The sequence below is a fragment of the Beta vulgaris genome, chromosome 5 (assembly GCF_026745355.1).
Source record: "Beta vulgaris subsp. vulgaris cultivar EL10 chromosome 5, EL10.2, whole genome shotgun sequence".
NCBI classification, from domain to species: domain Eukaryota; kingdom Viridiplantae; phylum Streptophyta; class Magnoliopsida; order Caryophyllales; family Amaranthaceae; genus Beta; species Beta vulgaris.
The window spans coordinates 57,403,015-57,544,341 of record NC_079206.1 but is presented as its reverse complement, the minus strand read 5'-3'; the positions used below and the strand labels follow the sequence as shown (position 1 = coordinate 57,544,341).

General features: G+C 33.9%; 5 protein-coding genes and 3 long non-coding RNA genes across 47 annotated transcripts; 3 read left to right on the top strand and 5 right to left on the bottom strand.

Moving 5' to 3' along the window:
* Positions 1-16,751: 16,751 nt before the first annotated feature.
* Positions 16,752-19,193, top strand: LOC125497427 (uncharacterized). The gene is made up of 2 exons (XR_007274147.2): positions 16,752-17,299; positions 18,839-19,193. It is a non-coding gene; the product is annotated as an uncharacterized LOC125497427 (long non-coding RNA).
* A 12,681-nt stretch (positions 19,194-31,874) lies between these two features.
* On the top strand, positions 31,875-37,202 carry LOC104884001 (cation/H(+) symporter 13). Its single transcript, XM_010668583.4, has 4 exons — positions 31,875-32,307; positions 34,372-35,337; positions 35,491-36,158; positions 36,663-37,202. Exons 1-4 carry the CDS (start codon positions 32,056-32,058, stop codon positions 37,132-37,134), a joined length of 2,358 nt encoding a protein of 785 aa, XP_010666885.3. The 5' UTR covers positions 31,875-32,055; the 3' UTR covers positions 37,135-37,202.
* Positions 37,203-44,521: 7,319 nt separating this feature from the next.
* Positions 44,522-46,960, bottom strand: LOC130591544 (uncharacterized). Its single transcript, XR_008969302.1, has 3 exons — positions 46,373-46,960; positions 45,430-45,493; positions 44,522-44,751 (listed from the first exon to the last, which is right to left on the bottom strand). It is a non-coding gene; the product is annotated as an uncharacterized LOC130591544 (long non-coding RNA).
* A 25,671-nt stretch (positions 46,961-72,631) lies between these two features.
* LOC104884002 (uncharacterized) lies at positions 72,632-76,384 on the bottom strand. Of its 2 annotated transcripts, XR_007274148.2 has the most exons (5): positions 76,140-76,384; positions 74,624-75,256; positions 74,424-74,522; positions 73,469-73,838; positions 72,632-73,075 (listed from the first exon to the last, which is right to left on the bottom strand). XR_007274148.2 is itself a non-coding variant. In XM_010668584.4 (4 exons), the coding sequence occupies exons 1-4, from the start codon at positions 76,287-76,289 to the stop codon at positions 73,566-73,568; spliced, it is 1,155 nt and encodes a 384-aa protein (XP_010666886.1). In that variant the 5' UTR covers positions 76,290-76,384; the 3' UTR covers positions 73,291-73,565. The 2 variants fall into 2 exon arrangements, 1 of the variants encoding a protein (XP_010666886.1); XM_010668584.4 differs by lacking the exon at positions 72,632-73,075 and having other exon boundaries at positions 73,291-73,838.
* A 5,659-nt stretch (positions 76,385-82,043) lies between these two features.
* LOC130591543 (uncharacterized) lies at positions 82,044-83,417 on the bottom strand. Its single transcript, XR_008969301.1, has 3 exons — positions 83,129-83,417; positions 82,502-82,609; positions 82,044-82,233 (listed from the first exon to the last, which is right to left on the bottom strand). It is a non-coding gene; the product is annotated as an uncharacterized LOC130591543 (long non-coding RNA).
* Positions 83,418-85,591: 2,174 nt separating this feature from the next.
* On the top strand, positions 85,592-90,266 carry LOC104884003 (putative pentatricopeptide repeat-containing protein At1g74580). Of its 6 annotated transcripts, none has more exons than XM_010668586.4 (4): positions 85,592-88,602; positions 88,816-88,914; positions 89,632-89,718; positions 89,907-90,266. In XM_010668586.4, exon 1 carries the CDS (start codon positions 86,138-86,140, stop codon positions 88,412-88,414), a length of 2,277 nt encoding a protein of 758 aa, XP_010666888.1. In that variant the 5' UTR covers positions 85,592-86,137; the 3' UTR covers positions 88,415-88,602; positions 88,816-88,914; positions 89,632-89,718; positions 89,907-90,266. The 6 variants fall into 6 exon arrangements, with proteins under 6 accessions (XP_010666888.1, XP_010666887.1, XP_010666889.1 ...); XM_010668585.4 differs by having other exon boundaries at positions 89,625-89,718; XM_010668587.4 differs by having other exon boundaries at positions 89,587-89,718.
* A 4,190-nt stretch (positions 90,267-94,456) lies between these two features.
* LOC104884005 (vacuolar protein sorting-associated protein 45 homolog) lies at positions 94,457-102,578 on the bottom strand. The gene is made up of 13 exons (XM_010668588.4): positions 102,305-102,578; positions 101,335-101,536; positions 101,127-101,206; positions 99,809-100,036; positions 99,377-99,496; positions 99,165-99,245; positions 98,952-99,093; positions 98,631-98,809; positions 97,644-97,799; positions 96,912-97,019; positions 96,719-96,840; positions 96,019-96,150; positions 94,457-95,103 (listed from the first exon to the last, which is right to left on the bottom strand). The coding sequence occupies exons 1-13, from the start codon at positions 102,392-102,394 to the stop codon at positions 95,043-95,045; spliced, it is 1,701 nt and encodes a 566-aa protein (XP_010666890.1). The 5' UTR covers positions 102,395-102,578; the 3' UTR covers positions 94,457-95,042.
* Positions 102,579-118,181: 15,603 nt separating this feature from the next.
* LOC125497428 (uncharacterized) lies at positions 118,182-126,751 on the bottom strand. 34 transcript variants are annotated; one of them, XR_008969598.1, is made up of 9 exons: positions 126,353-126,751; positions 126,034-126,098; positions 124,550-124,602; positions 124,393-124,442; positions 122,008-122,770; positions 121,498-121,716; positions 121,132-121,188; positions 119,468-119,533; positions 118,182-118,544 (listed from the first exon to the last, which is right to left on the bottom strand). XR_008969598.1 is itself a non-coding variant. In XM_048644268.2 (6 exons), the coding sequence occupies exons 3-6, from the start codon at positions 122,106-122,108 to the stop codon at positions 118,439-118,441; spliced, it is 330 nt and encodes a 109-aa protein (XP_048500225.1). In that variant the 5' UTR covers positions 122,109-122,179; positions 126,034-126,098; positions 126,353-126,750; the 3' UTR covers positions 118,182-118,438. The 34 variants fall into 34 exon arrangements, 13 of the variants coding, with proteins under 13 accessions (XP_048500225.1, XP_048500227.1, XP_057251185.1 ...); XR_008969594.1 differs by lacking the exon at positions 118,182-118,544 and having other exon boundaries at positions 118,931-119,533; positions 121,498-121,548; positions 121,661-121,716; positions 126,353-126,750; XR_008969601.1 differs by lacking the exon at positions 121,132-121,188 and having other exon boundaries at positions 118,182-118,515; positions 126,353-126,750.
* Positions 126,752-141,327: the final 14,576 nt, after the last annotated feature.

Below are 141,327 nucleotides of genomic sequence, written 5' to 3'. Positions count from 1 at the left end.
CGCCCGGTATGAAGGCACTCTGATATTCCGTGATAAGATCAGAAAGCAACGGCCGTAAACGGTTGACCAAGCACTTCGAAACACATTTATAAATTGTGTTACATAAACTGATTGGCCGAAATTGGGTCACCTCCTCAGGATTCTGTCCTTTAGGCAACAAAACAAGCAACGTCTGGTTCCACTCATGCAGTATGAAACCTGTTGTGAGAAAGTGATTAACAGCTTGGAACACCTCATTCCCGAGGGAACCCCAGTGATGTTTGAAAAACTCGACCGTTGACCCGTCCAAACCAGGAGATTTACCCTGACCAATACCAAGCATGGCCTCATGCACTTCATTCTTAGAGAAAGGCCAAAGGAGGTATTGCTGTTGTGAAAGAGAAAGATGAGGTAAATTTAAGTCACGAAGTACTAAATATATATATTATTTTAAAATTAAAAAGATAATAATTCAAATCTAAGATATAAATTTCGTATTTACATTGCATGCATGGAACCTCATTTATGTTTTTTATAAACTGTATAATTTGTGTATAATTAGAATGAGTTCAAAATTGTGTACAACTATATATATATATATATATATATATATATATATATATTATATATATATATATATATATATATATATATATATATATATACAATTTGTGTATGCGTATAATAGACTATATATAAGTTTATATATATTTTTTTGAGGTTTTGATTTGCATGCAAAAGATGGTGGCCATTGAAGAAAATATGAGAGAAAACATATTATGATATTAAGATTAAGAAGGTAGTCTTCCCTTTGCTTCTTTATAATTATTAATAATTATATAATTTATATACATGATAAATTTAAGATATATTCAATTTGATTGACTTATGTATGTTATAGTAAGAACATTACATGATGAATAACTTTATTTCTTTATTAAATGCTTTACTATTCTATACAATTTGCACAAAATGTTAATATATTGAAAAAAAAATATTGCCTTTATAAATCAACTTACCATTAGAAATGTCAAGTAAAGGTGTTGTTTGGCTTCTACTTCGCTTATCGTTCAAAATTGATTTCCTCCTTTGCATAGCAACTTTAGCATCATGGAGTTGATTTGAATTGTTACAAACAAATGGAGTATTGTCACCAATTTCGTTTTCTTTTCCGTAATCTGAACGTTTCTTCACACGTTTATTAGTAGAAGAACTCATTTCTACAATCTATATATTATTAACGAATAAGAATATGATATTTTATTTGAAGGATAAGAACACTGTAAGATTAATTTGTCTAAAGGTGTGAAGAATATATGTACGTTTTTTGTGGAGATATTATATAGAGTATAGTATGGTAAAGATTCCTTAGTAGTTTTATATCTAACAGTTATTACGAATATCATATAATAGGAATGTTTCAAATTATTTCCGAATCAATCAAAGAATAATTTCCTATTATTAAGCTTTTCAATATCGCGCAACTTTGGAAACAAAATATTACTGATCATATACTAATAACTGTAATTACGCCATTTTAAAAAGTTGATTTGATATGCATTAGGGAAATTTCTTAAATGTGTATAGTTATTTATATATGGGTAATAACGGATGCATTAATAGAAATTGTTTTATAATACCGGATATTTTTTTCCTCTCTAAAAATATGTTGTCTAATATTTACTAAATTAGATATTCAGTATTAAAAATGTGTGTAAGAAGATGTTTAAAATATAAAACATTAGTATAAAAATACATACATATTACTTATATCACCGTAAAAAAGAAACTTCTTTTTTATAACATATAACAATGATTTATAAATATTTGCGACGACGAACTATTTTTGTAGGCGTAAATTGATTCAGGCGAGATATCATAAGTAATATATATAGATATATATTACTTATATATATATATGTATATATATATATATATATATATATATATATATATATATGTATATATGTATATATATATGTATATATGTATACATATATGTATATATGTATACATATATGTATATATATATATACATATATTATCTACATATATAAATATATATATATATATATATATATATATGTATATATATATATATATATATATATATATGTATATATGTTATATTATTATATTATATATATATATATATGTATATATATATATATATGTATATATATATATATATGTATATATAATATATATGTATACATATATATATTATATATTATTATATATATGTATTATATATATTGGTTATGTAATATTATAACAGTTAGGTTCAGACATGTTATTTAATGTTTAATATTACCTTAAACATCTATATATATATTATGGTTATGTATAATTTATAACAGTTAGGTTAAGACATGTATTTAATGTTTAGTTTTCCTTAAACATTATACAATGAGGATAACCTATATGGCAATCAATGATATATTTAAATTTTTCATAAACAATCATGTCGTAACCACAAGAGTTTTGAAATGAATGTATAGGAGAATAACCAAATCCTGAATAAATGTATGCAAATTGTTTAGAAATATAAATAACAACCAAATTAAAACGTTCATCTAATAGTCTATAGATAGACTTTATATATAGTTCTTAATTAGCGACAATATCTAGAGTCCATCTTCTTCTTGAGGCATAACAGACTTGAGTTTCTTGTTAGTTGAAAGCTGCATCCCTAAGGGTGAATGTTCATCAAGTAATGTTGCTCTCTTTTGCGGTGTGATGTGGGATAGAGAAGAGTCTGTTTCCGATTGAAAGAGATCCTATTGAATATGTTGAAAAAATAATGGTTGTTAGAAATGCTAAAAAACAATAGATATGTAGATAAATGTGGGTAGACGAAATTAGTTGAAATAGCTAATTATTACCATGTTCTCTTCACATTCTTGCACGCTTTCTGCCTCACTCTCTTTTTTCACAACAATAGAGTTCTGTTGAAGAAAAGTTTACATAAGTAATTACCAATTACTTGTTTACATAATAATAGATAATGAAACTAATTGTAAAATCCTTAGAATTAAATCAAATACCTCCAACTTAACATAAAGTTCAAACCACTTGTTAATTAATTCAGGTTCATCGGACGTAGAATTCACAGTGTAGGAATAATTTTGATCAATGCCATTATTATATGGCACAGTGACCTTAAACAAAAATCTCTTCCCCAATAGACTTTTGAATTCTTCAGGAAACTCATTGTTTTCTACTACATGTACTTTGATGTTAGTATTTATAAATGTACATAAGAAACCATGTATTATAATTGACAAATAAATAATGTATGATAACGAACCTGATTTTGAGAGGCAACCATTTCTTTTGCTGTTCTACCAACTAATTTGGACACATCTTTATCAAACATCATAAAAGTAGCATCTCCAGATTTATCAGCAACAATCAATTTTATCTTGAATCTATAAGAATTTTTTAAAATTAGCTATTAAACTATAAAAATGTTTCATTTATTGAAACTTGATATTAAATATTAGTGTATACTTTGTTTTTATATTTGTAAATTAGAAAATATAATTACCTTGGTGTTGTACTACGTAACACTACATTCTCCTTTCTACACCGGATGACATCATCTTCCCTAATCACTCCACTCATACATCTGTTGCATCCATCGTAATTCCAACTATACCCAACATCTATGTCCTCTATTGTGGCTAGGCAACGCATACACAAGACTGAGAAATGAAAAGTATACTAAGGATAATTAGTCATTTTTCTTGTGATGTTAATATATATTGTTGCATGAAATGACAAAATTCTCACCTTCTTCATGTTCATAATGTCGAAAATATCTTTTACATATTCTTGCTTCAAAAAGTCATCACTCTCATTCGTCAGTTGAGTTAGTTGGCCAGATATTTGTTGAGTTTTGCAACACATGCTGGAAAACAATCATGTAGCATAATCTTAGACAAATCGTGCTACATGTGTATGCATTTTGTATGTTCCTACTATTTGTATGAGTTTTTTTTATTAATAATGCATTTTCCAAGAGATGATTTTCCTATTTATTATCTAATAATGTACTCAATCTTTCATATGTTCTCATTTTACAACCAAAGTTAGTAGCTAATATATAATGTAGACATATTTGTAGGATATCATGCAACAATATAGAGTCCGAAACTTACATATTTGGTGATATGTGATGAAGCGCAGGTATAATTTCTTTAACTTTATATGACACAACATAAATTCATTTATATTATGCTATCAATACATGCTTACTATGTGATCCATAACGTATATTTAATTGGTACAATAAATTAAATAATAATACTTAACCATGTTGGTTACTATGAATGGGTAATTATTTTATTCCACCTAATATTAGTTTACTGCTATATGTAATTAATAGTTTAAAGCATGTAATTTGTTGTTAATTTTAATTGTAATAATTATGTATTTGTATTTGATATGATTAGGTGGAACAAAATACACTCATATTTCATAGTTACCTACATGGTTAAGTACAACTATATTGACATGCTAATGAATATGCTGTTTTATACAAATAATTAGATGTAGTCACATAATCTCAAATTATATTATTGTGTTAGATAACTTATAATTACATGATATTTTGTTGTTTTTTTGAGTGTTAATTAGGGCAATTGATATAACACTAATCATCGCTAAAACTTTAATTATATAAATCTTTAATTATATAAATGTGGCTGATATGTCATCTATTTAATTGAAAATTAATATAACTTACCTATCTTTAAAAGCAATAATTTCAGATAGTTGTGTGTTAATGAACAATCTTGAAGCATATCGAGAATTTTGAACACGAACACCACCTAGTATAAAAAAAACAGATAAACAAATTTATATCTATAACACAAAAAAAATTTAAATGAATTAAATCGAATCTAATATACGTATATAATATACGAAGTAGTTACGTTAAATTTACAATTTAATCACTTTTCTTAAAATATCCGGAATAATAAAAGTAAGCCGTGCATTATATTTTACTTTTTGCTTGATTCTTCAATACATATTTAATACATAATTAGTACGAACTTTAAATATAATAAAAATCTTATACGAAAATTAAGAAGCTAAAAGATATTTAATACGAAAATTCAAATCGAATCTAATATACATATAAAATACACGAAGTACTTACGTTAAATTTACAATTTAGTCACTTGTATTAAAATATCCGGAAATAAAAAAGTTAGTCGTGCATTACATGTAACTTTTTGCTTGATTCATCAATACAAATTTAATACATAATTAGTCCAAAATTTAAGTATAATACAAATCTAATACGAAAATTAAAAAGCTAAAAGATATTTAATACGAAAATTCAAATCGAATCTAATATACATATAAAATACACGAAGTACTTACGTTAAATTTACAATTTAGTCACTTTTCTTAAAATATCCGGAAAAAAAAAAGTAAGTCGTGCATTACATTTAACTTTTTGCTTGATTCTTCAATACAAATTTAATACATAATTAGTCCGAAATTTAAATATAATACAAATCTAATACGAAAATTAAAAAGCTAAAAGATATTTAATACGAAAATTGAAATCTATGCGTGGATTAAATAAAAGTAAGATTTACCTTTATACATGATTCGTTTTGCAAACTGTAAGATGACAACAATTGCACCATTAGCTCCCTCAGCATTTATGTAATTTATCATCTCATCAGCATATGTGCCCCATAGAACACATGTTAGGTTGTCATTCCTATTTAGAAATAACAATGAAAAAGTTCATAAGTTCTTATATTGAAATTTAAATAAAATTTTAAAAAATATATCAAAAAAGATGGTCAATAAGTAACAATTTGGTATACACATACGTTGTGTCCATCAGCTCAATAGTCATGCACCTCGATTTAGTGGTCTTGGTTAGTTCACCATACGCAGTCACTTGCCCAATTATATCTATAGTAGTAAAAAAAAATTACAACTTAAGGTGTACGTTTCAAAATAAACTAAAAATAATAGAAATAAAGGAAATAATTATAGAACAAATTAAACATACCAATGAGATAAACATCAGAACCTTTTTTGGCCAAAATATCACCAAATGGAACAAATTCAAAACCATATTGTGGGATATCCAAAGCATTGCAATCCACTATGGACGATCCATAATTCATTGAAATGGTGAATTTATGTTGCGTAGTTAGCTCGTATCCAGCATTATCACGTAAAAAAATTTGAAATATGTCTAAATCCTCCTTCCTCAATCTTAGGCCAGAAAGCAACTATTAGGTTCCTCCGAATACTGGCATGTATTTTTGTACCCTATAAACACATATAAAATATACGTGAACTATTAGTAAAAGAGACGAATACTCTAAACACAGTATAATTTTATTTATCTATATAAATAATTACATATCACTTACATGTACATCCATTAAAATCATTTCAATACTACCAGCTTCCAGATTGTTCATAAAGTTTGGCTTCTCATAAACCCGTATTATCCGTACTTCAATAGTGATATACTTTGTTCCCTTAACCAAATCAGAAACATTAATTATTTTTTTAACATGGGCATCATTTTGGGATGTCATTTCCGTAGAGAAATATTATATTGAAAGATGGAATAAAGAGGTTTTCGAAAAATATGAATTAAGATTATGAGTAATAGCTTAGTGTGTATTTATATAAAGTGACGTAAAAGATATTTATGAAGTAGTATTCACGTTAATATGAAGCTGTTTAAGGAAATGATTTGCCATTAATCTAATACCCAATTCGTATAGTGATTGTAAAATATGAATCTATTATTATAATCAACGACAATCTTAATCACAGATTGAAAAATTGATTACAGTAAGTTATTACCTTAATTTATATCATTAAATCACTCAAAATCATATCTTAAATTACATCAATTAATAAGATTCTCGCCTATTTTAACATCGAGTAACCCATATATTCCTGAAATACAATTCTTTTCTAAAATTGTATTATTATAAAAGATATTTTTAAAAAGAATAGTATCATGATTCTTTCTGAATTAACGTTGAGATCTTAACATTATCTATATATAATCGTACAGTGATTGTATGAATTATTTACCTAAAATATGAATATCTCATAATCAATGACAACGTAATCACTCGCACTAATGATTTTTTTTTTAAATATAGCAATCTTAATCACCGATTTCTAAATTGCTTATAATAAGTAGTTACAATCATTTAAATCATTAAATAACTATTCAGGATATTATAAACTGCCATAATTAATAACATATTAGCCTATTTTACTTCGAGTAACCCATATATTCCTAAAATACAACTATTAGGTAAATTTGTATTATATAAACGATATTTTCAAATTACAGTAGTATCATGCATATATTCCTAAAATCAGATAATCAACTAATAAATTACTAATATATTTAGCCTATTTGTATTTTAGGAATAAAACATATATTCTAAAATACAATTATTACGAAAATTGTAGCATTGAAGTATATCTCTTGCGAAATCTTTCCCCACAAAAATCGTAAATTTTGTTTTTTTGTATAGCTAAAAACAATATAAGACATAGAATACACAACTTTACATAAATTGGCGTAACAATATACAATAGTTGATTGCATTACATACAAAATAATTATTCACTCCATATGTAATACTGATTTAGCATCGAGAAAACGATCCTTTATTTGTAAGTATATATTGAATCTTAAATAAGCGACTACATAAATTAACATTATTTAAACTTAAACACTTATAAATGTCCTTAATAAACAACAAAATTCAAAATTTAATTCAACCGTTTATAATTTTTATTATTAGTGTTTAATTAAATATATATAGATTGCTCTGATATGTGGTCAAACTGAATATAAGTTCATCAGAACTGAACAAAAATGATTGTCATTTAATATGAAAAATATATAAGATTAATACAAACTTATATTATTGAAATTAAAACTCTTATTATGACAACAAACTTAATACAACTGAGAATTAACCTAGAAATCAATATAAAGCAAAAACTTAAAATAAACTATTTCATATCTAAGAAAATCTAGTGGAGCAAGCGTAGAAAAAAGGCTGCTTCGCGATTACATAAGTATGCATCACATAAACTTTTGAGATCATCAGGACCCCATGCGAAGTAATCCCATTTGTCCACAATGTTGTCATATTCATGAAGGTGCCTTGATCACACTTTACGAATTCATCAGACTCACGAACAATGGTATTATTTAACCAAAGGGACACCATCATATCTCGTAGAGTTTCTCTTAATTAACCACTTTATCTATTGGATGCTTGTGAAAAACACTTAGTAATAACGCTACACCCCTTTTTTTGCGCTCTTCATCATAAGCAAAAGTCCCAATAAATAGCTGGCCAACACATTGCCCTTTGAATGTGCCAAGTCGATGTTCTTCAACCCTTCATCTAACATCACATATGTGAAATATTGTACCTATACAAATATAGTTAGTTAGTTCATAAATAAATAAAAAAAATATACATTGTGATAAAATTGCGTTAGTAAAAAAAAAACAACTTTACCATGCCATAACGCAAAAGTGCTTCTGGATTCTTGTATTCCAAGCACAAATCAAAAAACTTTGCTTTATTTTCATCATTACGCATTGAACGCATGTAAAGGTGTTCAAAAGAAACCTTCTTATATATCTTCCCATCGTGTGAAAGTTTATTAATAGCCTTGCAACTGAAAAACAATAATTTCATAAAACTAAATTCTAATTTAATCCTCGAAAACAAAAGAATTATAAATATAAAACTCACGTCAATCTGCATGCAAATAAATCAGGAGCACTTGCAGCACCAACGCGTGAAAGAATTTCAATAATAATTTCAGTAGGAAGGGAATGAACAATGTTAGGCTTCTTTGCATTTGGGAATTCCATGCGTTGAGAGTGTGAGAAGAAAAAATCGAAATTCTTTAATTTGGAGGGTGTATTTTGGTTTAATGAATTGTAAAATCTATGCATGTATTTTTAGATATATATATAACATTTATAAAAAAGGCATGATTAGAGATAATGAAAAGCTGTGTCTTTTGGCAAGAGAATATTTGAGACAATGGAAAGTCGCTAATTAATGGCAAGGTATACCAACATTTTATAAACTGCCGAATATATTTCTATATCCCAATTAATGCTATTTTAATATATTGGAATTAGTAGGAAATTAATTTTTAAATAAAGCCGGCCATTTATATTTTTTTGTTAAAAAACGTGACTACTGATTTTATATAATTATTTGAAATATATATAAATTATTAAGTAATGCAATAATTTACTTTAGTAATGTAAATGTTTGGTAATAAATCAATTTTCTAACGGCATATTTTAATCTGTATATATATTTACATTGTTATAAATGGAGTGCTTTTGGCAATAATTTGTGTATATATGGAAAGTCACTACTTATTGGCAAATCATACCAAAATTTCTTAACTATCACATATGCAATTATCCCAATTACTGCACTATTTAATTTAGGAAATTCTACTAAATTCATTACAAAAAATGACGCCAGTTTCTATCTATGTTTATATTAAAAACGCGATTAGTAATTGTATATGATTGTTTTAAGTATACGTCCAATATTAATCATTGCAATAATTTGGTGTATTAATTTAAGTTTTTGGTACTAAATTAATTTTCTAACCGGTATATATTAAATTTTAATTCTATTATGATTTGAGAAATAAACGAAGTGGTGGAATTACATAGTTAATAACGCATAACAAAAAGTAGTTAACTTACAGTTTAATGTATACACTTTGTAAATAACAAAATTTAAAAAACAAATACAATAGATAACAATCATATTTTGTGATCCACAAGTTTGCTATAAGTAGGCAACTTGCAAATAAATTGATAAGCACACTCTTCCGCCCAGTAAACGTGTGTAACATCCACAACTTCATGAACATTAGATTTAAAACATAGCAATGTCGCTCCAAGCACGAAAACATATGCATCTCCAATGTGAGACAAAAGTTTGTTCCTTAGGTTGTCCATGTATTTAACCTACAAAAAACATTCATTAACGATAATGTGAAATTAATATTACACAGTTGTATCATTGAAGTTTCTAATATCAACATACATACCTCTTCAGTTCGTTTTGGTAGATCAAGAGTGGACAATGTAATATAAAACATATTTGCTTGTGAGATAGTCCAACACTTAATGACCCACTTATATCCTTAATTTTGATATGTATGAATAGATTTCCGAACTATCTACTTTATAAATATCATATATCTCCCAACAACCCTACACTTGCATCCCTACAATGAAATAATAATTTCGTATACATATTAATTAAAATATGAACGAACAAATATAAGATATTATAAAATAAGTATCAGATAGGACATACTCTGTTGTATTTGTGAAACTCAGAAATGGATAAACGCAGTGAATTTGAGATGCATAGTAATCTATTGAGCGGAAGAGAATCTTATTTATCCATATTGTCTTGTGTCGAACAAATTGATCTTACGAAACCTAATTAATGCAATTAAAAATGTATTTAAGCGAACACGTTACGTTGTTTATGTTGTAAAAATGATCCAATCGCATGTAAGTATACATAGTAGCTTACCATTGTTTTAGCTTGCTTGCAATCTTTGTCCTAGGATTGATCATGATTTGTGTGTTTTCAACGGATTGCAAATAAATGCCTATGAAATATGTAGAAAGACAAAAGTATTTTATATACAGATTGTAAACATATGTTAACTAAACAATACAATTTTCATGCTTACCGTCGTCATTTTTCAAAACCAATCCTCTTGCTAAAACAACCATAGCTTCTTGTAATATGTCAGAACTTAATTGTTCTAAATGGTCAAAACAATTGTCTACAACACATACTTTCATAGCAGTATAACTGATATAAGTAAGAAACAACGAATCAATATATTGATTATGGCAAAAAAAAAATTGAACTACAATTACATGTAATATAAATCGCAAAATTATAAAACTACCTCTTGTCAATTAGTATGATATATTTTTTTTGCTTTGTCGATTAATCTTTGATTGAACACGTCCCATATAGATGAGTACTCCAACAACACCTAACATATCATTTTTTAAGAATTACACATTTACGAAGATTGTCTATTTCACATGCATATAAATTTATGATACAACTAATTCTAAACGTGGACAAAAATAAAGAAAAAATCAAATAAACAAAGAGGCGAAAATAGATAGTTTAAATTGTTGTGATATCGAATATAATCTATACATCTAAAATAATATAATATATATATATATATATATATATATATATATATATATATATATAATATATATATATTACATATATATATACATATATATATATATACATATATATATATATATACATATATATTACATATATAATACATATATATATATATATATATATATATATACATATATATATATATACATATATATATAGATTTATTTGTAAAAATTAAAAAAAAATAATTATCATAATACAGATATAAGATATAGCTTTTTTATTTACATAGCATGCATGGACCGATTTTGTTTTTTAGAACTATACTGTGATTAAAAATAAAAAACGTACATATACGTAAGCTATAATGTTTTAACAGAATGTAAAAAATACTGATAAAAAAAAAAACGTGTGGAATATATATATACCTATTTCCTTAGTTTCAACGTGAACTTGCCTCATCAAAGACTTTAGCAATGTGAATTCATTTTTTCGAACCTTATTGACATGAGGATCCATTTCACAAAAGAGAATAAAACAACTTGTTTGTATGTTTAATATATATAAGACAAACAATACCGCAAATAAAAGTATGTCTCGCTTGAAATCGCTTAATTTCGGAATCAATCAATAAAAAATTGAATGGAATATTTCGTTTCTAAACTGCTAAATATAAATGTTTTTTATTAGTGTTTTAATGCATATCTTTGGTAACGAATCAATATATTATAAGGTAAATCAAATCAAAATCTTTAACACACATAAGAATATCCCACGGTGATATGTTCATTGTTAGATCGAAATATACAAAATAATTATAATTATGTTAGATTTAAATTGTGGTCACGTTTTTTTATAGATCCGAAAAAAAAAATATGTGCATTATATTTAATAGAGATAGGTAAATCAAATCAAAATATTTTTCTTGATTGAACTTAATTCATGACCATAACTAAAGAGACATACATAACACTTAAGCAATTTAGTCATGTACTGCAGGGTTTTTTCTTTACTAAATAAATTTCATGACCATGAAAAATAAATAGAGCTATGTAATACATATTTAATACGAAAATGCAAAGCAATGCATGATAACACTTGAATACTTCATTCTTTTACACATCATCTCATGCGTTCATCCCCAATTGTTACACACGTTTAAGTACATTAATCATTTATTAGGGAATCAAAATACTGAACTCTTTCCTTTGCTTCCATTGTTGCAAGTTCAATCTTATTACGAAATGAGATAATCATACCAACATAACCCATGGTTTCCATTTCTTCTTCTTCTTCTAATTTCTCTAGTGCTTTTAGAGAATTCGCAATTTGCTCATCAATGGCAGACCATGCTTCAAAAAATTCCATCATAGACTCATTAATATCATTGACATGTTTTGCAATTTTAGGATCCATTTAGAAAAATAAGTTGTTTTTTCAGAAATTAGAAGGACACTTAGATTAGAAATTGGAAAACCGATTTTGATAAATTGGAAGCAAGAGGGGTTATGAAAACCGGATTCTTCAAGTCTATTTTATAGGCAAAAAAATTATCATTTAATGTATTGCATGCATTAGGTAGTAGATAATATTTATTTGCTTGCATGCATTGGTTGGTATTTAAAACTTTGAATTTATTGCATGTATGCCAAACCAACCGTGAGTTATAATGCCACAAACGTTTTTCATTTATATTAAGATTGACAAATTAATAGTACAACTCTAATTGCACTTTTTTTGTAATTCAATTAAGGAAATTAACATACTATATTAATATAAAAGAGTATGTAAGACAAATTGCTAATCAGTCCTTGCAATATAATACAATAAAGTTGTATTTCTACTTAATTGAAGAAGATTTCCGTCGTCGACCAAATTCAATTCTTCGAAACACTCATGGCACACTTTATGAATCCTTGGAGGTAAAGTGTGGTAGTACAACATCATGTTATCACAATCCAAGTAGACCCTAAACCGAGGTTTTGATGAAGAAACGTCTTCAATAGTATCCCATATAGGCGAATCATAACATATATCATGCGTGAATTCCTTTGATACTTTAGGACTCAAAAGACGACCCGAACGTAATAGTGTTAACACCATTGCATCAACATCAAAGAAATTAGAATGTGCCAATTTCGGATGCCATGTATCTTCAATTGAGGCGCATTGTGCTTCACATGTGACTTCATGAATTACATCTTCAATCACGGACATATCACGTTTATGGTTATTAGTTTGGTTTTGATTTAGTATTTTCTTGAAACTAATCTCATAAAAGCGCATGAATATGAAACGCACAAACTGTTTATGGTGTGCCATGACCATCCAAAAAACGTCATTTGGACTCTCTTTTAATTGTAAAAATAACGAAATTTTGGGTTATGGCGTGGTGTGGTGAGAAAAGGCCAATGAACCATTGATATTTATACTACATATGGCCGAGTATAATTACCAATCTTTTGCCTTTTTTTTTTGTAATGTAAAATTGTTTCCTAAATATTAGAGTAATTCGTTGATTTGGTATCAATTAGAACCGTGATTCAAGGTGGTCGAATTTTCTTAATTGATTCCGTAATTGATGCCAAAATGTATCAATTAATATCGTGATTGGTATTCACATTCCTTAAAATTTAAACGTGCAATTTACTTGCCATATATTACATAGATTACGCTATTGGACTAAACATTTCCTTAATTATGAAGATTACGTATATCAATTACAATCCCTAATTGATGTCAATTTCACAAACTTAGAACCGTGTGACACGTGGACACGCTCATGGAGCTTAAAAAAAATACTGAACAAAGGAGCATGCCACGTCATGCCACGTAGGATTGAAATCGATAACAGAACGACACGTGGCCTGAAGGATTCTACTTTAAATATATATATAGATGAGAGATAAAATATTCAATTGTTACTAATAATTCGTTACGGAGGGACTCCAAGGGAGTATATGAAATCGTCAATCACCTAAGGGTCTATCTTACTCCCCTTTTATTATTGCTCTAAAGGGATTTACTAGACTATTTATTCCAAAATACATATTTGTTTTAGGAAGCTCATTTCCTAACTTATGGTGTTGGTTTTAGGGAATTTTATTTCCTAAATACTCCATAGTTAAGCGTGTCTGCCTAGGAGTATTCCAGGGATGGCTCACCTCCTGAGAAATTTCTCGAGATATGCCTGAGTGAGGACAACATGCACTGAAAGAATTTGTGTTAATTATTGAGGACAATTGGCACTAAGGCACATTGGTGATGGTAGACTCAACTCCTATGAGTTGAGTGTTACAAAGGGACTAATGCGTCAAAACGTCTTGGGTGGATCAAGTTTACAATAATTTATTGGGCATTCACCCAAACTGACTTTATCACATAAAAGCTGATTATATTAGAAGAAAATTGACTTTATCATACGAAAATTGGCTGTATTCGAAATTGACTATAAAATACAAAAACTAACTATATCATATAGTTTCCGGTGCACAATAAGGTATTGGAAATCCGGTCTATTCAAGGATTGGAATATTATATGTATTTAGTATGAAAGTTTTGATGGATGTATCCAATGATTAATCTTGATCAATGCTATATATTCTTAGAATGCCAATATTGTGAAGTCATTGTCCATCTTGCATTGAAAGAATACAATTTTAACTCGATTTTCAATATGTAAGATGTTAAAGTAATACTACAAAAAAATTCAATTACTACTTAAAATAGATAGAAGTTGGAATACATATGTGATCACTTTACTTTCAAAGTATATCATACCAAATTTTATATCTTCTAAAATTAAATAGTCTCGCTAATTTTATGAAAAGCGTATACGTATGTCAAAGTCATAATCGTTTATCTCAAATTAAATAGTCTAGCTAATTTAATTATTGTCTAAAACTCTTTCTCTCACACAAATCAAAACTAACCACCATGAGTAAGCTATGAAGTGACTTTGTCGTCACTTATCTTCCTGAATCTCAATTCAAATTAAGTTTGATTGCACCTCTCATATCCTTTTCAAACCAATTATTTTTGGTCCATTCAACCCTCTCCTGATAGTAACTAATCCAGTTATGACCAATATCAAACATTGACTACTAATATCAAATAACTAAATTATATTATACGTAAACTATAGTACATTAATAGCATAGAAAAAGGATTTAGAATGTTCTGAAGTGTTTCAATTCGAGTTTAATTATTCTCGAAAGATTAAAAATATTCAGACCAAACTCGAATAAATTATATGAGTCAACCTTAATTCATGAGCACCTTTAATCAAGTATTACCTCAGTCCTATAATGTTTTGTTTGTTTCTTTTTGCACGGTCTTTAAGATATACCTTTGACCTTCGATATCTTCAATTTAATTTTTTTTTAAAAAATATTAAAAATTGGTATTATGAAAGTACACATTGATGAAAATCTAACAAGAGTTTACATTAGTATGTTTTTTTTTGGTATATATTAATAAAGATATCTAGTCGAAAATTGTAAATTGTGGCCCCTAAAAAGAAAACAAATATTATATTACGAAATGGAGAGAGACGTAAAATATAAACTTAGAGAAGGGAAGGCCTTAAATTAGAAATAAAGGTCTTCTATTTGTGACAAATACCAATCGTCAATCCAAATATTTATATCATAGATTTCTAACAAATAAGTTTAACTTTGGACATCGCCTAAAGTCAAGGGAGAAGGTTTAATGTCCTCTTTTGAAGTGACTAGATACCCTCTAATAATTTAAAACAATATTTTTCTTTTTATAAAAAATTGAAAAATGAGAATCAATAATGAAACTTGTCATATGAGAGGGTCAAAATTGAAATATGTAATATCATTAATAACTTGACAAACTAGAATGACACAATCAATTCACGAAATCAATTAGAATCTTCAACCAAAAAAAGTTAGCAATATATCTTGATAACATAATATTTCATATTTATAAAGTTCAAACAATATGTATTATTAACAATTATAATTGTTAAAGAATTATACTAAAGTCGCTGAAAAGAAAATTACTAAATCATCGACCAAATTTACAGTGACAGTATTGAACAGTTAAAAATCATTCACCTTTATTTTAAAAGAGAATAACATCTATAAAAGAACCTCAATAATTTACTCACTATCAAAATAAATTTAGATAAAAAAATATCCATTTGTACATAACTATATAAGATTATAGACGCACACATCCTGTGCATATGCAACTAGTATATTGGCCCTGTTTGGCAAACAGAGTTTAGAGTTTGCTGTTAGAGTTTTAACTTTTTATTCAGGGCATCTGACTGCGGATTTCACTGTTGTTTATATATGTGTGTTTAGTAACACTTAACTATTTGATAAAAACAGATTAATATTTTATGATGTGAAAATGACAAAAATACCCTTACTAAATATATAAACTATGCTTTAATTACCCCTAATTAAAACTAATTTAGACTATTAATCTCACCCATATATTCACTCCCCAGACCCCACCTACTATCACACCGCCTCATTCTATTATCCTACCCACTCTCTCCTCACCCCTCCATCAATATTCTCTCTTTCTCACGATCAAGAGACACAAATGATCAAGGCCATACAACCAAGATCAAATCTACACAATTTCGATCAAGGCCACGCAATCACCATCAAGGCCACACAACATCTTCATCCTACTTTCTCTCTCTCTTCCATCATTTTGGTAATTCGGGTTGTGGGTTTTCGATTTTGGGTGGTTTGGGTTGTAAGTTTTCGGTTTTCGGTTTTCGGTGGTTGTGGGTTGTTGGTTTTTGAATTTTGATTGTGGGTTTTCGATTTGGGTGGTTGTGGTTTGTGAGTTTTTGGTTTTGGGTGGTTGTGGTTTGTGGGTTTTGGGTGGTTATGGGTTGTTGGTTTTCGAATTTTGATTGTGAGTTTTCGATTTGGGTGATTGTGGTTTGTGGGTTTTCGGTTTTGGGTAGTTGTGGTTTGTGGGTTTTCGGTTTTCGGTGGTTGTGGGTTGTTGGTTTTCGAATTTTGATTGTGGGAAAGCCTCGGCTTAGTAAATTCTACGATTTCCAGGTTTTGTTTCTTTCTTGATTTCTGCTATCTAATGCTTGCGATTTTCGCCATTTCTATCGAGTTTTTAAATTAAATTCGAATTTGATCGATTTTCCGCTTTAATTTCATCTTGTCAATATTTTCTCTTGTTGTAATTCGTACTTTATACTCAGGTTTTCTCCTTTGTCATTTATGAATTTATGATATTCATAGTTAGAATTATTGATTTCAAATTTTGAGGTTTTAATTTTCTGACATGTTTTGATCTAGTATTATGCAGTAGGCCTTAGCAACTTTTTGAATTTCGATCATATTGGTCCGGTGCGTATCTTTTTTGTCCCCGTCTTTTCTTCTCCGAAAGTTAAAATTACTTATTTATGCATTAATTTTTTGTGTAAGTTTCTTGATGTTTGATTATCCGCGATCAATTTGTATATATGTATCATTTTCTCTTCCAAATTTCTAGTTATTATTTTATTTTTATATCCCCTTCATCGACCTACGATTACTCTATTAGTTCAATAGTTCTATCTCTATTCATCTTTCTCTTTTTGGTGGCTTGTGTGTGCGCGCGTGCCTCTAATAAGAGGTTCCTTTTCATGACAAATTTGTGAATCACATTTGCAGATAGTATATATACTAAAATGTCGCAAACGCCATTGATCTTATTAAATTCAACAAAAACCTGAAAACATATTGCTCTTGACAACAATATATGTGTATAGCAGATTTTATACCTGAGTGTTTGTTACCAATAAAAGGGATGTACTTGTATTCACTGTCAGGACTCGGGAACAAAAGCAAACCATTACCAACTGACTCTGAAAATGTTGGTTAAATTTGTTCCTTCAAATTATACATGGTCAATCTGCCATAATTTGAATTTCCTTTCCAGTGCTGCTGCCTTCTAGGTTGACTTTTGATGAATAACCTCTGCCATAATTTGAACAATTGACATTACAACTAGGATGCAGTGGGTTTAAAAGCTACTATGGACTCGAAAAATATAATTAACCATTGTTTTATAAGCTTGAAATTTATAAGCTTGAAGGCTGTTTCGTTGAGGGAGGGGGGGGGGGTATTTGCAAGAAGAATGTCGTGTGAAAGAGTGCTTATTTGGATTTGAAAGATTAACTAATCACTAGTATATAAGCTTTTAAGTTGCTAAGTTGTTGGGGGGGGGGATGTGAAAGAGTACTGAGGGTATCGGCGAACCTTGCAATTCACTTCTTCTGAATGAAGTCCATATTGTGAATTGGCTTTGCAATCATTCAGGTGGCAATATACTATAAATTAAAGTCATTGTTGTTTAAGCTGTTGATGACTATGTTTACACTGGAAACTCCGGCAAGTTTGCCATTTGTATGTGTTTTCAACCCCCTTCCTCTGTCATGTCATATGCCTGAAGTGTAATACGTGTTTTTTTCTTTGTTTTATTTCTCTGGCTTACTTTTTGAATCTCTCCTACAAAAACCTATCTTGCACTTATGGCATAGATGTAGTATTATTACTCCATAACCTACTCCCGTTCGCTCCTAATTAAGCTTTTCTCATTTGCAGGATTCTCGACTCGTTTACAAGCATTATGCAACCCTAACCCTTTACTTCGTATTTGTGTATGACAATGCTGAAAATGCCCTTAGCAGAGGAAAAACCTCTATTCCACTTGCTGTATTTTTATCTTTGCTACAAGGCTATAACATCTGAATTCTTTTGATCAATGTGTCTCTTACTCTTTACTTACTTCATCAAGGCTTTGTCCTTACATGAGCTTGCAGCTTTTCTAGAAACTTTGGACAAATGCTTCAAGAATGTCTGTGAGCTTGACATAGTGTACAATTATGGTAAGGTAAAACTCATTTATGTAATATTACTAATACAGAAACTTTGCCAGCAACCAGCTTTTGTATAGTCACATTCGTCCATTTACTACATTTTGCATTTTGTTCTTTGTTTAAAACAATTTTTTCGACAACACAATTTATATGGGGTATGTTGTATGGGGTAATGGGAATTTGGTTGTAGGGGGTAGGAGGGGGGTAGGGGTAGAGGGTAGGAAAGGGTGGGACGATATGGGTAGAGGGTAGGACAAGGGGGAGGGGGTAGAGAGTAAGGGTTAGGAGGTAGGGGTAGGAGGGGGTAAGGGGTTAGGAGGGTAGGAGAGGGTAGGGGGTAGGAGGGTAGGGGTAGGGGTAGGAAGGGTAAGGGGTTAGGAGAGGGTAGGGGGTAGGAGGGTAGGGGTAGGGGTAGGAAAGGGTAAGGGGTTAGGAGGGGGTATGGGGTTAAGAGGGTAGGAGAGGGTGAGGGGTTAGGAGGGGGTAAGGGGTAGGAGGATCGAGGTAGAGGGGTAGGGGGTAGGAGGGGGTAAGGGGTTAGAGGGGGGTAGGAGGGGGTAGGAGGATAGGGGTAGAGGGTAGGACGATAGGGTAAAGGGTAAGAGATAGGGGTAGGGGTTAGGAGGGGGTAAAGGATAGGAGGGTAGGAAGGGGTAGGACGATAGGGGGTTAGGAGGGGGTAGGGGTTAGGAGGGGGTAGAGGTAGGAGGGGGTAAGGGGTTAGGGGTAGGAGGATAGGGGTAGAGGGTATGACGATAGGGGTAGGGGTAGGGGTAGGGGGATAGGAGGGGTAGAGGGTAGGGGGATAGGAGGGGGTAGAGGATAGGATGATAGGGGTAGGGGTAGGGGTAGAGGGGTAGCAAGGGGTAGGACGATAAGGGTAGGATAGGGGGGTTAGGGGGTAGTAGGGGGTTAGGGGGGTAGGACGATAAGGGTAGGATAGGGGGGTAAGGGTAGGATGGGGGTAGGGGGGCAGGACGGGAGAGTAGGAGGGGTAGGACGGGAGGGTAGGAGAGGGGATAGGGGGTAGGACGGGAGGATAGAGGGGTAGGAGGGGGTAGGGAGGGGTAGGGGTAGAGGGTAGGACGATAGGGATATGATAGGGAGGGTAAGGGGTAGGATGGGGGTAGGGGGTAGGACGGGATGGTAGGAGGGGTAGGACGGGAGGGTAGGAGAGGGGATAGGGGGTAGGACGGGAGGATAGAGGGGTAGGAGGGTTGGACGAGGGTAGGAGGGGGTAGGGAGGGGTAGGGGTAGAGGGTAGGACGATAGGGATATGATAGGGAGGGTAAGGGGTAGGAGATAGGGGGTTAGGAGGGGGTAGAGGATAGGAGGATAGGGGTAGAGGGTAGGAGGGGGTAGAGGGTAGGAAAGGGTAGGGTAGGGGGTAAAACGAGGGGTAGGAGGGGTAGGACAGGGAGGATAGAGGGTAGGAGGGTAGGATGGGGGGTAGGAGAGGGGGTAGGCGGGGGGGTAGGAGGATAGGGGTAGAGGCTCGGACGGGAGGATAAAGGGTAGGAGGGGGGTAAGAGAGTAGGGGTAGAGGGTAGGACGGGAGGGTAGGAAGGTGTAGGGGTAGGAAGGGGGGTAGGGGGTAGGAGAGGGGGTAGGAGGATAAGGGTAGAGGCTAGGACGGGAGGATAAAGGGTAGGAGGGTTGGACAAGGGTAGGAGGGGGTAGGGGGTAGGAGGGGTTAGAGGGTAGGAGGGGTAGGAAGGGCTAGGGGTAGAGGATAGGAGGGGTAGAGGGTAGGAGGGGGGGTAGGGGTAGGACGATAGGGATAGGGTAGGAGGGGGTAGGACGATAGGGGTAGGAAGGGGGGGTTAGGGTAGGAGGGGTGGGGGTGGGGGGTAGGAGGGGTAGAAGGTAGGAGAGGGGGTAGGACTTAAGAGGGTAGGACGGGGGGTAGGAGAGCGGGTAGGGGGTTGGACGGGGGTAGGAGAGGGGTAGGACGGGAGGATTGAGGGTAGGAGGGTTGGACGAGGGTTGGACAAGGGTAGGGGGTTAGAGGGTAGGGGGTAGAAGGGGTAGGATGGGCTAGGGGTAGAGGATAGGAGGGGTAGAGGGTAGGAGGGGGGGTTGGGGTAGGACGATAGGGATAGGGAGTAGGAGGGGGTAGGACGATAGGGTAGGAAGGGGGGTTAGGGTTAGGTGGGTAGGAGGGGGTAGAAGGTAGGAGAGGGGTAGGTGGGGTGGGGGTAGGAGGGTAGGACGGGGGTAGGAGGGGTAGAAGGTAGGAGAAGGGGTAGGGGGTAGGACTTAGGAGGGTAGGACGGGGGGGTAGGGGGTTGGACGGGGGGTAGGAGAGGGGGGTAGGACGGGGGGTTGGAGGATAGGGGTAGAGGGTAGGATGGGAGGATAGAGGGTAGGAGGGTTGGACGAGGGGGTAGGAGGATAGGGGGTGTGGAGGGGGGTAGGAGGGTAGGATGGGGGTAGGGTTAGGGGTTAGGAGGGGGTAGAGAGTAGAAGATAGGGGTAGGGAAGGGGGATAGGAGGGGGTAGGACAATAGGGGTAGGAGGGGGTAGGAGGGGGGGGGTAGGAGGGAGGGTAGGAGAGGGGTAGGAGGGTAGGACGGGAGGGTAGGAGAGGGGGTAGGAGGATAGGGGTAGAGGGTAGGAGCGGAGGATAGAGGGTAGGAGAGGGTAGGAGGATAGGGGTAGAGGGTAGGAGGGGGGTAGGGGTAGGAGGGTAGGGCGGAGGGTAGGAAGGGGTAGGGGTAGAGGGTAGGACGATAGGGATAGGGATAGGGAGTGTAAGGGGTAGGAGATAGGGGTAGGGGGTTAGGAGGGGGTAGAGGGTAGGAGGATAGGGGTAGAGGGTAGGAAGGGGTAGGGTAGGGGTAGGGGGTTGGAGGATAGGACGAGGGATAGGAAGGGGTAGGGGTAGGAAGGGGTAGTGTAGGGGGTAGGACAAGGGGTAGGATAGGGAGGATAGAGGGTAGGGGTCGGAGGGTAGGGGTAGAGGTTAGGACGGGAGGGTAGGAGAGGGGGTAGGACGGGGGGGAGGATAGGGGTAGTGGGTAGGACGGGAGGATAGAGGGTAGGAGGGTTGGACAAGGGTAGGAGGGGGTAGGGGTAGGAGGGGTTAGAAGGTAGGAAGGGTAGAAAGGGCTAGGGGTAAAGGATAGGAGGGGGGGTAGGGGTAGGACGATAGGGATAGGGAGTAGGAGGGGGTAGGTGGTAGGAGGGGGGGTAGGAGGGGTAGAAGGTAGGGGGTAGGACTTAGGAGGGTAGGACGGGGGGTAGGAGGATAGGGGTAGAGGGTAGGACGGGAGGATAGAGGGTAGGAGGGTTGGACTAGGGTAGGAGGCGGTAGAGGGTAGGGGGTAGGAGGGGTTAGAGGGTAGGGGGTAGGAGGGATAGGATGGGAGGGTAGGAAGGGCTAGGGGTAGAGGATAGGAGGGGTAGAGGGTAGGAGGGGGGTAGGGGGTAGGACGGGGGTAGGACGATAGGGATAGGGAATAGGAGGGGGTGGGACAATAGGGGTAGGAGGGGGTAGAAGGTAGGAGAGGGGGTAGGAGGGTAGGACGAGGTAGGAGGGGGTAGAAGGTAGGAGAGGGGGTAGGAGGGTAGCACGGGGGGTAGGAGGGGGTAGAAGGTAGGAGAGGGGGTAGGGGGTAGGACTTAGGAGGGTAGGACGGGGGGTAGAGGGTAAAACGGGAGGAGGGGTAAAAGGGTAGGGGAAGGGTAGAGGACGATAGGGGTAGAGGTAGGGGTGTTAACAAGCCGAACCGAGACCGAACATACCCAGGCTCGTCTCGGCTCGAGAATAAATGACTTCGAACTCGGCTCGAGTTCGAAGCTCGTCGAGCCTTAAAGAAAATTAGGCTCGGCTCGAGCTCGAAACAAACAAAATCAGGCTCGGCTCGGCTCAGCTCGTGAAATTAAAATTTTAAAAATTGAAAGAAATTTTAGCTTAACATTAACCAAGACTTTAGATATAGCCTAATATTTAGCCAAATTTTTTATAAGTATGGATGTCAGGCTAATTTTCATTAAATAATGCAAGCCCAACAACCATACATTCTACTTCTATCTATACCCCATATATAATACAAGAGGTCCCTTATTACTCTTGCTTTCTCGCCAATGTGGGACTTTTAATATATAGTAAAAGAATTAATTTTATGCTAATCCAAGTTTCTAGGCTTTGTATATTTAATGATTGTCCAACATTATAAAATAAGACAAATCAAACAAGAATTGTAATGAACTTAAAAGGTAATAAGATTATATAGGGAAAACAAAGTTGGTCTTTACTTTTTCTATCGATGTGGGACAATACTTTTTTACATAAGCCTATCTAAAACATTTTACGAACATGTTGGCGAACTTTCGAGCCGAACTCTACTAGGCTCAGGCTCGGTTCGCTAAGGTCGCGAGCCGATCTCGAGTCGAGCCATCCCGAGCCGAGCTTTGACCGAGCCAAGCTCGAATAGTTTGCGAGCCACCCTGACTCATTAACACTCCTAGGTGGAGGGGTATAAGAGGGTAGGAGGGGGTAGAGGTAGAGGGGTAGGACGGGAGGGTAGGAGGGAGTGGGGGTAGAGGGTAGGGGTAGAGGGTAGGACGGGGGGTAGAAGGTAGGACGGGGGTAGAGGGTAGGACGGGGGTAGAGGGTAGAACGGGAGGAAGGGTAGGGGGAAGGGTAGAGGACGATAGGGGTAGAAGGGTAGAGGGGTAGAAGAGGGTAGGGGTAAAGGGGTAAGACGGGAGGGTAGGAAGGGGTGGGGGTAGAGGGTAGGACGATAAGGGTAAAGGGGTAGGACGGGGGGTAGAGGGTAGGACGTGGGTAGGGGGTAGATGGTAGGACGGGGGTAGGGGGTAGGCTGGGGGTCGGAGGGGGTAGGGGTATCACCTACCCTTTTCCGTCCTACCCTCTCCTCTACCACCTATCCCTAGGGCCTAGGGGTGTAAGTTCGGTTTTTGGTTTGGTTTTAGGTCAAAACCAAACCAAACCGAAATAAATTCGGTTTTGAAATTTCCAAACCAAATCCAAACCGAAATTCGATTCAATCCAAACCAAACCAAACCATATTTTTTTCATATTCCAAAATCCAAACCAAATCGAAATGAATTAATAACACTGACATTTACACTACTAAAGTACTAATAACAGTTCAAAGCATATACTGAACTAATATTTTTGTATTTTTTCGTATCAATGATATATTTCACAAAAAAAAAATTAAAAAGATCAATGGCAGCATTTAAAGTGACAATATTTTTGTACTTTCGTAATTAATGTTAAAAAAAAGAAACACAAAAAAATAACAGACAAAATTCGTATGTTAAGTGACAATAATTTGGTATTTTCGTAAATATTAAAAAAAATAAACACAAAAAAATAACAGAGGTCGATCAATGACAATATTTTCATATTTTCTATTTTTCGCAACTAATATTAAAAAAAAATACAAAAAAAAAGAGAGATTAATGATATATTTTCGTAACTAATATTAAAAAGAATAAACAAGAAAAAATGCACATAGATTAAAATACCTAATCTGAAATCTTCTTGAACCTCTTCAAGTTCAACACTTCAACCGGCGATCGAGAGGAGAGAGAGAGAAAGAGGTAGAACCGTAGAAATGGCGTGCGCAACCGGCCTGCCGCTGCCGTGGGGTTTCTGTCGCAGCCGTCAGGGAGAGTCAGTTTCTGTCGCGTGCCGGCGTGCTGCTGCCGGCCTGCCGCTGCCGTGGGGTTTCTGTCGCAGCCGTCAGGGAGAGGAGAGGAGAGGATAGGAGAGGACTAGAGGAGTTAGGGTTTAGGTTTACTGGTTTAGTTTAGGAGTTAGGAATTTAGGTTTCAAAAATCAAAAGATATTAAGTGGGTTGGGCTAGACGGCTGGTCCAGCTTATAATTTCGGTTTTTTTCAGATTTCCAGAACCAAAACCGATCCAAACCGAAAAACCAAAATTTTTTTTGAATACGAACCAAAACGAATTTAAAAAAAAAACCAAACCAAATTACTAATTCGGTTTGGTTTGGTTTTCGATTTTTAACCAAATAACTTACACCCCTACATATCTCCTTACCACCTACCCCCTACCACCCCTACCACCTACCCCATACCCCCTCCCACCCTACCACACTACCCTCTACCACCTAACCCCCTACCTCACCCCTACCTCCCACCCCTACCCCGCCCTTACCTCTACCCCCTCCTACATCTACCCCCTCACCTACCTCCTCACCTACCCCCTCTCTTCCTACTCCCTCCTATACCCCTTCCCTACTACCCTCTATCCTCCTACCCCTTCCTACCTTTACCCCTTTCCCCTTACCCCTACTCCCTCCTACCCTTACCACCCAACCCGCTTACCCCTTTTTACCCTACCCCCTACTTACCCCTTTCCTACTACCCTCTACCCCTTCCTTACCCTTATCCTCTTACAGTCCTACCCCCTACTTACCCCTTCCCTACCCTTATCCTCCTATCCCTCTACCCCCCTTAACACCCTACCCCCCTCCTTACCCCTCTACCCCCTTCCCCCACCTTCTTACTCCCTGAACCCCCTACTTCCTCCTACCCCTTACCCCTTATCCCTTGTTACCTCCTACCTCCTATCCTTTTACTCCCTATAATTGTTAAGTGCCAATTCATAATTGTTAATTGAAAATCTAAAATTGCTAAGTGACAATTCGAAATTATTAAGTGCCAACTCGAAACCACCCATAATTTCTATGTAACAACCTATAATTGCTAAGTGATAACTCACTAAGTGTTAACCCATAATTGTTAAGTGACAACCCGTAATTGCTAAGTGAACCCGAAATTACTACGTGACAATCCATAATTGCTAAGCGACAACTTATAATTTTTAAGTGCAAACTACTAATTGTTAAGTGCACTCCTACTAATTACTAATTGCAAACTACTAATTGCTAAGTGCACTCCTAATTATTAATTATAATTTACTAATTGTTATGTGTATTCCACTAAAGTACAGACTATAATTGCGAAGTACACTATACTAATTGCCAAGTGTACTTCTACTAATTATTAATTGCAAATTACTAATTATTAATTGCAAATTACTAATTACTAATTACAAACTACTAATTGCTAAGTGCACTTCATAATGTGCAAATTACTAATTGCTAAGTGCACTCACTAATTTCTAATTGCAAACTACTAATTGTTAAGTGCACTATAAAGTGCAAACTTACAACCCGAATCTACAACTAACCTAATTAGGAACTAAACACAACGGAAATCCTAATCCGGACCATTACCATCACACTCACCACGAGTGTGGACCTAAAAAACGCTTAACTTACTAAAACTTTTAGAATCCAATCAATATATTAGAACCTCTAACTCTAATAAACCATATTAAGTGATCCTCAAATATTTTAAACAACTAGATATGTTATTAAAATTCTACAGAAAATTCGGCAGAGTTCCTTTTGTAATACGGACCGCGTAAAACTTAATTTAGGATTCGCGTCCGATTCATAATCCTGTATCCTCAAAATCCAGGAATCCAAACAAGTTTAAACTTTACAAACTCAAATCTTTTTAATTTAATTACAAATTAACTATTAACCATAATATTACAAAGTCGGTCGTCCTCCCCGCGATACAAATAATATGAATAACATATATCGGACCTTCTTCAATAATACTACCTTCATGTACCTGCATATACCGACACGTAGTATCAACCAAACTGGCTAAGAAAGATTCCATAATGTAAAGCCAATTATATATGCAGGTAGATACATTAATCATATCCTACAAATCATTTTTCTTTCAAAACATATAAATAAAATAACAAACTTTATAAAATCATTTCTTTCTTTTTTTATAAAACAAATCCTTTCTTTTCTATTTCTAAATCAAATCCTTTCTATTTCCTTCTTTAAATCAAATCCTTTCTTTTTCTTTTTCCGAAATCTTTCTTTTTTTCTTTTTCCAAACAAATCATTGCTTTCCTTTTTCTTTCACGAAGAAAGAATCATAAACCTAGGGAATGGAACGAACTTTCCTTGCCTTTGGGCTAGCTAGGCCCTCCGGATAACTATAGACAAAGACCCCTAGTGTGCACACCCTACATACGGCCAAACCATAGCAGAAGATCTAAGTCCGAGGTACTGATCAACGTATCCCCAACTATTTTGTATCTGTAAACTCGAGACAAACCCGACGAAGTTCCAATTCCTTGAGATACCACTTAGGTAATCCCGTCAACTTTCAGAACACAAAACTATTCGAAATATCTTTCGATAATCTTTCCTTTAATTGCAGTTCGAAAACCAAACTTTCTATTTGGAGGAACATCCTCCCATTCGATCCATTCTCAACGAAATCGAGATTCTTTAAAAACACTTCTTGTAAACTATAAAAGTTTCTTTGAAAACTAAACTTGCGATCTTTGGAGGAATATCCTCTCATTCAAACCTAATCACAATTTCCAATACTTTGCTTGTAAACTATAAAATATTTGAGTAAGAAATCTTACCTTTTAATCTTACAAAACGTTAAAGTAAGAAATTTTACCTCTTTGGACTTATAATGTAAACTATAAAAGTTTTGAATATGAAACCTTACCTTTTTGAATCACAGTGAAACAATTATCTCGATCTAAACGACTCTTCAGTGAAACCGAAAGCTACAATATAAATGTGTGTACTTCGTAAGTAATAAAAGACTTGGATACAACTAACTTTAGTTCACAAAGCAATCAACCTTTCCTGATTTCACATAAAACATCAAACAAACATATCATGTTCTTTTATTACCATATAATGAATTTCATGTTCAACGTCTAACTCAAACCGTCTAACTAAAACCCTTACCAAATTAATTAAAATCATCTTACTTTATATAAAATCAACATTAAAGAATCATATGTTCATATGGTAACTCAAAAGTTCATTATGGAACAATTATATGAAAACGTAGAGTTTTAAAATCAACTATATAAAATATGAAATTTGAACAGAAACTTAATATGAGCCTAACTTTCTCCTACGAAGTCCAAATCAAGCGTTTCTTGAGCCTATCTTGAGTAAGATTTCAATACGAATAACTTTTTTAATAGTATTATTGCTACAAACGCCCGTAAACTGTTGAAAAACATGAATTACGAAACTGACCTGTGATTTCTACGAATTACAACACTTTATTGTTCTACATCGCATTAAGATACAAACCTTCCATTCAATCGAACCGCAAGCCATCCCAACTCACACTAACAAGTTTGATCCTCATTTTACCAATCCTAATTAACTATTCTACTCAATCAATTCATCCTCACAACCTTCAATTCAAAAACCCCAATTCAATTTCAATCACAAACAATTAAATCCAATACTACTAGTATAAATCCAATTCTTTGTTTTGAAGTAGTAAGAATGGAAAAGAAATCATAAGGTGAAGGTTATACCTTGGTAGAATTTGAATCAGATTGATTTGGGTCTCCTTATGAAGAGAAATAAAACTGAAAAGAGGTGGCATACATCAGCTACAATACGTTGTAGCAACACAACAATAGGGGCAACTGATAACACGTTTATATACTCATTTTTATGTGATATATTTGTGTGTTTTCACCATATTTTTTCCATATATTTAATCTCTTAGAGCTATTATTCTTTACTTTTCGCTATTGCTCTTCTCGGGTGTATTTGTTTTGTTTTTGTAGGATTATGGCGTTTATTGGAGTTGATTGGAATTTGCACGAAAGCTTGGATGATTGCGGAGCATTCAGATGGATTGATAGCTTTATCCTGCGATGTTTTTGAAGATATGTTGCGATATGGTGTTGGTAACCATTAATTACCGTGCCTAAGAGCTACAAAATAGATTTTGATAGCAAGAGAACAAAAAAACAGCATAAACCGCCACCCTTTGGCGGTCCTTTCAAGCTTACCGCAAGGCCATGGCGGTCTCCAATTTCAATATTACGTAATCTTAGTTTTAGAGTGTTTTAGGAGTCCAAATCCTAGTCAAACTCCTTGTATTTGGATAGATATAAATAGGTTTTGGATAGAATTTGAAAGGGGGATTCTTTTGGAGAGAGAAATAACGTGAGTTTTGTTTTTCCTCTTGGACGCTCCACGTTTTTCATCGTTTTCTCCATACTTTCCTCAAGTTTTTGTTTTCGACATTCAAGTTCGCAATTTCATCAATTAATTCAAGTATTATTTTCTCTTCTCTATTCTATTTATTATTATTGTTAATCATGCTTTCTTTTAATATTTTTGTTTATTCAATCATCATGTGTGAGTAGTTTTCTATTCTAGGGTTAGGTTGAACCCTAACATGAATTGATGCTTGTTTAATTCCCAATTCCCAAACTTTGATTAATTTATGATTCATTTATTTTAGGGTTGGTTTTAATTATCAATTTATGACTAGAAATAGTATATATTTGAATGTGATTATTTTTGCAACGAAAGTTGAATCTTAATCGAATCTAGAACCCTAATTTAAGATAAAGGAAATCATCACGAAAGTAGTTGATGGAATTTATTAGGATGTTAGGATGCTATGTCTAAAGTCCTTAATTTGCATGACTCCATGAAAATAGGCATGATTGCATTGTTAGGGAAGCTATTGATTGATCGAAAGAAATCCTTAGTATTATTAGGGCGCGTCATCCTATGAGTTATTTATTAGTTAATTAAGGGAAACGGGATTAATTGTGGCATTAATTCGTGTTAGTGGGGATACTTAAACCTAGATGTCTTTAGTCTTTGATTCACTCTTGATAATTTCATTTGCTTTAGTTACTTAGATTAGTTCATCATCACTTATTTGGATTACTTGCTTAGTATTAATTAGAGTCAATTTAACTACTTTGAATCAGTTAGTCTCTTGGGATTCGACCTTTACTTTCCCGACTACATTAGTTAGGAGGAATAGTTAGGTTATTTTTGATAGGTACGCGACAAGCCTTTCAGCAACAACAACTACAACTTCCAGAGAGCATAACTCATAGCTCCGAACTCCAATTAAAGAAAATTTTGAGCCTAAATTCAATAAATCGAAGAGATCTACAACTTTTATGAAGGAACAAAGATTAAAAAAATGAGTGCAAGTTGCTAAAAAATCGACGGACAGAACATAGCAAAGGAGAGAGAAAATCATGGGGAAGTAGCAGTGGTTATTCAAGCCACCGGCATCAACAATTTGAGTGAGAGAGATGATGCAAAAAATGAAACTGAGAAATTGGGTTGGGTTTTGGGTTTCTTTTATTTTGTTAAAAATGAAACAAAAGTTTGACAACAAAACAATAATGTGGCACCTTTAGATGAAGCCACGAGAGAGAAAGTAAAGATGATGGGTTGATTTTCTTTCTTTTATTTAAGACACTAATTTGGTTAACAAGATACACCAACTTATACCAAAACATCAATCATAAAATCATATAAGAGAACATCATTTTATAAATAACATTGTCGTTCCCTTTTGTCTTAATACATTGAAATCAATCTTACTTATAAAATATCATAATTAGCTTTTCAATAAGTGTAAAACCAAATTCAATTTTTTTTTTTTATAAACTCGGGAGTATTAATATGTAATCACGCTAATGATCATACTTAGCTATTAATAAAATGCTCTTTAAAAATAGGGGGATTACAATATACCACCCTAACAAAAAGTTTCATCCTTGAAACTTTTAAACAAATTAAAGAGATTGAATATTAAACAATTTATCAAACATCAAAATCCATAGATTTAGAACTAAGAACTCTACTCTTCACAATTAAGAGTCAAGCCTCCATTTCGCCATTATCTTTGTGTCTCGCTTCAACTCAATTCCTAGGTTCATCGAGGAGCAAAAACTACAAAGGGGGCAAACTAGTTGGCATTGAACTCTAATCATTCCATTTCGAGAGATCTCGTTTCAAAACACATCAACTCATTTCTAAACCAAATCAAACTCTTTAATACACAACTTTGAAGCAAATAACTCCACTTTCTCATCATTTTAAAACTACTATCTAATCATTTCAAAGATATAACAAGCATCAGTTAATAGTACACTCAAATGTGTGGTGAATTAGATTTCTCATTTGGTTTTTGCTCAGTCTCCATGAAGTATCTTGGAACGTTAATATCTTTATTATTGTATGAACAAAGTTTGCAAAAGTTGATATATAAAATATACACATTGAGACAAATAAAAGACAATTACACATTACTACAATTACTAAAATATGAATTAAGAATCTAAGGCTAAAATTAACATTATTTGATTTTGCAAACTAACAAGCAAATGAAAAGTCTATTTACAGACGAATAGAGTATTAATGAAAATACATGATTAGCGTAAATATGTGAATAGTGTAAAAGAAATCTAAATCCAATAACTGAGGGCCCGTTCAGTATTATTGTGGTTTTCTGTTTTTTGGTTTTTTATTTGATTTTCAAAGTCATATGATATATGTCCTATAATGAATAAAAAAATTAGTCAAATTTATTGGAAACATGATGATTTTGAAAACTGATAGCTAAAAAGTGAAAACCACTTTTTCTGGTTTTCTGTTTTTGGTTTTAGTTTTAAAAAAGAAAAGCTGAAAACTGAAAAGAAAAAACAATAATGAACAGGACCCTAATGAATATAATAGAGTTGAAGTTTTGATTATGCAAATTTGTAATTGTTTCCATTTAGCTAGCTATAATTTTAAAAACATCTTCGATGTCATTCGCCTATATATAGGTCCATCACAAGTGTACATCCTCATTTCTCATTTAAATGGGTTACCTAATTATAGCTAACCTAATCCATTCCTCTCATTTTCAATAATTTTCCTCTCTTCCACCTGTAAAATTCTTTCAACAATTTCTTTCTCAAAATCTTTCTTTAGAGAGCCAAAAAGAAGAACAACGAGTTAAAGGGATTCAAAGGAAAACAAAAACATGGAATGAAAGTGTTCATATATTCATCCAGAAAACTTAGAAAAAATTAGACAAATAAAAAAATGGCATACGTAGAATTAAGCACATATGATCCGGCCCATTTATGGAGTAGTGATGAATGGAATGGGACAGAGATGATGTGCCAAGAACGTCCTTATTATTTAGGGTCTCAAAGCATGTTTTCTGACCCTTATTATCCTCATGGTTCTGATTCATCAACATCTTTTCTTCTTTTTTGTTTGATTTTGTTGATTATAACACTTACCTCATTCATCCTTAAACCTCTTGGCTTGCCAGCCATGTCCAAAATGTTTGTAAGTTTTACATTTCCCTTTTATTTATTCTCATTATCTTTATGATGATAAATTTTTTGTTGTGACGGAAGCAATTAACGAAACAAATAATTAACGAACATTTGGCACAAGAATTGACGTGATTCACTGATAAAATGTTAGCTACGTCCATAAATTATGGAGAACTGATTTTATTAGGTTTAGGAGGAAGAGTACAGATTACATAATATTTTTTTGAGGGAGCAAATTACAGAATAATAGAGACAGAAGTTAATTATAGGGTTTGTGCTTGGTTAATTATAGGCATAGTTCAAAAAAATTCAATATATGAACAAACTAAGTGCTTAAACTACAGATATACAATACTAATATGTTTTCTCACAATTTATAGTTGGTGCTTGGTGAATGTTCTGTATTTAAATAGGAGAAGATTAGAAAGTGTGAGCAAATGTTTAATATCTATCTATGAAAATAGTGAGTTATTCTTAGAAAGTTCATTGTAATTTGTTGTTCTATTTCTTTCCCTTGTATATTTTTCATCCGTGCTTCAATATTTTCAAGTAGTTGATTTACATGTCATGTTCTTAGGCATTTTGAAATGTGTATCACTTATCAATTACTCCACTAGAATAGAGAATAGTTATATATATATTTTTTAATAAGAATAGAGATTACATGTAAAATAAATGGAGACATGAATCAAACTTGTCCATCATGAGAGAAAAAAAAAAGTTGTTAAATGTCGCCCCAAATTCATTTTTATAGACTATTTTATCCTCTCTTTTCCACACCACTAGGGATGGCAATGGGGCGGGTTAAGTAGGAGACCCGCCCCATCCCCGCCCAATTGGGGCGGGGATGGGTCTAGGTTTGGCGGGGATGGGGATTAAAATTGTATCCGCAATGGGTGGTGGAGCGGGTGTGGATTTTATGTTATACCCGCCCCATCCCCGCCCGCCCCGCCCCACCCCCACCCCGCATATTTATTATTAAAATTTTATTTATATACATATATTACTAATGTATTTGAAGACACTTTTGAAATGTAATAAAACATTTGCCTTTGTTAATGTATTTTAACTTTTCTTTTACTATATTATATTGTGATTTTGTGAAGTAGACAACTGTAATGGGCTTATGGCAGATTTTTTGGTAGATTTTTTGCGGGGATGAAGTGGGTATGACGCGGGTGCGACACAGGTGAGGGGTGGGGCGGGGGTGGGTCTAGAATTTCCCCCCGCAATGGGTGGTGGGGCGGGAATGGGGATGGAATCTTCCCCCACAATGGGTGGTGGGGCGGAGATGGGGATGAGAATTTAATGTGGGTGCGGGTGTGGGGGTACCATCCTCCGCACCAGCCCTGCCCAATTGCCATCCCTACACACCACCCACCATCATCCCAAGCCACCCCCTGCAACCACCCGTCATCACTACCTCCCCACTGCCACCCGCCACCTCCTCCACCACCCACTTGGAAGCAGGCGAAAATTTTTAGGATGATGGGAGAACGTGACGTTCACTCCATGGCCCAAACGGCTGGCCTGGACGTTCGGGCCATGGGGCGAACGTTTGGCCTAGACGTTTTGCCCCATGGCCCGAACGTTCAGCCAAACGTTTGGGCCATGGAGCGAACGTAGGCCAAACGTTCGCCGATCGTCCTAAAAAAAATTTCGACTCGTTCCAGGTGGTTGGTGGGTGGTTGTGGCAATGGGGTGGTGGTGGTAGGAGGTGGATGGTGGTGGAGTGAGGTGGCTTGTGGTAGTGGTGGTTTAGGGAAAAAGATGGAAAAGCTTAAAGATGTAATTTCAACTTTTTTTGGGGACGATTTTAAGTACTTTTGAGGTGATGAATAGAATATTTATTCTCTTTTCATAATAAGTGAATTAAAACATTTTATGTTGTCTTATACTCTTATGTATAAATATATGTAACTCGACTAGCAAATTGATTTTTTTTTTTTCAGAATTATAAGAAACATATAACTTAACAAAGAAATGTATTATTCATATAGTACTAGCAATTTAATTTAATTAAATTTATAGGCCTAACAAAAAATATTTGCTTGTGTGTTTGTGTTGTTTGCAGGGTGGTTTCTTTGTAATTGGACTATTATTCTCAAAAAATGTCTTTGAGTTTCAAACATTACTCCATCCAACGATTTACTACCTAATGAGAACCTTCTCAGTTTTAGGGTTCATATTCTATTCATTCATATTTGGTGTAGAAACAAACATGAGTGCATTGAGAAAAGTAGGAAAGAAAGCTTTCATCATAAGTTTTTCAGGCTATTTTGTTTCATTAATTTTTAGTTATGGTGCAGTAAGATTACTAGGCTTAAAGGGAGGATTTATAGGACATACAAGAGAAATTGTTCTTGTTTCTCAAACCTTCTTCATGGTTACATGTGGCCATGTTAATGATCTTAATATAAGCAACTCAGAAATCGGTCGTTTAGCTTGTGCTGTATCTTTAGTCCTTGATGTCTATGCAATGTTTGCAACTTTCATCTTGTTCAATATTTATTTCCCTTTTATGGCTAGTGATTATAAAGTACCTTTCATGGTTATAGGGGTCTATTTTATCATGTTCCTCATTTGTAGACCCTTGATTTTGGTCATTCTTAGTTACACACCAGAAGGACGCCGTATGAAAGATTCACATTTCCTGGCTATCATCTTAATTGTCCTTTTCATAGCTTTGATCAGTATGCAAGTTGGTCAGCCTCTTGCGGTCTTATTGTTCGCCTTGTTCCTACCAGAAGAGCCACTTACCACCATTTTGTCCGACAGATTGGATACCTTCAATTCTAGTGTGTTATTGCCTATCTTTTGTGCTATGCATGGATTTTCAACGGATTTTAATTCTCTTACCAAAGAGTCTCTCGCAGTTGAGCTTCTTATTGTGCTTGGTACCATTGGCAAGCTTTTAGGAACTTTTATCTCTTCAAGGCTGTTCGGAACACCTTTTTGGAGTGCCACAACACTTAGTATCATCATGTGTTCCAAAGGTTTCATTGATATAGTTATGCTCGGCCAATTTCGGAATCAAGGGGTAAGATTTATGACATGCTATTTCATCTAAAACTTACACATTATGATATGATGTTTAAAACTATCTTCAACATAGAAAATTGTGATTTCATAGTTATTGTTTTATGAATACAATTCTAACACCAATTGTTGTTCTACATGCATGAAATTGTAGTTCATGACAGCAGAACACTACACAATCGTAGGAATTCATATTTTGTTCAGTACAGGAGTGTTTTTACCCCTTGTGAGGTACATGTACGAACCATCATCACAATACTCTACAATTTTAAGACAAGGTGTGATTGCCTCTGCTGAAACTGGCACTTTACAAGCATTAATATGTATTCACAAGGAAGAAAATCTACCAGGAATTATCCGCCTTCTCGAGGCATTTCACCCTACATATGAAAAGCTGATACCAGTAGTTGCTCTCCAACTCATTCAACTCACTGGCAGAGTCACTCTTCCTATACTCGCTCCCTTCCATGAAGTTCAATCCTCTGCTGCTTTCCGCTCAAACCTTGGTCGTTGCAACCGTATAATAAGTTCCTTGTTGAGCCTTGAACGTAGGACTGATGGTGCTGTGCGCTTACAACACTACATTTCAGTGTCTTCATATGCTACGATGCATAATGATATATGTAATGTCGCACATGAAAAGAATGTTAGCCTTCTTATTATACCCTTCCACACACAATGGACACTTGACGGGGCTGTGGAACAATTCTCTCAACCTATTAGGGATGTTAACAAGATGGTTCTCGAAAAGGCACCTTGTTCTGTAGGCCTGCTAATCGATCGAGGAGACAAGAGTGTAAGCATCCTAAGCATGGTTTACAGGTAAGGAAGGAGCAATGTTATTACTTATGAGGTTTATTTGAGATATTTTTAGTCCTCTTTTTCTTGGAAAAGTGACTCAAGTTATCTGAACTTTGGTGCTTCTTTTGAAAACAATCCAAACTATAATTTATTCTACATATACCAATATACCATAGTCTCAAAATGATTAGGCAAAAAAAATTATCACTTTGAATAATATTGAAAGAAGAAACCTTAGAACTTGACATTATTCCTATATAAACCAAAGTTTGGACTATAATGACCATATTGGTGAAAGTTGAGAATTTCATGTCAAATGTTCAATATTTTACTTAAATTATACCATATACGATTATGTAGCATGGAAAACGATTGTAATTTCATGAGCTAATTTGTTTCGTTAATGGGAAGTCCTCATGTTTCGGCAAATTCTGAGCTCCATCAGAACAAAATCCCCTGCTTCATACTTATCACTGCCAAAAAATACTAATCTTTGGTTTTCCTTGTATCCACTACGATGTACAGGGTTGCTATTTTCTTCATAGGCGGGGTAGATGATCATGAGGCACTCGCATATGCCACCCTATTCGCGAGCCATCCTAGCATAAGTCTGACAGTGATTTGGTTGAAATCCAAAATGTCCGAGAGTAACACCCACAAGTTTGATGATTATGCAGTTATTCAAGATTTTCACAACAAGGTTAAGGACAATGAGAGAATATCTCTACAGGAGGTTGTCGTCAATGATGGTGCAGAAACAACTAAAGCAATTATCGCGGTGAAAAATGATGTTGATTTAGCTGTAGTAGGTAGGTACCATGAGCCTGGATGTACTCCCTTGTTTGGCCTTTCGGATAGATGGTGCGAGTACCCGGAGTTGGGAATTCTTGGTGACATGCTTGTAACTCCAGAATTTGAGTTCTCAGTTTTGGTTGTGCAAGAGGAACCACATCAGACAACAGGAAATGATGATCTAATTGAAGATTTTATAATGTGATGCTTCATTCAACTTCTTCAAGTACTTATTATATGATCTTTATGGTGAAAGTTCAGAGAGTATATGGAGTTATGGACTAAAAGTGCATGCTGAAGTTAGTAAGTTACACAAAGTGTAACCATCTAACCGTAGTATCCTATCTTCTCTAGTTATGGGGTGACGAGGTGTTTTTTTTTTTTTTTTTTGGAGAAGATTCTTAGAAGAGAAAAGTTGATGTAATGCTGTTAATATCAAAGAAAGTTGAATGTTCTGTTAAAATTTTGTTCTGTAGTCTTCTCCACGAGGACTTAGAACACACGCTTTTTGTGCTAGAAGTATTAGACTCCTATGACACATTTCTATCAAATTTTACATCACTTTATAACGTTTTGTTCATATATATTTCCACCGTTTGCAAATTATGACTATATATTGATAATGCACAAATAATTAGGTAAATGAAGAAAGTACAAATATATAAGTAGAAATGCGAGAAAAAAAGGAGTACATGCATGTTATATCCGAATCAGAACCGTCTCCGGTAATCTGGAGGCCCTGTGGTAAACAAAAAAAATTAGGCCCCAAATATTTCTTACGGACAATTTATTAAATATAAACCAAATTTCTATTACTTCTTCCCTTTTTTTTTTTATATGTTACACTTTGACATTTAGGCCTTGTTTGGTTGCATATAGGAAGTCATACTTCCTAGGAAGTTATTTTTTCCATGTATTTGAAATTCCTAAGAAGTGTAAAATTGTGTTTGGTTGATAATGGGAAGTAGAACTTCCTATGGGAAGCTCTACTTACCTAGGGGGACCTAGGTAAGTAACTTCCTCCATTTTGGAGGAAGTAGAACTTCCTAGGAAGTGCAAATTCCCATGGTTTTGCCAACCAAACAACTTCATATACTTCTACTTCCTAGGAATTTGCACTTCCCATGATTTGTTTTGTCAACCAAACAAGGCCTTATACTAGGAAAAATTGACAATAGGGGGTCTACTTTGTGCGATAATTTTTAAAAGGTCTAAACTATTGATTAACCTATGCAGGTCCCTACTTTAGGGGTATTAACTTTTAGCAAGCCTCAGTGAATTGAAACTGACGATTTTCATAAAATTCTCACCTAGTTCCCACTTCTATCTCTTAAATAACCCTTCTGCCCTTTGGTGTGATCCACATTTTACACGTTATGACCTATTAAGTCAGGTTAAAGTCACTCAGGCCTGCTAAAAGTTAAGACCCCCTTTTGGGACCTACACGTGTTAATCAATAATTCAAAGCTTTCAAAATTATCACCCAAAGTTTACACCCCTAACGTCAATTTTTCCTTTATACTATTCACAAACTTCACTTTAACTATCGTTTGTGATTTATTCGTGAATAAAAATATAGTCATGTGAGATGTTATTAGATTCGTCTTCATATGTAATTTTTTTAGTATGTATTTTTTATAATTTTTCTAATATAATTAGAGATATATGTCCTCAAGTTTTACATTGACATACATGAAAAGTGAAGTGTAACATACAAGTAAAAAAAACGGAGGAAGTATATAAAATCAATACTTAATGTCAATAATTAAAGCCATAAATTATTAAAATCATGATGATAATTAGTTAAATATTAAAGTTAAACAACAATTGTACATCAACCAAACAACAATTATATGAAGATTCAAGAAATAAAAATCTTGAAAGTAAGAAGATATATCATGAATTTTGTTCGACTTAAAAAGATGAGAATAATATCATTCATTGGCAACTTTGTGAGTAATTACAAGAAGGATTGAAAGACATGAAACTGGAGATTATTGCCGTAAAGGAAAAGGGAAGATTTCAGTCAATTAGAAGGGTAATTATCTAGAGTATTTTTAGGAGTTAAGTGTATGGTTGGACATGCCTATTTTTGAGTTATCGGTGGCCTATAGGCGAACTATAAAAATGAAGTCCTACTTAATAAATAATATAAAAATTTCAGTTTCTAAAGTATGCAATTTAATATTTTTTTTTTTTGTAAATCACAATTTTTATCACGTTAAAAGAAAATCTAATAAAAAACATCAAACTTCGTCTTACCTATCATGTGGTGAAGTGTCTACCATGGGCGTCTCCACCGTCGGTGGGACGTCCATGATGGACGCCTCCCTTTTAAAAAAAAAAAAAAAAGAACGAAGAAAAAACAGGAGAGAAGAAGGGGGTGGTGCCGTGGTGGTGTGCCGCCTAAGTCACTACCGCTGCAAATCCGGAGTTCTCCTTACCGGAATCCTTGTCGCCAGAATTCTTGTCGCCGAAGTTCTCGTCGCCGGAGATTTTGATTAAAAATCCTTAAAGGAGGGTGAAGAGAGTGAAAGTGAAGGAGAGTGAGAGTGATGAGAGTGAAGGAGAGTGAGAGTGAGAGAGTGAGAGAGTGAAAGTATTATAATACACGAATACATATATATGTATTTATACAGGACGTTAGTAGGATATTTTAGGGTGGCGTTTTGTTAAACGAGTTGATATATTATCCCTCAATTTCTTTCCTGCTATTTGTTAGAGTCTCAATAGATATTGACAAGTATTTTGGCCATGTCTCTAATTGTTGTTTTAACTGTTATTGCCACGCGAACTATTGCAAGAGTCTTGCCACTTTATAATTGACACTGTTTCTAAATGATTGTACTACCGAATCATTGTAATATTTTACATTCACTATTAGCTATACATTCATCAAATAATTGCGCAGCGGATTTTTATTAGTAATATATTTCATGTTTTCAAAGAAAAAAAAATTATTGCAGTACTCCAAAGTCCAAGTCTCCAATTACCCAAACAACCCAATGGTGTTACTGTCCTATCCAGTCACCATCGTGAACAACTCGCTCACCTCCAAACAGAAAAGAAAAAATTTGCTGACAAATCAAAATTTCCATGTATGGTATGAGTGTGTCTAGGGATAAAATTTAGTCCAAATTCAATTTCAATTTTGTGTCAGTTAGACTAAAAAATTGCAATTTGAATTCAAAACGCGAATGTCCGATTAGAAACATAATAGGAGGTGGAGTTTATGCAAAATTTGAAAAAATCAAGATGAATTTAAATACTATCGTCACCTTATTAAACAATAAATTCAAAATATAATACAATAGGATAATTTATGTATGCATTACTTAAAATCAAGTAAACTCTAGTATAATTGAGTTGTAGAATTTTAATTTTTGCCAATTTAAGTGATAATATAGTTCTAATCTAACTCAATCTAACCCGATCCTCAGAAATGCAATCTAATATGAATCCAATAAGGTTGTGTTTGGGAACATGGATTTCATTTCAATTCTAGAATTTCAATTCTAGAATTGTAAATCCCCGGCCACATTCAAGTCCAAATGATTTGTTTGGGAAAAATTAGGAATTTCAAATGCATAATTTGAACATGTTTGTAATGGTATTGTTAATGGTGGGAGAGAGAAGAAGAGGGAGAGTGATGAGAGATGTTTGTAATGGTATTGTTAGTGGTGGGAGAGAGAAGAAGGGGGAGAGTGATGAGAGAGGAGATAGAAATAAACTGACATTTATTTTGGATTTGAAATGACATATGTTTTGGTTGGATTTCAAATTTTCCAATTATGCCTTACTTCTTATGAGTCTTGGATTTGGGCCAAACACAATTCCAAATTCTTAGATGATCCAAACAAGTGATTTGGCCCAATTCCAGAATTTCAAATGAAATTCCAGAATCCAAACAGGCCATAAGTAAAATATAATTTCAAATTTGAATTCAAATAATTCTGAGTGTGGATTGAAGAAGAGGGATATGGACTTTGGAAGATCCAAATTCACCTGGCTCGACCCATTACCATTCTTAGGGGCAAGGTGCATCTTGTAAGAGGTATGGTTTGGAATCTCTAGATTGTAAGTTACGAAAACCTTAATTTTATCTTTGAAAAGAAATGATCATATATTATTGTTGGAGGGAAGATTATGAACAAAAATAAGTCAATCATGACCAAATAGATTCAGTTGGTAACAAATCTAAGATACAACTGACTGCTATGTGTATCTCATGTGCATACTTGTCACATATCTTATACGTGTTACTTACCCACGCATCAAGCCAGCCAATCACGTTATACAAGCCGGTGTATGTATAAGAGTATAAGTTATTTTTATCTTGAAGAAGCACAAAAACCACAAAATTAAAAACAAACCCAAGTGAAGTCAATGTGCATTGTGCTTATTGTGATGGATCTTTTTGTGAAATTCCATTACAATAAGCATAATGCACAGTGACTGGAGTCGGGAGTTGATGAGCACAACCCTCGTTTAGCTGCATAGATATTTTTAGCACATTAGTTGGGGGGAGGACTGAGGAGAATTGAGAAAGAGGATTTTGTGTTGGTCTACTCAGCTTGTCCACTGCCTACCAATTTATAATAGAGATCATGTGGCATATGGTCGGAACTCGGAAGTGAAGAACATAGCGAAGTAGTAAATTTAGTACGTACTACTACTATGTCTGGATTAAAGCAGTACTACTCTATTAACTCTCAAGTAGTCAAGCCTCTAAAGAGAAGTGTACTACATTAATCTTTGTACTGCCCACTTGTCAGAGAGTACTAGCTACTATTATAATGCTGAGTAAGAGTTGCTGGCAATGTGTATTGGATTCTCCTAATGTAATGTTCCATTTTTATTTCTATATTTTGTTTAGGTAAGATTATGTATCAATTTTTGCATACTTCCAATCATTTTTAAGTTTTAGGAAAATTTGTGAGAAACCATCTAATTATGTAAAACGAGTTTTATAGGAACTCTCTGATTTTAACTTTTTTTTTTAGAAAATTAAATATTTAACAAATTTCACATGTTAGCACCACCCATTAATGTCTAGGTGCCCATTTACATTCATCTATATCTATATACATTCTAAAATCACCCAAGGTAAAAATATTGTTATGTTGCCATATGTGCTCCTCCAAATCAAATGACACAAATTAATCAATAAAAATGTTTGTGTTAAAACTCGAACCCTAAACCTTTCATTTGAAATACAAATGCACTAACCAAATATCACCTCTATTTCTAAATAATAGTTACACTTTCACTTTTCGCGCATGTCGATGAAAAATTTTAAACACTTGTATCATCTCTAATTTGATATTTGAAAAATTATAAAAAAAATTGATTTTTTAAAAAGTTCATATCGATACAAAACAAACAAGATCCTACATGACTATATCTTTCATTACCATAAATTATAAAAGATAGTCAAATTGAAATTTGTGAATAGTGTCAAAAGCCAAAGTGTAACCATTATTTAGAAACGGAGGTGATACTACATCCATTTCACAATACATGCACTATTTCTTATTTGTGCACTATTCATCAATTAACTTTGACAATCTTTCTCTCACCATTATGTAAGGAAAAATGTAGTCAAGTGGGATCTTGTTAAATTCCTCTCAATATGAGATACCCAAATATCAACTTTATATAATTTTCACTTATAAACAATTAAAGATACTAATATTTAAATAAATGTCGGAATACATGAAAAAGCAAATGATGCATGTATTTTGAAATGGAGAGACAATTTGATATTGGTGTTTGAGAGAAAAACAAATATGTAAAGACAAGGTAAATTTTCTATTTTTAAAAAATTTAAAAGTATGTGATTTAGAGTACATATTGAATGACTATTAACACCTTATATCCCCGATATATAGGCAAATTAAACCTCCAAATAGGCAATAATTTCGTTGTTCTTTAATTATACAAAATGCATAATTGCTCGTCTATGTTTCTATATAAATTTGTGGGAGTAAAATTTATATAGAGAGTAGACAATTATTTCCTGTTTAAAAAAAATAAAAGTATGTGATTTAGAGTAATATTAAATGTGTATATTAATACCTTAGATCTCCGACTTACAAGTGCATCCATGATCCACCTCCAAATGAGCAACTTCACTATACAATCTATTCTTTTATTAAACAAAACACATAATCGTTCATCTATATCTCTACATACATTATTAAGACGTGTGTGGAAGCATTATTAGATCAGGTATATAAATTGGAGGTAGGATTGGTTTGGCTTGTGACTCTTAGGCTAGTTAGTATCGTTGGCTCTAACCCAATCTCGAACATCTCCTTAACCTTAAAATCGACCTTCCCTATATTATGATTAACATATGGGCTCAAATATGAGGCGATTTCTATGCTTCCATATTTCAAAGCATAGGTAAGGGAACAACTATTCCAAGAGATGCATTCAACATCCTTGGATTGGATGACGTTAAGTTCGAATACAACCAGGTTGGTAAGTAAAATCGGGAGAGTTAATAATTTTATGCAGGAACTTCATCTTCTTGAAATACCATCCGCAAGTGGAGGTTTCACATGGTTAAATGGGAAGTCAAAGAACATTTTAGACAGACTTATTGTCAACCTGGAGTGGATTTCTTGCTTTCCAGCGATGAAAGTATCTCTCTTGCAAAGAGGATTATCATATCATCGTCCTCTATATGTTCATACTCAATCAAGGCATTGGGGACCGAGGTAGTTCCGATTCCTCAACTGTTGGATCACTGACCCGAATTGCACGAAGATTGTTAAAGATTCATGGAGCAGCAATGTAAATTAGCACATGACAGAAAAATTGAAACTGGTAAAGGGGAGTCTTAAAGAGTGGAACCACAAGGAGTTTGCTCACATAGATACGAATATCAAGAGGCTCAAAGAGTCAATTTAACATTTTGATGATTTATGCAATGAGAGAGACCTTGATGCACATGAATTGGAGCTTCAGAAAAAAGTACAAACTGACCTTTGGATGTGGGTCAAACGAAAAGAGTTATATTGAGCCCAAAACTTAAGAGTTTTATGGCTCAAAGAAGGGGACCGCAACACCAAGTTCTTCCACACTGTGGCCTTGAATAAAAAGAGGAAAAATACAATTTGCGACATTGAGATTGAAGGGGCATCAGTCAATGATCCTGCTCGCATAAAAACAGAAGCAGACAATTTCTTTAAAAAGATTTTTCAAGAGAAGTCCAAAACCGACCCACCTTTGACGATATGCAATTTGAACAGGCAACATCCATCATTCTTCCGTTTTCTAACGAAGAGATAGATGAAGCAGTTGCTTCTTGTGACTCGGACAACTCCATAGGGCCAAACAGATTTAATTTCAAATTTGTCAAAACGCATGGGAAATCATCAAGGAAGATATATATGAGATTATTCGAGAATTAAGGAATTCTACACGCCTCCCTCGAGGGTGTAACACGGCCTGCATTGCTCGAATTCTAAAAGCTGCAAACCTTACAAGCTTCAAATAGTATCGCCCAATTAGCATGCATGGTTGGGTGCGTTTACAAGATAATTGCAAAGTTAATGGCAAGAAGAATTCAAAAGGTGATGATGTAACGCCCCGACAAATTTACATAACCTTAATCGTCAGCGGAAGCATAACTTAATCCTGTGGATTATGGCCCACAAATAAAATAGTAGCCTAAAATTTAAAATTTACTATACAATTACTCATCGCAAGATAATACTTGTTTATCCATTATACAAAGTATCTTAAAAGCTCATGAATCATACATAATCTCCATAACGCAATATAATCGTGATCCACAACTGTTCTCCCATACCTAAAACATAAAACAAAACGTCGTGAGCCGAGGCTTAGTAACATACTACTCTAACATCGTAAATTCATTTCACATCATTTTATTTATAAACAGGGAGGAGAGAATAAGTAAAACATTTCACAAACATATCATAGTAGGTTACATTATCTTCTTTATCATGTTCATCATCATATATCTTTTACTTTGGTAACTTGGCAAATATCGCATATCACATATCGCATATAGGGACGTCTCCCTAAACAAATGGGTGACACTCTAGGTGTCCAAATATTGCCAGAAAGGCAGTCACAAATGGATGACACTCTCGGTGTCCAAATATTGCCAGAAAGGCCACAAATGGATGACACTCTCGGTGTCCAAATATTGCCATAAAGGCGGTCACATCATAGGTGACATTTTCTATGCCCACATACTTGCCAAGAACCATCTTTCACTTTACTTTATCATGTTTCAAATATCATATTTACATTACATCATTATAATCATAATCATGAAACATCATTAAAACCATAGCGTTATCATACTCATATTTTCATAAACATAGAGTCATTTCATTTCATCGAAAACATCATATTCGTAAAACCTTTCATATCCCACAATCCATAAATCAACAACATAGTGCGAAATACCATAAAACATCATTCGAAAGGGATTGTGGGTGTTAGCAGTAGACGTTACCTGAATTCCTGCTTACCAACATGATAGCCGGGGGAGGCTTGTAATATCCTTTATCTTCTTTAATCTATTCAAGAATAATTTTATTAATGAACGTTTCGTTATTTAGCTTTTAAGCCTAAATATTAGTTAGCGCTTATTGAGGTCATAACGGTCATTATAACGTCGTAAAGTCTCCTTAAAGGTCATTATTTCTTAATCGTTAATAACTTTGTTCAATTAAGGTGACTCTTTAACAACACTTAATGAAATAACTCATTTAGCTATATTTTTAGAATTATCGAAACATTAAAGTTATATTACTATATTATATAACCTTTCGAATACATAACATTATTCTAGTTCATAGTTAATAACTAATTAGTCGTCGCTAATAATTAAGTTTAAGGTTATAATAGATCCATTAACATTATTTTAATATTATTTAGTCATTTAAAACTAACAAGTCAAGTAACTAGTTTTTACAAGTGAACTTAAGAATTAGTGAAGTATTCATAACTTAAACTCAATTATAACAACAAGCTTAATGAATTATTTTTAATTAGTTTTAAACAACTCAACTAGTTTAGAAATCATGAATTATAACCCAATAATATATTTTAGTAAATAAGTTAGGTGGTTTAGTAAAACTAACTAAATCAGTCCACTAAAGCTCAATATATTAAAGCAACAAGATTAACTTAAGTGACTTAGCTAAATAAATCAGATTATAAGCCCAACATTATACTTAACTTAATAAATTAACCTAACATGACTTATTAAAGCACTAAATCAGCTTTAGTTTAACTCCTTTAGCCCAACAACAATATAATTCAGATTTAAAACTTAAGTTTATTCATGAGTCCAAGGTTCTAGGCCCAAATAAATTTAAAGGTTAAGGGTTATAAACTTGGGCTTGCATTAGAAAATAAGAAGTCAGTAAATTTTAAAAGAAGAGTATCATCACCTCTGCTACTAGGAGCAGGGAGGACAACAATTCCGGCAGAGGTGGGATGCCGGCTCCGGTGAACGGCGCGACCAGCAGCAGCGTCGATCTCCGGCGGTGGGCGCGCGGGTCATCGGCAGTGCTGCGCGTGCAGCAGCGTCGCGCGAAGAAAAAGAGGGGCGAGAGAGACAGCGCGAGGAAAGAGAGATAACTGCTGGCGCGGCGGTCTCCGGCGAGTGACGTGCGAGGCGGCCGGCGAGCGACGACGAGGTGAGGGCGGGACTGATCGCGGCACAGGTGGCGCGCCCGGTGGCCGCGGTGGTCGGTTGTGTGGGGTCCGAAACAGAGGAGAGAGATTATGAATTTGGGGTTTTCTCTTTTCTTTTCTTTTCTTTTAGTTACAATTTTCCGGTGATTATTGACTGAGTTTCTGATTTAGAGGGAGAAGAGAGGATGAAGGTTGTTGTTGGTGAGTTCTTAATGTTGAATTTCCATGGCTATTTATAGTGGAAATTTGGGAGTTAAAATCAGTGGTTGGGAGGAAGATGGTGAAGTAAATAATCTGAATTTGTCAACTTGAAGAAGCAATGGTGAGGATTGGTGATAGATTTGACTGAAGAATAAGAGAAAAGTGAAGGCATGTGTGCCATGTGTTTGCCATGAGAATGGAGGAATGAAGAAGGAGGAAGAAAGCAGTCAACTTTCTCAGTTTTATAATACTTTTATTTTTCTTTTAATTTATGAAATCTGAAAATAGTCATTGTTTCAACTTTCAACCACCTAATTTGTTGATAGTTAATCATAAGTCTAATATTTTCTTGTTAAACAAAAGAATAGAATTACCACTTTTATTTTCAAAGTCTCGTAATTTATGTTTACCATAATAAAAAGAAAATTTTAACTCTTACTCAAATTAGTGATTATTATAACTAATTAATTCATTAAACCTGGTTAAGTTTTTAGGATATTACAGATGAGCTCTCTCATAGGTCCCTTTCAATCATCATATGTAGAAGGGCGACAAATTCTCGATAGTGCTCTTGTTGCAAGTGAACTAATTGATTCCTATAAAAGAAGAGGAATAGAAGCCACTCTTCTCAAATTAGTCTTTCACAAGGCATATGATAGTGTGTCTTGCAACTTCCTTCAATGAATTCTTGAGAAAATGAATTTCCAATCTCAATGGTGTGAATGGGTCATGACGTGCGTTAGAACTACTTCGGCATCGATATTGATTAATAGCTCCCCAAGCAGTCCTTTCAAGCTCTAAAAAGGGCTAAGATGAAGTGATCCTTTATCATCCTTCTTATTTGTGTTAATTGTTGAAGCATTGAATCAATTGATAGAAAAAGGCCACTACTTTGAATTTGTGGGAGGGAATCGAAATTTGTAAGAATGGCTTAACAATCATGCATTTGTAATATGTGGATGACACTCTTATTTTTTGTGATGCAAATCTTGAATCTATTAAAAATATCAAACAAGCTCGTATACTCTTCCATCTTGCATCAGGCCTTCAAGTAAACTTTTACAAGAGCTCTCTAATGGGAATAAACACATCAAACGATTGGATTCATGAAGCGACAAAATCTCTCTTGTGCAAGAGTGGTACCATACCATTCACATATCTACGCTTGCCCATAGGAGGCAATCTCTCTCGAATCCAAACATGGGATCCTATCATTGAAACGTTGTTAAAAAAAGCTAGCAACATGGAAGGGAAAGATGTTGTCCATTGGAGGGGGGCAGAGGGGTAGATGAGGGTGTGCAAGGAGTCCAACAGCACAGAGCCCCCAAAATTATAAAGGCTCCAAAATATATTATTTTGAAAATTTTACTTCATATTTGAAGAAATCATCCTTGTTTTCCACCCTTAATAAATTTGTCAATGATTTATCTTCAGATTTTCAACTTTTCATCTTTAGAACTCTAACCTTCCATCTTTATTTTACAAATTTAGGGGTCCAATTTTCATGTTAGAACCAGGGCCCCAAAATTTTCAAGACGGCCCTGGAGGGGGGATTACTCTTATCAAATCCTCACTATCGAATCTACCTCTCTATTTTATGTCCCTATTTCCAATCCCAAAAGGAGAAGTGGAAAAGATAAACAAAATAACTCGGGATTTTTTGTGGAGTGGGAATTCGAAAAAGAGGAATCTTCCACTTATGGCTTGGAACATCATTCAATTGCCAAAACCTCTTTGAGGTTTCAACATTGGCATATATTCACAAGAGCCTAGCTTTGTTATTTAAGTGGAAATAGAGGTTCTTCCATAATCCATCCCCTCTTTGGTGCCAAGTTATTCGAGACAAATGCAAGTATCCATCATCTCTCTTAATTTCGAATCTCTCCACTCCTACTCCTATAGTTGATGGATCGTAGCATCATTTATGTGTTGATATATTCAGCAGCTCAAAGGCAAAAATTTTGATGATTACAACATCCGAAAAAGCATCGGAAATGGTGCGAATTCTCTACGTTGGCATGATCCACGGATCAACACAATATCTTTGAACGCATATGTGGAGTCCCAAGGCTTTTGGGAAAGGATACAACTGAGTTTGGAGTTTCGAATGGCTAAGAGTCATGCGCCCTCAAGATCTGATTGAAAAATCAAATTTGGATTCTATACTGCTTCAAGTTTGCCCAGCTTATGCATCCAATGATAAACTCATATGGGCTTACAATAAACCGGGCTACTTCTCCACAAAATCTACCACAACATAATGCCATCAAGGTTTGTGGAAGAGTCTTGTTCCGCATCATATCGAATTATTTGTATGGACTGCATTATTAGGTAAAATTAATACCAGAAGCAAGCTTGCCTCCATAGTTATTATTCCTCCTGACAAAGACATATGGCCTCTATGTCTCTCAATTCATGAAACTTGCAAACACCTTAGTTTCCATTGCACTGCTCTTTGTCACAACAACTATGGGCGTGGTGGCTGGACATTTGGCACGTAAAGTGGGTCTTTCCACGAATCCCTGAGATGTTTTCGATCAGTGGCAAGTCCAAAGAAATCTCCCTTTTCAAAAAGGTATGGGTTGCAGGTTTTTTTCATCATAGTATGGACGGTGTGGAAAGAAAGAAATCTCCGTATCTTTGGAGAATCATCTACCTCAATTGCAAATCTTCAAGATTACCTACTCATATTAGGTTGGTGGATCACAGGTTGGTGTGAAGATTTTCCTTATTTACCAACGGACATGGTCGGATCCATGATTTTGATAATGGTGGGGCCCAAATTAATCAATCTAATATTATGCAAACAATCAAAAAGATCCAAAAACTAGTAATATTTCTTTGATTGTTTCTTTTCATTCTGAATTTTTTTTTAACTTTATTCAGTTTATAGTTTATCAACCATTTCTAATAACAACAAGATAATAATATAAAAGCAAAATCATAAAATTAAATCAATATAATTCATATGTATTTAAAGATGATTCTAAATTATAATTCTTATATATTATATTATTTAGTTTTACAACATTGAATATTGATTCATATTTTACAAATCAAATGTACAACCTAATATTCAACTAAGAAAATAAACAATCTTTTTTATTGAAGTTTAATTAAGAAAGCAAATAATGAATTGAAACAAAGACAAAGTTAATTGGTACTTGAAAAAAAAATAAACGGAAATTGTGGAATTGTCAATTACTCCAATCAGTGGGCCAACAACTCTTTGTCTCTCACTCTCCTTTCTTTTTTAAATTATTTAGGTTTGATACATTATTTTTACTGATGTTTTTTGGGAAATGGAATTTGGGTCTTGGGATTTTGGAAATTCGAGTAGTTTTAGACTTTTAGTGCTGGTCTACATCTCACGCATCTGTATACTTAACGTGCGATAGTTTTTTTGTTTTTACTTTTTTTTTAACTAATTTTTTTAGATAATGGTTGGGCACGTGCTACCCAGGACCCCATGTGGGTCCGCCCTTGCCAACAGACATTCAAAGGAACCCAACATGTCTTGTGTGGAACGGCAAGGCTACTTCCACGAGTGTTATATCCATCTCCACTTCTCATATGCTATGGAAACCCCCTGACATCAATTGCATTAAGTGGAATGTTGATGCATCTGTAAGCATATCGGGTTCGTGTTCAACTATAGGCGGAGTATTGCGAAATCATAAAGGTAATAATGTTATATGTTTATTCTCCTCCCCCATACCATTTATGGAAATCAATTGCGCAGAAGATTTAACCATCCACATGGCAATTGTGATTTCCTTGGCAAATGAAGCATTGAAAGAGCGCAAATCTCCTTGAATCGAATTCATCAAATGTTGTATTGTGATGCTATTGTGAAAGTGGTGGCCCTTGGAACATGAACTTTCATCTCAACTTTATAAGAAATGCCTGTAATCAAAGCTTGAACATTGATATCATTCACACGAGTAGAAACTCGAACTTTGTGGCAGACACATTAGCAAAACAAGGGCTTCATCGTTAATCAGAGTTCATAGCTTGGCTCTAATTCATGAATTTTTGGGCGCTTCTAGATGGTGTTGTAGATTTTATCAATCTCATTTCATAGGCTTGCTGTTGTTTTGCAAGGGGAAAATTGAAAATGTAAGATTGCTAATGAGCGCTTTGCTCTTAGCAGGTAGATGGAGTCCATTGTTATTCCACCCCATAGTTTTTTCTCTTCTTGCTTAGACTTGAAATATGGTTAACGTAGGCCAAGTCACTGATGTAATTTGGATGGAGTTTGATTACCTCACTACCTCAAGCTAGGGCGGATCCAAGATTTACGCTAAGGGGTAGCATAATTTTACAGAGCTATCGAATATTAAGAATATTTTGGAACAATTTAAAATTAGATCAACTTTTACATCCGGAAAAAAATCTTTCTCATGATAAGTCACTAATAAATTGCACAAACTATAGTTCATCACTAACAAGTAATAAACGATAACTCACACAAACTATGGCTCACTAATAAGTAACAGATGACAATTTCCATAAATTATAGCTCACTAACAATTCATTCAATTAACAATTCACACAATTACAATGCACTAAAAATCATTTATTAACAATTCACATAATTATACTCTATCTCCTAATAGATTTGAAATTTTTCCAATACACATTTGCTAATGATTGCTACCAATTAAAATTCACTAAAAATTTAAACAACTAACAATTTAATAACGATGATTCATTAACTATTAATTCATAAATCCATAAATGAACTTCACCAATTTACCAATGACCAAGTAAATCCAAGTTTGCATTAATGAACTATATATTATTTTGGGAGAAGAACAAATAGAAAGAAATCACAACATAGCATCAACCATTAGGCATCTGCCATCAGGCCACATTATAACTTTACAACTTCCACTAGCACAAATAAAATCAATCAAATATGTCATCCATGAAGATGCAACATATTTTAATTTTTTTGAGTTGTCAAATATCTAAAGTTCTCTATTCTCCCTTACTCTGTTTTTATATTATTGAAATTTTAAGCCAAGCATATCATTCTCATCTCAATGAGCTACCATTGTTTCCCTCATCATTAGTGAAGCTTCATCAATGGTAAGCTTGAAATAAAAACTTTTACGGCCCGTTTGGTAGTCCTTAATAAATTGCGGTAATTGGAATGAATTTTAAGTGTAATTTTATTAGGGAAGCACCCTTAAAATCTCCATGGGGAGGTATTTTTTTCTCCATGGGCAAGCAATCTCACCCATAAACTTGTGTTTTTGTATCCAAGGGGAAGCAATTTTCATTACCACTCATTACCACCTACAAGGTGGTATTGGATGGGAATGAAAATTCAAGAAGAAAAGTGGACACTTTAGGATAAATTAGCATTACCATGGGAATGGACAATGATATATTTCACAAATTTACACACAAATTCATTCCCATTACCACCATTTATGACCAACTATCAAACGGGCCGGTAATGCCTTCTTAATTCAGAAGCCAATTTTGTGAAGATCGATAATCCCCAAATCCTAAATCCTCCAACTAGAGAGAGAGAGAGAGAGAGGAGGAAAAGAGGATAGAGAAGCATAAAGGATTAGAGATTGGCTTAGTCACTCATTACACTATTTCTCTCTTACTGGTCTTCTCTCTTTTCTAATTATTTTTTTAAAAAAAAAACAGGGCTAACAAGTGCTACCCCTTGTTACACTGTGGTTCCGCCATTGACCTCAAGGTGTGTTTATCACTATGAAAGTTTCATTTTTTATTGAAGGAATACCTTGTTTTGAATAGAAATTTCTTACTCTTGAGTTATATTATTAATGAAATGAGATGACAAATTATCAAAAAAAAAAGTAAAATCGGGATAGAGAGATCGAGAGAGAGAAGTGATGAATGATGAAGTTAAAGCAGGGAGTATCCATGAACTCAGGGTGATAGAAACGTATGAGAAAAACTTTTCGATATGTGATTTTTTAAAGGAAAAGTTTCATCGAGTAATATTGTTCACATAAGTCGTCTTTTAATATGAGGTTTTTCGCAAATTTTTCTAATTTTTATTAATTATGACATCTAATGGTCACGCTTACTAATTCATAATTTTAGTAATTAAAACTTTTAGACGTTCACTAGTGAAAATTATTTGAAAAGAAATGATGTTTTTGATATATAGCATTAGATTTCATCAGTCAAAAGTTTTAGGTAAAAGTTAGAATATAAAGGGTGTAAAAGTCAAAGCATCACAGTTAATAAAAATTTGAGATAATTAGGCTAGATTGTGGTACTTCCATTGCAATTATATAAACTAGTAACTAGTATTTGGACTCGGGCATTGCTTCGGGTTGGTACTGTTTTACAAATTTGATATACATTTTTGTCAATCTCCATTAAAAAATATTAAGGAAAGCACAACATTTAAAAGGTACATATATAATAATGTGGACACTTAAAACATGATTAAAAGTTGGTTGAGATGGTAATTGTGTCATATATAATTGCAAGAGGTCATGGGCTCACATCTTGTTGCAAGCTAATTTTACTCTTGTTACTTGGGCATTTCTAATGGAGTAATAGAGGTGTCACGTGACGTGTATACATTGTCACGCACGCCTTTAAATATATTTGTATAGATAGTAGGAAATATCAAACATTATTGATGTCAAATTAAAGATGATGGTACGATTGAGATGCATTTCAAATTTAGGAGTACTAAAAACTTTTTAAAAGATGAAGTATAACGTTGAATTTGAAAAAAAAAATTGATTTTTTGGTTAAAACACCCTCATGTTTGGTGATTTTAAAAACAATCCCCCTTTTGTTTTTTTTTTAAATGAACCCCCAAACGTTTTATAAATTTTTTGGTTGCACCCCCAAAACTTAACTTCCGTTAAATCCAGACGTTTGTGGGGACCACCTATGTTATATAACAACCACTTCATCCCCAAATCAGGATATTTCCTCTCTCACAACGGTCATTTTCCGACACCCCAAAATTGAAGCTGCTAATCCAAAATTTCGAACAGAAAATTGCAATTCGACTCTCAATTGACAATTCCTAACATCTTTCAAATCAAGTAAGTGTTACATTCATTTCTAGGCATTAAATTTTGGGTAATTTTGCGATTCTAGGGTTTATTTGCTTATTTTAATTTGGGTTAGTTATTCAATTAGGGTTATGGCAACCAAATGCAATTGTCGAATTCCTGTTAAGATTTTGAGGTCATGGATGCATGACAATCCTAGGAGGAGTTTCTATTCCTGCAAATTCTCAGATGTTCATACTGGAAGAGAAGGGTGTGGATTCTTTCGATGGGTTGACAAGAATTAGGAGGAGTGGCAGAAGGTGGTCATTAATGAACTGGTGCTGGAGAAGAGGTTGTTGACACATGAAGTAACGTTTTTAGAGTGAAATCGCAAGGATTCAAGACACTAAGCCAAAGGTGGAAAATTTGGTGGTATTGAACAAAAAATAAGGAGCATCAAAAAGGCAAAATGCACCAGTCTCCATGATGACGAGAGAGAGTGTTGGATGAGAGACTGAAAGAGAAGATGAAAAGGTGTAAGATGACAAAGAGAGAGATGCTGAATTTCTGACTGAAGCAAGTGAGAGAGATGAAATCAGAAACGAAGGAATTGAATGAGAGAGAGAAGAGATTAGTTGAAGGGTTTTATTACCCAAGGATACAAATGTCATTTCACGCAACATTTAGGAAGGAAAATGGAAAAAAGGGCCCCACAAACGTCTGGATTTGACGGAAGTTAGGTTTTGGGGGTGCAACCAAAATTTTTATAAAACGTTTGGGGGTTCATTTCAAAAAAAAAAAACAAAAGGGGAATTGTTTTAAAAATCACCAAACGTAAGGATATTTTAAACAAAAAAAACATAGACGAGGTAAATCGTAGAAAAATCCAATGCATAAAATTATTTAAGTGTTTACCTTATCGATAGATTAGTCTTGTTAATGTTCTTGAGTCGAAAAAGCAAAGTTAGTCAATTATATGATAACAAATAACTAAAATATACCAAATTTGTTGGTTTTCTTTGTAGTTAATAAAGCTAGATGGATCCATATCCAGATATAGATGTGATTAATCTTTGACTTTTGTGAATTCATTGTATCTACATGGAATCCGAATCTAAATGTAGAACAATGTAATCCAACTTAATTCATTGTCATATGCACAGTGCACTTGCTCTTCAGTAGAGAGGCCAAAACACCAATGCCCCTACTTTCTCTTGTTGAAAATTTTGCCCATCATCCAATCGTTATGTAACTGATTGAATGCATATTTTCATGTTAAAATTTTTAGTTATTAATTTGTATTAATAATATGATACTATCTCTGTTATCTTTTCATGAGACAAGTTCTAACAATTTTGTGTTCTAATAGAAGTCCGATTAAAAGCATAAAAAAGGAAAGGTAATCTGAATTTACCCTTTCAGAAATAAAAAAAAAAAACTTGACACAAGTTTCATTAGGGGATTAAGTGGATTGAACTGGATTGGACTTTGTCAAATCCAAATCGAGTCCAAAGTTTTTTGGACTCGAGAAATTGAGTCCAAGTCCGATCCCAATATTTTTTGAGTCCAGTCCAATCCAGTTCAATAATTTTTTCTTGAGTCTGACAGTCCAGTCCGATTATTATATTTTTTTCCCGATTTAGATTTAATGATTCACAACGTTTTTTGAGATGCTTGAGCATTTGACATCTGATTCAATTGTCAATATCCAAAAATTAGATTGAAAGCTTAAATTAAAGTAAAATACTATGAATAAAAAGTTGAATTAGATGCTTACCTTGATCTAAGTTCAGAGGAAGAAGAGATACTGTGAATTAATCTGAGGGAGAAATAAAGAATGCGAGAGTCGAGACAGCAAGGTAGAAAGAAAATGAAGAGTAAGAGGAAGTGAGTAGTAAGGATTGAGGAGTGAAGTGAGATAGAATTAGTCGACTATTAGCCTACTATTGAAGTACTGCTAGTATAATTTACTTATTTAACAAATGGAGCAATGTGCAATAGTCTGGCGCCAAGTAAAATTGTCTGGCGCCAGTTGAAATATTTAGAGAGGGAAGATTGAAAACTCCAAATTTTTAAAAATTTATCAATTTTTTTTAATATATACATTATATATGTATTAAATATATATTATATATAAAAATATTTTTGGACTGGACTGGATTTATTGGACTCCAAAAGAATGAGTCCAAATCCAGTTCAAAAATATTTGGACTCTAAAATTTGAATCCGAGTCCAGTCCGAAAAAATTTCAGTCCAGTCCAATTCGACAAATTTGGACTGGATAGATTGGATTTTGGACTTTTCGTAGTCCGCTTACACCCCTAAGTTTCATATAGGGCCCACGCAGCGTTTTGAACAACCCTGTTTAAAGATGTAGCTAGGGTACTAATTTTTCCAAAAAAAATTTGTCAAAGTTGCTGATGTGCTTAGAATAGTGCCATAGTGTACCAATATGGAAAAGTATGATTGCAGCTTATAGGAAACAAAATGGAACTGTTGGAGTTTATAAGAGGTTTTATAAACTCAAAGTTTGCCTCAAAAGAATGTGAAGAGTCTCTTGTCCCCCATTGAAAGAATATAAGGGAACTGTAAAGGTTTATAACCATTACACTTTCTATACCCATTGAGTTGTGTGACAAAAGGACTTTTAGTGGGCATGTGGTGAGTGGAGTCACCACACGCGCGCCCGCCCGGTCCGGTCCAGGGCCATGAGCCTTGTGCCTTGTGCCTTGGGCCTTGGGCCTTGGGCTTTGGGGAATAAACTTAATTTAACTAAAGTTTTGGGTTAAAAATCTGTTGTTTTTAGCCAGTAATTAGGTTACCGTTTTTTCCCGGATTTCCTCTCTTAATGAGCCGTTATTTCCTAATTACGGGCCATTACTCCTCCCACTAAGTCGGCTGGTAACCACTTTTTAACCCTATTATTCTTTTATAAATACAGAGGTTACTGTTCTCATTAACACACAGAAAATTATAAACACCTTCTTCTTCCTCTCTCAAAAATATCTTTCTGGGCAATATTCAAGATCGTTCTCAATCTGTTTTTCCATCTACACTGGAAACTCAGAGACCTTGTACCCCTGGAGGTTGATTGCTAAGAGGCCGTGTGTTGTAGCGGGGCAAATTCAACTTTAGGGCACTGAATTCTTCACGCCACGGTTTTCCAGATAAGTTAAATTTATATTGTTAGCGGTTTTAGTTCCTACATTCTAAAGTTGAATTTTTTTTTTCTTGGTAAATCAGTATTGTTTTTGTTTGTTGATCTTTCCTTAGATCTATAAGCGTCTTTAAATTATTGATTATATGAGTATTCGGATGTCTTCTGTGATTTATTCGGTATTGTAATTTTAGTGTTGATTATATGTGTTTGTGAATATGCTGTTGATTTGGGTGGATGAGAAATTATTTATTGGTTGCTCAGATCTTGTGCCGATTAATTTTCTGAATTGTGTTATAATCGGAAATTAATTTGTTGTTGTGCTGTGAATTTGAAGCGAACATAGTCAACTTCTTGGTGTAAAAAGGTTGCTTGTGAATACAAGCTCTGGCTGTTGTGTATTAGATCTGTTTGTTCCTCAATTTTATCGCTGAATCTTGTAAAAGGAAAGGATTCAAATTTCCTGGGTTGAAGGAAATAATGGGTCGCAATGGACCAATGAACAATCTTGTTCAATTCAGATATGTCAACTCATAGAGGTATTACCACATGATTTCTCTAAATCATGCAGTGAATTAATACTTTTTGTTTCATGGTTTTTTATAAGTATAATCATCTCCTCTGATGGGTTGTCACTCGGCATATTCATATATGATGGACTCTAACCATGTGAATTGTGAAGTGTTTAATTTAAATGTTGATTAATTCTTTAAATTAAGTAAAGCAATGGCTTTTGAAGCAAAGTCCACTCGCACTTCTAATAACGTGGAGTTGTCATGTATTAGTTTTGGTCCTACAGGAAGAAGTTCATGGAACTTGATATTCTAATATTTGTTTCTTTGTTCTTTTCTACAAATTATGGAGGCTACCACATTTATTAAAGTGGTTTTTTTTTTCCGGATTATCATGTACTAACCCAAATTTAACAATATGTCGTAAAATGAGTTCATGAATATTATATTGTTTTGTTTGTTTGATAAGGGTCCCATTTATATGACGGTATAAATATCATATGTGGTGACTCAAGAGGATAAATAGCATCAATGTAGTTATTGCTGCGGAGCTATTGTAATCTCAAGAAAAGTGAACAGAAAGGTAAAGATTAAGAGGGAAGTGATTAAGCACATTTAAATTACCAAAGTGATTCCGACAACTTTAGGGAAGTTTCTTATCTACTTTCTATACTGTCAAACTCTAACTTTGCATAATATGTTATTATGTGCCCCACTATTTGTTCTTTTTTGAATAATTCATGTTATTGCTGAATTTGTGGTGCAATGTGGGGGTAAGTTACTGTTTGAGACTATCACGTAGTTAATTAGACTCACTTAGGTGAGCATAAGGAAGGAAACTTCTATGGGACTTTAATCAATTGAGAACATTCATTTGACTCTTGGGTTGAGAGTTGGTTTACACTGCTTATTATGTATATGTTGAATACTTTTGATTATAGAGTTGCTTTGTAAAACTTTTGAGGAGTTTAAATTAGTCATATAGACTTTTGTATTGGTTGAGAGACCCTCCGGGTTTATTGGCTGCAACTCAAGTGTTAAGTCGTGTCTCAGAGTAACCCCATTGTTATATCTATTAGAGTTATTGAATTATTTGAATTAATTCTTGAGGACTTAGCTTCTTTGGCAAACTTCGAGTAATAATTGGTGAATGCTTTCATGTTTCATGTGTTGATTGATTAGAAACTAGCATTCCTTGTGTCAAGGGTCTAGGTGAGACCATTTGCGGCTTCATATTTGAAAGCAGAAGTTTACTGTGTATGTGGTTTTGTGCCAAGAGAGTAAGATCATTCAAGGTTAAATTAACATGAGTGTTCCTTAAGATTCTTACTGATCATCTTTGGGTATCATCTCCTATGTGGGGGCTTGGGGGTGACTGTCATTTTCAGTAGTTAGAGTTTTGCGTTAGATAAGCTCGTGAGTAATTAGCTATGCTCCCGTGTTTGTCTAAGGAAGTTGTGATAGTAACTTGGATTGTTCGTTTAGGGGTTTTCTAACTATGGTTGTTGGATTCTTCCCTTCATGTGCACCATAGTTGGTGAGTAGATCAGCTAAGGAGTAACATAGATGGAGTCCTTAAACTAGATTTGTCCTAGTGTTTCAGTGCAATCTTGGTTAGAAATATACTAGTGTCTTGGTGAAATCATGGACATTATTAAGAAGTGATGGATTAGTTTTCCAATTTGGTTAAGAGGTCATGAGTCTCTTTTGGTGCTAGTTAATGAAAAAAGCCATATTAGTGCTCGATGAGTACTTTATAATTTATTATACTTAGGGATGTGTCATCCCTGCCTAATCTTAGTAGGGTCATAGGCAGTAAGGTTCACTTTTATAAGTGTGTTGAAAGGTGAAAGCCAAGTAGAGTGGCTAAGGGCAAGAGGGTTCACTATCATGTTGGTGTTGACCATTTGTTTTGTCTCTCTAGTAATTTGTATTATCTTCTAGTTGATTGCCTTTTATCCTTTGGTATTTGATAGTGGATTGGCATTCTGGTGTGGCAATTCAGATGTGAAAGTGAGAAGTAGATGAATTCTTTTGTGTGTGTCTCCTCATAAAGAACGCAAGATGAGTACATTTGAAAAGGTCTTATGGGTTCAGTTATAGAGACCTAAGTAATGGTTTGAGAAGTTTTATTGAACTATTCTTCTCTTTGGCTATGTAACCTCATGCATGTGTGTATTGTATGTGATCGACTTTGCTAGTGTTCATTTGCCTATGGTTAATACATTGTTGCTTAACAAATATTTAAATGCCTGAAAATTGGCAGGACAGGAAGCTGAGTGGATAAAGGGTTTGGTTGTTGATATTCCATGTGGTGTAAGCCAGCTCTATCAGTTTCTATGGGTTGTGATTCATAAGCAACAATTAAGGTAGCGAATAATTAGCCTATAATGAAAGAGAAGGCATTTTCGCTTAAGGAATGCTATTGTGAGAAATCTAATTAGAAAAATGTGACTCGAGTATATATAAAGTTGGAGAGGAATATTGTTGATCCTCTCACCAAAGGCCTTTGGAGAAAATTGGTGCTAGAGTTAGCACAAGGAATGGGTTTAAAGCCTAGTGTTGAGTGAATTGTGATGGATACCCTTCTTAGGAATTTCTAAGTTCAAAGGGTCAAACGAAATCACAAAACAACTCAAGTTATTGTGTACTACTACCATTCCTATTAATTAAAGTGATGTAGTATTTTGTTTTAATTTACTGTTATATGTGTAAGGTTGAGCATAAGCTCTTAATAAGTTCATAGCCTTATTTGAGGTGGTTTGTGACAGTACAAACTTGATGAACTTACCTATGTGAATGTGGGGGTTACGCCCAATCCCCTATGAGAGTCCAAAGGCTTAGGCTCTCTAGAGCATTCACGAGAATCCAGGCTAATTGTGGGGCACCTGTATTATATTTGCGAGAACGTATCTTGATTTGAAAAAGGTTGAGTGCGCAACTATGTTTTGCGAACTTCGTGAAAGGTTCAAAGAGAAATCTACCTCTTATGACAGTAAGACATATTTGTATGCACTGAGTGTCAATTCAAGTCCATAAGACATTGATACTTCAAAACTTAGTATCTATTGCCCAGATCATTTGTTTTCAGCCCTATTTCTTTCTGTTTTCTTCTTTTGAATCATGTGGGGGATTGTTGGAGTTTATAAGAGGTTTTATAAACTCAAAGTTTGCTTCAAAAGAATGTGAAGAGTCTCTTGTCCCCCATTGAAAGAATATAAGGGAACTGTAAAGGTTTATAACCATTACACTTTCTATACCCATTGAGTTGTGTGAAAAAAGGACTTTTAGTGGGCATGTGGTGAGTGGAGTCACCACACGCGCGCGCCCGCCCGGTCCGGGCCAGGGCCATGAGCCTTGTGCCTTGGGCCTTGGGCCTTGGGCTTTGGGGAATAAACTTAATTTAACTAAAGTTTTGGGTTAAAAATCTGTTGTTTTTAGCCAGTAATTAGGTTACCGTTTTTTCCCGGATTTCCTCTCTTAATGAGCCGTTATTTCCTAATTACGGGCCATTATCTCCTCCCACTAAGTCGGCTGGTAACCACTTTTTAACCCTATTATTCTTTTATAAATACAGAGGTTACTGTTCTCATTAACACACAGAAAATTATAAACACCTTCTTCTTCCTCTCTCAAAAATATCTTTCTGGGCAATATTCAAGATCGTTCTCAATCTGTTTTTCCATCTACACTGGAAACTCAGAGACCGTGTACCCCTGGAGGTTGATTGCTAAGAGGCCGTGTGTTGTAGCGGGGCAAATTCAACTTTAGGGCAGTGAATTCTTCACGCCACGGTTTTCCAGATAAGTTAAATTTATATTGTTAGCGGTTTTAGTTCCTACAGGAACTACAGTCAATCGTCATACATAGTGTAAAGTTTTTTTTATTCATATGAGCTACGAAAGCAATGCAAAATATAAAGAAAGGGAGGGAGATTCAAACCAAATTACAGAAAGAGATAGATAGAGGTTTTTTTTTTAGTTTGGTAGTAACTGGTTATTTAGCCATGTTTGTATGTCGTGAATCGTGTTAATATGATTAGTTTTCTATCTAAAAAGGGTCCTTCTACATGGTTCGTTTATGAAAGGGGTCTTAGGCTGTAAATTCTTTGGTTCAACAATATATATATCTCCTTACCTTGCTTACAAAATAAAATTAAAAGAAAAAGAAATGTTACTTGTGTTATTAATCTATTTAGGAAGGAATCTAGTGTTTACCTATGGCCATAATATAAAAGCATATTACATAATCCATAATAAATTGAAATTTGCCAGAATTTCAACATCAAACTAGTAGGAAGAAAATAAAAACCATATAACCTTAAAATCGAGATAAGTAAGAATCAAAACAAAAATTAAAATGCGACACCACTAACGCTAATATCAATTGACAATAAAGAAGATACCTTTATCTGCCTTTCAATTAAGAAGTGTAAGGTGAAATAACCCAAGAAGCAGCCAACGTGCATTGTGCTTATTGTGATGGAACTACCAAAGACCCATAACAATAAGCACAAAGCACATTGGCTATAATTGGGGAATGATGAATTTTTTTTTGGAGATATAAGTTTTGGTTTGGTGTGCGAAATTTCTCTTATGATTGATCGCATGAACGAGTCCATCAGAGAAATTCAGTACTTTATAATAAGAGGTGGCAACTCCTAAACTGTGTATGGAATTATATGCAGTAGTGAGCAGTACTACCAAAAACAAGTGTAGTACATCAGCTAGCTTTTGTACTACCCATTACTATACTATTGTCTATTGGGTAACTTGTAAGTAATGCATGCCACAAAATGATAATGATTGATGATTATAATACAAGGAGGGAGCCACTTAAAGACTTTTGGCATCTACTAACAACTTTCCGAGATGACACAAAGACAAAATGATATAAGGTGGATAATTTATTCATAAAATGTTTCAACTTTTAGTTGCATGTAGTAAGTGCATTTATAGCTTCATGCCAAATTCATTTCGGCCGGACATAAGCTAGGTCCAAGCAACTTTTCTTCGAGAACTCAAGAGCGTTTGACAAAATTGATCCATCAATAGTAAAAATGACTATATATGAGAAATAATTTTTTTTGATATTAAACGGCGTAGGATAAATTAATTAGCGGTCCTAATAGAATTTACAGGTTCACTGTTTTGACTATCTGAGTTTGGCTCCAAAGAATTATCAGCCATAATAAGTTTTGTACAAGCCGGGTGGGGGATTAAAATACGTTCAATTCCATAAAAGCTATGAGTTACTAGTCTTGTCATCTCATCCGCGGGGGCGTTAGCTTCTCTTTTTTCATGGATGAGTGTTCCTCCGTCCTGCTCTAGGAGCATCCTACAATTTTTTATGATTCTCGTTACTTGGTCCTTTCCTCATTGGAGTTTATCTCGGTAACTGCTTGGATGCAGTCCGACGCAATAATGTAATCTTTCCAAGCTTCTTCTCGTGCCCATTGAAGCAAGGCCGAGGAGTATGTCTTGGATTTCAGCTATTTTCGAGTTCCTAGAGAAACTTTTTTTTGCAATGAAACCCTTTATCCAACTTCTCGTATCCAACCAACATAGGCTTCCAATACTTGTAACAAGATTAGAAACCATGTACGAAGCATCTACATTGATTTTTCTCAAACTAAAGGGTGGGGGTTGCCATCTGTGAGTATTTTTGTTTTTGGTGTTGGTCTTTTTTGTGTTTGGTTGGGCAAAGAACCATTCTTGAGGAAACCAAGTCAAGTTTTTAACAAAAACATCCTCATTTTCATTTTTTTTTTTGAAAATCCATTTATTCCTTCTTTTTCAAATTTCCCATAACGCAAATGAAAACAAGACATTCCAAGGGATTCTTCCGTGACGGCTATCAGTTAGGGAGAGATTTTCCTCTAACCAACAGTGTAGGAATTGGTTGCTAGTCCAGAGTGGTCTATTCAGTTTGTTCCACACACTACTCGCTCTCGGGCAATCTCTCATAATATGGAGCATGGTTTCTTTCGCATGGGAGCAAGTATTACACTCCGAGGAGGTTACGCAATTCCTGAAGAAGAGGTTTTCATTTGTTGGATTTCTATCCCACCAAGATTGCCAATGGAGGAGTTTAAATTTGGGGTGACCTAGAGCATTCCAAATGATGTTCCAATTGCAGTCAAATGCTTTTTGGTTGTTAAGGCGTTTACTTTGAATGTGAGCAATTGCATCTTTGTTGTTAAATTTCCCGGCACAGGTCCTGGATGAAACAAGGTGGTCAGGTTCATCTGAGAGGGAGATGGTTTGGGCAAGGTTCAGTAGTTCCTTAGGAATGTTTGGTGGGAATGTGTTTAGGTCTATCACCTTGTCGATTGATAAATCTGCAAGGGTTTTGTTTTCCTCGCCCTTGCTTAGGGGTCCAATTAGATAGTTTCTTAAAGGAGCGGGTCCAATCCATTTGTCTAGTCAAAAGTTGACCGACTCTCCCGAGCCCAGATTCAACAGAGGCTTTCTTTGTACGTTTCCTAACCCTTTTCTATATTTTTCCATATGTAGGAACCCTTTTTAAAGGAGAGTGGTTCTTTATTATTTCTCATATACTTTTCAGCCATGCATGAAAATTGTTTCCCAGTTTTTTTGATTGTCCAAATTCCAACATTGTTTAGCTAACTCTAGAGTGTTGAGTTCTTCGTTTGTTCTAAACCCTACGCCCCCATGCCTTTAGGTTTGCAAACATTATCCCAGGAAATTCAATTGACCCCTTTCTCATTACCCCTATTATCCCATAAGAAATTAGCAGAGATGTTATCCATCTTTTTTGTCAAGGTCTTAGGAAACAGGATGCCTTGCATGAAATATCTTGGGATTGCTTGAAAAGTGGTTGAGATTAAGAGAGCTCTACCAGCTTTAGAAATGCAATTGTTTTCCAAAGCGACAGTTTCTTAGATAGTTTTTGAACAATGTTAAAAAGGTCTTGTTTTGTTGCTCTTTTGTTTGAGAGAGGGAACCCTAGGTAAGTTCCTAAATCTTTGGCTACTAAGACATCCAACTCTTGTTCGAATTCATCAATAATATCCTAAGAGATATTCAGGGAGAAGTAAATTTTGCTTTTAGTGGAGTTCATCTTTTGACCAGAAGTTTTGAATAAATCATTAAGAGTGTTTGTGACAGTGGTTAACGTTTGGGTGGTTGCTTCACGAAAAAGAATTAGGTCATCTACAATCATTAGGTGAGAAATGTTTGTGCTTCCCCCTCTCAGTTTAAAAGGTTTCCACTTTTTATCTTCACAACTTTTATGAATTAGTCTGGAGAGCATTTCCATTCAAATTATGAAGATGTAAGGTGAAAAGGGATCTCCTTGTCTGATTTCCTTAGAGGGTGCAAATTCTTTTGAGGGTGGCCATTGATCAGGATAGAAGTAGAGGTTATTATGATGCATTTCATGCATAGATTTGTTGTTTTGTCATCAAAGCCTAGAGTGATAAGACTCAATCTAATGAAGTCCTATTCCAACCTATCATAGGCCTTTTCAAGGTCTATTTTCATTACAAAGGTTCCTTTCTTTCCTTTTTGTCTTTCCCATTGAATGTAGAACTTCAAAGGCCAGTTTCTCTTCCCAAGATGAAGCTATTTTGATTTGAGGAGATTATCTTAGAAAGGATGGGTCTCATTCTTTTCACTACAATTTTTGAGATGATTTTGAAGCTAGTATTAACTAGGCTAATGGGTCTAAACTGAGTGACTCGATCTCTCCGGGTTTCCCGATTTTGGAATTAGGGCTACAATTGTTTTGTTTATCTCCTTAGGGATTTTCCCGATTTGAAAGATCTTATTGATTAGGTCAATACAATCACTACTAATTGTGCCCCATAAGTTCTTGAAGAAAATGACATGTATTCCATCACTGTCTGGCGCTTTCATGCTTCCTATGCTTGACATAGAGAAAACTAGATCGTCACTAGTCTCCTAAAGTCAAACAAAACCTTACTAGACCACTAAACTAAGTAAAGTGACAAGTAAGGGTCATTCTTTCACAAGGACTAAGGAGCAGCAATATGTGTTAATTTAACAATAAGCTAGACCGAAAAAATCGTCAAGTTTTGGTTAAACTGTATAAACTATTGATATCAAAATAGGAAGCGCACTAGGAATGGGAAAGCACCACAATCATAGTCTACATCCAACAACCAAGTATAGATAAGGGTGTTGACATGCATTGGGGATATGCAAAGGGAATAAACAAACCTAAACACCTCTAAAATCATTGTTAGGGAGTTTAGAGTCCTAATTATGACAACAAAACCTATGTTTCGAGGTGTTATCACCTAAATAGGCCAAGTTAGGAATTGAAATCAAACCCAAATTAATACCAATCAACAAGTGATATATACCAACTAATCAATCAATCATAAAGGTCAACCACATAAAAGTAAACCATTAAATGAACAACAAAAAGATCAAAAGGTGATGGAGCTCACATCAACTAAGTCACCAATCAACATCAATGATTGAAATTGCATAAACCCCAAACATAATGATTGGGGTACTCACAATCCTAGTTGATGAACTACTTACTACCCATTATACTACCAAACATCCTAAACTTGGAAAAACTAGCAATAAATGACCAATCTAAAAATAGCAAAAAAAACCAAAAATCAAGACTTTAAAGCAAAAACAAAACAAATGAACAAACAAGAAAAACTAGGAAAAGATGAAAACTTTAATCTAGATTAACTATTAAACATGAAGATTAAACAATGCAAACAATTAAAATAAAGCAATAAAAGAAGAGAGCGAAAAAGTAAGAAATGTTCATTGATAAATTGTTGAATCTTCAAATACAAGTTGTCACCCTTGAATTTTCAAATCTTCAATCATTTTTTGAGTTTTCTCACTTTCCCCTAAACTAAGCTATGGAGGCTAATCCTTCCTAAAACCCTGAAAATATTCTAAACCTAAGAGTGGTGAATAGAATAAAACTTTCTTTCTTAAAATGGACTAGGGGGGTATTTATACTCCCCCAATTACAACGTTCTAAAGAATGTGAATTAGAATAAAAGCTCCTAGTTACACAACATCTTTTAACAGTATACAGTCTATACACCACCATTTTCCTTGATGTAACACTTGGTTTTATTGGCTCAGTAGAAAGTGAAAGATATCTAGTTGGACAAACTTGATGCATGAAAATGCAAACTCGACAGCATAAAAATAATAAAAGTAAAGATACATTAAGTGATAAGTCATATTTATATATAGTTTTTAGGTGCATTTAGGTTGCATTTTAAAGCATTTAGTTTCATATTAGGTTCATTGTTGCATTATATTCTTAAGTTATGCTTTTCTATTCCTATTCGGTATGTTTTCTTGTTTTTGATGAATTTCAGGTATTGAAGACTTATTTGGAGTATGATTAGCTAAGCTTGAGGATTAGGAGCACTTGGAAAGAAGTTACAATGCATAAGGATCGTATGGATATGTCATAGTACGAGTTTGAGCAAAAACGAAGCGGAAAATCATTAGAAGAAATGTGAAAAAGAGTCACGTCTACTCTTCTGATCAACTTTTGATGTGATTCTTAGAATCAGTATTTCACCAGATTTGGAAACTAGACTTGAAGATCTTTCCAACGATAGGTGGCACACCCCGAGGAGACTTCTAGTCAAGGAGTTATGCCTTTCGGAAGATTGCACTGTTTCTGCTGGAATCTGCCACGCGTACGCGCGGATCACTAATCCGCCTATTAATGATTTATTTAAGACTTTCCTTATCTTGTAAATTACTTTCCAAGTCATATTAGGTTAGAATATTATTTAGATAGGTTTTCATTCTTTCTCTCTCCTCCTCCCTCTCACGTTATTTTCTTTTTAGGTTTTAGGTTTAGTTTTCTCTCTCTCCTTTTTCTCTCTAGTTTTAGTGTAAACCCTAGTTTTTATTATTTTCATTAATTCATGAGTTCTATTAGTTTCTTTCATTGATTTCTTTAATTATGTTTTCTTTATAGTTTTAGATTTCATTATTTATTTCATGATAGAGTAGTTTCTTTTATCTATGGTTAAGTTGAACCCTAGTATGATTTAATTCATGATTGTTTCTTTAAATTCTCATATTAATTTTAATTGTTCTTGCTTAATTGATTGTGCATATCCCAATACTAGATTAGGGATAACTAGTATTGTTATGATTCCATTGTCTTGATCACAACGGGAGTTGGATTTTGACGGATTTGAGTATTTCAATTAAGGACATGAAGTTCTCCACGGGAGTAGGTAGAATGATTGTTAGGAAGTTAAAGTGTCGTGTTTAATGTCTTTAATTTGCATGATTCCACGGGAGTAGGCTTGAATGCATATTAGAGAAGCCATAGATACTCGGAGAGGTTTATGGTACTTTATAGGGTGTACTTTTCCTTGTGAACATTTAATTTATTAGTTTGGGGTAGAAATTATTTTGTATTATTTCGTGCTAGTGGGGATACTTAACTGTAGAGCTTTTATTTTTATATTGATTAGTATAGTTTAATTCCACCATTATTCTTGTATTAATCTCCTTTAGTCTTACCATTATTTAAGGATAATCATAGAACAACTTTCTCTCTGTGGGATCGACCTGACTTACCTACTACATAGTTAGGAGGATTAGTGAGGTTACTTATTTTTGTTTGGTAGGTGCACGACACGCCTATCAAATTTTGGCGCCGTTGCCGGGGAGACGGTTTTGTTTTATTTAGTTTTTATTGTTTGTGAGGCTAAATTGTATATATTTTTTCCCCTTTTTGTGAATATTTTTTTTTTTTTATTTTGTATCATGGAGTCATGCTATTTTGATGATAGGGATAATTATTTTGCTAGGCAACATAGTAATAATTTTTGGAATTCTCATGTTTACAGTTTTGATGCATCATATCAAAATCCTCCCAATTTTTGCATGAGTTCTCCTGAATTACCTCATATGTTATGTGAATCCCATGTATATGCTAGTAATTCTAGAGCATTTTTTTCTTTTCCTCAATATGAGAATGAATTGTTTTGGAAATACTATCACAGACTTGGTGATTTTATAGGTCCTAATCATGGAATTGAATTATGGGATATGTGCCTAGTGATTTATGAGGGGTTAAATGAAGAAACTAGGATGGTGGTAGAATCTACGTGTGATGGAGGATTTCTATTCCAATCGCCTGATTATTGTTGGGACTTAATTGAGTGGTTGGCTAGAGATACTTATGAGTGGGAGATGTCTTCATCTGCTCTTTCACCCCAAACTTACATGTCACCACCCCCTTATTGTTCTAATTGTCAGTCTACTTCTCATGATTTTTCTTCTTGTGATGTGACATTAATAGATAGTTTCGACCCCTCTTCCCAATTTGAATGTCAATCTGCTCAAAATTCTAGCCCCAATCTGTTTATTTATGATGATAATGAGGGATGGATAATAAATGAGAGCTATTGGGATGATGAAAAGATTGAAAGAACGAATAATGTGATGGATGTTTTGCAGGAGGAAGAAGTCATGGTTGAAATTTCCTCTTTGGAGGAAAGTCAAGTTGAGCGTGAGGTGATTTATGAGTCTTTATCGGTATCACCTATTGTTTTTGAGTCTCATGTTCCATTCTCTGCGAAACTTGATATTATATCTTCTTCCCCTATATTATATCCTCCATCGTTCCTTTTTTCTCCCCTTTTGAATGACTATCATGATAATGTAAATAATGTACAGTTTGTTTCTTTTCCTTCTTTTGAGTCATGTAAAAAGACTAACGAATTTTCCCCGGCAAAATAACATGACTCCATGATACAGAAAAGTTATAAAAAAAATGTTCACAAAAGAGAGAAAAAAAAATATTTACAATTTAGTCTCACCAACAATAAAAAAAACTAAATAGAACAAAACCGTCTCCCCGGCAACGGCGCCAAAATTTGATAGGCGTGTCGCGCACCTAACAAAAATAAATAACCTAACTAATCCTCCTAACTATGTAGCAGGGTAAGTCAGAATCGATCCCACAGAGAGAAAGTTATTCTATGATTAGCTCTTAAATAATGGTAAGACTAAAGGAGATTAATATCCATAATGATCGAATTAACTGTACTAATCAATATATAAATAAAAGACTCTACAGTTAAGTATCCCCACTAGCACGAAATAATACAAAATAATTTCTACCCCAAACTAATAAATTAAATGTTCACAAGGAAAAGTACTCCCTATAAAGTACCATAAACCTCTCTCGAGTATCTATGGCTTCTCTAATATGCATTCAAGCCTACTCCCGTGGAATCATGCAAATTAAAGACATTAAACACGACACTTTAACTTCCTAACAATGCATTCTACTTACTCCCGTGGAGAACTTCATGTCCTTAATTGAAATACTCAAATCCGTCAAAATCCAACTCCCGTTGTGATCAAGACAATGGAATCATAACAATACTAGTTATCCCTAATCTAGTATTGGCATATGCACAATCAATTAAGCAAGAACAATTAATAATTAATATGAGAATTTAAAGAAACAATCATGAATTAAATCATACTAGGGTTTAACATAACCATAAATAAAAGAAACTATTCTATCATGAAATAAATAATGAAATCTAAAACTATGAAAGAAAACATAATTAAAGAAATCAATGAAAGAAACTAATAGAACTCATGAATTAATGAAAAATAATAAAAACTAGGGTTTACACTAGAAACTAGAGAGAAAAAGGAGAGAGAGAAAACTAAACCTAAAACCTAAAAAGAAAATAACGTGAGAGGGAGGAGGTAGCAGACGCGAAGAGTAGGAAGGGCGGTTGTTATGCGAACGGAGGAAATCTGTGGGTGGTCGGTTGTGACTAGGGCTGGCAATGAGTTGAGACAGCTCGCGAGCTACTCGAACTCGACTCGGTCAAAACTCGGTCAAAGCTCGACTCGAGTGAGCTCGACTTGAGCTCGAACTCGACTCGACAAGTTAACGAGTCGAGTCGAGCAACTTAATACTCGACTCGAGAAACTCGTGAGATACTCGATAAAATTATATATATATACTTTTAATTTTTTTATGAAATTTTAACTTTATTTTTTCTATAAAAATACTTGTACTTTTCTTTTTTTAAAAAAATTAAAAAAGTGTATAAAATGACCTAAAAGCAAAGTAAAAAATTTCTTCTATAAAAAATAGAACTATATCAAATGACCAAAAAGGTTGAAACGAGTTCGAGTTCGAGCTTGAAACGAGTTCGAGTTCGAGCTGGAAACGAGTTCGAGTTCGAGCTTGAAACGAGTTCGAGCTGGAAACGAGTTCGAGTTCGAGCTTAAAACGAGTTCGAGTTCGAGCTCGAGTTTAGGTTTCGAGTTCGAGTTCGAGCTTGAAAATTTGAAACTCGCGAGTTTTCGAGTCGAGTCGAGTTTGAGTATGAGTTTTCGAGTTCGAGTCGAGTTTAGTCAAACTCGAACTCGACTCGCATCATTGCCAGCCCTAGTTGTGACGGTGGTGGCGACGCGAGGCGCCGGCAAAGAATTCTGGTGCGGGTGGTGCCGGTAAAGGTGGCGGTGTTGGGCTCCAAAGCAGGTCGCCGGTGAAGGTGGCGGTGTTGGTGTTGTCGTTCCTCTTTCTCTCTCGACTGCGTCTTCGCCTCCAAATTTTTTTATTTTTTTTCTTTTTCGAACAGCAACCAGCAAGGCCATTTTAGAGCATTTAGTTTCATATTAGGTTCATTGTTGCATTATATTCTTAAGTTATGCTTTTCTATTCCTATTCGGTATGTTTTCTTGTTTTTGATGAATTTCAGGTATTGAAGACTTATTTGGAGTATGATTAGCTAAGCTTGAGAATTAACAGCACTTGGAAAGGAGTTACAATGCATAAGGATCGTATGGATATGTCATAGTACGAGTTTGAGCAAAAAACGAAGCGGAAAATCATTAGAAGAAATGTGAAAAAGAGTCACGTCTACTCTTCTGATCATAACTTTTGATGTGATTCTTAGAATCGAGTAATTTCACCAAATTTGGAAACTAGACTTGAAGATCTTTCCAACGATAGGTGGCACACCCCGAGGAGACTTCTAGTCAAGGAGTTATGCCTTTCGGAAGATTGCACTGTTTCTGCTGGAATCTGCCACGTGTACGCGCGGATCACTAATCCGCCTATTAATGATTTATTTAAGACTTTCCTTATCTTGTAAATTATTTCCAAGTCATATTAGGTTATTGAATATTTATTTAGATAGGTTTTCATTCTTTCTCTCTCCTCCTCCCTCTCACGTTATTTTCTTTTTAGGTTTTAGGTTTAGTTTTCTCTCTCTCCTTTTTCTCTCTAGTTTCTAGTGTAAACCCTAGTTTTATTATTTTTTCATTAATTCATGAGTTCTATTAGTTTCTTTCATTGATTTCTTTAATTATGTTTTCTTTCATAGTTTTAGATTTCATTATTTATTTCATGATAGAATAGTTTCTTTTATTATGGTTAGTTAAACCCTAGTATGATTTAATTCATGATTGTTTCTTTAAATTCTCATATTAATTATTAATTGTTCTTGCTTAATTGATTGTGCATATGCCAATACTAGATTAGGGATAACTAGTATTGTTATGATTCCATTGTCTTGATCACAACGGGAGTTGGATTTTGACGGATTTGAGTATTTCAATTAAGGACATGAAGTTCTCCACGGGAGTAGGTAGAATGAATTGTTAGGAAGTTAAAGTGTCGTGTTTAATGTCTTTAATTTGCATGATTCCACGGGAGTAGGCTTGAATGCATATTAGAGAAGCCATAGATACTCGGGAGAGGTTTATGGTACTTTATAGGGAGTACTTTTCCTTGTGAACATTTAATTTATTAGTTTGGGGTAGAAATTATTTTGTATTATTTCGTGCTAGTGGGGATACTTAACTGTAGAGTCTTTTATTTTTATATTGTTATATAGTTTAATTCCACCATTATTCTTGTTATTAATCTCCTTTAGTCTTACCATTATTTAAGGACTAATCATAGAACAACTTTCTCTCTGTGAGATCGGCCCTGACTTACCCTACTACATAGTTAGGAGGATTAGTTAGGTTATTTATTTTTGTTAGGTGCGCGACACGCCTATCATTAAGTTTAGATAAGTGCTAATAAATTCAATTCACAACTAAAATAATCTAATCTAAGTTCAGTTATTCATATAGGTTCAAATGAGTCGAATTTCGTTACATATAAGATATAATGTTATAACACTCCCCAAGGGTCAGTATTCGGAATAATGACAATTCAGTTATTGTTCATGCGAGAGGCAAGGTTTGTTACAGTGATATCAACCCCAATCCCCAGGCACAAGGTCTGAGGGTCATGTCATCATCTACTCCTCACGTTTGTAACCCAAGCAGCTATACTAAGATAGGCAACTGTGAATCTAATAGGCTACGCGATCCTTCATGAAAGAAAGTGAGCTCCAACCATGCACGATCCAACCAAACCAAGCTCCATAATCTCTTACTCTTGGATTTTAGGAGTCAAGGCAGATAAAGGGGGCCACTCCAAAATCAAAATAACAAAACTAACCCTCTTTGATTGAAGGGAAATTACCGGTAAATGGTAGGATGAAGATCAAGATCCAAATCCCTCAGAGATGCTGAAAGCCTGTCCATACAGCCGATACAGGTAATATTATAGCCGCAGATTGATGAAAAAACATCGTGTCTGTCTAACAATCTACTAGGAATTGAAGGCGTGCTAGGAATATGCAGAGTTCGTCAGAGGATAGACAAATAGGGATTAATTTAGATGCTTTTACCTACATTTTGGTGCATATTGCAGGTTTAATATTGTACGATAGCAATACGGGGTCACACTGATGAGGTAAAATTATAACCAAACTTTAAAAAGCTAAAATTTAGGAGAACCAGGACAGCCAAACATATACTTGTAGTGATCAGTAAGTAATCGAAGCAGAAAATCAAACTCATTCCCCAGTATGATTTGAAGCTCTAAACCTTATATACATAAACATGCATAAGCAAAAGCACCTCTTACTCTTAGTATGCGGCCAAGCATTCAGCATCTTTTCTCCCATGTCCCATCCATGCGACACCACTCCAAGATTGCCCTCACCTCATGGGTGCTCATTTGCTCAAGAAGATATAGGATGCTCCTTCAGCAAATGCTTGAATTCGTTGCGATCATGCTGCACCCTCCCACTGATCTCCAAGCACATACCCTTGTTAAGGCCTTTACCTGATCGCTTATTCTTGTGAGGCTTTTCGCTAGGACCTGGATCAATGAAAATTGGCTGCACCTGAAGGGTGGGATTTGGTTTGACTCGGCTTGCTTCTCTCTCATCAGCTGGCCGTAAAATGCTGAGTCCAGATTCCACTTCTGAAACATCATCTTGGTTCAGTAATACCTATGCAAGCACATTTCAGAAGGCAATTCAGATGCTTCTTTTAGCAGCTTCAATGCATAATTGGAGAAAAGAAAAGGAAAAAGAATGCTTTGCACCTTTACCGACTACTTAATCAACGTCTTATGTTAAATTTTACTTTTTTCGTGAACTACCTACATTTCATAAAACCACCTATCACATTATGCCGAAGACTTATTGAGTGGTCGGGCTAGGCCTTGGATCCAGCACGTCTATTATGTTCCCGCATACACCAAGAGCTAGGTGTATACAAGATTTTTTTTATTGCTCATTCCAGGGTACTTTTTGCTCATTAGGAGCCAGCCAAATGAACTAGGTGTAACCGAGAACACCTAAGAATTTGTACTTGCCTACATATGATCCTACCTATTTCTTGTCAGAGAACTTAATAAAGGACAAATCGTGCAGATTACATTGTCCTGCATTATTGACTTGCACTACAACATCAATAGATCTGGATCTCTGAGAATGAAGGAACAAAAACAGGGAAGCCTTATGACTGTACCATGAACTCGAGAAAACAAGTCATGACTTAACATCATAATTTAACAAGGCAAAGCAACACACCCTGCGTCCAACCAAGTCAAAAGCCACAACTACTCTCTTCCGTTTCGCCTCCTCAGCAGCTTCAATCTCCTCTTGTTTCTTCTTCAAAAGTTCCTTCTCCTGCAAAAGCATAAATTAACCAATGGATTTCAACATTATCTTAACTGTAAAGTGAGCTTATTTCACTGCAGTATCTGCTAAAACAGAATAAGATCATATACCTCCACTGATAACCAGCTATTACCCTCGTCATAGTAATCACTTTGATCATCAATAACACTCGTGCGTGCTGCTGCATTGCGATCAAAATCGACAAGCCTCTTGGCATAAGCATTTGCAGCTGCCTCGTCTTCTGTCAGGGGTACTGCGGCCACCTCCAAACCAGCATATGTGCTTCCTTCCTTCAGCACTAAAGCCCCACAAAACTTGCATGGACCTTCTCCTTCCTGCTCACATACAATTTTACCGCAAGCTAAGCAGTTGCTCACTAATCTATGTTGGCGTGCCTGACAAGAGCATGGTTTGCCTTGCTGATATACAATAGATCCCTTGGCCGCTTCCGCAAGTGAAATAACTTTCCCACCCTTTTTCTTTCTAGAACTGCTTTGTTGCCTGTTTCCTGAAACCGCAGCTTCCGTTTTCACCTGATTATTGTGGCTATTAGAAGCTGAAACCTCTTTCTCCACTCTTGATAGCTTCTTGGCTCCACTGGTCAAGCCTTTATCTGTGCTTGGCTTGACATATGCCTGTAATTTAGAAGTAGGAGCAGCCACAACTTCAGGTGATGTTGAGAAACCCCTCCTTCTCAAGTATTCCTGTATGACAGTTTTGCCTGTTTCCTCGCCAATTATGTTCTGCAGTCATCACAACAGCAAGATATATTTAAGACAGGAGTATATGCATTTGCAGGAACCAAGTATATTGATTTCAACATTAGAGATATATTGTTATGAGTACATTAACAATGACTCATTCTCTATTTTGATGGCAAATCAGAGCTTCAATAAAGCTTTCACTTGATTTGGCAGTTTACAATTGAGCCTTCAGAAATGAAAGGGTAGCTTAGACTCTTCATATTAAAGAGCACACTTCCAATGCTTCTGGAAAAATCAGATTCCCTGCATTCTCTTTCCAGTGACCATTCATTTTTATGAGCAAAGTCACAAGGTTTGAGGGATCAATCGACACGCACAAGGAAGAAAAAACCAAATACCAGCAAATTGATTGTCAAGCAAACGCCATTAAACCATCTGCATTCTTTTCCACAATTCAAAAATCAAAAGCCTACATCACCAGATGCACCATGTTTCTAGCAGCTAAGTTTTGAGCTATGCAAACACAATCTCCCCGCCTTTCGGCGTACTTTAAACACCCATGTCTAGCTTCCTGATGAATTTGCAAATCAGTTTCGATCATTCTAACCTATTCCTTAATAAACCCATAATCTGATCACCAATGTAAATCATTGATAAACCCCATATTCTAGTTTTGATAGACATGCCAACATTTACTCAAAGATGTCACATTTGATATCAATCAAACAACCTAAATACGACAATGAATCACACAAGTAGCAATAATCCGATTGCACAATTATGAAATACCCAATACTAATTTCAGAAAATTCAATTGCAAAGGAACAAATTGTGGATTACCCAATTACGGAAAAATTTACAATGCAAAAAAAAAAAAACTTACTAAAAAAAAAAGCAAGGAGCAAAAGAGAGAAAATGTTACATCAAGGTATTCTTTGGCATCGAGAGGAGGAGCGAATTGACAGTAAGAAACGAGGCCGGAAATCATGTCAGAATCGAAGTCTAAAGCATTTTCGACCTTACTACACAATTCATTCAACGCCTTCTCCAGCCACTCCCCCGTCGACTCCATCCTCGTTTTTCTCTCTCCTACGCCCGATGTGCCTACTATTGCTGAGCCTGAGCGACGAGTACTTGCTTCTTTTGCGCAAATTAGATTCTACACCCGCTTGTAAATTAGATCTTGGTCACTACTAGTCCTAACTATAGCGCGTCTGGATCTTCTAGAGTTTTAGTGAAACTTTACAAGATAGAGTTGTATTTAATCTACTAGTTTTGGGACCCGTGCAAAAATGCACGGGAAGTGATTTGCTTAATAAGACAAATTTATATACCAACTACAGTAAAAGCATACAAAAAATTCTCTATGTCTACTCGATTTAATATAGGCTTATGTACTACTCGAAACTCAAATGAGTTTAACCTCTATACATATTAAATTAATAAACTTTGAACGATGTATTGAAATACAAAATAATCTTATACATATCGAACCAAAAACAAAGCATCAATGATGCACTTTACACAGAAAGACAAAAAATGCTCCTTTATTTTAATTATGAAATTGTTTTGCAAATACATGACACTCTTAGGTTGTAGAAGACCTATTTATATATGTCATTAGCTATAATATTAGACATATCATGTTCTTTCTCACAAATCATTATTATTATTCACTTTCTACCCGTGACTTTAGAAATGACCATATGAAATTGGTTATGGCTGAAAATCGAACTTGGGAGATACAAACCCATATGTGATAGGGATATCTTTGACTTTTATTTATAGTCATTGCAAAACACAATTCAATGGAAATCTTGTTCCATTTGACATAATGAGTGTCATACGGGGTATAAATACCATATTACTCCCCTTTCCTTGACATACTCAGGCCCCCTTTAAATGATTCTCTAGGAAATACCAAACATATGTTTTCTACTATATATAGATTGATATATGATCATTTCCCTTTCCCGAGCTAAAAAAATAATGTGATTGATTTTCTTGTTGCTGGCTCCTTGAGCGGTTGATCCACCCCGTGTCCTTGCCACCGCCTGATTGGTTGTTTTTCCATCTTTTTTTTATTCTCATTTTAGTAGTGTAGTCTCCTTTTATTTGGAGCCCTTTACCTTGAACATGTCTATGACCTCGAAGATGAATGATCGATTAGAATTTGATTCTCCCTTCTACATTATGGCAAGCAATTACACTATATACACTAATATGTTTATCCTTAATATATACTCCTATTATAGTATGATTGAAACGATTTAACAACAACTATATAAAATAAATAAATTAACAAAACAAAGCTATAGATCTTACATTAAGATTAATAAGAACCTTCGTCAAAATTTTATGATTGGCATGTACTTGTTGAACTTGAAATACCACTATATAATTTTCTTGTCAAGATTCTCATCTAGTTATATACATTTTGCTTAACTGGATTATTATATCTTGTATATATATATATATAACATCTACTTACATCTATTTTTGTCCCAAATCAATAGAAAAGAATTCAATAGATTTACTTGCGATAGAGTTGACTCACATTACGCTTAACCCGAATTTAAAAACTATCGTTATTTAATAACTGTTATAATATGAGTAAACGCTAATACTCGTAAAGAAATCAGAAATATCTGGAAAAAAAACATGCAAAAATATCAATATTTATTATAACTGTTATAATAGAGATGCTTCTTTGGAGTTATAATAAGTAGTAATTAGAGTTATACTAACACATGTTTAGAATTTAACTGAATATTAGTTAAGGTAGACCAACATTTAGACTTAAGAGTTATAACAAATATTTATTTAGAGTTACAGAAGTAGTAATCAAAGTTATTTCCACACATACTTAGAGTTATAAGAACTAATAATTAAAGTTATCTCGAGAGTTATAAAAAGTAATTGTTAAAAGTTATAACAAAGTAATAGGAAGCCACAAGTAGACAGCAAAAAGAACATAAATGCACAGATGCACTAATCAGGGCCGTCTTGGAGATTTATGGAGCCCTGTTCTAAAATGAAAATTGGGCCCTTGAAACGCTAAGTAAAAAAAATTCATCGACAAAAATTTGATAAAATTTACATTGAACTTTCATAAAACAATATCTTATTTAAACATAATACTACTTCGTATTTAATTAATATTCAAATATATACAGATTCAACTTTTAACAACCTTCTACAAAGTGCTATATATTTTCTTCGGTCTCAAAATTTTGTCCAGTTGTACTTCAATCAAACTTAACCTTCAAAACAGAAAGTTAAACATAGAGGTTAAAATTAAACTAACATGAAAACTAAACATACTCCGTATAAAATAACACTGAACAAAAATTCAGCAAAAATTAAAATCATCTAAGCTTAATGCTAACTTAATTAATAATGGACCATATTTTTAAGCTTGCTATAGGCCTTCAACATCAGTGATTTCATATCCCTGTCTCCCCAATCTCATATTAAATATTTGCAAAATTGCAGTACCATTTTACTTCACATGATGTTAGCCATATCTGACATCTCAAAACACATCAGTACCAAAATCTTAATAAACGACTTATGATTTATTATTATTATTCTTTTTACAAAAATGAACATTAATCTACAACTAAAAAAAGTAGTCATGAAAATAAATTACATTCAAGATAGAATTATAAACAACTTAAGCTTTTAACAATTTATGAATTAAATCAAAGTATAATGAAGCAAACTCTGAAAAAAAAATAAACGTAATAGTGCTTACTTGAATTGCGAATTGGGATGGAGATAAGGGAGAAACTTCAAGATTACTCCTTTATATAGAATTTGCTCAAAAATTAACCGTTTGATGAGAATAAATTAGGAGAAATTGAGATTAATTATTGCTCCTCGCCATCAATTATGAATGGCAATCTCACATTTGGTAAAACTAATTTTTTTTCCGTTAAAATTGTTTTGGGTAAGACAAAAAGAATATAATTTTTCATGGAGAATCAAAACAAATCAAAGAATTTATTGTTTGATTTTCGAAAATAAGGAAAGATATTGATAGGAAGAAATTAGAAAGTTGAAAGAAAAAAAATGAAAGGTTGGAATGGTTACGTTGTACGTGAAAACCGATGAATGAAGAGGAAGAATACTAATGCCCCATCCCTATTCCCTACTACTACTAACTTAATGACCTAACCTAAGTAATATATCTTCACAAATTTGAAACTGCACCTACCCAAACTATATCGAATAATGAATCAAGCAAATGGACGATCATGAAGGGAAGAAAATACATGTGAATCATAGAGCTACCATTATCATCAATTAGATTGGATATGCATATTTAAATTTACTTTAGTATCAATTGTTAAATTAGCATAAATAAATAAGCTGATTTTTTTGTATGTACATCATCACCAATATATATGAAATGTTTATATATCATCACTTATTAATAGATCACCAATATGACTTGTACATCATCACCCATGAAAAAAACGTTCCATATATGTAATCTTTAGAAACCATAAAAAACATGATTAGCACAACAACATGTACATATGAGCTTCGAATCATCAACTTAAGCTGTAACTCTTTCTTTAGCCTCTTACGTTGTTGCTGCTTTGTTTGCGTTACTACTATGGTATTGTGGTGTAGTTGGTGCTCCAATTAAATATGGGCTTTTGTATACATATGATATTGAAGAAAAAAAGATCTCCCTACTCTATAATATCCAAAGCATACGTATAACTCAATGCATGATTTTGGAGTAGGGCACGTTTTGGAGTAATGGTGAGCTATGACATGGTCTCTATTTATACTTGTAATATTGTACATTTAATTGATTTTTTTCCTAATTCCAAAAATATATATGATTGACTTGATTGACATTTTGGATCCCTTACCCCTAAACTACGATTGTAATATCAATCAATTAAATAGAAAATGGCAATGATTTAGTAGTGATTTAAATTCATAAAGATTTAAGGATACTAATTGCCTAATCAAAGTCATAAATCACCTAAAATTATGGTTGATTGAATATTAGCATAAATATTGATTGATATCTTTATTTTATTACCATGTTAATAATTTTTTATTAATTTCGAATACTAATATAAATTAAGTGATTGATTGACAATTACCATTAATGAAGGCAATAATTAAGATTGATTGATAATTTAAATTACTTGCCATGTTTAGTTGCTGAGTAAAATTTTCGAACATACCAATATGACAACTAAAAATTTCGGCCAAAAACATATCAATATAAGATTTTAATTACGTAATTGTAACCATAATTAACGTCAATCACATTAATATACTAATAATTGTTTCCTTAATTATATTGATTACGGATCAATTTGATTCTAAATCTTACTGATTTCCTAATTTAATTCAATATCAAATCAATTATATGCGTGATTAAGGGAAAAAATTATTATTGTAGTGAAGACAGTGATAAGTAGTGTAGCATTCGCAGACAAACACAACAAAAGCTATGCTTAATAAAAATACAGATTTTAATATTGTAAATTGATGCAATATTTTCAATTTTAGTTTGTCATTATTAGCAGTTTGAAGCCATTCAACTCCTCATATCAAATAGAGTGCTCCATAACAAAACATAATCGAAACGAATAAACAGAAGCAAAATTATATGCTGATACAGATTAAATCAAATATAAAACATAACAAATAATAGTGCTGGATATTAAATGCAAAAACCTCTATGAACCCAAATCTCCATACAGGCTTATAAAATATTACTTTGGTAATGCAAAGCTCTGTACTTGTTTCCTATTTCCACATAAACTCTACTTCAATCACCATATTGCTATCCATCTATTACACAGTTGACTAAAATTTGTACCTAATCCAACCTAAATAATTATTTCATAACACATCTGGCTGCAGTTCTTACTAAAACTCAAGTTTCATGTTGTTTTACATTTGATTAAAAGTTGTACCTAATCCAACCTCAAATTTGGTTTTAATGAATCTAGCTATATCACTAATCAAAAACCAGCATCAATGCCTCCATTATTCTCGTGAAATTTAGTCAGCATTACCCCAAACTTTTTCTCGCTTTCATGGCTGAACTTTCACTCTCCACCACCACTACCTCCCGTCACCAATCCTCCTGTAATAAAGAATTTTGCACATATGAAGAAGAAACAAAACTAAATTAAGATTTCTGACGAATATGGAGGGCTTTTCAATAGAATCCAAAAATTTGAAGGAAACCATAGAATTAAATCACTAAAAATGTCACCTTAAACAACTTCAAAATCTCTAATCACCCCCAAAGAAATATTAGAATCACCACAAACCTATGCAAATATAAATGAAAAGCCATGAAGACGAAACCCCAAAACCCAAAAAATCAAACCATAAACCATGGAATGTTCTTATAAGATTAATCTATGTACATGTTAATTGGGCCAGAATAAAAAAAAAGATTGAATATTGGAGTTCAGGAGAAAGAGAGAAATACTCCAAATTCACAAATTGTTTCTTCAAGTTGAAGAGGCTTATACTATGTTTAAAGGGTTATAATTCATAAGAAAACGCTAATATCCATTGGAATTATGGCACACATATCCAACATTAAGGGTTTTACCAAAAATATTCCAACCAAACATCTACATACTGCAAAACCGAAACCCAAATCAAGCAGATTAACAATAAACCCAAAAAGATAACCTGTTCAAACAAAGAATTGTGAAGCAATAACCATTTGAGCCCTTGAAATTGGAAAGGATAAAAGAAGCTTACCCAAAATCGATAACCAACTAAACCCAAACCTCTACCACCGACCAAACACATAAACCTGCCAACAATAACAATACAGAATATGAAGAATACCTAAAATTATTGAAGGTTAATCTGAAAAGGAATCAGAAAAGTTCCAACCTTAGTGACCAACCTTCTCCATTCATCGTCAGTCACAAGTTCCCTCCCATTCTTGTCACTCTCCTTTTTTCGAACTTCAGCAACCCAGTTGATTAAATTGCTCAGGTTTTCAGGAGCTGATGTAAAAATAAAAGATTGTTTGCCAAATTATTATCGTGCCACAACCCTTGCTAAATTACTACTACTATGAGATGCAACGAAGCATAATCAGTTATACAGATCAATTCGAGAAGTTAGATAAGTGATTATAATGCAAAGTTCATGCTCAAGTGGAATACATTCACAATATAAAAAGAAACACAGTAATTAGACGAAATACAAACAGAAGAGATGCAAGAAAAGCACAATTATTAAAAAGAAAAAAAGAGAAATGATAGAAAATACCATCATAGCGTTCAGCTTGTTCTGTAGTGGAAGCCATTGAAAAGCAGCGGACTTAAGAGATTCAACAAAGGTAAGAGGAATGATGAACAAAACAGGAGGCCTGCAATCCTGCATACGCACATGATCGAAATCACAACCCAGATTCACCCAAAAAAGGAACCATAATCGAACCCCCAAACCCCTAAAATTCGATCCCCATTTAACCCTAACCCCAAAATTCACTGAAACCCTACCCCCAAAACCCAAAATAACCCAAAATAAGGAAAACAACACAAACCCTAAAAGCGAAAAAACCCCAATTCAACCCGATTCGATTCACTGATAAAATAATAGTAGGAAATGAAGAAGAAATAAAGTGACACGAGTAGTGACAGCATCCCTTGATTTGATGATGTTGATTCACTCACCCTAAATTTTACTAAAAATAAAACGAAGCAAAACCCTAAATTCTATCAACCTAACAAAACCCAGATCCCGCGAAAACCCAACATTTGCCAAATTATGTGTCAACCATAAGCAATGCAAGTTACTTCAAAATAGCATCAACCATAAAAAGAAGCAAAATCCGATTCCAAACTCGCAAATTTGAGAGCGAAAAAAAATGAACAGTGAAAATTCAATCGTTACCTCAACAGTGCAGATGAAGAAATCAAGAGGATCAGATGGTCGATCTTTGTTCATCTCCCAAATTACGCAGTTCTCTGCAACGAATCAAAAATGAAATCACAGATCAACCATAAAAATACTCAATTTCAAATCAACTTAACCAAAAAAATCATCAAAGAAATCAATATAACATTAACGAAAGAATTAGCAATGAAAATTTGCGAGAAAAATTGATGCAGATCAAGAGAATCGTGAAGAAGATGAGAGAGGAGAGAGGAGGGAGGAGAGAGACAGAGGCGTGAAGAAGAGAATAGAAAGAAAAGATTGTGTGGCTCATATGGCACAACAAAGGAAAGGCTGAGATTTTCCCTTAACAGTAGCCAACTTCCTTCTTTTAAAAGGTCAACGAAACGTGCAATTTAGTTGCCATATATTAAATAGATTACGCTATTTCAATAAACGTTTCCTTAATTATGTAGATCACATATCAATTTAAATCCTTGATTGACGCCAATTACATATTCTTTGATTCGAGTGACACGTGGACACCCTCATTGAGCTCGAAAAAAATACTGATCAAAGGAGCATGCCACGTCATGCCACGTAGGATTGAAATCGATAACAGAACGACATGTGGCCTCAAGGATCCTACTTTAAATATATATATATAGATACATTTTAAAATCAAGGGTTCATATTGGTGGAAGAGAATGATTTAAGAGTGGATTTTGACGAGATAAAATAGGGGGATTTGGGAAAGAGAATATACGAGTCATCGATTCTTTTATTCAATGGTTGATATTGCTTAAACTTTACCTCGTAGAGTTTCACTAAAACTCTAGAGGATCCAAATACAACTATAGCCGGTTTGTCTCTAAACGTTTTGAACTTCTAATAGAAAGTAGCAACCCTAACTTTTTTGGTTACTTTCCAAAAATAGTCATTCGTCTTCTCTAATATCTCTAATTAAGTAATTAGTATGTACTCCTTTCAAGTTTTATTAGTTTATCTACTATTTCTTTATGGCATATCTATTAAGACACTAAATTAAATCTTAATATCTCTAATTATTAATAAGCGAAAATTACAAAAAGTTGATATTTGAATAATACACATTGAGTCTAATCTAACAAGATCTCACATTATTTTATTTTTCCTTAAGTATAAATTACAAGAAATAGTTAAAGTCATATATGCAAATAGTGTTAACAGTCAAAATGGGTAAGCTAATAAAAAATCGAAGGGAGTAAATATAAAACTACTTTTCCATTGACTTAAGATAATTGAAAAAGATGGCATTCACAAATATTATATATTAGAATATCTCGACTTAGTAGTTAATTAGAGTGTAGGATTATGTTAGGAAACGATTTCTAAAACTTATGGTTGTCCTAGAATATTTAGAAGTTTGCACTTAAGAAAGCAAATTGGTTAAAGTTTTTTTTTACGAGAAAATTGGTTGAAGTTAAAATTAGTAGTAGACTAGTAGTATTGATTTTTTTTTATTTTTTAAGCCAATTACCTTATACTTGTCAAAAATATACCCTTATACGATTACACCCTACTCGACCATACGACTACTCTACTTATATTAACCCAAAAACATATATAGTACCAATTATGATTAGTACGTCATTATCAATTATCATAAATCCGACCTACCATTTCTTATAGAGCTTACCAAGAACGGCTCAACTTGACCCAATCCCTACCCGACCCAAATTATCAGCGGGCCGGACTGCAATATCAGGCTCGAATCCGGGGTAGTGATGGCCACTGGTGCGGACTGGGCGGGCCGGACCGTGGGCCGAAGCGGGCTGGGCTGAGATTTCACGGCCTAGGACCGGACCGTGAAATTCATGTATTGGGTGGGCTGGTCCGCGGGCTGAAAAGTCTTGGCCCACACTGGTCTGTTACTGGTTTTCACGGTTCGAGAAGCAGTTCTGGCGGTTCGTGGGTCTAGTGGGATGGACTGGGCTGGCGGGCTGGCATGAGATATTTTTTTTAAAAATTATTTAATCATTGAAATTATTCATTATTGTTATATAAAATCTTAAAATGAATAAAAATATATACAATTATTAAAATTAATGAATAATTTCATTATTTTAAAATTTGATTGAATTATAATATATGCAATTTGATTAAAATATATACAATTTGATTAAAATATACACAATTTAGTTCAATAATAACTTGGACTGGGCTGGTCTGGTTAATGGGTTGGGCTGGATCGATTTCGTGGTTCGGGATGGGCGGTTTTAGTAGCGGGCTTTAGTGGGCTGGGCTCAAGAAATCTGGCCCACGACCCACCCACCAATTTCACGGTTCGAGCTGGGCTGGACCGGACTTTTTGCGAGCCCAGCCCACACGGCCCACGAGGTAGGCTGGGTTGGATGGGCTGGATTGGCCCGCACTGTTGGCCATCTCTAATCCGGGGTTTGAGCAGGATAATGCAGCCCGATTTAATATCAAGCTTATATTAGAGCAGGCCCGCTTTCAGGCCCGGCCTGATTATTTTTATCCTACCTGGTAAGGTATTTGCATTTTGCACCATGAATGCTTCTCCTTCAACCTGCTGTAAATCTCCAACATCAGTGTCAGACTCAGTGATTCTCCTCTCTCTCCAGCAAACAGATTACTAAAAATCTTCCCTTCATTCTTGAAACAAGGTTTGATTAATTAATTAATTAATTCCCCCCCCCCCCCCCCTTCTCTTTCCCACTATATTACCTCATTTTTCTATCTGCTTTCAATTTTCAAACCCTATAAATTCTCAGAATACAAATTTTAATACTTACAGTTAAATGTATAAGCTAAAACGAACAAGTTTTAGGTAATCTCAATTGGGATTTTTTTTTAAGGAGATATCTTTGTGTTTTTCTTCGTGTAATTATGCCTACCACCTGTTCGATGAAATTACACTAGTTTTACTCTGTCCAGTTTCATGATATTGGTATTGAACACTGAAAAGGGTATAGCTTGAAATTGAGACAGTGAAGACGTATGGTAGTTTTGTAGTTTTGTGTAATGAGTAGGCCTTTACTAGCAAAACATGTAGCAGCTGTGATCAAACATCAGAAAGATCCTTTGAAGGCGCTCGAAACGTTCAAATCAGTTAAAAATGAGGAGGGGTTCAAGCATAATTTGCTGACATATAAGTGCATTATAGATAAGGTTGGTGCACATGGGAAGTTTGAAGCTATGGAGTCTTTGTTATCGGATATGAGGACGGATATTGATAATGGTGTTGTGGAGGGAGTGTACATTGGGGCCATGAAGAGTTATGGAAGGAAAGGGAAGGTTCAAGAGGCGGTTGATGTGTTTGAGAGGATGGATTTTTACAACTGTGAACCATCGGTCATGTCATACAATGCGATTATGAATATTTTGGTTGAGCATAGTTACTTCAATCAAGCGCATAAAGTTTATCTGAGGTTAAAAGATAAACAGATATGTCCTGATGTGTATACCTATACAATCAGGATTAAGTTTTTTTGTAGAACTAAGAGGTTTAATGCTGCTTTAAGGCTTCTTAAGAACATGGCTTCTCAGGGCTGTGATGTGAATGCAGTTGCGTATTGTACCCTTATAGGTGGTCTATATGAAGAGCAATATGAAGCGGAAGCATTGAAGTTGTTCTGTCAGATGCTTAGCCTTGGAATTTGTCCTGATGTATTTACATTTAACAAGCTGATGCACGTACTCTGCAGGAAGGGTGATGTTCGAGAAAGTCAAAAGCTTTTCAGTAAGGTTTTGAAGAGGGGGATTTCAGCAAATCTGTTTACTTTTAATATTTTCATTGAAGGCTTTTGTGAGAATAAGTCTGTCAGTGAGGCTGCTGGTTTACTGGATGACATATCAATTGAGGGTTTTACTCCAGATGTGGTGACATACAACTTACTGATACGTGGACTTTGTAAGAACTTGAACGTTGTTGAGGCTGAGAGGTACATGCATCAAATGATAAATAAAGGGTTTAGTCCAGATGCTTTCACATACAACTCCATAATTGATGCTTACTGCAAACTAGGCATGGTACAGAGTGCAGAAATTTTACTCCGGAATGCGGCAACCAGAGGCTTTACGCCTGATGAATATACATATTGCTCTTTAATCGATGGCTTATGCAAGAATGGTGATGTTGACAGGGCAATGGCTATATTTAATGAGGCTGAGATGAAAGAATTGAAGGCTAACGTTATTATTTACAACACGTTGATAAAAGGTTTATCTCACCAGGGGATGATTCTTGAAGCATTACAACTTATAAATAATATGGCAAGAGTTGGTTGCTCTCCCAATATATGGACATACAATACAGTTATCAATGGACTTTGCAAAATGGGTTGCTTGTCTGATGCCAATAGCCTCGTCGATGATGCCATAGCAAGGGGGTGTTTACCTGACATCTTCACCTTCAATACACTAATAGATGGATACTGCAAACAGTTGAAATTGGAGTTGGCAATTGAACTTATTGATAAAATGTGGGATCATGGTGTTACTCCTGACGTGATAACATACAATACTCTGTTGGATGGGCTCTGCAAGGCTGCAAAGTTTGAAGCTGTTTCGGGAACTTTTGAAACAATGGTGGAGAAAGGGTGCATTCCTAACCATATTACATACAATGTACTTATAGACAGCTTCTGCAAGGCTCGTAAGCTAGATAAAGCTTTAGACTTGCTTGCGGATATGAGGTGCAGGGGTCTGACACCAGATCTTGTTGTTCTTGGCACGTTGATAAATGGTTATTGCAAGCAGGGTGACTTGGGTGGAGCCTACCAGTTGTTCAGAAACATTAACAAAGAATATGGACTTTCACATACGACAGCAACATACAACATTGTGATCAATGCGTTTGGTGAAAGACTGGATATAGACATGGCTGAGAGGCTTTTTCATGAGATGATTGAGAAGGGATGTCTTCCAGACAGTTATACTTATCGTGCATTAATAGATGGGTTTTGCAAAGCGAGTAAAGATGATGGTGGCTACAAATTCCTTTTGGAGAAGATCGAAAAGGGATTTAAGCCTTCACTAGCAACATGTGGACGGGTACTCAATTGTCTATGCTTGAAACAAAAGATCAATAAAGCTGTTAGAATTATCCATCTTATGGTGCATGAAGGTATCGTTCCTGAAGTCGTAGAGGGTATTTTCAATTCTACTAAAAGGGAGATAGCAGCACCAAAGATTATTGTGGAGGACTTGCTAAGGAAAAGCCATATAACTTATTATTCATATGAACTCCTATATGATGGTGTTCGAGATAAAAAGCTACTAAGGAAAAGTCTCCTATGAAGGCTTCCCAAGTTTCCAAGTGTCTTTCAGCAGAAGATTCCTGAGAATTTGATATGATACTTTGAACTAAGAATCTATGCACCAACTACCAAGCTAGATCTTCTGATATGTCATAACTCGGGAATCTCAGGACTTACCTGGAAGGCTGGAAGAAAGGAGCGATAAAATTCACATTGGACATCTCTATGGTAAAGTCTTTTGTCTAGATGCATAAGCTGTTTGTGTTCTTGCAAAGTCACCTTTGAAAGTTGTATTCCATCATCATCATATTAAAGTTATATAAGTTGGAAACATTTTAGTAGTATTAATGTCCAGATGCTGACTATCATTCCAAAAATTTAAGTTATCTTTTTTAAGTAATGCAAGCGTCACTAACCTTCGCTGGTTTCTGTTGTTTGAAGGTCGTTGTATTGGTTTACTGTTTCCTCGGAGGAGCAACTGTGTTAATTAGCTATTATAAAAGGAGTCCTTGGGTGGAAGCACCTTGGCTGTACCGATGGGTAATTACTAACAACTTACATATTTATGCATTGCTGTTTAGAAGAAAAAGTGAGCTGTGGCGGAACCTATTACACTAGAAGTTGCTTCTCAGATTTTCCTTCACTGCTTTCATTTTCATCGGATTTTATCAAGCAAGCATTTAGAATGGTTAGACTTCAGGATTTAGGCTCCGTTTGGTTGGATGTAAAACATTTTCATGTAAAACATTTTACAATGGAAAATTCAAATGCAAAGCTAATTTCCTTTGTTTGGTTCAATGTAAAAAAAAGTTGTGGAAAAGAGAAAAATTGAAGAGGAAGGGAGAGGATGAATAAGAGTAGAGTAAAAGGTTGCTAAGGAAGAGGGAGGAAAATGTGTTTTTCCTTCTTTTTGAAAGGAAAATGATTTTCACCTAGAGCACCCTTGATGGAAAACTTGTTTTACACTCACCAAACCAAACAACGAAAAATAAGAAGAAAAGGAACTCATTTTCATGTAAAATAAAAGGAGCTCATTTTCATGGAAAATATATTATACCCCTGCCAAACGGAGCCTTAAGGTGAATCCTTTAGGAAAAGACAGACGTCAATGTTTTTCCCTGCATCATACAGTTAGTTTCTCTATTGATTTGTGTGGAATAAAACTATTTGAGAGTGGAATTTTCATATTTGAGATATACTAATAATGAATAGACCTGCTTTCGAGGTACTATTGACCTGAGTTCTTCTAGAGTGCAGAGGCTGTATGGTAGCTGGATAGCAATGCTGTATCGAACCGTTCTGTCTTTTCCGGAGATTTGCATTCTTTTGACTGCTGTACATTAGGTAACTGCTTTCTGATTCTTGGAACTTAATTGTATTCTAATTTTTTTTTTTTTTGACGGGAATTGTATTCTAATATTAACGAATAATGATTAAGCTTGGAGTAGATTAATTGTGTGTGTTAACGATGGACAAAGCTTCACTATCTGACATTAATTCTTCTTTTACCTTTCTACTGTCGTGTGCATCAGTCTATCATATATGAAGAGTGCTTGGTCGCTGTGGGTTGAATCATCAGATAACAATGGCACTACCTGATATTTTGCAACACCATGACAAGTTTGACAGCTTAGCAGATTCGAGCATTGAAATTTTAACTTTGCAGCCTGCGCAGATTCAGGGTTACAGGATAGAAAAGCTCATATGTATGATTTCGCAAGATCTAGTTTTCTTCAAGTAACAGATTCTAGAGATCGTTTGGATTCCATTAGTAATGCAGATTCGGAATATCACACATTACTCAATAGAAGAGTCTGCAAAACAAGATGCATCTTTATCAACTATGTTGTGTAATTTGTATAATTGTACCAATATACTGCATTATTTTGGCTCGATCAGTCTCAACTCCCTGACCAGAGATGAAGTGGCCTAGGTATTCCACTTTGGGGATAGCAAAGCTGCACTTGCTAGATTTCACATACAAGTGGTGGTGCTGCATGATCTCAAAGACCTTCGCCCATGGACCCAATGAGCCTCTAAAGATGGATTGTAGACTGATATGTCATCAAAGAAGACTAACACAAACCTTCTAAGAAATGGTCTAAACACTTCATTCATCTGAAAGGAAACTGGAGCATTGGTCAAACATGACGAAGAACTCATAGTACCCGGAATGAGTCTTGAATGTTGTTTTATAAACATCATCTGGAGAGACCCTAAGCTGGTGATATCCAGCCCTTAGATCCAGCTTAGTGAAAACCTTTGATTCTGTTAGCTCATCAAATGAGCTCATCCACCATTGGAATATGGTATTTATTCTTAACACTTCTATTGTTAAGTTCTCTATAGTCCACACATAATCTCCAATTGCCATCCTTCTTGCCTACCAGAACTACAAGAGAAGCAAATTTTCTTTCCTTTCTCCAATGAGCTACTCAATGACATCCCTGTGTTTAAGTGGGTATCTATAGGGCCTTATGTTCACAGGTTGGGCTCCATTAAGTAAGGGGATTTTGTGATCAAATTAAAGGGTCCTTTACTTGGAGGAAGGCTAGTGGGTTCAGTGAAGATAGTGCTAAAATTAGTACGCAAAGCTGTTAACTTAGGGTATTGGGTAGAGGGGTGATTTCTTGAGTATAACATTAGGCAACAGGTTCAACATCAAGTGAAATGACTTCCAATAGGCATACATGAGCAGCAGTTGGGATCATTTTTGAAGCAGTAGCATTCTCTACAGCTTTTAGTCTTTTAGGTGCTACCCCTCTTAACACATGAAGTTTACCCTTGAAAGTAAATTCCATCTTGAGTTGTTTAAGGTTTCATTTCACTGTCCCCATGGTGCTTAACCACTGGACACCAAGCACCATGTCGCATCCCCCCAAGGGAATAATAAGAGCATTAGAAGTGAATGTTACAAACTGAAGTTGCCAAGAGAACCCCTTGCACACCCAGGGAGCAAGCTAGTTGATTCCCATAAGCTATAGTAACAACCTGAGTGGGAGAATACTCCAACCAATTTCTGAGCCAATGAGTGATCTAGGAAGTTACGAGTGCTTCCTGAATCAATAAGTATGTGGTGTGGGTTTCTTCCCATAAAACCCTGTGACCCTTATAGTTTAAAATCCCTGACGTCCAGCCAATGCATTCAAGGAAATACAAGGTTCTGTTGTGATATTAAGGCACTTGGCCTCCTTTTTAAGCTTCTCCGCATAACTCAACCTTCCTTCTAGGTTGGGAATTTTGTGGGGGTAGGCGGTGTTTGGTATTTAGGTGGAGTTAAAGAGGTAGGGGAGCTGTCAAGAGTGGTGGGACTGGAGATGTTTTTGGTGAAGGTAGCACTGGCTTTGGGTTAGGATTATAGTGAGAGATTGGTTTTGGGGTTAGGTAGGCTGATTTAGTAGGTGGTTTTGAGGCTTGGATTACCTCCTCTTGGAGCCTGGCAAATTACAACATTTGCCAGGGTGGGGGGGTTTGAATGCTTTCACAAAGGGTTTCAGTCCTCTCAACCCCTCAAATGCATTTAGATAATCCTCTATAGACCCAACCTGCTCCAGTTTGTTAAATTCCTCTACTACATTACCGCTGATCTATTCTTTGAACCTAGCACATAAATCAACCACAAATTCTTCTCAATCTACCGCGGTTCTTACAGCAATGTAACTATGGAACCAGGAATCTGCTCTACTAGTTATATGCATACTAGCTAGGTCTACTGTTTGAGACTCAAGGACTTTACATAGATCAAAGTATTTTACACATTTTTTCATCCATAATCTAGGTCCATTACCATCAAAAATAGGAAACTCAAGTTTAGGATTAAATCGAAGTCTATTACCTCCTCTTCCATTGATGAAAGAGTTATCAGTGTCATTTCCATCGTCTTCCTTATCCTTATCTTTCAACATACTAAGGATCTCATATAATGCCTGGTATTCTATTGCTCCGGCATGTTAATTCTTTCATCCATCTGTGCCTTCAACTGCTCTACAGTCAATCTCCTTGTCACTGGTGCTAAGTTTTACCAGAAGTTAGATTAGAAATCTAGCTCAGATTTCCAGCTCAACTTTCTCATTAATGGTGGACAATCGGTTTCCAGTACCAGAATTTGATGAAACTCTGAAACCAATGATGCAGGAAATTAGGAATTCACCCGAACAAGAGAATAGAAATGGGGAATTCGAAGTTCCTCACACTGAATAGTTTACTAAGAGAATATAGAAGAAAAGATAAAAAGAGAGATAGAGAGAGGGGGATATTTTATTTTCATCTTTTGAATACCCAGTACAATGGACCAACAAGATCTTAAATAGAGGTGGCTCTGGCAATCCCTGATTTCTGACATTCTCCCTTGATTCTCTCTAACAAATTTCTATATTGCAGAAAATGACAAAAACGAACTTTAACAAACCTTCCCACCAACGGTTAATAATCAACTGAAAATAAAAGGCATAAAAAGATGACTCAGCTAATAAACTGTAACACTAAGTGCAATGAAACACCATCTTTTAAAGCTTACCTTGCACTCTTTCATATCGTTCACTGTCTCTAATGCAGCTACGGTATTGTTTAGTTGACCTTATATTGTTTGGGAAATGAAAATTAATGAGAATTTATAATATGGCTTGTTGTTTGGTCGATACTAAAAAGCAAAAAAGGGAAAAGTTGAAATTCACACAAAATGTAGAAATTGATTTATCTACCCTCCCCTTAGTCACTCACTGTTGCTATATAAATTCCTATTAATTACAACTTCCTTTATGACTGCCAAACAGTTTAAATTAATTCCTAAGCATTTTATAAGTGATTTTTTTAAAATTAATATTATTTCATTGATTCAAAGTCATACCACATCTATAATAGAAGTCAAAACTAAACAAATACATATCAAAATGAAATAAATAGAATTTTAATATGATAAAACCACGATCATTGAGTAGAGCTAACACTTCTGAAAACCTTCGTCTTTCACATCGTTGTCTGATGCAGCCTTCTGCAAGGAGTCTGTATCTCTAGTAGTTTTGAAGTAGAACTGGATTCAATTCAAGTAATTGTAAACAAAGTCTTGACATCTGTTGCAACTCCACACAAATTTCGATCAACAAATCAACCTCTTAAATTACACAAAAACCCAAAAACAAAGTCTTCAAACTCTTACATGGAGAGAAATAAAACCCAATATATGATAGATATAACCAAATATATGGGTAAAAAAACTCTCCATTAGAAAGAGACTGAAGTTCATTAGAAACGTAAACATAAAAAAACTGGTAACAAAAGGAGAAAGGGGCTTACCATTGCCCAAAAGAGTGGCGGTAGCCGCTAAGTTGAAAATTAGGGTTTTGTGCGAGATGAGGGAAGAGAAAAAAAAAAAGAAAAAGAGGAGGTGTTTGATTTTTTTTTTTCTTTGCCTTTTTATAAGGGAATTAAATTCTGGTAAATAGTGATTCCTGCTAGAAAATAATTCCAATTGCATCAAACAACACTAATTTTTACCTAATGCTATGTTTGGAAATGAGCATTTCATTTCTAAATGTGAAATTGGGCCAAATGACATGATTGGGAAATCCAGAAATTTGAAATTGAAATTGACCCAATTCCGACCAAAATTCCAACTTTTATAATAATAACCCAATTTTGAGAATTCTCAAATTCCATGTGCAAAGGTGTTATTTGCAAATTCTGAACCCTAACTATTTTCTACTTTCCTCTTTAAGTGCTCAACATATTCCTAACTTTCTCTCTCCTTAATTATAAGCCCTAGCTTTGTCTCCTCCATTAACGAATCTCTTAACTTTCTTTTCCTCCATTAATGAATCTCTAGTTTCTAACTATTCAATCTCCTCTCTGTAGATTCTATGGTAAGCCAAACAATGAAGATGAACTTAAAATCCTAAATTTGAAATTCTTAAGTTTACCAAACAATAAATTTGATTTTAGATTCTATGATTTGAGAATACAAATTTCAAATGAATCATTTCAAATGAAATGCTCATTCCCAACACTATCTAAAGTTAAACGTTAACATTGCATTTATACTCCGACCAAGCCCCTCACGAGAAGGCAGAAGTGCGTAGACATAAGGTCCCAAGAAAAACTTATGACTCAAATTCATACAAAAACTCTTCAAATGACAAAACGATGTCCTGTTTCCAGGTAATTACCGCATGTTAGTAAGTTCCTATAGCTGGTATATGTAAAGCCCATAAACTAGCAAATACGGCTAGGAAAAATGGGCACTTGTAGGTGACATGGCGACTGTATCTGAAAAGAAAAAACCATACACAGAAAAGCAGCCGGTCTAATTTCTACATCCAGCCTCTACTCCTCTTCATAGATACAAATTACCTTACAAATAAAAGAATACATGATTCATTCAACACATCCTATACAACGCCGACCAAAGAGAATAGCTTTAGGGTGGTTGAGATTTGGAAGTCCAACCATTCGCACGATTGCAGGAGGATGATGAATGACTTGTGCTCATAGAGTCCACCAGGAATTGCGACACTACAACAATGTGGTCAAAGACAAAGGGATGACAGAGTCAAGCTTCCATCAACAATTAGCTAAAAGAGTTCCATCTGCAGATGCCGTAAATAGTTTGCAAGCTGGATACTACAATGATTGCACATAATTTCACTAATGCTCCAAAGTGAACCATTCATGATTCAAACTAAGGTGCTGCTGGACCGCAGCATTCTCTGAGCTTCTTCAAGATCCTTCAAGAACCTAAATCAGATCAAGATGAATGAGCATTCTACTTTTACAATATAAGGTATAACAGCAAGTCAGCAACTCAAAGCAAGGAAATCATGTGTGCAAAAATTTATGTGCCCAAGTTAAGCTTGTTAACCATTCCAATGATTCCATATTATGATCTATCCGCAAGCTGTGCAGAGGCAACTTTTACAATTTTCACCCCATGCACAGGAGCTAAACATCTATCCGCTAGCTGTAAAAGCTTCGAGCTCGTATGAAATCTTCAAAGTCCTTTTCTTTACAACCCCTTCGAATAATGTACGTTTTGAACAATATTTTGCAACTCGAAACCCAATTTGGCCCGAAGCCAAACAACACATAGCTTTTGGATCAAACCGACCTCAAAAACATTGAATTCAATGTGATGAATACGATATAATAAAAATTTCCTGAATAAAATACTCCACTCATTAAGATCATGAGATCTAACATTGAATCTATTGGACTTGAACATCATCTGTATAGTTGAATTTGGATATGAATGAGTTGATTACTTGTTATTTGGTGCATTAGTAATTAGATGCAGCACATGTGATGAGATGCAAAAGTGAAAAAGAGAATATTAGGAAAGGAGATGAAGATAAGTTTTATGGAAAGTAAAACATAGCTTCAAATTCATTCTAATTGGACTATCATCAAAACGCTTTGTCAAGTGGCTGAAGTATCACATTAACAAGGTTTCTCAAAGAATCTTCCTTCCCTCATATGATATCACAAATCAATGTTGAGGTTGAACAAATGTAAATCTTCTTCTCCGGCATCTTTTCCCAACTCCCCCAATATGGGGAAGAAGTGATATTCCTGAAACTATATACACTTGTACAGTGCTCCTTAATCCCCTAGAAGCTCATTTCTAAAATAATGTAATGATGACAAGAAGCATACCTTTTAGAGTTGAGAAGTGTTGTGCCTCCAAGTATAAAGCGAATTCCAGAATTGGTGGAATTATACAGAGCAACAGCGCGTGATTCCTCATAAGTAGTCCCACCAACAATAAAAATTACAACATCTTGTGGCCTGCACATAGCATAAAATTTGTCATTCCGTTGATGTAGGCGAATTCATTATGACAAGTCCAACAAGTTATCTGTCTCAGTCTAAGTTTTAGCTTCAGAACAGATAATTCACATCAAATATTTGGGCACATCAATCACTCATCTTTTAAATCTAGACATAGATACAGGTGCCGCAGAAGTGTATGGTATGCCATCAGCTAAGCATGTTGAGTTTGAGGTCTGACCCCAAGAATCAGTTCAAAGTAGTAACATATCTTAGTGAGAACATGCACCAAAGTCCAAAACACATACTTAGCAACCTACTAGTTCATAACTTCCCTGGTAGAGTGGTACTTCATAAAATGAAAATCATCACAGATCAGATTTACTGCTGCATAATAATTAATTAGTAGAAACACTAGTAACAATCACTATTACCCCAAGAATCAGTTTACCTACACCCTCGTATTTCTAAAATCATTTTTAGAGAAAAACATTCCCAAGAATGCTTACTCAGCAACCTTCTAGCATAATCCAAATGTCAGTATTGATTAACCTTGAATTACAAAATTAATCTCCATAACTTTTACCTTCCTGGTTGGAAGTGATTTCCAACATACGGGTAGTCAATATCCCTCAAACGCCCTTTGGAAATGTTTTCCATTGTCTGAAATAGCAGTGGTTGATGTTGGGTATATACGTTTTCAATACCCTACAAATTTGCAATTCATAGGTAAATCTCATGGTATTGGAATAATATTATGTCTAACAAATGTCACAAACCTTCAGTCCACGTGCCATATTGAGAGCTATATTCATTAAATCCCGATTCCCATACAGGTCCCCGGTACGCTTATCAACACCTGCTTGCTTCAAGAGAAACTGTACCAGCTGAGACCTCAAAAGATTGGAGAAACAACTGCCTGTTAGATTGGCATACCTCAGATAAGATCTACATTTCATTAAGCTACCAAGGAAAAGCATGAAAGAATATAATTTCAAAAAATGAACATAACTATTCATCAATATTATGCAAGTACAGTTTTGATGTCGGAAAATGAAACGAGTAAGCAAGCACAGCAAACTTAAGAAACTTGCTATAGTATGGATACTATATTACACTAAGTGCTTGCTTGGTTAACATGGAAAAATATGGGAAGTAGATTTTCCTAGGAAGCAGAAGCATGTGAAGCTGTTTGGTTAGAGACGTTGTAGGAAGTTGCACTTCCTAGGAACTTCTATTTCCCACAAATTAGATAAAGTTGCTTACTCGGTTCCGCTAGATAAGTAGAACTTCCAACATGAAGTACTATTTTCTTTATCAACCAGACAACTATCATAGTTCTGAGAAATGGATATACATGGGCAAAAATGGATTCATAGGAAATATTATTTCCCATGTTCAACCAAAACATACCAATTGGATTTTAAAAGAACAAACCAATAAACCAAACATAGCATATGACCATGACTACGTAATAAACGTTAAAAGTCAGGATCTTTTAGCTGCATTACCCCAGGCTTGTACTTTGCAGATTTTGAAGCAAGCTTGTTAAACAGTTGCATTAACTGGACGGGACTTTCCTTCTCATAGCGCAAAGCATACAACATTACCAGCCGTAAACGATCAATATCAGAGACACTTTCATTGTTTAGAAGATTTGTCACAGCCTACAGAGGACAGGATTGCATTAGATAGATAGTTTTATATACATAACAAGCATCTCAATGTTACAAATGAGGTAAAGGAGACAAATCCATATTCCTATATAATTTCATCATTTAAAAAATTTATAACAGCCTATAGGACAGAGATGCATTAGACACACTGACACAAGTCACATAAACAACAAACATTTGGATTCCTGATATTACACACATGATCAAGGAAAGAAATCTTTCCCAAAAAACAACAGCTTTTGTGGAAGCATCGAGAACACAATATTTACTTTGGTAGATTCAGAGACGGGCCTGGACCAGGTTCCTATCTCAGGTTGACCTCGGCCCAATATAAAGCCCAACACCCCTCCCCCTTCTCTCTTCTAACCCCCCAATCCTCACCCCTCACAAGAGCTACAACAGTTCTTGCCTTAGATTGAATCCAGCAATACTGTGACCTTGCTAGACATTACATTACAGCAATAAATCAAGGTTTAGCTTTGACGTCTTCTGTCCAAGCATTTAAGCCTAACCATTGTGCCTATAAGTCAATACCCATTAATCCTACAGCAACCAGAACACCTTAAGCATTAAGCAAAGCTGTAGGGGAAGGCAAAATGAATAAATAAATAACAATGTTCTTCAAAAAGGTGTAATGACAGATCAATTAAGATAAGGTCTGTTTCTCCATTATTACAAAGAACCAACATATTAAATGGCTAAAAGTGACATGAAGACAAAAAAGCTTCACAAAAAGACTGTAATAAACAATAATCGAGATCAATCAATCACAAGTTTGCGGCCTTATAAGAGTATATTAAGGAAAGCTGACTGTTTCACAACCTCAAATGCTGCCCCTTGTCCACCATTGCAAGCCAACTCTTGTTCGGTTTGAGACACTAACATAAGCTTTCTCTCCTCCACTATCTTGCTCATTTCCGTCACTAGTGTGACGTGCTTCGAAACATTGCCGTGCATTTTTCTGTACTCGGGGTAATTATCAACAAATTTGGCCATGTCCTCTGCAAAAGCATGGAAGTGCATGATGACATAGCACATTACTGAGCAAGCCCAGGAAAGAATGACGTACGAATATGAACAGATATAAGATGATAGGTATCAGCACTTATACAGAATAAACAAAAAGAAGTATCATATACCCACCAATTGTCTGGATGCTCTGATTACTCTTTGCGATTTGCTGAAATTCATCCACCATTTGTTTGATATTCATGCCAATATCCCCAAAGTTCTCGTACATATTAGCTTTGAAAAATGAATCTTGCTCCGAAGACAGCACAACCTCCTAAAGAAGAAAGTCTAGTTCACACCCAATGTACTCATCAGAGTAAAATGACATCCAGAAATCAAACTCACCTGCTGATCTTTTGGGACCTTTGCAAGAGTCCTCAGATCAACTTTGTTATCTTGGATGCCTATCAGTTCATGAACCATTGCCTGAGAAAAAAATTAATACAGTACAGAAGTCAAAAAATTGTTTCAATACTTGAAAAGTACCAAGAAGCATTGAGCAGCTAGCCAGACAACATCAACAACAACACAAAGTGATCTGCACAGCCCTATGATACCTGGTATGTCCATTGATTTAGTAATGGAGTAACTGCATCATCTCTTCTATCCAATACAAGCAACAATGTTTCTGATCTCCTAAAATCAAAGAGACCACTTTCTTGCTGATACATCAAATTCTGTAATGAAAAGCTTAACAAGATTAGATTGCTTAGAAACCAATTTCAATGGAAAAACCAAAAAAAGCTTAAGGGACTTCCTGGAGTATGAAAGGAACATAAAACATAAATAGCTAAAAACTAATTCAGAACACCAAGTATTTAAATCAAATAACCACCAAGTATACATATATAGCTACTAATCTTAAGAAAGAATCAACCTATCGGAGAAAATTCTCCCATCTCCTGGAAAATATTTAAGTTCAATACTTTACAGGAACATGTGCAGGATAGGAGTATGCAGATCATTTTATCTTCCGTATGTCTACTTACCGCAGTGTCCTGGGCTATTCTTTTTGCTATATCAGATGCTCTCTGGTATCTGATGATAGGACGGCGTTTTAGTGCCAGGAAAACTGCCGATATCCCATCAACAATTCGGTCACAATATTGTTGAAGCTTTGAAGGATCCATAGCCACTGGAAGCATATAGAGGTGGTTTGAGGAAATGTTAAGACTGAAATGACAAGGATCAACAGCAACAAAGTCTGCATAGAATTCCTGCAGCATAATATTGATACAATATATCAGCTTCTCGTTATACAATTAAGAATAAGATCTGTGAAAATATAGCAACGAGTAGCTCATGGAATTAACTCGGCCATTCACTTAAGGAATGGCCGAATTGCAACACCTCATTAAAAATCATATCCTTCTTGCCATGTCATCTGTTATGTAACAATGATTTACCGTGTTTAAAATATTGCTTTGCTATTATGTCCATTCTTTTGTCAAGATTCACCAAAAACATTTTACTAATTAACTCTAGCTTTTGAAAAATATTAATCTATATACTTATTTATTAACCAAACATATGAGATATAACCCTCTCATATTCTAATAGGTTTGGTCATATTATGCGTAAAGAATACTTCTTAAACTTTCAAATTGTAACTGAGGTTAGAAACAATTGATGTTAATACTTTCCATTCAGGTGACATCACTTAGTTAAGAAAATGTCTCACATTAATTTAATTGCAGCAAAAGAACTTCCTGAATTCCTTCAGTTGTTCTTTTCTCCTTTGAGGATACATACATATATATATATATATATATATATATATATATACACACACACACACACACACCTTTTCTGGTAACTACATTAACTATCTGAATAAAATAAAAGTTGATAATATAAGTGAGACATATTTCGACGTCCAGTCGTCCACTAGTATTAGCAATCAATTCCAGAACATTGTAATAATAGTATAGAGTATAAGAGACAACATTTAGGATGAATATATGCCAATATAAGCTAAAAACAGAATCTAGCCACTTGCCAATCTGTTTCAGATGACTAAAGAAGCTCAATCAAACAGACCTTGTCTAGTAGATATCAATAACGTCAACCAGAAAAACACTAAGTGCGCAGCTAGCTCTTCAGAGTTGCATATAAGCTACTGACTATATACCTTCTTTTTGTACCTATATTAACTATCTGAAAAAATAATCTAAACTAAAAGTTGATAATATAAGTGAGACCTATTTTAAAATCCATTAGTATTAGTAATCAATTATCAAAGATATGTGACCGAACAGGCCATCAACAGTAAGATTCTGGCACTAATATTTCCTTCACTCTACATACCTGTACTTGCTGCACAGCTTCATGCTCATCTGAATCTGCTAATATGTGAATCTGAGTGTCATTCAGTATGTTGGAAAAGACTGCAACATCAGTACAATGATTCAATTGCTTGCTCAAGAAAAAAAATCAGTAAACCATCAAGTCTAAAGGGAACCTTGAAGAAGAAATAGGTGAATATAAGCAATTAGTGAAAAATCGGATAACCTACAAACGTGATACTCCCCAAATCGAGGGCTAGCGAGCTGACGCTTCAAATGCTGGATATTTTCTGATGTCGGTCTAAGGAAGTACACAGCTTTAAGATGAGACATGGATTTCTTCGACATGGAGATGGAGTCCACCAACTCTACCAAAAACACTTCCTTCTTCAGTAAATCAGACTGACTATAGACAACACTGACGGCACTAACCTGTAATATATTTTTACATTTTATCTGTCAGTCATCACCAAATATCAATTTGAACTTCCAGAAAAGCACGTATATGCAAGAGGAAACAAATATAAACATCACAAAACTCACAGTAGTAGCATTTTAAACAAGATATTGTCCAGAAAAAAGGATAACATGGTATTCTAGTGCGGACAGTAGTCTTGCCTGTAATTCTTACTAATGACTCGACGAAACCAAGCACGAAGCAATATCCACCTAACCCACTTCTCCTTCACCTGCACATCCCTACTCTTGACCCATTTCCTAACAATAGCAACCATAACCTACGTTACTTGGACTTGGGTACTCATATGGGACACCTATACATGTCCATACCCATGTCAAAGCGTCAAGGATCCGACACAAGTACTTGAGTCCGCTTGACATTCGCAATTGTCAAACCCAAACGGCGTAAAAGGGCAAGAACAACACGATCAATATAGCTTTTGCAAAATGAGGTACGAAATTCAGGGTGATTCGAAACTCTAATTTCATTCATCAATCACAAAATGCCGAATAATAGGCTAATTAAGATTAAAAAAAACTCCAACATTTCAAGTTGACAGAACCCAAAATAATCATCGATTCTACCTAATTTTTTTCCCCTAAATTATCATTGATTAGAATTTCTCAGCCATCATATATAGAAACTATAAACTAGAAACAGAATCCTGATTAGAACATGTATAAATTCAAGAACCCTAAAATGAGGAGGACGAAAGAGGAGATTATGAAAAGTAAAAGTACCGTAGAAGGATCAAGTACAAGAACTTTCATGCCGGATATATCTTGGAGCATCCGATTGATATATTCTCGAACTGCCGTTATTAACACCATCTTCCTCGTCCTTGTATTCGCACAGATCTATGTTTGGATCAATTACTTCCTCTGTGTTTCTTCTCAGCAGGAAAAAAATGGTGGAAGTTCAGAAGAAATTGCAAGCTTAAACAATGCTATTTGACGATCATGGCAAATTGGTAACGACGGATCAACACAACTACACGATGACACATACAAAATCGAAAATCCCGTTAATACTTATCTTAACTTCTTAAGTTACTGTTTTTTTTCTTACACTCTTTTTTTTAGGAAAATTAGTTATTAGGTCCGGGCTATGTCCCGAGTAAGAAAAAAAATTCATTTATTAATATAATAATTTATAATAATAACACTAAATACAACTTAGCCTAGTGGTTAAAATTTTAGTATAAGTACTTGAGGACTTGAGGTCTAGGGAGAGCGTCACGTGGCACAGTTTCTTGTTTTCGCACGCCTTTTAATATATTTGTATAGATTCTCAATTTTTAATGGGGAGCCTAAATTAAATTTTATGTAATAGATAGTAGGATGAGCGTCTTGCATACGAATTGAAAATGCGGGTAAAATACAATGAAATTAGTCTTTGCCTTTTTGGACTCGTGCAATATGTACGAAAAATAATTCTAATTGATGTTGCTCTATTTAATTGCTATATCAACGTGACTATTAGTATATGTGTATGACTGTTAAACAACATATGTCAATAAAAAGTAGATGAAATCCAACACTAATATTTTATACTTCTTTAAAAATAAGAAAATATGAACTTCAAACTTATGTAATAAGTCAAGCCCCCTGAAAACTGAAAAGATCACTAGTGAGATACCGCATTTAGATCGAAGCTCGTTTACTCCGCAATTCAGACAAAAATGAAATTGCGAGGCTGGGATCTTTTCAAACACAAGTAGATATGTTAAACCGGACTAAGAGGCCCATTAAAGTTTCACATAATATCATAAGCAAGAACCATGTACACAAGCCCAAACACTAATATATTAAAAGTAATTAAATAATAGCAATTATAATAATGTAAGCTATTATAAGTCATACGTTTTGAAATATTTTCTTATACACTACATTGGTTGTAGTTGTACATACACTATGTTCCTTATCATAAATAAAGATTTTAAGTCCCTTTTTTACTCGTGACTTTGGCAATGCAACGTAGAGCTATCCATTGGTGAAAATAGATCTCTGGGGATATAAACCTACATGGATAGAGATTGTCCTTGACGTTTAATTATAATCATAGCAAAACAAACCATTATATGAAAATGTCCTATTTGAAATCTAATGGGGAATTTGGTTAAGTCATACGGTATGAGTGTCATACGTGGGATGAACACTTTCTCGTCGACATTACTATCGAAAATGACAATAGCTTAAATGACACGATTGCCCAGATGCTTGACAACTAACATCGTGCAATTACACAATCAACTGTTTGATTAATATCCCTAAGAAGCATCACTAGTGCACCAACCTTTAACTTCCTTATATGGGATAGAGATCGTTCTTGACTTTTATTTATAATCATAGCAAAACAAATCATTATAGGAAATTGTCCTGTTTGAAATCTAATGGGGAATTTGGTTAAGTCATACGTGGGATGGAACACTTTCTTGCCGACAATACTATCGGAAATGACAGTAGCTTCAATGACACGATTGCCCAGATGCTTGACAACTAACATCGTGCAATTACACAATCAATAGTCTGATTAAGATCCCTGAGAAGTATCACTAGTGCACCAACCTTTAACTTTCTTTCATGATTTGGTAGCCCTAACATTCTATTGTATTTAAGAATTCAGTAGAGTAAAGTTCATGGACCCCAAAGTTGCCTTCGTCGGTGCTAATCGCATTCAGACTCAAATATATTTTTTCCTCTCCAGGAATGGTACACAAAACATGATTATTGATCATCTCGACCATCTCATTAGTTAAAGCTAGAATAGCCTATTCTTGAAAGAATTTTGCTTCCCACATGTGATTTTGGAGGCAAAGATATATGCTTTTGAAAAATGTTGAAATAGGGATCTTTCCTCCATCTATACGAATGTTATTATTAATCTCAATGACACATGCGCCATCATTCGGCCTTCCAGCTCTGTCATCGCCCATACTTAGTATCCAATATGAGAAATCTCTTATTTCATCAACATTGGAATTTGAATAGCCTGCTTGTAGGCTCATATTGCAAGTAAGTATAAGCACTTTACATGAGCCCCACAAATAAGTGGAATTTATAAAGTGATTGACTTATTAAAGACATTAATGCTCCTTTGTCTAACTATGTATTTACATCTTAAAAGAAATTAGACGTTTAAAGTATATGATATACTTTTTTGTTTTGTAAGAATATTTACATTCCAACAATACTGAATACGTGCATATATTTCATGTTTGCGTCAAAAGTTGATAAATTATAAGATAATGAATCGTATATTCGATGTTATTTCCCCTTAGATTATGTTATATAAATTTATAAAGTGATTGACTTATTAAAGACATTAACTGCTCCTTTGTCTAACTATGTATTTACTTCTTAAGAAAATTAGACGTTTAAAGTATATGATATACTTTTTCATTTTTTTTTCTTTGGCCTAATATTAACTTTCACCCAACAAGATACATGGCCATCTTTATGTAGCAAATCAAATTCTCCCAATTTGAAAACCAGTTGTGCAATTTAGACCCATAAATTTCGATTAGAATAAATTGACCTCTAATGTTTTGTTCCATGTTTAATATTAACCCCATGTTTTTAAAAGGTTTAAGGATGTTTTTTTTAAAAATTGATCATATAATTGTATCATTGTATTTAACTATACTTTTGCCCACAAAACTTACTCATTTCATGTAAAAGCGTATACTTTGTGATATTGGTATGATTCTGTTGCGCCATTCCAAGCATAATATACTTTATCTTTTTACACGCTTATATAAAGTGGTTTGCATGACTACACATGTTATTATATGATTGTCTTTTTTTATTTTTATTTTCTCGAAACTGGTTACATAATTAATGGAGTTCTAGTCGTCGACGAATTTTGTTTATGAAATTTGAAAAGAAGGATATTAAGTTAGTTATAAAGCTTTATAATATATGTTGCACGTAAATTAATTAAAATTAGGACTACTAATTTAGATTTAGATAGACTCGTCCAATATATGCAGTTATTATGTATCTCTTATTTTGCCACACATTTTTATCAAGTTTTTAAAAATATTTCAAGTAACTATAAGCTGTAAGATGTCTTATTATTAATTTCATAAGCTATAACATTGAAATACTTTTTTATATCAAACATTTCTTAACTGAATCGTTTCAATTGACTCCTAATTTTTCTTTTATGTTGATTGTCAAATAATATTTTTATATATAATCACCAGTTCACCAGGTACAATACTTATAAGAAGACAACTTATTTACTTAATTAAGTGACCAATATTGACTTAAAAGTGACCCATTTTGGATAATGACTACCATCATCAAATTTTTTGAGATAAACTTAATAAACTAAATGTTCACATATATACTTAGCTTATACCAATGAACTTAGCAAATGGGTATAATTTAGGGGTGTTTAGGAAAACCCACCCTGAATTATCCGTCCCGAAAAATCTGATGACCCGCAACAAAAAAACCGGGTATCAAATCTGATGTTTTTTGTCTGGTCGGGTAAAAATTCGTGAACCGGGTCGAGTGATGGGCCACATATATACAATAAATGGGTACCTCGAGTACCCGAACCTCTTGTTTCCCAATTCTTTTTTGGTATTGAAGTCCTCCCGACTTTAGTTTTACCTTTTAAGTTTATAGGTTTTTCACTTTTCAATAGCTTTCGTTTTAATTTAATTTTTTTTCATTAATCTAATTTTTTTTCATTAATTTAATTTTTTTTTTCTCTCCTCATGTTATAGTTGTTGATCCAAGGTCCAAGAAGTGCATTGGCAAAAGCACAAAAAAGTGGGTAAAGTATTTAGATACGGAGTAAGTATGTATTAAATTTGACAATTTATGAAGAAGAATATTGTCTTAATTATGTAAGTGAGGATTAATTTTTTGTTCTAATTATGTAAGCTGATATATGGATGATGGCTAAAATCTATATTTGAAACCCAGGCCTAAAGTAATGGGTCATCCACCGAACATAAGAAACATATTTTGCTTATTTAATAGTAGTATATAAATTGTAATATAAATAAAAAGTACTACTTACATAGCCGGTATATAATGCCACGATTTATAATTAATTTGCTAAAATTAAGGAATCATTTTTCGATTAATTGATTTACAAATCACAATTGTGTGATACTATTTCATTGATTGCCAATATTCTCTTTGCTATAATCACGGATCATATTTGGTTATAATTAGGGGTGTGCAAAAATATCCGATCCGAAAATCCGCTGATCCGATCCGAAATTTCGGATATACGATCCGAAATTTCGGATATACGATCCGAAATTTCGGATATCCGATCCGATTTTGAGATTTCGGATCGAGTACCCGGAAAAAAATTCGGGTTTTCGGATCGGATACGGATCGGGATTCTTCAAAAAATTCAACGGACCCGATCCGAAAATCCGGTGATCCGATCCGAAAACCCGCTATCCGATCCGAAAACCCGGTGATCCGATCCGAAAATTCGGATATCCGAAAATTTCGGATCGGATTCGGATCGCAATTTCCCCGATCCGAAATTTTCGGATCGGATCCGATCCGATATCCGACTTTGAACACCCCTAGTTATAATTGATTTCTTTCCTTCTATGTCAATTTGTGAAAAAATGATTGGCAATCACGCTTAAATCAACAGGATTTGCAAGATATCATTTATGTCAATGACACGTGGCAAATGAATGAGATGGTTCGAAAATCCAAGAAGCAATGAGAGGCTTTGAAGAATATGAAGATGCCACATAGGATAAATTTTTCTTGCTTTAATATTATATACTAGTTATTGGACCCGTGCAAACTGCACGGGAACTTTCAAGTAATTTTTTTTCGCTAAAGTCATTGAACAAATTAAATTAATATACAACATAGACGTGATAATATTAGGATACATAAAAAGGTATCATCAATTTAGTAACAGATTTAATAGCTATTTTATTCGAAAAAAAGTTAATAAGGTGAACCTTATATACTTAAGTGATGAATTTAGAATTAATAAATAACAATCTCCATAAATATCATTAAAATAATTGACATCAAGAAATTAGGCAACTATCTTCATTAGTTAGTAATTAAACATTTTTAAACACTTCTTTGTACACGACGTTAGTGGTAATATTCGAATTCACACGATCTTTATCACAAATTAGAATCTTCAATCCTTTTTTGCTCGTAACTCTTGAAATCGCCACATAAAATTGTCCATGGCTGAAAACCGGCCTAGGAAGATATAAACCAACATGAGAGAGAGATTGCCCTTGGCTTTTATTAATTGTCATTGCAAAGCAAACAACCAAAGGAAATTGTCTCCTTTGAAACTTGATAGGGAATTTTGTTCCATCTCTAGAATATCCTCATTAATGAATAGTCTTGTTGCATATCGAGAGTTAGAAACTCGAACCTCCCCTGCACCGCATCATATAATTTAACTGTGTGTATTGATATGTAATATATATGTATATTTGTATGTTTAGATTAATGGACTTATCAATTTTTTTTGTTTTTAATGTAAATCGAAATTAATTTAAAAAAGGAAAGTTCCACGGGATATTTGTTAATCATTCTAGAGAAAAAGGGTTTACTTAGAATAGATTAATAACATACCTTGATAACTAATTCTTTGTCCTAACTGAACCACAATTATGATTGGACCCTTTTCTCCATTAACAGATGCATAAGCTATAAAGTGATCCGCATACATGCCCCATATTACACGTTATAGTCCTATGCCTGTCAAAATTTGAAACAAAACGCGGGTTGAAATCCTCCTTTTTGCATGGTTAAAGAAATGTTGAAGAAAACAAATTTGTTAGTTCTTACTCTAAATCAATCAATTCCAAAGTCATAAATCTCGAATTATCATTTATAGTAATAGGACTGTAACTTGTTACTTCTCCAATAAAATCTGCAAAAAAAGGATTATTGAAATAGTTAATTAACACACATATTTAGGATAACTGTTTAGTAGTTGAAGAAAAGTTAAGTGTAAAATACCAATGTAGTAGACAATTGGAATCTTTTTTGATAAAATATCATCAAATGAAACCAAATTCAGTCCATGCTCAGGTATAGCCGACTCATCGGAGTCACTAATTTGAGAACAATAGTTAAGTGTAATTCTGAAATCATTTTGAAGTCTCGCCGATCCTGAATTCTCATTCACGCCAAAAGTGTGGAACTCTTTAAACGCGCCTTGCTTTATGAGATTTTTGAATGTATCAATTAGATTCTTTCGGCAAGATATTTCAATCTTGTCTCCCTTATTTAACCATACAAAAAGTGAAGAAAAGAATAATTATTCTAAATGAACATTTGTAATATAGGATAGATTAAGACAATATTAAAGATGATAAAAATGACTATAGTTACAAACCTGTTCGTCCATCAAAATTAGTTCTATGCTACTAATTTTTTCCTCTTTGTTATTTTCATCTTTATTCTTTTTGTACTCTGGTTTAACCCAAGTGCGAATGATTCGACCCTTGACGGAAACATATTTTGAACCTTTAGTCAGATCTTTTATCATAACTAAATCACATGATCTCATTTGAAAAATAGACATTGCTAACTTAATATCTTCTAATGCAAAATGATGTTGTGGTCTTTTATTGTCAACAATAACTTGGTATTTATAATGGAAGATAAGAAAAGGGGGTAATAACCTAAACGTATTATTAGGCAGGACTTCCTAGAATATTCAATCACTATCTTAATAAGAAGAGGAAGTTTTTAATTGCCACGTATTATTAGGAAATTTACCCTAAAATGTTGCAATCACAATCTTAGATTATCTCAATCTCAATATTTAAAGGATATAGGTATCATGTGCATGGAGGTAAATTCAACATTTAATTGATATATGGATGTATATATAGTCCTCTCAAACATGTGTGTGAAGAATTATGTACGTGTAAATTTGTTGATTTTATTGCTTGAATTAAGAAGATTGGTGATGCCACTTGTCATTGTAATATTAGAATGTCACATGTTCATTATTCATTCTTCAATTTTATGGTGAATTAATTGATTCTTTATTTGTATGTATGGTATAAATTTTTGCTACTTTAATCACTTAAAGTAGGAAATAGTCTTTGAAATAAAATAGCTTATTGTTTGATATCTTGATTGATTTATATTCTACCAAATAAAAAGATTTACTAATAAATCTAAGTTTAAAAAATTTACAATTTGTGTTTCCATAGTATAAAAGATCATTTTGCAAAGAATAACAAAATAGGGAAAACAGTAAAGGAAAAAGAAAAAATTACTTGGGTGTTTTTTTTTAAATATTTAATGTTAGCGTGCAAAATATTTTAAAATACTGATGTTACGAAAACTTACGGCTAAACTATAGGAAAAAAAATAAATTTGTTAATGTTATAAATTAAAAAATATATTAGTTGGTGATGTTCAAGTTAATTGATAAAATTGGTATTTTAAGGAATTAGACCTAGAATTGAGGCTAATTTATAGGAATAAAATTGTTATATGCTCACACGTTTCGTCAAATAGCCTTGATGGCATTTTTTTATTTTTTTTTTAAAAATCTAAATAATAGGCATAAGATTCCCCTTTTTTCCAAATTTGATTTTTGGTGCTATTAATCCCATAAATTGAGAACATGGGAATTTATTTTTATTTTTTTGAAGGGAGGGAATTTATATTTTTATATCATCAACATAAAATGTGCTAAGTTTTATATATTTATTAGTTAGAATTGAGAACATGTGCTAAGTCATCAATTTAATTTCTTAGAATAGTGCTTGTATATCATGCAGTAACATATTTGCGTTTAAGTTACTGATTTTTTTTTTCTTCTTTTTGGTTGGGCAGCTGAATCATGATGTATATATAAATCATATTATAAATTGTCATCTTTTAGTATTCATAAGATTGCAAATAATATCATGATAAGATTGATCATAAGTGGTTAGGAATATTTTTCATAGCAAAAATCATATATTGTTATCATAAAGTAGTGCATATCATTAAATCAAAACATATATAAAATACATTTCTAAAACAAATAAGAGTACAAATTGACTTTTATTCATAAGCTTTCATATTAAAACACCTGTAAAATTGCAAGAAATTAACAAAGTATATTATCAATCGTATTCTAAGACAAAGTACACTCTTATTAATCTCATACATGAAGAATGTGTAAGACATTAAATTCAATATCCCATCAAACGTCTTTTGCTGTTATGCAAGCATCTTCTGTTTCTCCTCCATGCGAATCCTGTAAAAATTAATAGTAGTGGTTTTAAATCAAAAAAATGAATATAAAATATTTTTTTTTTTTTGAAAAAGGAAGTATGAAATTAAGATATAATACTTAAAGAGATAAGCACACTCTTCAGCCCAATCCACGCATGTCAAGTCAACGACGTCAAAAGAAGGATAAAGTGAATTCTGGATTGTTGATTTTAGTAGAAAAATATAGGCATCTCCTATATGTGCGTAAAGTTTAGTGCGTAAAATGTTCTTGTAGTTGACCTAAACCAAAAAATATGTTAGTGACAATGAATTATATGCGTAAACAATATAACATATATGAATTCAACTACATGCATACACTTCTTATATATAAATACGTACCTCATTAAGTTCATTTCGTAAATGATACTTTGATGTTTGTAATATATATGCAATTTGGTTGTCACGCAATGTAACATTCATTGTTCCACTCATGTCTTTTATTTGAATAGTTACAGATAGCCTATATTGATCAACATTGATGTTGTTAACTCTCCCAATAATTCTACAACACTTTTCCTGCAATGAATAAAACATAAAAATAAACAACCGTCCAATTGCCTAAAAAAGCAAATGCAATTTTGTCAATAGGTTAGCATGAAGACCTTTCATACCCTTTTGTATTTTAGAAATTCGTGTATCGTCAACCGTTTTGCATTTGATAAGAGCAACAATCTACTTAGTGGAAGGGAACTAGTGTGTATCTTTCGAACCTTTTGTTGAACAAATTTATCATTGATGAACCTATTAAATTGACAACATTACAAATACGTATTTCAAGTTAGTACATAATTGAATTTAATTATTTTTTATTATAATAATTGTCTCACCATTTTCGTAATTTGTATGCACGCTTCATTCTAGGGTTGACCATCATTATTGTAGTACTTTGTGATTGTAAAACAAACCTACAAAATCATGATATATTGTTCAATTAGAAAAGAATAACCCACATAGATCATATATCTCTCTAAAATAAAAGTTTGGATTAAAACGTTTACCATTTTGATCATTGTTAATGATCAAATCTTTTGCGAAAAGTGTGATGTGTTGTGAGACAATATCCCAACTATTCTTTTGTATAGTTCCATGAATGAAATTGCTCAAAAGGCACAATATAGTTGCAGTACAACTAATCATATTAATAAAATAAATAAATTAGAATCAAAAGGATATATATGGTATCATGGTCAACATATAAAATGTGATGACAAAAAACTTTAAATTTACCTTTTATCTATAATGATAATATGTTGCTTATTGATGTTTTGAGTAGTATTTAATTCCACGGCACCTAAATATATAACTATTGCTAATACACCTACAAAAACAATTGGTTGAATATTCAGGTTGTGTGATTTAAAAATAATAATATATATTGTATTAGACCATGTCAATAAATACCTATTTCAATGTTGTCAGTTGCTTGAAGTGTTTGGAGTTTGCATAGCTTTGTGAATTTGATAGTTGCTTCCATAATCCACGTGTATCTTATTAAGTAATGAGATGATTTATGTATTGTATTGTAGTGACGTTAAAGAATTGATATCGGTATTATATAGGACTTATAATCGATTGTGTGTTTTTTAGAATAATATTAAAAAAAACCGATTTGCTTGTATTATATTATAATATTATATGTAAAAAAATGATTATGCTAAAGTAAAGATTATATGTAAGAAAACCTCACGGGATTTGCTTGCACAAAATATTGCATCATCATCATATTCTTTACTAAAGTAAAGATTATAGTCTTTACTTGTATTATATTATATTCTACCTAGTGTATAGCCAAAATGATATTTATTCCTAAAGTCATTCAATCATCATATTCTTTCCTTAAATACTGTTATTACATTTACATAATTTGAACGTCAATTTGAACGTAAATTTCTACACAAAGCATTGGTTGAAATTAGAAGATGACACGTGGCAATTTTAAGATGACACGTGGCAATTTTAAGATGACACGTGGCATAAGCAAAGAGGTGGCCGGAAGAATTAGAGTGAAGGAGAGCAGAGGAAGCTTCATGTCTTGCCACGTAGGCGGAAGTTTTCCTGCTTTAATATTATATACTAGTTTTTCGACCTGAAACTGCACGGTAAGTTGTTTATTTTGTAAATTGACGATTTTAAGAAGTTCTTCAAGAATCGTGGTAGTGAGCCTCCAACTTGTGATGTAAAATTTAATACTCATGTATTTAAATTACTTTAAAACTGATTTATGACCCGTGTGTTCAATTGTTGAAGTAGTTAACTCATGGTGGATCCATCTTAAAAAAAAAGAAGAGTTAATTGAAAAAATCTTTAATCTGTCTACTAAGTACTTCTTTTAGAGGCCCAATAAAATCACAATTCGCACCAAGACTGATATTCGGCAATACACCAACTTCCACTCCCACTTATGGCTATCCCGTTCACCCAATCTCTTGCCTTCTTGCACCATAACTGCACCATATCTAGCCACCCATTGACCACTACCCAACTTAGCTATAATAATTTTAATTTTCTCAATATGCTTGAGCTTTAATACTATTTAAGGTACATCTAGTTACATATAATGGTTGTTTTTCGTGTTTGATGATATCTTTTGCAAAGTTATAGATATCATTTAGATCATTGGATTAGAGTTTGACCCCGTTTTTTTTCAATAGTTAATACTCACCCCCACCAAAGGCCTAAAGATTAAAAAAGAATAAAGTTCTGTTTTTATCATGTATTATATTACGTTTAACTGTACTTTTACGCACAAAAGTAATGCATATTTACATTCCCATTTTAGAATTACGCATGGTTACATTCACATTTAACTATATTTTTTTTTTGTAGAAGATTAAGAGAAAATATTTTCTTGATTATATAATTGTAATACTTTTGCCCATAATTAGCAAAATAACTTTTATGCTAACACTCTATAGAAAAAGTAATAAAATCTTTTATGTACATAAGATTTTTTTAAGTTATATAATTTCTAAATATTCATTCTTAGTCTTATATATGTTTTTCAACTTATTTTGCTTATGTAACAACTAATCTAACAACTAATCTGAACTTATTACACCTTGTTAATTTTTATTAGACCATATTTTAACTTTTAGAATTTATTTTGTGAGTATGTCAAACTTTGTCTTTGCTTGTTTTTGCATTATACAAAACTTATCTGAACTTATTAAACCATATTATTCATAATCTAATCACAACAGTGTCGTTGTTGATTGTTTTTTAAAACTTGGGTTTATAAATATTTAATTTTTTATTATTATTTGGTAAATATTTTTATGTTGGTTAAATGTTACAACTTACAATAGAAACTTTAGCCATTGTTTTCAATCATGCTATTATATTAACCGATTATTGAAATCATTAATTTTGCCCTTAAAATTAAAAGGCAATAACATATGAACCTATTAAATTATATCGTAGACACATGCCTATTATGTAACAATATCATTATTCCTTCCTAATTCAATTTCATTTTCTCTCTGTATAAACCACCTGTTTAATAGATATTTTTGGTGACTTAACAAAAGTGTTGTTTTTACTTTTGTAGTACTCTAACAATAAGAAGTGTAATGGGCAAAAGAGATAATCACAAGGTGAGATATTAGTGTTGATAAGGAAGGAGATTAGTATATGAGAAAAACTTGATTCAAAGAACTTGGATTGTTTTTTCTTCTTCATTCCATCATATAGTGTAATGATATATTTATACAGGAAAGATGTCGGTTACTTTCCTTCTAGTAATATCCATATAGTAATCTACTAAGGCTTAGGATTACTCTAGATACATCTCTCTTTTTTTTTCTTAATTAGCTTAGATTTTTCTAGACTTAATTTCTAGGTCTTTCTATCCTAGATTTTTCTAGCTACTTTAATGACATATATTACAAGATTTTTTTGATTATTCTAATACTCCCTCTAATCTAAAAAATCTTGCACTCTTGATTTCTTGCTCATAATGTTCTTAAACATTGTTGATGCACTTGTCACCAACCACCATAGAACATGAACTTCTGATTTTCAATGTTGGCACCCATGTTACCAACCTCCATCTTCTTAATACGACTTTTCAATTTTTCTAATCTTCTCGTTGGTACTCATGTTACCAACTATTTTACTGATGTTCGTGTCACCAGCCATCACCCAAATATATTTTTTTTTTCTGCAAATTTTCTTTTGTTGTTATTGGTGCTCATGTCACCAACCTTTCCCGCTAATGCTCTTGTCATTAGCAAAATTCAAAACAAAATTTCTTCTTGATTTTCTTTGCCAAAATTGGTAATCTCATTATTTTTCTTGGTCCTGCAATTCTTTCCTACATGACCAAACTTCTTGCACTCCCAGCATTGTGGCTTTCCTTTGTGCCAACAATCTGCAGTATCATGGTTAGTCTTTTTGCAAATATTGCAGGAGAGTTTTTGATTCATACCTTTCGATGGTTTTTCTTCATCTTCTTCCTCAACGTTTTTCTTGGGCATTTTCTTAAATTTTGCTGCAAGAGCAGTCTTAAATTATTTCTTCATCAATATGCCTATTTTTCCTTTGTTCATGGGACTCCAAAGATCCCATAAGTTGCTCTACTGTGAATTTTGATATATCTTTTGTTTCTTCAATAATAGCAACAATGTTATCATATTTTTCCGTTAAACTTAATAAAATCTTCTTCACAATTTTCTCATCTGAAATTTCTTCTCCATATGATTTCATCTGATTCACTGTTTCTATTAACTTTGAAAAATAATCTTTCATTAATTCTCCTTCTTTCATTTTTAAGTTTTCAAATTCTCTTCTTAGAGACAGAAGTTTGATACTTCTCACCTTGCTATCTCCCTGAAATTCTTGTTGCGGATCTCCCAAGCCTCCTTTGTCGTGTTGGCTCTTAAAATTCTTGGAAATATTTATCCGTGACCGCATTTTGTATTAGATATAATGCCTTAGCATCCTTCATTCTTTCACCCTCGAGCTGCTTTTTTTGAGCTTCAGTTAGGATACTCTCGTCTTCGTACTCTGTATACCCTTTATCAGCATAACTCCACAACCCATGAGATTTAAGTAATGTCTTCATTTTAATTTTCCAAAAATCATAATTTTCTCCCCCGAAAATTGGAATTGGGAAGGTTGGATTGTTGAGTGCCATTATAATTTATGTTGTATATGGGTTAAATGTGTTTTGTGGCTAAAGTAGTGAGGCCTTGGGAATTTTGGCTCTGATACCACTGATAGATATTTTTGGTGACTTAACAAAAGTGTTGTTTTTACTTTTGTAGTACTCTAACAATAAGAAGTGTAATGGGCAAAAGAGATAATCACAAGGTGAGATATTAGTGTTGATAAGGAAGGAGATTAGTATATGAGAAAAACTTGTATTCAAAGAACTTGGATTGTTTTTTTCTTCTTCATTCCATCACATAGTGTAATGATATATTTATACAGGAAAGATGTCGGTTACTTTCCTTCTAGTAATATCCATATAGTAATCTACTAAGGCTTAGGATTACTCTAGATACATCTCTCTTTTTTTTTTCTTAATTAGCTTAGATTTTTCTAGACTTAATTTCTATGTCTTTCTATTCTAGATTTTTCTAGCTACTTTAATGACATATATTACAAGATTTTTTTTATTATTCTAATACTGTTTGTCCCCCAAATTGCAAACTAACTTTGTACGAACAATAAACAAAAGAAAATTATGTAATTATGTGAAGAGCAACAATATAAAAAAATTAATTTCTTTTAATATGTCATAAACTCATAATCTATCATTTGCCACGTGACTACTTGATGCATTAGTGAATTAGCCACACTACCAATCTAATTTATCTCTTAATTTCTACCTCTCTGTTTCTCCTTTTGTTGTGGTTGCCAACAACTAATTTAAAAGTTTTATGGTGGAGTAAAATAATCATTCAAAATATATATTACATTATAAAGGGAAAGAAAGCACATCATCACATATAGTAATCATAAAGAAAGATGTGAATCATATATAATACTTCCTGTGTTCTTTTTATTTTGCAATAATGAACTTTTTACATTCATCTATCATCCTTTCACTATTTATTGTGGTTTTTACGTAAAGAAAAATATAGTCATATGGAGTCTTGTTAGATTCCTCTCGATATACTTCATAGTACCAAATTTTTATAGTTTTTACTAAAAAGTAATTATTTGAATAGTTAAAGTTGTGCATTGGCAACGTGAAAACTCAATTATTGCAATAGAAAAAGATTGGAGGCAGTGGTTGATAGCCTAACTTTTATAGACTAAGAAATATATGGCTTTATTGAAAACTGAAAAACCTAAAATATATATTATCACTTACTAATCATAGCTAGCTAAATATTGCAACAAAACTATATTAGTCAGACGAAGCACATCTTCATCGTTGAGTTTGAGTTCTGAAAAAAATTCTCCATACACTTTCTGAGCCTTTGGAGTAACACAATGAAGGCAATATAATATCATATTACCATGATCCAAATAAATCCTAAAATCTTTCCTTGAAGAAGAGACATCTTCAACAACATCCCAAAATAGCAGAATTGATGTCTATATCTGTTGTGAATTCATTATATACTCTATGAGCTCTGAGATATCCTGAAAAAAACATGGTTCAAACCATAGCTTTAGCATCAAAAATTAGAATTTCCCAACTTCGAATCCCAAATAAACTCTCTTACTCATGCTTTCTTTTTGTTTTTGGTTTTGAACTCAAAATCTATTTCCATAGTAATAATGTATTTAGGATAGAGAATAAAGAAGCTTAAAAAATTATACAGGATAACATGCAAGATTGGGGTGATAGTAAAGATATTTGTACTATAAAACCGTCGATTGATTTTTGCTTAAATTAGGCAATGATCTTTGAAAGTAACGCTTTTGCTTTAAACATATTTTTAAATAACTAGTGGTTTGGGCCGCGCGCTACGCGCGCGCTTGGCTAGGAGTAGTTATATTGACATTAATGTCAGTTAACTGGCTTACTATAATTTCTTGTTAGTATAAAAATTGTCGAATATATGTCACGAGAAGCAATTTTTTTTCTTCGGATAACTTCCTTTTCTTTATCTAGTAATATATATTGCTACTTTTCGTTTTATCCAAAAAAAAAATCATATCCCACTCACATTTTTCACCCCATATAGCCATATCTCCCATGTTATTCCTCTATTTTGCTAGAGAATCTTCTTTAGACTATCAAGGTGAAAAATTATTATATTTAGAATCCTTTTACATATAATACCAAATTTTTGAAAAATATAATACCAAAATATAGTTCTACGTTTGAAAAAAATGTTTGTGCATAAACATTCTTATCATCATTTAGCTCGAAGTATTAACAACCTTCAATACACACATGTAATAGAAAAGAAAAAGGTTTTTATATCATTGCTTTTTGTATTTTGGATAGAAACATATTGCTTATAACATCTAAAAAAATGTCACAACTTATAAGCATTAAGAAGGTGGATTTCGAATCTAAATAATTACTTAATAACTTCATTAGCAATATTATACAAGATTAAGTCAAAAAGAATGTGTGAAAAGTTGACTTAATAAGCTTAGCTGTCTATCTCCTTCACTGGCTTCACATGCACCAAGTCTCTCAAAGGACTTCTTTTACTTGGTACCTCTAACAGAGAATGCTTCCTCAATTCTGACTTCCATATTTTCGTGCTGCCTCAACAATTTTCTAGCTGAAAAGAAGGTGACCAAAAGGAGGATACTGATACATGAATTCCACAATAACTGTACGTGAGTTTGCAAGCTCAAGTAGAACCAACACTATTAAGAATATCCGCTTATAATCCATGTTTCTTTGGATTTTCATCCATTAGTTCAGATTGGATGGTTAGGTTATCTATGATTTCGAGTGAACTTGCCAACTCTTCACCATCTAGTTATGGCCCTTTTAATTAAAATTTGCTTTCATAGTTAAAAATAAATAAAATTACAAAAAATTAAAATTTGCTTTCATAGTTAAAAATAAATAAAATTACAAAGTTTTGATATAACGGTTAATGTCGAACAAATTGCTAAACAGATAGGAACACCAAAAACTGCTATTCGTTTGTACAATTAAATTTGTGTCAAGCAAAAATTGTATTAATATACAAAAAAAAAGAACGCATTCTTTTTCTTTTATCAAAATAGGTGAAATGTTACATCATCTCCAAGAAAAGAATATGAGCCCTAGAGTAATAAGGACCTCTAGATCCAAATGTATAAAGGCACTATCTGATTTTAAGAACTGAATGAGACAAACTCAAACCTTTTGCTTTTATGCCAAATTCATCATATCACCCAAAACTCAGAAATTACATCCAATGTACATGTTTGTTGATCACAGTCACAGTTCTAAGACTTGGCTAAAGAGTGCCGAAGTAGTACACAATGAACTTAAGAAGCCCTTTTTTATCACAAGATACAACACACATCATTTCAACTGTAGTTCATGGATGCCCATTTGCTGGAAGTGCAATTTTGTCTGGTGGTACATACAAAATTAAGATAATTTCTGACCTAAGCTTATCAATTTTATCAGCACTGGTAACTAAAGCACTGTGATGACCATTTGTATGTTCCTTGCCAGTTTCAGAACTAATAATATTTCCTGGTACAGATTCGAAAATTACAATGAGCAATTACCTAGCCACATCCAAAGAAACTTTCTTGCCAAGTGATGATTTTTCAGCATACACTCTGTTATTTTTCCTGAATATAACAGACAAGGTGTAATTTGTTAGGTATAACTCTGATTTCATAGAGATTGGAGATGTTCTTTAGATTAACATAGATCAAGCACAAAAAATTCCAGGAAACAATAAAAACTATAGTGACAATCAAGTATTGGTCACATGGGGGTCAAGAAACAATAGTAGTAAAGGGGATAACGCAAATCATACTGAAACAATCTATAACATAATTGTATACCCGACTCTGAAAAAAACATACTTAACACAAAACTTCTTGAACACTTCATTCAGACACTAAGTCAACACTAAAAGACTTAAACAACTCAATTGAGATCATCAACACCCCCAAATGAAAAAAAAAGTAAAAATTCAATCAATACCTCAACAATCAAGATGTAGAAGAGAAGGAGCAGCCTAATACATAAACACCAAAAAAAAAAAATCAAACCTATAATACGAGCGAAGGTTGAAAGTTGTGATTTTTTTTTTCCTTCTACTAAACAATCCCTAAAACACAGAAGAACTAAAGATTATACAAGCAAACAAATTTCCCTAGTATAATAGAGATAAGCAAAAAAGCACATCTTCCAAGTCGACACACGCGAAAGTCCAACTAACTACAATCAAAGTCTTTGAAAAGGTAAAAGAACAAAAATTTGAACGAAAGAATTAAGAACTCATATGAAATCAGGGTTTCATATGGGAAACAAGCAACAAAAAATGCGAAACAACAAACGTCAAAAACAACAGATTCATCAGCAGGGAAAAAAGAAGCAAGATCCGGTTCCAAACTCGCCAATTTCACAGGGAAAAGAAAACTAAACAGTCAATGAATGCGCATATACAACTCCTCCTCTTCTTCTTTAGCATCTATTTCATCGGACAAATCAAGTACTTCACTATGAGTAACTGATTTAATAAAGGTTTTTTAAAAATGCATTGTTTTAGTACAATAGTGACTTATTGGGCAACTCCTCTTTTCTTTCAATATTTGTATGTGTTCAAAAGAGCCTCTATGTAGGACTTTACTGCCCTTTTCTCTATTTAGTTTTTTTGGTTCTTGGAAACTATGGTTTTGGGTCCATGGCTTGGCAGATACACATGTAAATAATTTAAACACTAATGCACACAACTCCCAGTTAGAGGTGATCATGGGCCGCGCCGGGCCGGGCCGCGGCCAAAAAAAATTGCCCATTGGCCGGGCCGGGCCTAAATTCGGGCCGAATTTTTGTGTCCAAAGCCCGCTATTTCGGGCCGGGCTTAGCGGGCTTTTGCGGGCCAAGCCAAAAAATAGACTAAAAAGTCGTTTTTAACTTGCCCAAAGCCCGCCCAAAAACAAAACACAAAAAAACGACCGGGGCGGGCCCGGCCCAGCCCGCGGGCCGAAAAATTCTGCCCAAAACCCGGCCCAAAAACGGGCCGGGCCAAAATGATCACCTCTACTCCCAGTATACTAACAAAATGTCTTAAGCGAATGTAAAGTACCAACATCAGAGTGCCTAATGACGATTAAATAGCCAAGCACTTTGATTAGTTGATACCTGCAAATTTTTCGTTTTTGCTTCTAGAATTTAGTCACAAAGCAAGAATACTAAGTAGGAGTATAGGAAAACATACCTATAATACGAGCTAAGGTTGAAAGTAGTGATTTTTTTTCCTTCTACTATACAATCCCTAAAACACAGAAGAACTAAAGGTTATACAAGCAAATAAATTTCCCTAGTATAATAGAGATGAGCAAAAAAAGCACATCTTCCAGGTCGACACACGCAAAAGTCCAACTAACTACAATCAAACAGATGAATAATAACTTTTTTACAAAAATGAGATACAAAACCGTACACAAAAGTCCAAGTCGACACACACAGAAGGCCCTCAAATCCAACATACCATCATAGAACGCAAAGCACACCTGAACAACAACACCTAGGGCAACTACCTCATAAAACCGGAAAGTAATTTCTATAGGGGAAAATGGATTACCATACTGGCGAGGGTGTTGTTTTGTGTTCGTATAACATCAACTGTACTATACTGCATCCTCACAAAAACACGTGTCAAAGATAAGGATTAGGAGATGATACATAAGCATGGAAGTAAATCTACTTTTGTTCTGTAATAGTTGCTCCAGTAAAGAGGAGATTACCATATTGGTGAGCTAACTTTGGGTTCGCCTAATATCCATGGGCATATCATGTGATTCTACAAGAACGACTAAAATTCATGGCAACACATAAAATTGTACACAAGAAATCCTATGTTATACAAAAATTTATTTAAGCACCACAATATCTAAACAATTAGAATTTGAGCATGTCATACATACACAATAAGGGTATAACAATGAGGATACTAATAGGCAATCGCTACACCCATCATAGAGGAAACAAAACAATCCAAAATATTAAAAAAATGAATATAACAATGAGGGTATTACACATAAGTGGTTGAAAAACACAAATAATGAGGGAATTGAGAATTTTCGAGGCAAACCTATAAATTAGTGGACTGAAAGAAGGTGAAGTAGCACGCAAAGACAAGCCCACGAGAGAAGATCTACATCCAAATCCAAAAATACTCATAATAAAACCCATTATTGATTCTTCTTCCAAATATAGCTCACGGAGAGAAAAACTTCACTTCTTCCTATTTTTCCCTGAATTCACTAAACCCAAATATTTCAGAGAAAAAGAAGAAAAGGATTAGGATTTCTAACAGAATATCTCATCAAAATTAAATAAATACACTTTTATATTTTAAAGAAAAGAAACACATATATTACAGATGTTCACTAAGCAAGGCAATCAAACTGATATTATTGGCAAAAAACAAAAAGAGAATTACAATAAAAAAAATAAAACATTGAAAAATGATCGCAAACTCCAACAACAACATATAGGAACATCTTGCTCAGAAGCTTTTACCAACAACAATGGGTCGTCGACAACCATCGTCCTTGTCCCGAAACCCTAAATGCTTATTCTGCCTTAGGTTAATTATCATGAAAATAGGAAAAAACTGAGATACATAAATCAGAAAATCGACCCAAAGAAAAAAGAAAGAAGACCATATATTAGTGAGAACTTTGAGCTTTACCAAATTCACTCTACTATCAAATGAATATCAACAAGCAAGAAGATAGTCTAGAATAAGTGAAAACGCAGGAACAAACATACCCAAAATTGGAAATTGAAACACCATTGCATCATCCGCCTTTGCGTGCTCTACCATAGATAAACCCTAGCTTGTTCAGGAACTGAAAATCAATGAAATCGAGAAAGATCTGGAAAAGGTGACTTTTGGCAAAAGAGGAGAGAGAGTCAGACATTGAGGAGAGAGAAGAGGAGAGAAACAACGCAACCGATGAAAGACAGGGAAATAGGGAAGAAAGAGAATATTGTGCGGCTGAGATGAAGGCTCAAATGAAGGGCTACTGAGATTTGCCTGACCTTATGAACAGTTTATATTAAGGATTTCTCACCCATTCACTATTGATTGCTACAGTAGCAATAATTGTCACTTTTAAATGGTTATGGATTCATCAGCACAAAAATTTCCGTATCATATATGCTTCCACTCATCCCATGTATTCATTTTTTTCTTTCGCAAAGTCCTTTTTGTTTCATGGTGTCTGTCTAGCTTAAAATATCATCACATGTTATAAACATGGAAACCCCCTTGCACAACAAACAACCCCTCGCACTCCCTACCGAGACCTCCCTACCTGGACAGCCTGCACAGCCCCCTCTACCTGGACAGCCTGCACAGCCCCCTGCACAAACTCCCCTACACTCCCTACACAACCCCCTGCATTCCCTGCACAACCCTCCCACCCGCACAGCCTGCATTGCCAGCTCCCCTATGCACCTGCACCCCCTTGTCAACCTCCTCCGCCCTTGCACAACCCCCCCCGAATAACAGTAATAATAAAATATACAGCTCAAAATATTATATTCTTAAATGTTCTAGATATCCGAAAATACCAAAAGGCACATCACTCTTGCCAAAGCACTAATGATTTTCTAAGTCATACAAACTCTTCTCACCATACATTCAAATTTATCCCGTCTAGGATAATATCTATGTTGTGTAAACAATTAGTTATTCATGGACTGGAGGGGATATATGTTTACATTAATTTTTTTTTAGTAAACTGCAAAATGTATCTAATAATTAGAGTGGTATTATTTAACATAACTCATAATCAGCTATAAGAAAATCCAAAGGAACTCTTGACCATATATCTATATCAAATCAAATCAATAAACACACTAAGAGTCTAAGACCTCAAATATCTAGACCATATGTATGAGTTTGATGTCTTTGTAATTACCTTAAATTTCATCGCTAATTTGATATGATATGGTTAGAACTCAATAGTAAATAGTGCAGCTTTAGTACAATACATTTATGTAGATACTAACATTCCAAAGCAGTATAGGGGCTCATAACTTTTCAGTAGAATGTTGTTCCTCATGAACAATTTCATCATGTTTTTTAAGCAAGACAATCCACATAAAACATCAGAACTAAATTACAAAAGGCTCACTGCTTATGTCTTTTTTAGATACACAACAAGTCACTGCTCAAAAGAGCGAAAATAGCAATCTATCTAATCACGGTATTATTAAACTACTGCTGCTTCTTTGATCACTTGGTCAATGTTCTTTCTTGTTTGTGCTCGTTGAAATTGCTATGAATATTTCAAATAATTCTAAAGTATTACTTTATGATATGATGTCTTCTCTCTTTGACATAAAGCCATATATGAGCATATTTATGTCAATCTAGCCTACCACATTTACATTATGTGAATATGATGCACTTATTGAGTAATAAATAGCAAGTTTGAAAGATATTTGAAAATTAACAACATACCTTGAATTGTTAAAAGCGAATTGCAATCATTCAAAAGTTTTCCTCGAAAACTCCAATAACATCAAAACATAACAACAACAAATAAATAACAACATATTAGGAAATTGAAACAAATTTATAAGGAAATCAAAGTTTATATGAAGTAATTGAAAGTTACCTTACTATGATTAGAGTTTAAGAGGTGATATCTAGGGACCGGAGAAAGGATAGCTATGAAAACAACATTCGAACGTCAAAAACAGCCAAAATATCATTTAATCTAACAAAAATTGCAAGAAATTTGTGAATTACTCGGCGATTATCGAAGAAATGAGAGTTTAACGAATCAACAGAAAACTTCATGTAGAATTATCAACAAAACCTATGTTTATACTCTGGCGACTACAGAACTTTAAGGAAGGGCAAAAAATTGATACTCCGGGAGAGAAATTTAAGAAGAAGAAGAGAGATAAATTAAAATGATAAACTCACTTCTTTTTATCAAGATTGTAGAGAATAAAATAAAATTACTTTAAATGTCAGAACTTTATAATCACTCGAATTTCACAAAATCTAACCCACAAGAAATGAAGAGAAAGAAAACGAAAAGTAATGAAACCTTTGCATTATCATGTTAACAAAGAACCAACAAAAGCAACAAATATAATATCATCTTAAAATTGCCAACAAAAAGCTAATCTCACCTAGACCCGTGAAATCCATGAGAATAGAACGAATTTTGGAATAGAATGAATCTCGATTCGCTACAAAACAATTGAATGAACTCATCCTCGCCATATTTCAAGCTATAATGAGATACTATACCATATTTATTATCTCATATGCATTTTGATCAATGTCCAAGGTACACAAACTGACCATACTTTCATCTTAAAATAGCATGATACAGGCCGAGTTTGTTGAGCTGGTGATCAATTGAATCAAACAACAATCCTCAATATAATCAACATGATAATAAACATCTTCCAAAATAACGATATACGCAAGCCTCAAGCATGAAGTTGGCAAATTGTAACGAACTAAACATAAACAACCATTCTAGAGACACAAGTATCAAATTTTTCTTCAGGTGACAAAATATAGCGACTGTTCTTGAATATTATTGGGATCGGAGCAAAATTTAAAAAATGGGCCCCTAACTATCTACTACACAAGTGTTTGCACTGCAAACCAGACAAAGCCACAATGTCAAATAAATGAAATTATTTAAGTGGAATTAAGAGTAAAATAATGGACAGAATGTTGTACTTGTTATTTGTTAAGTAAAATGTTTTACAATTCCACTGTTTCCATAGTGATAGGAATGAAGATTAGAATGATGGACACAATTTCATTAATTTGACTCATGAACATTCTTTATAATTCTACATATCATAAACTGATAAAGTCGTAAAGATCAATGTGCTGCATAATTAATTAACACAAATCATATCTAGTTCAATACTTCAATTGAAGAACTAATTGAGAGTGAAAATTCTACCCACTAATAATCATATCCACTTCCCTAACCACGCTAGAAATCAATAAATCAAGAACAAACTAATTAAAAGTAAAAAATTAAAAAATACAAATTAAAATTAGCTATTAGTATAATTAACACAAATTAAAAAAAGAAATGAATTCAACAATAGAATTACAAACCTCATATAATGGCTAATGCTGAATCTTGACACTTAGACTGCAATTCCCAATTCACAAATGAAGCACTGGGTAGAAATTTTGGCAGTGAGTGGGTAGTGAATAGAATTTTTACAAGATGAATACTGAAGTTGCAGAGAGGAAGTTTTAGTTTTGGTTCTTCACTTCTCTTCCTTTCTGATCTTCAGCGTTTTCTTTCAACTTTATTTTTTTAGAAAAATTCACAGCACTTTCCACCAAATATCCTCATTTTCTCAAAAACCATCAATTAATCACAAAATTAAAGCTAAAATTAAGATAAAAAAATAAAATAAAAACTTACTGGGACTTTCAAACATGAAAGTAACAATATCACTTCCATCATCAACCTTAATAGTAATAATATCATCATTTCCAGCGCATTTTAGCATTTTCGCCATGTTAGTAAGATTCACCCCCATAGAAATATTCCTACACATCTATAGCTTGGAGAGAGAAACCAGTGACTGAACAATCAAAGTTTGCATCGGTAACCAAATCTTTGATAGAATCTAGAACCTTCTTCAGAAGACGTCCTTGTACTAATAGTAATTCCAACATTTTTTTCTTGAAATTTTGCTGGGTGAAGAAATTTCAAGGGTTAGGGTTTCGAAAAAGCAAATAGCAATGAAGAAAGGAGAGAGGACAGGGGAGAGAGAAGATAAAGACAGTGAGAAAGGCAGAGAGAGGACAGAGAACAGACGTGAAGAAGAGGAGATAAAGCAAAAAATTGTGCGGCTAAGATTGAAAAACAAATGAAGGGTTGAGATTTCCCAACCTTAGGAACAGTAAATTTCATGCTTTTATCACCCAAAACACTATTTATTGCTACAGTAGCAAACTTTGCCACTTTTAAAAGGTTATGGATTGATTGATTTTGATATTAATAAGAATAACCAGTTTTTATAAAATTTGATTAGTTTCCTTAAATATTAGATGCTTGATTGATGTAATTGATTCAATTATTTAGAAATAACATAACTGGTTTGTGTGAATCATTTTTTTTCCTTACATGTTAGTTGTTACACGTTTGATTTAAGTAATTGGTTCAATTTCAAGTTCCTAACATAACCAGTTATTCAAATTGATTTTTTTCTTGAAATGTTATAAGCTTGATTAAACTATTTGATATAATTGACATCACCATATCAATAATTCTGGTGTGGGTGAGAAGAAGAATAACAATGCCATGTGGCATGGTCTTATAATGCTTGGTGAAATCTAGGAGTAACGAAAGGAGAATAAGCTTTATGGAACGCCACCTATGATGAGTTTTTCTTCCTTCATTATTACATAAGAGGCAATTATAGCGCGCGTGATTGAATTTGATCTCCCTAGTATAAGAGGAAATAATAGCGTGATTGCATTTTATTTGTTAGCAGCTTTTGCGTGGTTGCTTTGATGAGCTTAGATTAGGGATTCACTTATAGACGTAATCGATTTACTTTCCTAGGCTGACCGTGTTTTTTCAAAATATATAGGCTTGATTGATGTATGAATTTAATGGAATTCAATCACAAGATTTATTTTGGATTTGCAAAATCAGGCCATTTTTATTGCCTAATATCACCGGATCTCAATCAATAGACTTTATTAGCATTGACACATGGCATGTATATAAATTGCTTTCCAAACCTTGGTGCAATGAGAGGGCAGAATCCATAATGGCTCGCCACATAGGACGATTTTTTCTTGCTTTAATATTATACTAGGTTTTAGGCCCGTGCACAATGCACGGGAACTATTTAGTATAATAACAAAGTTTATATATCAGCTACAATGAAAACGTGTAAACGAATAAAACGATTCTTACGTTAACTTGATAAAAAAAAACTCTGTGTTTAAGAGATATACACCTTTATATTAATTATAAAGTTGTTTAACATATACATGATACTGATATGTTTTGGAAGACTTCTTTTTAGTGCAAAACGAAATTTATTAAGAAGTTACTTCCTCCGTTCTATTTCTATAATATTGCAAAATGAGATTTTTACACTATCCATTCACCATCATAACCTTTCACTACATATTATGATTTTTATGTCAGGAAAAATATTGTCATGTGGGGTCTTGTTAGATTCGTCTCGAATATCAATTTTGTATAATTTTACTAAAAAGTAATTAAAGATAATAATAGTTAAAATACTTCAGAATATCAATTTTGTATAATTTTACTAAAAAGTAATTAAAGATATTAATAGTTAAAATAGTGTATTAGCAAACGTGAAAACTCAATTGTTGCAGTAGAAAAAGAACGGAGGTTGTATAACATAGTCATAAGCAAAGCCAACAACACCTTATGTTGAGATGACAAAGGTAAATTAATGATCTCAACTGCTTCAAAAAGGGAGAAAATTTGCACGAACTTGGTCTTATCCTAGTAACCACTTAGGGGTCAATTGTCTTAAAAAACCCTCTCCACGTTACAGTCTTCATTTTTTACTCGAAATAGCCTTAAAGTGTTAGACTTCCCATGTTCTTTCTCATAAATTAGTACTATTAGGCAATTTTTACTCGTGACTGAGAAATGGCTACATAAAATTAGCCATGACTAAGAACTGGTCTCGGGAGATACAAATACCATGTGATAGGGATTGTCCTTGACTTTTAACACATGGTCGAAAAAACTGTCTTTTTTAAACATCATAAGAAATTTTGTTCCAACTGACGGAATAAGTATCATATGGGGTATAAAAACCTTATTCCCCATTGCTAACTGAAATACCACAATTTCGATGATATATTGTATCATACCTTATTCCAAATTGTTTGTATTTTTTGAAACATCATAAGAAAATTTTGTTCCAACTGACGGAATAAGTACCATATGAGGTATAAATACCTTATTCCCTGTTGTTACCTGAAATTACCATCATTTCGATGATATATTGTATCATACCTTATTCCCCGTTCCATCTGACGTAATGAGTATCATACGGGGTTTCCCACTTTACTTTTTTGCCTAATACCTTATTCCCCGTTGCTACTTGAAATAATCCTTACTCATTAGTTTCTTCCTAAAAACAATTATAGAATATATTAAGCCACCACAATTTTAATATTAAGAATAATTTAGAAAATGATAATTTTGTATAGTAAACAAATATAAATACACAATACTTGTATAATGTCTGTGTGTTATATAAGTTCTCCATATAATTTCCATTTCAATATTATCTTTTACATCAAAGAAAAAAGAAGCTGTCAAAACAAAGTGCATAGGCAAATTAACAACTTTTCTAATTCGATAACTTCTAATCTTTCAACAACAGTTTTACTGTCTTATAGACCAACTAAAATTGAATACTTACAAATCCCTCTTTTGATATATAAGCTTGATATATAATTAACTCATTTTGTTGATTCACCTTCTCAATTAGTGTCTCGAAACTCATTAAAGAAAGCTATATTTATAATTTAAGCACATGGGCCATGTTGCACTCTCTCTGCTAATCCTTTATTTTAGAATTTTAATATAAAATGGGCCAAATTCAAAGTGTACATTTTCTTTAAAAATGATATTAATATCAAGCATAAGTTCATAAGTGGATGTATTTATACCTTTTGTTTCATTTGAATGTAAGAGCGTGGAAAAATTTTGAGTGATCCTAAGGTTAACCCTCCTAGATACAATAAAATAATAATAGTAATATATATATATAATAAATTGGAGAGAGAACAATCATAAAATTAATGTCTGAATGTACTCTTGGCCAAGGAAATTTCAATAATTAGAGGGTTGGCAACCCGTTGGATCACCTAATCATCTAAATTTTTTCGAACTTATATCGTCATAGTTTTGTCAAAATAAGTTGAAGTGAACCGACCCTTATATGTTGGTTTTCACTTTTTTACCTAATTTAATTTCTTGTTTCATATATTGTCTCTTGTCTTCTTCTCTCCTTTAAGGGACTGTTCTCCCCAACTTATTTTCAGTTCAGTTCAATTCCTAAATTGTTATCATTACTATTAGTTATAATTTAATTCAGTTCAGTTCAATTCAGTTCAGTTGTTTTATGGTAAAGAGAACATTCCCTATCTCAGTTTTTTTTTAAAAAAATAAATTAGTATGTATTGGTCGTGGATATGATTTGTTATGATGATTCATATTAGCCTACCTTAGACCACTTTGGGACTAAAGATTGAGCTATTATTGTTTTTGTATATGTAACCTCTGATCATAGTCATGGTGTGACTATTATTATTGCATTTGCATTTCCTCCTGCACGGCTAGTATCTCATTATATTCATTACAATAGTGAATAAGAAAAAAGAAAATTAATTAGCTGGCTAACATATTATCAGGATATCATATACTACTTGCTTCACATTTACAATTTTTTCATTCAACCCATCACCCATGAGTTGTTTATAATTCTTTCATAAAGTATGATATATAATAGGATGATTATGTCATATAGGAACACCGCGAAAAAGGTAAAAGAGTAAACAGAGCAAGGAATGAAGAAAGAAAAAAAAAACACCACACTCAAACTCAAACCCCTTGCATAAACCATTTTTTCTTTTTTCTCTCGCTCTCCTCCAAATCCTTCGATCTCCCCATTAAAGAGAATACTTGAATACTTCCATCTCTTCTTCCTGTCTCTATCTCATTTCTAGAGAAGTGAGAAAATTGTTAGTCACTTCAAATTATTCTCATTGGCGAAATTTTAATTGTTAGGATTTTTCGTTTCTCTCTCATCTAATGGCGGTTTTGGGGTTGGAGTTTTTCTCTTTCCTCTCTGTTGGTTGGTTCCCAATTGCTACTGCCGTTTTGTTGTGCAAGTTGTATGAATTGTTGTTTTGTAGGAGTTTTTCTCTCTCTCTTTTTTTCCTTACTCCAATTGATCGAATTGATACTCATTTTTGGATGAATTACAGCAAAAATGAGCTGACTCACTCGCTCTCAACTTACTGATTGCTCATGTCCATGGCCGACTCATTTATTTTGTTTTTGGTTCGATTTTTCTCCGACCTTTGATTATTCACCTTTTTTTTATCATAATTTTCTCTATTTGAGGATTCTCAATTTGGTGAGATGTTTTAAAATTGTGGGTATGTAATATTTAATGGGTTTAACATAATGTTTGTGAATACTTATGGTTATAGAGTTGGTATTAGTCCTTTCTTTGCCTAAATTATAGCAATTATAAAACAAAATTTCCTAATTAGTGGATATAAAACCGGTAACTATTGGATAAAAAAAACTTCTCATAAAATGATCTAGAAAAATTGTTGAACATCCTTCAGCACAGACATGTATCTCAAAGAAAAAAAAAAGAGAAAAAGAGTAAAACATCTTTGCATGCATGTGTATATACTTGCAAGGATTTATAATACAATCATTCAATTGTGTGTAACTAAATTTCCTTAAAGAATTTTAAAAAAAATCAATGAAATCATTTTAATAGGATTGACACGTGGCTTTGAATTGTGTATATACTTGCACGGATTTATAATACGGTCATTCAATTGTGTGTAACTAAATTTTTTTAAACAATTTCAGTATCAAATCTAAAATCATCCTGCAAATATTTTTCAACTTCAAAAAGAGCTGAATGGAATATTTGACAGGAAAGGAAAAACCTTGGAAGATTTGCTTAAGTGGAGATTTCCTTCCAGTGAGGAATCTTACTTTTACAGCCCAAAATCACGGATATATCTTCAACTTAAGGAAATTGGAGGTTTCCTAAAGCATTCAATGACTGATTTTCAAAATTTGGGAAACTAATAATAAAAGAATCAAACATAATCATTTTAATGGAATGTGACACGTGGCATCTATTTCATTGCTCTATAAATGTGAAGTGAATTGTGAGAGCAGAATTTCTATGAGGCTGCCACGTAGGCTAATTTTTTCTTGCTTTAATATTATATATGATATGATGATGATTGTTTAACCTTTTCTTATTTGGAGTTTTTGGCCCATCATAAAGTATTACTATTATATTTGTTTTTCTTTTTCCACCCAAAAGTACTACTTTTTCACTTATCCCTATTATTTTACATTAAATGGGTCAAAAAGTACCCTACCAAAAGTTTGAAAGAGACATTACCTAAATTGTTGTGCATACAACAATTATAGCAATTAAATACAACAATGTAGCAATTAGATAAAACAAGAGAAAGTAAAAAAAAAAAAAAGAGTTTTGCTCTTGCTGGGATTCGGTCCCGCGTCCCGCATTGAATGTAATCATCTAATCAAATTCCGCTGAAGCCCAAAATGGCAAAACCACCCTGCCAATCTTGGCTTTTGTGTTTTATTTTACAGCGAAAAGTATATGTTCGAATTGCTAAATTTTATTTAATTTAAAGAAAAAGAAAAACTGTACAAACATCATTAGGTTTAGCTGAATCCATAGTAAATCCACCCCTGATGACGGATACAACCTGTTATGGAATGACTATTTTGCCGAGAATCCCTTTAACCCCCTTTTGCGACTTACTTCTGCTTTATGAACACTGTTTAACTTTACTTTTATAACTTTACTTTGGGTCTGTAATAACTAACTTATTTTGTATGTGATGAATGTTTTATTATAAGATTAGCTCGTACAGTCAATTAAACCATATTAAATGGGTTGACTCCAGCAAGTGACAGCCTCCATGACCTTGATTATGATTTTGCTTCCGCTAATGCTAGAAAGTATGGTTTTAGTTACTTTTTAATATAAGCTAGGGTGGGGGCTGTTACAAGTGGTATCCGAGCCAAGGTTTTCTTCTTTTTAAAGAAAAATGAAAACATAATTTTGATACTTATCATAAATGTTTCGACGGAGATTTTGCTTTAAAAAACATGTTTTCCTCCGCATAGTAAAAGTCTTAACTTCACAAAATCCATTATTCTAGCAAAGGCGAGATGCTGCAGGTAAACTTGGTGCATTATCGTTACTAAAATGCATTGTCACTATGAGATCGTTAGCATACGGAGGAGTTGCGGATTCTGTGAATGATTATCTAAAAAATAGTGCATCTCTTGCTAAAGATTCAATACGACATTTTGTAGAGGGGGTGGTTGCCCACTTCGGTGATGAATACTTAAGGAAGCCCACTAAAGCAAATCTAAGAAGATTGTTGTACGTAGCTGAAGAACGATGGATTCCCAGGAATGTTGGGTTCTATCTAGAGGTGTTCTTGGGTGGTTAACCATCTCGAAATGACATTTCAATTCGGTAATCGGAAGTTTTGGTTCGCCATTTTTTTAGTGAATTGTAACTGTAACCGTTCAAGCCGTTTACCGCCTAACCGGTTAACCAGTTCTTTGGTACGGTTTTGCAGTTAACCATAATCCGTTATTCAAGTTTCATTAATTTATTTTACTCACTTATATATTAAATTTTTAACTTTTTCTCAACATAAATAATATAGCATTAATGTTTAATACCATACCACAAAGTTCACTACCAAGTTAAAAAAATAATTAAAACATTAATACACGTAGGTAGAGAGTTTAGCTTACAACCTTTGTAAAAGAAACAAAGACTTAGCTATTACAAACTTCAAGTACAAAGAAGGCACATAGTTAAAATAAAAAAGACACTAGCTGTTACAAGTTACAACTTACAACCTTCAAGGATGAAGAAGGCAAACAATTTACAAACAACTTTCAAGGATGAAAAAGGCGGATCGTTTTGGGCCTTAGCAGAAGCAGTTAGCACTTAGCAGACTGACTTTTTTTATTAAGAAAACAGTACTACTTACTAACAATTAATTATCTAATTATCATAGAAAATTGAACAATAATATAATAAAATAAATATATTTGATTTTTCAGTTAACTGTTTTATAAAAAATAATAATTGTAACCATACCGTTTAACCGTAATTTTTACCGGTTCGATAATCGAAAAGTTTAATCCCTATTTTTTCGATACGAGTATCGCCAGTTTTGACCGGCTTTTAGTTTTTCTCGATACAAATTTTTGGCTTCGGTTTTTTTGTAAACACCCCTAGTTCTATTGACTGCATGCACTGGAGAAGGAAATATTATCCACTTTAATTGAAAGGACTTTATTTGGGAAGATTAGGTTAGCTGACATTGGTGTTTGAAATCGTTGCTTCTTTTGATCTATGGATTTAGCATGCTTTTTTTGGAATGCCAGATAGGTGTAATGACATTAGTGTTCTAGATCTCCACTGTTTAATGATGTTTTTGAGGGTTGTGCACCTAGGGGTTTACAAAGGGTAAGGTCGGACTGGAATTTGGAACGGACCGGATCGAGGATTCTTGTACGGTTCCCGGTCCGGCGAAAATCAAGTTTCCGTTTTTTCGATCCGGTCTGGTCCAAACTCGAACATTTTCGGTCCGGAGTAGTGCAATCTACACGAAATAGAATATAATATTTCGTGCAATCTACATGAAACAGAATAGACTGTTTCGTGCAGATTGCACGAAACAGTCTATTCTGTTTCATGCAGATTGCACGAAATAAGGCAAATTGATGCATAATAATGGGGCCTGACAATGCATAATGACGAAAAAAATAAACAACATACATTAGATTGAAATTCGCTTGAGTCAAAATTATTGTCCATTGAGTATCATATTAAAATTTGTGAATTAGGTCTTCTTTGAAGTTTTTTTTCCTTAACAATTAGGAAAGAGGAGAGAATATTTTTAGAGAGAGAGAGAGAGATTTTTTTTAGAAAGAATATGATTATAAGGATTTTTTGGGCCGCGTTAGTAAAGTGAGGTTGCGTTTAGTAACCCCATAAATTAAAACATAGGATGTAGATGAAATTGAGGAGAGAGGAATATATGGTGGGGTATGGTGAAAAGTAGAAAAGAGAATGTGAATATTTAAAATTACAAATAATCCATTGGAGGTGAAAAGATCATTAATATAAATAACAGATCATGAATGAGGGGGAAGAGAGAGAAAGTATTAAGGGGACGTTTGGTTCATATAATGGTATGGGTTTGGAATCAGGAATGAGATCAAAGTGGAATAGGTTTGGAACTTGATACTTAATACCTTGTGTTTGGTTTCATTTAGGAATGAAAAATCTTCTTTTATTTGATACCTAGAGGTAAGGTATTAGCCATACCCACCTCCCCCCATGGGTTTCTAAACCTCATACCTTATGGGTTTGAGGTATGGGTTTAAAATTTAGAAATAAATTAAACAAACACTAGGTATGAGTTTTGTTCATTCCAAACCCATACCTCATACCTAAAACTAGTGAACCAAACACCCCCTAATGTATTCGATGATCCAAACTTTTAATTTGGATCATTCATTGGGTATATTAGAGATATCACACTTAGTGAAAAGATTTGTGAAAAGATAGTGTGTTTTTGTATTATGTTTGTGGTACCTTTTTCGCTCTATTAATCTTAGAGTTTTTATTAAAGCTCTCGTAAATATTTTCCACACATTCCTTTACCTTCCCATTTCCTTGAATGCATATTATGAATCAAATTATTGACTTATTTTCACTCTTTTTACTAAGATGACATTTCCTTGAAAATGATTAAGGGATTTGTCTAAGAAGTCTATAACTCCCCGACTTCCTATTTTAAATGTTATGATTTTGGTCTTGTTTGGCAAATAGAGTTTAGAGTTTGTTGTTAGAGTTTGAACTTTTTGTTCAGCGACTGTTGATTTGACAACTTTTTTTTTTTAAATGTGTTTGGTAACAATTAACTGATTGTTAAAAGTTTATTGCCATTTGTTTGTGTGAAATGACATTCATAGACATTTTATACATATGTATTATTATTATTATTATTATTAGAGGCAAAAATTAATTGAACATATTTTATCCTAATTCTCTAAAGAAAAACCTCCTATTAGGAGCTTTTTTTATTTTGAGAGTTTTATTCCAAAATTCTCTCTAAAATTCTCTCTTACCAAATACCCCTTTTAAAGTTTTTGACTAGTCAAAACTCTAAAATTGATCCTAAATTCTCTTTTTGCTCTAGAATTCTAATTGCCAAACACCCTTATCACTAAAATATAACTCTTATATGAAACCACATTCCAAATCCAACTATTATGTAACTTATCTCTTTTTTTAAACACAATTTTAAAAAATAATCTGTATCATTACCGGAGCCCAAATACTAGTCAAATGTGAAATGTTATGTTTGTGACGTGATATTTTAAGGTAGCTTTGAATAGTAGTAGAACAATGATTTGGAGAAGCTAAATAAATAAATAAGTTTGTGGTGGTAAATTTAGCTTTGAGAATAACTTAAGATACAATTGTTTTTTTAATCTTAAATTAATGCAACATCTAGTTTTACCTAATAGTATTTATTTCAAAAGATATTTTGACAGTTAATCTCTATCATCAACCATTTACTTGCTAGTTGCTACTAACATGCCAAATTGCCAACAACTAGCCCCTTTATCACGGCAAATATTTTAATTTGTTGAACAATTTCTTGAGCTCAAAAGAGGAAAATAAATTTAAAACAGGCCTAGAAGCCCAAATTTAAGATCATTGAACATGCTCCTCTCGAGTCACGTCTAGACGGTCTAGTAGACTGGACTAGTGGATAAAGTAAAATGCAAAAATAGAAGCGAGTTAGGCCAATCGTAACAATTAAATCAAAACTCGGGAGATTCCTATGCGTTGCGGGTACGCTTTTGGACTTTGAGAAAGGCGTGTGAAATTTAGGAATTAGGAGTTATACTAAAGTCCGTCAACCCGGTTAATTTTTTTGTCACCTACCCACTTCCAAAAAGAAAAAGGCAAAAGAGTATTCTAATTTGTAACTTTTAACTTATAAATTTGCACTTATTTCCTATTTTTATGAATTTATTTTCAGTTTCTTTTATTTTAATATTATTATTATATTTTTTTATTATTATCATTATAATTATAATTAATAATAACTACTCCCTCCGTTTCCTAAAGATCTTCCCACTTTCCGTTTAAGGGTGTTTCCAAAAGATCTTTCCACTTTTGCTTTATTCCTTATTTGGCAAAACAAATTTCCCTATTTACCCTCTCATGTCACTATCATATGGTCCACTATTACATTATTAATTCAATTTTACTCCCTTTCTCTCTCCTACTTTAATCCCTTTTTATTTGTTTATTTATTTTAACCCCTTTCTCTCTCCTACTTTACTCACACCATGCCCCACACAACTTGATTTTCTTTGGTATCTGTAGGAACAGTAAGTGAGAAGATCTTTAGGAAACGGAGGGAGTATTACATATTATTATTATTGGTATTATTATAAAATATTAATAATTATTAATAATAATAATTATAATAAAAATTAGGAAAATGATATAAATAGCCCTTACGGCTATGTATAAGGTGTTTAAAATGGAAATAAAATATTGAATCAAACATTTATTACCTCAATTGATGTGAGAATGTATCTTGAATTCTTAAACTATTTCTATTTAAAGAAATGTATTTAATGCTTATATGTAACCCTTAGGGCTACATATAATATTTTTTTTGGTGAAAACGGTAACCTTTCATTAATTAAACTATTACATACATTACCCTAAAAATTATTATCCTTATTATTATTAATTATAACAATAATAATTAATTATTATTATTTTGATTCAGCTCAATTCAATTCGTTTAAATTCATTTTAATTTCTCCCAATTCAAAAGATCGAGACTTAACCAAGCTTGAACTAGTGCATTATTGGCGTTTCACCTAAAAGTTTTTTATGGCACATGAACCTAGGTGGGTTTACTTTGACCTAGTACACCTAGATTGGATACGAGGACCTCCCAATTGAAAAGGCAAACCAAATCTTTTGCTGGCATTGACAATCAACCATTGACTATCCTTTACCATTTTGTAGGGTTCATAATTATAGATTACCAAATAGGAGTGCTAATTATATTAATTTGCTAGCCAATGATGCATTAATCACAACTGCACTTGGAATGCACTTGTATTCGAATAACAACTAGTTTTTAAGTCTGTATTATGCTTCGGGTACTTATATTTTGCATCTATTAATAATTTTAATTTTAAAATGATTACACTTTGGTGTAGTGGTAAATGTATCTATAATTTTGTAGAAGCATGAATCACTAAAAGATGTTAGATCAGATGGTAAATCTTTGGAAATCCTTACCTGAGGTTAGGGGTGAAAGTTCGGTGTGCGGTTTGGATTAGGTGCTAATCCAATCCGATCCGAATAAAATTTGGATTTCAATTTTTCAATCCGAATCCAAACCAATTAGGGTCTGAATCCGATCCAATCCAATCCGAATTTTCATACTCTAGATTGGATCCGATCCGAAAATCCGATTTTCTTAAAACTCTAGTTTTTCGATGAAATAAATTAAGCACAACGACAACTTAGTAGCTTTAGGAAATAATGAATTAAGTGCACTTAGTGTTTTAGGGGAAGGGTTGAAGTGCTATGTGTAATGGGCTATGGAGTAGGTTTTTTATAAAAAAAAATCAGTTAAGCACTTAAGCTCAATCTAGAAACATAATACAAGCCATATTACTATTTGGTTATATTGGATTTTTGGATCCGATTGCCCTCAATCCAATCCAATCCGAAAGTCCAATTTTTCAAAAAATCTCAATCCGAATCCAATCCGAACACACTTCAAATCCGATCCGAATTACTAATTCGGATTGGATTGGATTGGATTTTGGATTTTATCCGAATAACTTTCACCCCTACCTGAGGTTAGGGGTTTGAGCTTAGGCTTCAACATTTATATTTTTTTAAATAATGATCAACTGACTTATAGTTGGTTAATATACATGTGGCAAAATCCTAAAATTGATGGAATTGGAGAGGTAGGGAAACATAAGAATTGATAGAGAATATGTATATTAACAAGTCTTGGGTGGATCGGATTCATAATAATCTATTATGAATCAAAACCGACTATGTCAAAAAAAAACTTACTGTAACAATAAAACTGACTCTATTATACTATATTTATAGAGAATATAGTGGTGTACAAAAATTGACTATTAAAAACTGACTATGTCATAAAAAACTGAATATACAAAAGGTAACTATATCATACTAAAATTGATTACATCAAATAAAAATTAATTTTTTTCGTTATTCATATAAATAATTCGTATTACAATATTCCCCATGGATATTTGTTCTTCTTTTAGTCCTTTGAGTCAAAAGTTTAGATGCTATTAGCACAGACTCTAAAGATTTGTTTTGTTTTCAATTTTCACAAAAGCACTTCAAACTCTAGATGATGAAGAAAGCCGAAACAACCTTCAAATGTAAAAGCACTGGCTTTCTTTTTTTTTCTTTAGTAGGTGATGAAAATCATTGAAGTTTCATATTTCCACAAAAATGACACGACTTTGAGAACATTTTAAGGCCTTGCCCGAAGAAACGAACATGTCCTTTAGCTTTTGAAGTCAACAATATGACCATTTAGAACCCACTAAAAGGAGCTTTTTATTGTCGGAGTCTCGGAGAGACTGAATTTCTTAGTTACGTTATACCTGCGTGTACTATTTGTCTATTTGTTTTGTTGATTGTACTCTACCATCAATCCATCATCCTATATTTAGGCTATGTTTAGTTCACTTGAAATTTTCTGATCTGAACTTATCTGATCTGATCTGATCTGATCTGAACTTATTTTTTCTGATCTGATCTAATTACAAGATCTTATCTTTTAGATTTTTCTCAATATATAAGAAAAATATAATCATGTGGGGTCTTGTTTGATTCGTCTCAATGAGTACTTTATTAATATTCAATTATTATAATTTTTACTAATATGTAATGAAAGATATAATGATTTTTAAATATAAGCATAATCTGAACTGATCTGATCTGAACTTATTTTTTCTGATCTGATCTGATTAGATCTGAAATAAGCAAAAATAAGATGAACTAAACATAGCCTTAGCTTTGATATCTTTAAGAGGGAAACATTGCAATCAACGTACATTATTCAGATCATCGGTGGTATTATGCTAGTGACGTATAAATGTATAACATTATGGCGTATGCGACGAAGTTTCAAAACCCATTCCTTCAAAGCAACTAATTTATTTGAAATTTTTTGGAGTAATCTTAGGCACGTTCAATATTGTTGTTAGTTATATTTTTAGTAGTCATATGTAAGATACATAATTAAGGGCCCGTTCATTATAGTTTTATGTTTTCAGTTTTTAGTTTTTTTGAAAACTAAAAATCAAAAACTGGAAACTAGAAAAAGTGGTTTTCATTTTCAGTTATCAGTTTTTAAAATCATCATGTTCCCAATAAATTTGATTAATTTTTTATTCATTATAAGACATATATCATATGACTTTGAAAATCAAAAAACCAAAAAACAGAAAATCACAGTAATACCGAAGTTAAAAAATAATCATACATAAGTTAATAGAAAACTCAAAACTACTTTTATGGTAGTGATATTTATGTTTTATACTTTTTGTAAAAAATGAGAAAATATAACAATACCAAAATGAAATTGAGAAATCAAACAAGTAATCTCTCGACAATACATATCATTGAAAGTTAAATGTCATGTTTCTTCCAAAGGAACTGTATATATCGGGGAGTCACTTCGAGTTGTGTGGCCTAGGGCTGGCAATAAGGTTGGGTTGGGTCAATTTCAGGTTGGCCTGATTTATATTTTAGGTCATTTACTCCTAATCCAAACCCGACCTGATTCTAATTTCAGGTCAAAAATCATAACTCAAACGCGCCCTCACCGATTGTGGGTTGACCCGAAATCAATCCAAAATAACCTAAAATGAAATTCAACTATACACACTAAGTTATGAAAATATGGGTTGATGACCTGAAATGAAATTTAGGTGATTCAAGAAATGGGCTTGGCTCAATACAAATAAAAATAACAAAAGATAGGTTATATAAGTTATGAAGCTTTGGGTTAATTACAGATTGACCCAACCTGAAAATAATTTGACTTCTAAAAATCGAGTTATTTGGGTTAATTTCAAGTTCAAAAAGTAAACCCGGACCTAACCCATTATATTTTTAGGTCGGGTTGGATCGATCCATTTTTTATTTCAAGTCGAAAAATATCAACCCCAAACCCAGAATTTTCACGTCTGTTTCAGGTTGGGTTGTCGGGTTGGTCAACTTTTGCCAGTCCTAGTGTGGCCCCCGTTTATCGAAGTGGTCATGTCCCAGTAACTTTTGGTATTAGAGTGAGATTATACAGGGAGTATATTCGGAAAATCACCTTAGATAATATCTCTAGTGGTAGATCAAGCAATACTTGACCTAGTTTTAAAGATTTGGCCTAATAAAATCAAGGTTATGAGTCAAACCCTACTAGGGGGGAAGGTTTCCTTTATTATTGATC

Excerpts from the sequence above, each read along its gene's own strand:
- LOC104884001 (XM_010668583.4), top strand. The coding sequence starts at position 32,056 with ATGGCATACGTAGAATTAAGCACATATGATCCGGCCCATTTATGGAGT. Across the intron at positions 32,308-34,371 it reads CAGCCATGTCCAAAATGTTT|GGTGGTTTCTTTGTAATTGG; the intron begins GTAAGTTTTACA and ends TGTTGTTTGCAG. Across the intron at positions 35,338-35,490 it reads GCCAATTTCGGAATCAAGGG|TTCATGACAGCAGAACACTA; the intron begins GTAAGATTTATG and ends ATGAAATTGTAG.
- LOC104884005 (XM_010668588.4), bottom strand. The coding sequence starts at position 102,394 with ATGGTGTTAATAACGGCAGTTCGAGAATATATCAATCGGATGCTCCAA. Across the intron at positions 97,800-98,630 it reads GACAAGGGGCAGCATTTGAG|GCTGTGACAAATCTTCTAAA; the intron begins GTTGTGAAACAG and ends TGTCCTCTGTAG. Across the intron at positions 96,841-96,911 it reads ATATGGCACGTGGACTGAAG|GGTATTGAAAACGTATATAC; the intron begins GTTTGTGACATT and ends GCAAATTTGTAG.
- LOC104884002 (XM_010668584.4), bottom strand. The coding sequence starts at position 76,289 with ATGGAGTCGACGGGGGAGTGGCTGGAGAAGGCGTTGAATGAATTGTGT. Across the intron at positions 75,257-76,139 it reads ATGCCAAAGAATACCTTGAT|AACATAATTGGCGAGGAAAC; the intron begins GTAACATTTTCT and ends TGATGACTGCAG. Across the intron at positions 74,523-74,623 it reads ATAGCTGGTTATCAGTGGAG|GAGAAGGAACTTTTGAAGAA; the intron begins GTATATGATCTT and ends ATGCTTTTGCAG.
- LOC104884003 (XM_048644266.2), top strand. The coding sequence starts at position 86,138 with ATGAGTAGGCCTTTACTAGCAAAACATGTAGCAGCTGTGATCAAACAT.
- LOC125497428 (XM_048644268.2), bottom strand. The coding sequence starts at position 122,108 with ATGGGTTTTATTATGAGTATTTTTGGATTTGGATGTAGATCTTCTCTC. Across the intron at positions 121,189-122,007 it reads TTCAGTCCACTAATTTATAG|GGATTGTATAGTAGAAGGAA; the intron begins GTTTGCCTCGAA and ends TCTGTGTTTTAG. Across the intron at positions 119,534-121,131 it reads AACCTTAGCTCGTATTATAG|GAAAAATAACAGAGTGTATG; the intron begins GTATGTTTTCCT and ends TGTTATATTCAG.